Here is a 121,896-nt window from a genome sequence, read left to right on the forward strand (position 1 = left end):
ATCCACACATTGGCTCTATGACCCAAAAATAAGGACTATTATGATAGGAAGGACAAGGGAGAAGCCCCTGTAATCCCTCTCCCCAACAAACAGCAAATCTGAAGGAAATTCTAAGTCCAGAAGGGAAAATCGCTATCAGTATCGCTGCAAACGTGTTGAAGGGGTATGTGTGTGTGTGTGTGCATGTGTGTGTATGTTGGGGCGATGATTCCTCTTATAGTCCTACATAACTCTCCTATCCAACCAGTGCAGAAGAAGCATGGGGAGGGAATGGACACAGCAAGTCTCCTTCATTTTGTTTCTAAGCTTTGGACTGCCTGGGCCTTGATCACCTCACTTCCCCACCTCACTCACTGTGGACAGAATGCTGGTTCACTGCATTGATGATATTGTGCTTAGACTTAGTGAGGTGCCTTAGATGCTCTCATAGTACATGGGTTCACTGACTTTCCCCAAATACTACCAACAATCCACAGAAAGAAATTGACTGTCTTGGCTTTGCCCTCAAATGACAAGATGGCTGCCACAGGTCCAAATATCAAATCCACACAACAGTGTCCCAAAAAGAAGGAAGACGGTGGGCTAAAAAGGACTATTCACCTTCCCTATCCAGGAAAGAAAATCGTTCCCAGAAGTATCTCCAGGGGACACTGAGTTACATACCCACCCTGAGACCAATCACCGACAAAGAGGAGCAGGAGTGTCATAAGTGGCTTAATCTACCAGTGATTCAACCCCTGGCCCTTTGTAACAAGATCAGGGCTCGTGGAGGGGCAGTGAGTAGGGAAATGTAGATGTCTGTTACAGCCAATACCTTCGTCCTGTCCCTGTCTAGGTGAAAACCAATCTAAACTAAATTGTCAGTGAAGCCACAGAAATCATCCTTGTAAGCGAATGATGGCATTACTTCTAAATCTGTGCTGCCCAATATGCTAGCCACTAACTACCCGTGGCTATTTAAACTTAAAATTAATTAAAATTAAATAAAAATTTAAAAACAGTGCCTCAGTCACACTAGCCACATTTCAAGTGCTCACCTGTGGCTCGTGGCTACTGTCCCAGACAGCACACACATAAAATACCTTCATCATCACAGAAAATTCTATTGGCAAGCACTGCTCCTGATACCAAGGATAAGTGATAAGAGGCTTCTTCTAAACCTACGTGGTGAGGGTTTCACTGCCCCCCACCCTAGCCAGGGTCATGCCACTCTCCAATCATCGGCAATACCCCCTCACCTTTGCCCAGCAAAGCCTGAGAATGGGGAGCTGAGCAGTCTTGAAGTCAGTAATCACAGAAGCTCTCTGTCATCTATCATCTGGTGATGACACCCAAGTTTGGGGGCACTCATCAGGATCCTGACCAAATCCTCCATTCATCTCTCTGGGCAGGAGAGGTGCTGGCCAAGAGCTGGTAGAAACAAACAATGTCATTGTAAGATCAGTATTTAATGGTTGCCTTGTCCGATGCCAGGCCCCCTGTGAAGAGCGATTAGAAATTCACCCCACTGCCCGTGTCCCAAAAACACACACTCTTTCTAGATCTTATCAGCCAGGGACAAAGGGGAAGCTGAAAGTGTGCAGAATGAGACAGACTGGTACCTGGTCAGGGAGTCCCTGGTGAGCGCTGGCCCCGAGGCCCACCCCAAGGATACCCCGGTAGGACAGTGGATGTCCTATTAGACTGTTCTAGAAACGGGTGTGCGTGCTGAGCCCTGGGTGAAGAAGGGGGAATCCCTCTAGTGACAGCCCCCTTCTGATCCACTCAAACCTCAGGACGCCTGACAATTAAGGTGCCACCATGAATGAGGCTGGGGTAGGAAATAGCCCCATTCAGCTTTTAGAGCCCACAGCCACTTCCTGGCCATTCTGGGCCAGTGCCATCCTCCTGCAAGGCCAGATCTTAGAGACTCATGCTCAAACTCAAACTTGCCCTGGCCAGGAGGGTGTAAAGGAGGGCCAGGCTGAGTGGCTTTAAGGTCACCCTGTGTCACTGCAGGCCAAGTCAGCTGCCACTCCCCTCCCTGCCACGCCAGGGACCAGACGCCAGCAGATCTTTATGAAGTCACCTTGAGGTGACTTTGAAGTGCTCAGGCCAGGGCACCAGGTGCAGACAGCCTCCCCAGGGTTGCATGCTGGAGCGGCATTTGGCCAACGTTGCACTGGGCGGGAGCTGTAGGCCTGCCAGCAGTGCTCAGGTGTGCTGGTCACCTGTTCCCACGTGCCAGGCAGAGCCAAGCCCGTGTCCCCACTTCTGCATGGATGCTCTTTCAGCTGTTACTTGTGGCAGTGGGTTGGGGTCGGAAGCTCAAGGGCAGGCTGAGGGCATGTTTCTGCAGGTGGAGGATTGCCTCCCTGGCCCCCAATTCCTTCAGCCTGTGCAGCTGTGCCCTGGGAGGGGGTATAGGGGCCTGCCCACCTCTCCTCCAGACACCACTGACCCATCTTGGGCCCAGCAAGTATACAGCAGGGATGAGAGCAAGGGTCTTTTTGCCTGGCCAGCTTAACAGACTTCCACAGAGCTTCATTTACCTAACATTCAGGTAAAACTAAGCAGCTTGATCCTCCTGTGAGCACCAGCTGTCGGAGATATCTGCATTCCCAGGACCCCAACAGGAACCATCAGGCTGGGCTGGGCTGGGATGAAGGGGAGCAGAAGATGTCATCCCAAAATGTGCCGCTTTGGCACGTGGATTATTTGAGCTGAAGGCAATCAAGACCCAAAGACCCAGGAAAAGCTTTTTCCCTCTCCTTTAACTGCCTGGAAGAATTTAGATAGGGAGCCTGACCCAGAAAGAGAGCTATTACCAGATAGCTTTTTTTGTTGTTGTTTTGATTTTTGTTTTTTGTTTTTTTGTCAGAAAGACTTAACAGCATGACAGAGCCAATACCCAATTACCCAACACCTGCTCTTCTCATCTTCCTGGGACTTGTCCTCCTCCCTCTGGAGCCCCAGATCCCTTGTCCCGTTTCTCAGCTCAAGACATCATGTGAGCCTCAATTGTTCTACTGCCTTTGAGTCTTATGTCTTCGTGGGACAGCAGTATAGATGTGATTAAATTTATTTGGCTCCTGTTAATCTCTCTTACGTTAATTTAATTCTTAGACCAGCCAAAGAATCTAGAAGGGAGAAAAGGAAAATGTTCCACGCTTTGGGTGCCTGGGTGGCTCAGTCAGTTGAGCATCTGCCTGCCTTCAGCTCAGGTCATGATCCCAGAGTTCTGGGATCGATCCCCACTCCCCTTCCCCATAAGGCTTGCTGCTCAGCGGGAAGCCTGCTTCTCCCTCTAATACTCTCCCTGCTGTGTTCCCTCTCTCTATCTCTCTCTCCGTCAGATAAATAAATAAATAAATAAATAAATGGAAATGTTCCACCCTGACAACAAGGAAATGGAGTCTGAGTACAGCGCTACCCTTGGGGCCATCCAGCATCCAGGACACAGCACAAGGGAGTGGGGCTGCTTCACTGTCCCACCCACAGGCCCCAGTCAGACCCAGTCTGGAAACCTCCTCCTACCCCAGCCTGGGTCCTCTCTGGGTCGTGGGTACCCCTCCAGTTTCCTTCCTGTTCATGGTCTTCCTCACATTTAAGATTTTTTTTTAAAGATGTTATTTATTTATTTGACAGACAGAGATCACAAGTAGGCAGAGAAGCAGGCAGAGAGAGAGAGAGAGAGAGAGAGAGGAAGGGAAGTAGGCTCCCTGCTGAGCAGAAAGCCTGATTGATGAGGGAGCAGGAGGCTGGCTGAAGACAGAGCAAAAGCTGGCACCTTGCACCCCCTCTCCACCTGCTCCCCTCCGTAATATGTGTAGCATTCCTCAGGCACCCCTGACTGCCATAGAATGATAAATAGTTAACTTGCAGAGATCACAATCCTGCAGGACAGGAATCTCCCTTGCTCTACAGATGTCCTAGAGATGTACAAACAGGGAGGTTACCTTACCAATAGCACAAATTTCCAGAGGTAAATAACTCTCAGTTCCTGAAGCCCTAATGTCTCCCTCCCCACCATAAACTGGAGGAGGCTGAGGTAGAAGGGAATGTAAATGATAGCAGGATCATAACACCCCACCGAGAATCTCCCTTCCCTTCACACCCCCCCACAACGACAAGGTATACAACCTGCCATCCCTCAAAACCCGGGGCAGCAGCTCTTCCTGCCCACGGGTCCTGTCCCCGTGCTTTAATAAACCACCATTTTGCACCAAAGATGTCTCAAGAATTCTTTCTTGGTCATCGGCTCCGGACCTCAGCCCACCAAACCTCACCTAGGTTCTAGAACTTCATCATGATGAGGGACTTGATCCCAGCACCCTGGGATCATGACCTGAGCCAAAGGCAGAGGCTTTAACCCCCTGAGCCACCCAGGCACCCCTACACATTTAAGATCTTTCTCCCCCTATAGGGATTCCCCTGGAGCCCACACACTCTCCCCCGGTCCCTCCTTCCTCAAAGCTCCAAAAACAACTGTTTTAGGAGAGAAGAGGAAGGAAGGAAAGAAGTGAAGAAAGATTGATGGGAAAGGGAGAAAGGCGAAGGGACAGGGGAAGGGAGGAGCGAAGAGGGAAGGAGGGGAGGGCAGGAGGGAGGAGGGGGAAGAAGGGGGAGGGGAAAAGGAGGAGGAGGGATAGAGGAGAGAGGATTGAGGAAGGATAGCGTGAAAGACAGGGAGAAAAGAGAGCAAAGGAGGTACCCCAAACCAGACCAAGATCACTCCTTCTTTTTCAGATCAATAGGTTTCTATCATTCTTCCCACCAGGTTCTACTTGAGGAATCACAGAGAAGCAAATTGCTTCAGAAATCCAGTTTCACTTTCCGTCTTCATCGAAAACCAGGGAAATCAGAAAAAAAGCCTATTTGTTTTATGATGTTTTCAAGGGTGTGGACACAGAGGAGGAAAAAAATCATCTTGGTTTCCTACCCCCCACCCCTTTTAAGGTCTTTGCAGTTTCCTGTTAATTTAATACCTAAACCTTTGCCATGTAAATAACACAGGTAAAGATAAACCGTACGGGCCTGGACTCCGACCTTTGCTTAATACCCACCCCCTCTCTGATTCATCCTCCATCCCATCACTGGGAAGTTTGGAATTGTTACCTGGAAATTTCAAGCTGGAGAATAAATAGCTCGAGGCAGAGTGTGTTGGTTTTATTTATTTTTATTATTATATTATTTTAATGAGAGAGAGAGAGCACAAGCAGGGGGAGCTGCAGGCCAAGGGAGAAGCAAGCTCCCTGCTGAGCAAGGAGCCAGGATGTGGGACTCAATCCAGGACCTTTGGAACACGACCTGAGAGGAAGGCAAACGGGTTTAGCCATCCAGGTGTCCCACGTGCTGGTTTTAGAAAAGTCTGTGTCCAAAACTCAAACCAGTTCTCTGGCCAGCTGCTGTGTCTTCCTTTCTCCCTCAAAGCTGTAACCTAGATGGGGTCAATTCCCTTTCCATTCACTTGGGAGGACTGGTTCCCCCAACCCCCCAACCTCCCCTCCCCACCTCCCACCTCTGTCACCTCTGCATCTTTTATGCTCTGCTCTGCTCTGCTCTGCTGGTCCTGCACTGCCCCATTTACTTAGACAAGAGTGATTTAAACAAGTGACTGAATTCCTCTTCCTCCTCTGGGACACACCTGTATTTATTTCTTTTCTTGTTGGGAGTGCTTCCTCTAACAGTGTTTTTGGTGTTTTCCAAGAGGGGACCTATGTGAAACACCTTCTGAGCCCTTAAATACATGCTAGTTTGGCCAGAAATCAAAATCTGGGCTCAAAGTTCTTTTTCTGTAATACTTTAAAAATATTATTCAACTATCATCTTAAATTCAGTGTTGCTGTTGAGAAATCGGAAGGCAATCTGATTTTTGCTCCTTCGTCTGTCCTCTGTGATCCAGGTACCTGGAATACAGACGTGATGGCTGGCATTTTCGCTGCCAGTTTGGATTATGAAGATGAGATGGGAGAATAGTGAGCTGGATTGAAACCTGAGCCCTCAAAGAACTGGTAATACAAAGTTACTCTATCAGCCTTGAACGGCCCCCCTCCACACTTTTACAAAAGGGAAAATAAACTTTCATTGTGTTTGGAGTCTGCATTATCAGTAGCTATTATTTGGAATCTGTGTTATTAATATCTGAAATGAATCTTAATTCATGTATTGTGTAAATCTGCTTGTCTTAAACTTTCCAGATTTCTGATTAGTTTTCCCAGTGACTGACGTTTTCCTGGTTATCAGCTACCTTGGCTACCTTGAACGAGGCTAAAGCCTAAATTCTACCTTGTTTCCTCTTGGGGAGCTCAAAGAAGGGCGGAGGGGTGGTAAAGACAGGGCAATTGCCTGTGCTATTACAATGTAAATTGGGCTACACCCCAGGGTGCCTCTGACCCCCCCCCCAAACTTACCAGGCACCTTTCTCAGGGAACTGCTTGGCACTCTCTCCTGACCACTACTCTTTGTGAGCTAGGTCATGTGGGTGGAATGCCCTGACACAGGCAGTGGGAAGAAGGGCCAGGACTGCTACTGGCTGCCAGGTCTGATCGTTGTTCTCTGCTTCTACCCCCAGCCTAATGTTACCATTCCCAGCTAGTGCAACTATTTTCTGCCTCAAAGCACCATGGCAATGACTACGATAAATCTGGGGCTGGGGCTGGGGCTGGGGCTCGGGCTGGGCAATGATCTATCCAAGCCAATGTGGGCAAAGAGAAGTACACATTCCTTTCAAGACATCCACTCAACCTATCCCCTTCTATAGCACAGCCCTCACATGGGAGGGGCTGCTGCTTCCTTCCCACACTCCAGGACCAAACCACCTGCTACCTCCCAGAAGGTAGGATGGGGAGGGCAGGTTCTCTGGGGTTTTTACATTCCTTTCTTAATCCTCACCAAAGTCTCTCTTGCATCTGTGGTATCCTCAGGATTGTACCCACAGGAAGGGTCCAGCATCTCAAGTACATGACCATTTTGTCAGCCATGCATTACTTTTCTCATAACACCCAGTACCAGCTGAAGCTGTTAGTTATGTGTTTGTTTTTCTCTCTCTCTCTCCCAGCTCTCCCTAAAGCAGCCCCTCCTCCATGAAGGCAGGATTTTGGCCTATTCTCAGCTGTGTCCTCAGCACCGGCAGTACCTGGCAGAGATGTTCAATAAAGACAAGTGGGACCTGGTATTAGAACCCAACTCTGATTCTGGCTCAGGGCTTCTTGCTCCAAATCTGGGGCTTTTCCCACCTAATCCCCTGGATCTCTGCCCTGAGCAAAGACCATACACAGAGGGAAAAGGTTTATATTAACTAGACTCACAACAAAGATACAGGGTCCTTACTCCAGACAGTAAAACAGCTGCTGGATAATTAGACTTAGAGGTGCTGTGTGTACATCTTCCAATCCCCACTGCTTGCACCCAGTAGGTGCTCAAGAAAAGGTGTGTTTTATTGAATGGACATATAAATTCTCCAGGAGGACATAATTCAGCATAATTAGATGGGACCGGAAATAGGGTTACTGAAGAGCTGATTGGGGGTTATATGGAGAAGGAGAGAGCTGAGCATGAACAAGCTCTTGATCGAAAAGGGTCTTTGGTCTATACAGTGTGACAAGGCAAAAGTAAAGAACTTCGCCCAGCACTGTCCAATGCCACAGGCATGAACTACACGCAGCTATTTTCGTTTAATTAACATTAACTCACATGTAAAATTCAGCTCCTCAGTTGCAGTAGCCAGATTTCAGGTAATAATAGTCACATGGGGCTTTGCAGCTACTGCACTGGACAGTGTAGATAATACAAAACATTGTCATCATCAAAGAATGTCCCATTGGATGAAGCTGACCTAGACCCTTAGAATTAAAGGAAACATATTTCTGCTTCTAACCTGGCCTACAGACATCCTCTCTACATCACCTATATCACCACTCCCTACACCACCACTCCCCCAACCCCCATTCCCGCCCAGATTTGAGCACCATCAGTGCCCACATCTGCCTTCCTAGGTTTTCTGATCTACGGGGAGTAATGCTGTCTCTTTCCTTTGTTTTCACCCCCCAGTGCCCAGGGTAATAAGTATTTGTTGAAATAATGAGCCCTCGATTAGCCTATGTTAAATGCTGAGGCCCAAAAGGTGAATTAAGTGACAGAACAGAAGAGATTGCTGCTTCCCCTCTTTTCTCACCTCCCTACTCCCTTCTCTGCATTCCCTTTTCTGGCGCCCCCCACCAACACCCCAAAGCAGTACGTTAGAGGCAGTGCCACCCCCACACACAGAAGTTCCGGTCCCCAAACTACAGGTACTCCAAGGAAGTCTGTGCTCCCGTACTCAAACCGATCTAACTTGTTCACATGATAATTTTCTGTCTTCCTTTTCCGTTGGCTGCCCCGCACCTTAGTAGGTGCTCAACAAGTGTCTGTCGAATGGTTGGAGGAACCGGTGCACAAATGGATAGATAGACGGCTGGACGGCTCCATGTCCCCGCGTCTGCCACACGGACTGCCGGAGAAGCCGCAGCGCGCTTACAGGGAAAGCCCCAGGCCTCCGCCCAAGGGCTCGCTGGAGCGCGGAAAGCTCGGCCCGCGGGCCGGGAGTCGGGCGGGGCTTGGCCCTTGGGGGTGTGTCCTCCCGGGCCCTGGCGCCCGCGGCGGGAGAGGCGCGCAGCCACCGCTGCAGGGCCCGGGCGGCCGTAGAGGACGCGCGGCGACGAGCATGGAGCGCGAGCTGGAGGAGCTGGTGGCGCGGCCCGCGCGCCCGGCAGAGCCGCCCTTCCAGGCGCTGGTGGAGGCGGCGGGCGGCCGCGGGCAGGTGCTGCTGGTGGGAGAGCTGTGGGAGCGCGAGCAGAGCCGCGCGCTGCTGCGGGACTTCGCCCGGGCAGTGTTCCCGCCCGAGCAAGCGGCGGGCAAGCGGGGCAGCGCGGGGGCTGGGACACCAGAGGCCGGGCCACCGGGGGCGCAGTGGGCGCCCGGGACGGCGGGGGCGCGCGCCATCCGCTCGCCGCTCGTCTTCGTGCTGTGCCGCGCGTCCTCGCTGACCGCCCGGGAGCCGCGGCGCCGCCTGCGGGAGATGCTGCGGGACGTGCGCGGCCGCCGGCGGGCCGGGGCGGCGCTGGTCGGGGTGCTGGTGGCCGAGGCCGGGCCCGAGGACACGGTGGCGCCAGGGTTGCGGCTCCTGGAAGCGCTGCTGCGCACAGTGTTCGGCCGCCAGGCGGGGGGCCCAGTGCAGGCGGCCGCCTATTGCCCTGGCCACCCGGCCTCCAGCGTGGCCGTCCAGGCGGCCGCCTGCAGGGCGCTACAAGCAGCCGGGTCCTCGCGACCAGGTGAGACTACAAGGCCCGGGGGCGGGGAGGCGCGGGTAGTGGGCGGCCTGGGGGTGGGGGGAGGCCCCGAAGTTGGAACTCTTTAGGCCAGCTTCTCTCCATGGGCACCACAGTAAACTGAGGCCCAGAGAGGGGAGGTGCCCAGCACTAGGCCTTCCAGCTACCGTGGATCGGGCCCTGGACCCGGGGTCCAGTCTGTTCCGGAAGGATCCAGAGAGCCTAGGAGACGCAAGGGCTTGGGAAAGCCGAGCAGACCAGCTCAATGCTGGGAAGTTGGTGGAGAGAGGGTTGGATTGGGCTGGGAGCTGGGGGGAGGGAGAGGAGGTGAGAAAGCATCAGGAGGCCCAAGTTCCAAGGTGGGAAGGGGAATAGAACTGGGACCTGGGAGGTGGCGGTGGCAGGAGCTTCCAGGACCCCGTGCAGTTAGGGATGTGGCCGTGGAGGCTTAGCGTGGATGCCCCCACCGGCTCACAGGAATAGGTGCCAAGGCTCTGAGTGTGGGGAAAGGGTGTGAGGGACTGCGGGCTCAGAATTTTCTAATCCCACTCTGGGTGTGCACCCACTGCTGCGTTTCTCTCCACGTTCTCCTGAAGCGTAGGGAAGGGCAGTGAGGGCACCCAGCCTGGGTAACTACTGCCATCAGCAGAAGTGTGAGAAATCTCTTCCACCCTGGTACCGATCGGAAGGTTTTACGAGAGTTTTTCAGGGTCTCAGGATTAAAATACTGACACTAAGTTCAGCTGGATCTGGCGAAGCTGAGAGAGGCAGGATTGTCCTTTGCGCTCCCAGATCTCTTCCTGCCTCCACCGTCCCTGTACTTGCTGCCATCCCCAAGACCTCAAGCCTTCCATTCTTGCTAAAGTGGTAACCAACACAGAGACTGTGTTCTGCTTCTCTGGGCATCGGTGTGATAACCAGAAACTGGAAGATGCCAGGCTTGCGGGGGGGGGGGGTGCTTTTCCAGCAAGGAGACCTGGTACCTCTGATGTCCCAAATGTCCCAGACCTACCAGCTAGCTTGGCCTGCCAGAGTGAAAGCCATGCATCTCAGCCCTAGGCTCTGCCCCAGCCTCACTCCACCGACCCCCATACCTAGTGCTTACAAACCCTTTCTGTTAAATCTCTGATAGTCAGCTAAATTTGAAACTCTATAACAGTGTTCTGAAAGACATGAAAAGTCCTGAGGTGAGTTGTTATTGTGATTGTCACTGCCAGTCCTTTCACAGATCTGGCCCCACAGGGGAAAGGAAGGAATTTACACAAACAGATTTTCTGCTCCCAATAACCTGGTATCTAGAAAATTCCGAGTTCTTAGTCTCTTAGCCCTCTCCCATTCTCCAGGAACAACTTTTAATTCCCCAGAGCCAAGTGTGTTCTGGCCTCCTCTAAGTTTTTGTACATCTTAAAGTTGCCTTGAATGAAAACCCATTTCTCCTGCCCTCCTCTTCACCTGACCGTCCCATTTTATCATTTGGGACCAGACTTCCTCCTCCAGGAAGCCTTCCCTGACCCTCCCCACTCCCACTTGTAAATTTGCAAGTGAAATCCCAGAACTCTTAAGCCCTGGATTTTGTCACTTGGTGAGTTTAACCACCGTTATATCCCCATTTCCCAACACCTTGCCTGGCATGCAGAATCCTTGCCTCCTTTGAAATATTATCACTTAAGAAATCTTAACACTTTGCAAAGGAATCATTCTTTACTGTTTAAACTTGTTTCTACTTTTATAGAAACATCCTGAACAACATGAAACCTTTTACTGATGACCAAAATTGATGAGTATAGGTGTAACTCACTGTCCACTACTCTCTTCGGGGCTTTTTCAGTGGACAAAGCCATGGATTGCTAACACGAAGGAGTCCTGTTGCTAAGATTTTGAGAGCAACTGCATCTGGCTTTTTTAAGTTTTCCAATCTCTTTCTTCACTGCTTGATGGCTATTCTTATACTTTTAGGTTGCCCGATCTTGGCAATGACCTTTTACCTAATTATGCTTAATCCAGCTGAGGACCCTGATCCTAAACCAGTGAAGGACCCAGTCTTATTAGAAGTGGGTACAAATTCAGAGTAAATAGGTCATGCATGAGGATTTATAAACAAGATGTTCTGTGTTCCAGTTGGCCATTTTCCTGAGAGTGGGGGCTCCCAGGTGCTGAGGTGTTTATTATAATAAGGAAACTAGACTTTTGAGCATTGCCAATCAATTAGATGGAAAATGGTAGCTTATAGTTTTAAGTATTAAAGTTTCTACTGTGTTGAAAACTTTAAAAAAATAAGGAAACTAGACTCAACATGTAATTGATTTAGGGCACCTGGGTGGCTCAGTTGGTTGGGCAACTGCCTTCTGCTCGAGTCATGATCCTGGAGTCCCAGGATCAGGTCCCACATCAGGCTCCCTGCTTGGCGGGGAGTCTGCTTCTCCCTCTGACCCTTACCCCTCTCGTGTTCTCTCTCTCTCTCTGTCAAATAAATAAATAAAATCTTTTTTTAAAAATGTAATTGATTTACAGTAGTTATAAAAAATGATTAAGTCTATTCCCATTAAGAGATAGTTTGAACCAAAACTCAAGGGGAAATTTCTGCTCTTTGAGTATTTTCTTTGGTGCTGTGTCATTGTTATTAGTTTCATGTCACTTTTTTGGGGGGTCAATTTTGCAAATACAAAAACTCCACCCCACTTAGCAAAGCAGAATCTTTTTAAAAATTTTTTTAAAGATTTTATTTATTTATTTGAGAGAGAAAAAGAGAGAGCACAAGCGAGGGGAGGAGCAGAGGGAGAAGCAGACTCCCTGCCGAGCAGGGAGCCTGACATGGGGCTCAATTCCAGGACCCTGAGACCATGACCTGAGCCAAAGCAGATGCTTAACCTGCTGAGCTGCCCAGGAGTCCCCCAGAATCTTTGTTTTTTTAATCAAACAGTTGAAACTAGGGCAGTTGGTAATTGAAGCACTTGGTTTGCTGAACAGAAAAATCTCTCAAACGTGCTCACCTGATGTGTCTGGGACCTTGTGTTCTTTCTGGCAGCAGGACCCTGGGAGAGACCGGGCCTCCCAGCACTGCTGGCATGCTTTTCCTGGGGTCCCTGGAGCCGGGGGAAGGATCCAGATGCCACCTCCCCCAGTGACCCAGCTCAGGGTGAGTGTGCTGCCTTCCTGACCTTCTGGACCCTGCAGGCCAGGTGCTTGGGATTATGGGGTGGGTCCTGTGCACACAGGGACCTAAGGGATAGGGTTGACCGAAATCCACGGAGCAGTTGCCATGTGCAGGGCGTGGAGGTGAGTGATGTGAGGATGTGAGGTGTTCCTGCCGAGGGCCAAAGGCACACTGACCCCCCAGTAGGGCTCTAGCCCCATGGGTCTCCCACTAATGAATGCATCGGTGTGGTCAGGGCAGGTGTCCACCCCGTGCATGGTCAGGTGCTTGGAGACAATGCATTTAACCTTCCCCTGAGGCTCCAGAACACACGACCTTGGAGCCAGGGATTGGAGATTGTCCTAGGCAGCAAGGGGAAAACCTGGGAGAGGAAGCAGTGTGAATGAAGGCCTGCGGGCATGATGTCATGCTCAGAAAAGGGGCCCCCATTGGGAGTGCCAGAGGGTGAGGACCAAGAGACTGGGAGGGCTGAAGCTGAGGAGGAGAGCTGGGACCAAATCGGGACTCTGGACCCAAGTGTCGCACGAATAGTGAGCTGCTGGCCATTTCTGAGCAGGGCTGTCCAGATTAGGGGCGTTTTGGAGAGGTGACAAGACTGTGAGGTAGGGCAAGACTAGAGGCAGAGCCAATTAGGAGGGGACTGTTTAGTCCCAGGAGGGACAAGAAGCAGCCTGGACCCAACAATGGCAGTTTGGGAAGGGAGAGGAAGGAACTCGGCTGGAAGCCTTTTCTAGTGTAGGCTTCTCAAGCCGCTAAAGAGAGAAGGGGGAAAAGACAGTTCTTCGGGGTCCCTAGGAGCACCCAGTGGGCATTGAGGCTGTTGTGAGAGCTATAAAGTATTGGGGGAGTGCGTTGTAACCACCTAAATGTACGTGACCCACGGCCCCTGCATGTACTGAACAGCACAGCTCTGTTACAGAAGCAACGGGCAGTGGTTTAAAACAAACTTTTCTTGTGTCCCTTATGTTTAAAAAAATCACCAGGCGAGGTGTCAGCCTTCCCTTGGCACGTAAGAAGTGAGCACAGACTCAGCGGCTTACACCAACACCCGTTAATTCCTCACAATTTCCATGGGTCAGGAGTCTCACAAAGCCGATCAGAGTGTCGCCCGGGCTGCATTCCTTTTTGGAGCCCAAGGCCTTCATGCTGCCATGGGTGTGGGCAGAATTTCCTTCTCCGCTGCCTTCTTAGTGGCTATCAGCTGGGGCTCCTCTCCGCGGACAGCCATCTCGCCACACGTCTCTCAACACAGCAGCTGCTCCTTCAAGAAGCAGGAGACTTTCTGGTCTCCGATAATGTCACTCAATCCCAGGAGGAATTGTTCTGTTGTCCTATATGGGACCCTAATCAAGGGAGTGACGATCCCATCCTAGTGACAAATGCCACTGGCACTAGAAGGAGGCAGTTACGCAGGAGGGGTGCACCGAGTGGTGGAAATCTTAAGGGTCATCTTAGAATTCAGCCTATCACGGGGGAAAGCTCAAAAAATTTGAGAAAGGAAAACAAGTATGAAAATCATTTGCTGAATCCCGTCACTCAAAAGTAAATATCAGCTGTATTTGGACATAGACCATTCTGTTCATCTGTCTGTCTACCTATCTGTGTACCTCCTTGTGCCGTTTACATTGTAATAAATACGCTTCTATATAATACATGAATTATCAGCCAAATGTATCAGGTATTCAAATCATTCCATTGCAAAAATGTTAACTTCAGTCTCTCCATCGTCAGTGTGGATATTTCTGGAAACCAAAGGGAAAAAATAATAAACCAAAGGAATCAGAAACAATTTTACATAAATCTTGGATAACTCCCCTCTCTGTAGGATGTAACAATTTTCTTTAAAATTTTATTTATTTAAATAATCTCTACACCCACCCCCATGGGGCTCAAACCCATGACCCTAAGATGAGCAGTTGTGTGTGCGGGATGCCTGGGTGACTCAGTAAGTTAAGTGTCTGCCTTCCGGGGCTCAGGTCCCACGATCAAGTTCAGTATCAAGCTCCTTGTTTACCAGGGAGCCTGCCCCTCCCTCTGCCTCCTGCACCTCTTGCTTCTGCCACCCCCCATCAACGAAGAAATAAATAAGATCTTAAAAAAAAAAAAAATGAAGTTACATGCTCTTAGAACTGAGCCAACCAGCATCTCTATAGCATATAATAAATTAATCTCAAGTAGAAGTGAATGTTTTAAAATGAAAATTGCATTCATGGGCTATGTGTATGCATTTATAACTTACACAATAAATATGGAATTAGACAGACATTCATACATACCGTTCTGGAATCTGCTTCCTTCACAGCAACATATTGTCAGTGTGCAATATTCCACAGCAGTAATTACCTATCAGTAACATATTGTCTCTTTCAGGGGAATGGTGTGTAATTGTAGATTCACATGCGGCTGTAAGAAATCATACAAAGAGATCTGTATACACTTGGCCCACTTTCCCGCACTGGTAGCATCTTGCAAAACTATAGGATGATATCACAACTGGGATATTGACATTGAAACAATCCACAGATCTTATTAAGAGTCCCTCAGTATTACTGTGTGTGTGTGTGTGTGTGTGTAGTTCTATGGAATTTTATGCATCTTTTTTTAAAGACTTTATTTTTTTTTTGAGCAAGAGACTGCATGAGCAGGAGCTAGGGGCAGAGGGAGAGGGAGAAGCAGACTCTGTGCTCAATGGGGATGATGCATCATTTTTAATGCCAGAATCTCATCATATGGGTGAGCCATGGTGAACTCAACCAGTCCCTTCTTTGGACATTACATTAGGTTAGGATGCTTTTGGCTACAGGGAGAAAAACCATGGCTCAAGCTGGCATAGCAAGGGCATTCAGTATCTCGCCTAAAAGATAGTCTAGAGGTAGAGTCATCTTCAGGGCTGGTCAATTCCGGGGCCCAGTGACCCCACTGAGGACCTAGGTCCTTTCCTTCTCTCTGCTGAGCCACTATCCGTGTCATTTCATCCCAAGATGGCAGTTCCACTAATTATTCCTAATTATTTCCTTAGGATAAAATCCTAGAAGTGGAATTGCTGGGTCAAAGGGTATGTACATTTTTAAGGGTCTCGATGCATATTTTACTGTGGTTTTTAAGTAGATATTACTGGGGCCAACTTCCTCCCTTTTGCTCCTAGCTTACTCACTCCTAAACTTGACCTTCTGATTGGGTGATTCCTTCTCTTCTGTTCTAGATCACCTCCAGGACACTGAGGAGGAGCTGGCCCTGACAACCATATGTCCCAACGGAGACTGTGAGGACCACAGGAAGGGGTCGAGAGCCTGTGATGGACTTGTCCCTGCTCCTGCTGACCCCGCTGTAGACTCAAGATGAGGGCTGGACCAGCGGGCCACCCGTGCTCTTAACCTACACACTGGGGACTGGCTCCTTCTCACTGAGCCCCCTTGCTTCCATGTTGACCTTGGAATGGTGGTAACTACAAAGGCCCCACCTGTCGGTGGGGGGCTGCTGCATTGAACCAGCTAGGAAAACTTAGTTTCCTAGAACCTGCCCACCCCCACCTCACATTTGCTCACTCTCCGATCACAGTAAGGTTATCTGGCCTTTCCGTACCTCAGTTTTTCTATGCCACTAGGACAGGTGGCTGTCTACCTTTAGGCTCTGTGGTGCTGTGGCAGCCCATGGTGTGTTTGCATGAAAATCCATCATTTCACGTGCAACTGGAAAGAACTCTGGAACGGAAGTCATCAGATCAGGAACGGGGGTGGCCTTGGACATGTCACTGAACCTTTGGAGCTTCTGTTTCTCAAACACATGACGAGGCTCTGAGCCCAGGGGCTCTCAACCAAGAACCAGGCTGCCATTCCAGGCAGCACTGGAAAGGTGTGTGTTTGAGTGTGAGTGTGTGTTGTGCAGGGGTTACTGTGACTGTGCGGTACCCCTGGCACTTAGTGGGTTTCTCACAACCTACGGTACAATCTCTAACAGTAAAGATTTGTTCCACCAAAATTGCCCATCATGGCTCCTTTGAGAAACTGAGTGAGCCAATCCCTTCTCCCTGGGAAATTCTAAGAGAACCCCGCCCCCAGAAGAGAGGGTTGGGCTTCCTGAGACCTTGGCTCCCAGAGCAAAGCCAACATAAAGATTGCACTGCTGCCCTGGGGGCCTGTTGGGTCAGAGCAAAGACAGCCACCTGCTTTGCATGCCCTCTTTCTTCCTCCTCTTGATGTTGACTTTCTGTGCCAAATCCTTTGAGAATAAGGATGCTGGGAACTGCCCATGACACCAAACAAGAAAGATAGGAATGTGCATTACAAGGACATGGGACTTTCTCTCCATTTCAGGCCCTTGTCCAAGGTCAAAGCAGACCCAGCCCAGAGGTACCAAGTTCCTGAATCCTTTTTTCTCTGTTTAAGAGTCAGACAGGGTTGATGATGATGTTCCTTTCAAAGCCAGGAAAGCCATCTGTTCACTCGTAGAAGGAACTCTGCATTACCTCCCTTGCCTTCCTCGCCTGCCCCTGGAGAAATGCAGTCTTTGGAATGAGAAAGAGCAGCTCCTGGTTTGCCTTGGTAGGAAGCACGTCTAAGGGGAGCAGCTAAATTCATTCATTTGTGCATGATTTGCTCTGCAGACATGCAGCGGGCCTATCTGCCCAGGATTCTACTGCATACCTTCCAGTAGTTACTTTGGCTTTCATGTCTGGTACCAAAATGTGGAATTGGAAACCTGTGGCTGAGGGGCTGTGTGATATCAAGGTGGGGTCCCTCCTGGCTCTAGGCCTCAATTTATTCTTCATATTAAGCAGCCCAATTCTATCCCTGCTTTGCCTCATGGGGATAGCGTGAGGGCAGGCAGGGTGACCTTTTATTTGGGGTTGGTTAGCAGCAGGTGTCATTTTAATAATGCAAAGCTGTCTTACCAATACGTAGACCCAGCTGACCTTCTACACAAGAATGAACTCAATGGATTACTGTAGATTTTGTTTTGAAATGGGGAGACTGGTATTTCCAAAGCTGCTCTATTTTTCTATATGGGATCGAGTTTTTTATTTGGTTGGGGGGGGAGCCTTTATTAAGGTGGGAAATTACCTAAGGCAGAAGTTACAAGGCACAGCCTCTGCTGTTTAAAAACCTTTTGTATTTGTTGCCAATATTGGAAACTTGAGAAATTGCACATAAAAAATGTAGCTTGCTGGATAGAGGACAGGGCATGCCATCACATCCAGTTCGCTGCAACCCCCCTCCCCTGGGTAGAGCCCCCTCCCTCCCATCTAATCTGCCTCTCTACTTCACTCCTACGTGCCACCTGCCTGGTCCTGATGAACATTCAAGTTCGCATACCTGTGGGGTAAAGAGTGGTCTACGTATAACTTTTTCATTACTTTCAGTATCTCTGGTGACTAGCTAAAGACAGAAGATCTTTCCTGAGGTTCGTGTTCTGCTTCCCAACCGGGAAACACGCGACTGGACTGAGAGTCTTCAGGGCCTATGTTGGGTTTCTCAACATGTGGCTACACATGATCTTTTTAGGAATAATCTAGTTGGTATTTTTCTAGCAGACACAAGAGTTAGGTGCTGGAAGGGATGACCTTGGTGGTAGGTCTCTTCCCTGAGGACTTTTACAAGGCCTGAAGATTGCGGTGGGCCTGTCTGGGAATAGAGGCCCCAAATGGGGTCAGTGGTACTGAGAGCCATTAGTGGGGATCTCCAGCCAAGTCACACTTTGGGCTGGTGGGTATTAATCCTTCTAATATGGGAGTAGTTGTGCTGCTTCTGACTTGAATCAATTATTAATTCTTTCTACCTAATAAAACCGAACAGTAGCTCACGGCTATCTAATCAAAATCAGAATGGATCTTCGCATTTGTTCTCAAAGCATTGCTCACAGGGGCCCGTGGGAGCAGGGAGCCTGGGCAAAAGGTGGGAACCTCTGGAATAGTTTGGCCTGAAAGACTTCCAGTCCTGCCCTGGGGAAACATCTCTACAACCCTGTCGGCTGGAATTGGAAAAACATGTAGCCAGAAAGTAAATGTTTGAAAAGAGATGGTTTTCAAAGATAGCATTTTGCTTGGGGCTCACCCAAATGTGTGTGTTCGTTTGCACCTATGAGCATGTTTAAAGAGGCAAGATGGCCTTGCCTCAGCCCCAGAGAGCCCTGTATAATATTTGTGTCATGGTTTCTCTCCTCTCGAAGTATTTGTCTCCAAGACTTACCATGCAAGAGGAGTCAAAGAACAGGGCAAACCTGCAAAGGGGCCGGGGTTTAAGGCCCCCAAACACCAGTGTGTTCTCAACAAGCCCCCCTCTTATACCAGCCAGAGAACCCAGGACCCAAGCTCATGGGAAAAGGCGACGACAGCCATGTTAACCTGATAGTCTATGCGCTTCAAAGTGTAACAGCTCCTCTGTGGGGCTGGCTCCCTGAGCTCGTGAGGCCTGCACTTTGCCCTGTTTGGACTGGCAAACATAAACAGCACAGTGGGGAGAGAGTCTTTTGTTTGATACCCGAGGGCTGCACAACCCCCTTCTGGCCCAGTCTTGTGTGTTAGTGTATCAAGGATTGAGACAGACTGTTGCTTGTGTAATCTTTGAGTTCAAAGGAAGTGAGGTGCAAGGCAGGGTGGCTGACCAGCATTGTACACGAATTCTTCAGATGCCTTTGCCCCCCTGAGCCAGAGCCCTTGGGTTATGTTATATTTGGGGCTGCTGAACTGGGAGCAGAAACAGAGGCTACCTACGGGGATATGCCCTGGTTCACAGAGATCCCAAAGTGAGCAAGGTGTGTAATGGCTCAAGTCCAGAGTTGGCCCGGGCCCTGGGGCCTCTGCGGGTCCAGGGCTTTGGCAAAACCCTGTCTGGCTTCCTCCCTGAGCTCCCTGACCTCCCCAGCCAGGGCCCCTGCTGCAAGGGCAGACCCACACCTGACTGGTGAAATTCAGAGACCCTTAGGTAGGAGTTCACATGGTAAGTCTTAAGTCAGGCTGGGTTTTGTCCTGTTCTGCACTTGTGGAGTCGTTAGGCTCTAAGTCCTTGTGCCCAAGCCCTCATTCTGAGTCCTGATTACACACACTGGGTCTTGCTGCCCTTCGTTTCTTCTTTCCCTCACTGGTTAATGAGGGTTTCTCAGATTGTTACCCCAACTCTGGGCTACCCTAACCAACCACCTGCCATCCCAGGGATCTTGCCCACTCCAGAACCCCTGGCTGCCAGGGCAGCCACTTTAAGCCCCTTGCTCTCTGGCAGGAGGGCGTCTCACCTTTAGCCTCTCTCCCTCAATCTGGTTTGGTCCAGCCTGTGCCGGCACCAAGGAGCAGGGCCAGGCCTAAGAGGGAGGTTAGAGGGCACAAGACCTCTGGGTAGGTCTAGACCAGCTCTGCCTAAGAGAAATCTAACACCAGGACCATATGTAGGTTTAGATTTTTCTAGTAGCCACATGAGGAAAAAAATAAAACAGATGGAACTAATTTTAATAATATATTTTATTTAATAATATATTTTATTTAGTCCAGAATGTCCAAAATAGCATTATTTCCACTTAAATATAAACATTTGTACTGACACAGTTTGCATCTTCGAAATCCTGTGAGGCTATTACACAACAGCTTGATTTAAACACTAAATTTTTAAACCAAAATAACTTGATCTGTATTTAGATTTCATGAAATTCGTAGTTGAAAAAAAGAGATTCACTCTCAAATTGCTCCAGATATACTTAAAAGTTCACCAATAACTAAATTGGGCATCAGTCTTTAAATTTTAATGAAATTAAATAAAATGGAATCTAAAAATCAGTTCCAGGATTTGCAATAGTTGCGTTTCCAGTTCTTGGTTGCACCTGTTGCTAGGGTCTAGCCAGTGTGAAAGCAAGAGTCTAGAACAATGGAAACGTGCAGGATACTGGCCTTGGGGGTTCGGTGTGGCTCTTCCCGCCTCACCCCCAGACCCCCAGGAAGGGAAGAGCAGTGGCTTCCTGCATCAGCTTGTCAGTTTTCCTGTCGCCCAGGATAGTTGCTGTCCTCCCGCAGTCCGCCCCCCAGGGAAGAGAGTTCAGTGTCTCAGATGGCTTTGCGGGTCTTTTTGTGCCTCAGTCCACCCAGGGCCCCATCCAGGTGTTTCCTTCCCATCAAGCACCGCCCCCCCACCGGAAGCCCGTCTCACACTGCTGCGTTTGCATTTCTGCTCCATGAACAAATGATTTCACTCTACTAGCATGTGGCATGCGTGGTGTACCTAAAGCATCCACCAGACTCGGCGCCTGGCCCTGTGACCTAAGATCTGAGGTTTATTCAGCGCTCTCTACACCAAACCCCTTCCCTCACTTAGGGCCCTGCCCGGTAGGTGGGCCTGTCCCCTCCGCGCCTGGGGGGTTGGGTGACCACGTGGCCACAGCGCCGCTAAGTGGCAAAGCAGGGATTTGTTTCCCGGCTCCGACGACGCCTGCCCTTATCAACTCATAACGCTGCAGCTCAAAAAGCAGTCAAGCCCGATTCTTGGAAGGAGCGAGCCCTCCTAATACCCCCAAGGCTGGGCATGGGGGTAGGCGAGCCGTGGAGGGCGGGATGTGGGTGGTCCCAGGGCGCTCGCCCCGCGCGGAGTTCTTCGCCTTCTGGGAAGCACCGTGGCCACTAGAGGGCGTCGCGGGGGCCAGGGAGGTGCTCCCGGCAGCTCCTGAGCCCTGTTTAAGGTGGGCGCTCCAGCAAAATAAGTGCCGGCTCTGGTTTCTTCCTTTCACCCTGTCAGTTGCCCCAGTCTGTCCCGGTCTGTGTGAGCCTACAGAGGACCTTGTTTGGTCCTTGCGAATTTTTGCTTCAGTCCTAAATTTGGAGGCAGATATTGTTTATGAACAGAGCACTGGGGAGGAATTCCTTCGGTGATTTTGATCTGTCCTCAAACTTCTCTGAAGATAAATATATCTCATTATAAAATTTGGAGAGGGCGAGGGTTTCAGAGACACAGGTGTGAGTTCCAGCATTGTGCCAATAACTAACTGACTCTGCCTTCATTCATTCATCCAACTCTTATTGAGTACCTACTGTTTGCCTAACACTGTGCTAGTTACTATAGGCGATACTGAGATGAATAAGATGTGGCTCGTCCCCTTGAGAAGTTCCTAGTCCAGCTGAGACCTGGGCAAGGAGACAGGACGATAGCTGTGTGGGGTAAAGGATGCAAGGGGACACATAGTTGGGTAATCAAGAAAGGCGCACCTGGAGGAGGAGCTGCTTGGTAAGTGGGGGAAGAGGAAAGGAAGTCAGAGGGAAGAGCCAATACCAGGGTCAGAGACAAGGTCAGACTCTGGGAGCCCCAGCAGTTCCGGATCGCTGGACCGTGGCATGCCAAGGTGGAGGGCTGGGACATAAAGACTGAAGGTAAGCAGGGTTGGGTGAAAATCTTGGAGGAGAGAGTCCTTGTCTTCCTTGTTTTTGATCGTGCTTTTGGCTGGCTGGGGAGGACAGACAGGAGCATCCTGAGATGGTGAGCAGGAAGGCAAAGCTGGTGGAAGTGGTTGCAGCCAGGAAAGAAGAGGGGGAGCCAAGACTGCCAGGAAATGGGAGCTGGGCTGCTGTGGGAGAGGTTAAGTAGATCAGAGCTGGTACCGACCCAGTGAGCGGGAGGGAACAGTCATGGCCCAGCTTCAGTTGCTATTAGTGCCCTTCTCCACCCCCAGATCAAGGCAGGAGATGTGCATGGAGCTTTGAGGTTATTGAGTTAAGGAGTATCAAGCAGAGATGTATGGTAAATGTGTGAGTCTGGGGCTCCAGAGAAAGGATGGGGCTATGGGATACGTTTGAGGAGGCCACCATTCTGTCCACAGCAATGGGGGCATGGATCTCTCACAGAGAGAGTGGGGAGTGAGACAAAGGCTTTGGACAGAAACTCAGAAAGAAGAAGCATAAGAATAGAGCCCAGGATGAGGGCTGAAGGTTTCAAGGAGCAGAGGCAGTGGTCAGAGTTGAGTTTTGAAAAGATCGCTGTGGCTAAAGAATATACAATTAAATGGAGATGAAGAAACCTCAGGCTTGGAACAGCTGTCCAGGTGGAAGAACAGAATCCACAGGAAGAGAGAGGCCCCTCACCGGGTTCCCCTGGGGCTTTGGGGAAGTTAAAAGCCAAGTATCCAAGCCAGACACATGAGGATCGTCTCATAATATCCTCTCTTTGAAGAGCAGATGTGGCACCTGGTCTTCTCTTGTTTTAAAACTATTTTAATTAATTGCCAACACTTACTTGCTTAAATTATTTATTTATTTTTTTAAGAGAGAGATTGAGAGTACATGAAGCGGGGGAGGGCAAGAAGAGAATTTTTTTTTTTTTTTTTTTTTAGAAGAGAGAGAATCTTAAGCAGGCTCCATGCCCAGTGCAGCCTGACTGTGGGGCTCCATCCCATGACCCTGAGATCATGTCCTGAGTGGAAATCAAGAGTCAGATGCTTATCTGTCTGAGCCACCCAGGTGCCCCAGTAGTTCCGCACAGCAACAGCAGAAGAAGTAGCCACTACTCTCTTTTAGTGGACCACACATTCTTATTTTGTTGCTTCTTAGTTGCCACACCCCCTCCTGCTGAGCTACCATTTCCTTACACTCTGCCTGCTCCACTCATTTCCATCGCCTGTTTCGTGTGATTTCTCTAGAATTTTCGGGCATGCAGGTGTCTTCATGTGAGGGATGGGCCAAAGTGCCTTTGTGAAACCATACTCCCAGATAACTGTTTATTTTTTTGTGCACACCTCTCAGAGTAGTGCCTTCTAATCTGATCTACAGGTTCTTCAGAAGTGTTTAATAATTATATTTGATGTATTTTAACCACCTTAGCTCTAGAATACTAATTTTTTAAAAATTCACACATTCACTCCAATGTGTTATCAACCAAATTTTAAGTCAAGCACAAAATATTGCTTGTGCCAGTAGATTGCATTGTTTTGACAAGGCTGCGGAAATAATCTTTATTTATTTTTTCAGAAATAATCTTTAGTAATTGCTATCTAACTGATGAGTAGCTTGATGGTGCAAGACTAGTGGCTTAAAAACGCCACCATCAGGGTGCCTGGGTGGCTCAGTGGTCTCTGTTCAGCAGGAAGCCTGCTTCCCTTCTCTCTCTGCCTGCCTCTCTGCCTACTTGTGATCTCTGTCAAATAAATTAATTAATTTAAAAAAATCACCACCATCTGTCTCTAATCTTTGTCAAGCCTTTCTCAGTACTGACTATTGAAGTAGATTGGCTCTTGAAGCTGGTAGCCATCACCATTACCATTTCAAATCAGACGTATCAAAATCCAGGAGGGGCGCCTGGGTGACTCAGTTGGTTCTGCATCTGCCTTAGGCTCAGGTCACAATCCTGGGGTCCTGGGATGGAGCCCTACCTAGGCCTCCCTGCTCAATGGGGTGCCGTCTTCTCCCTCTCCCTCTGCCCTTCCCTCCCACTTGTGCTCACTGTCGCTAGTGCTGTCTCTCTCTCTCTCAAATGAGTAAATAAAATCTTTATTTAAAAAAGATAAAGAAAAACCAAGAACCTGTTGCTATGGGGGCGAAGAAGAACTAGACGCCTAGAAGGCAAGAATGGGAAGCTCTTTTTTCTATGGAACACTTTCACTATATATCATTTTTTTTTAAGTATTTATTTATTTATTTATTTGAGAGAGAAAAAGAGAGAGAGAAAGAAAGAGAGGGCACTCCCCAAGAGAGGGAAAAGGGGAGGGGACTCGCCACAGGGATCTCAGGACTCTGGGATCCTGACCTGAGCCGCAGCGCTTAACGCACTGAGCTACCCAGGCGTCCTTCATTATAAATCTTTTCGCGCTTCTTTTATTTATTTATTTTTAAAGATTTTATTTATTCGACAGACAGAGATCACAAGTAGGCAGAGAGGCGGAAGCAGGCTCCCTGCAGAGCACAAAGCCCAACGCGGGGCTCGATCCCAGGATACTGGGATCATGACCTGAGCCAAAGGCAGAGGCCTTAACCCACTGAGCCACCCAGGCGCCCCTCGCGCTTCTTTTAAACAACATACAGTATTAACTATTCCAGATGTAAAACGAAAATTATCATTGTTCAATTTTATTATGAACGAGTGATTACTTAGGGATTCATTATGATAATAAAGCATTTCTGTGAGGATTTCTTTTGAAGACGGATTCTGCTTTTTAAAAAACGCTGAAACTCATTTTCTTAAGACATCCTCTTTTGCCTTTCTCCTATCCCCGCAGCTTTGGCGGGCGGACGGGCAGGGAACGATGCAGAGAAACCGCCGAAGCAGCAGGTGGTGCTGCGAGCACCATGAGCTCCTGCCCGCAGAACCCTTTCTCTGAGCAATGGCGGGTGATAATGGGGTCCTCTTTCTGGGGGTGGCTATCCTCAAGCCTGATCGCAGGTGCCCAAGAGGGTCCGCGCCCCGGCGGGAATGTTGGACCTCGAGGAAAGTCAGAGAAAACATGGAGCTCTCCGTGCACCCTTTCGCGAGGGCCGGGGTAACAGTGACGGCGCAGAAAACCGCAGGCCGGGGCCGGAGAATTTGCACCGAGCGACAGGCGGGGCGGCGGGCAGCCCCGGGGCGGGCGGGGTCCTGGAAGAGGAGCGAGCCGGCGGCCTGAGGAGGCTACTGACTGAGCACCGCACCGGGGGAGCCAGGAGGCGCGGCGGAGCGGACGGGCCCGGAGCTGACAGATAGACAGCGCGGCCGGGACGGCGAGCGAGCGGGCAGGCGCGTGCGGGACGCAGCCATGATCACTTCAGCTGGTGAGTGCGACCGCTCCCGGCGCCGAAAGGGAGGAGCCGCCACGCCGGGTTTTAGCTGAGTCAGGGCCGGTGACTGGGCACCTCCCGGCAGAGCGCCGGCCTGCGCGGCCCCTCGCTGCCCACGGCCCACCCCCCGTTCTGGGGGCTGGAGGTCTGGGCCCGGCCTCTCAGGGCCCGGCGATGACCTCCGGCTCGGGGGGATCGCGCGGGCTGGAGCGCCTGGGCATCCCTCCCCAGTCACACCCCCGTGCCCGGACCCGAGGGGCTTCTTGGGCCCTTTCCGATCCCCACCGCCGGGCAGGGGGGCGTCCTCACTTCTGTCCCTCCCGAAGGTGGCCCTGGGGCCGTCGGATTCCAGCTCTTCCCTCGCATCTGGTTAGGATGGGCTGACCCCCGGTGCGGTCGGCGGGTAGGGCAGCCTAACTACTACAGAAGGGCTCCAGCCCCGGCCCCGGCTCCATTCTCCTTGGAGTCAAATCGGAAATTACATTTGAGGCGGGTTGTTTGTGGGGCTGTTCCACGAGTATTCAGTTCAGGCGCCCAGAAAACTTTTGTGTCCGGTGAAGACAGCACTTGAAGGCTGCATTATAATGATCATGTGTCTGTAGTTTGGAGGCTAGGGGCTCAGTACGTGTTCTGCATTGAAGAATGAATTCATGGATGTGCGGAGCGGTTTTCTTACATTTAATCATTGCATTTGTAGATCTGGACGATGACATTGGAGATGAGATAAGCTTCAAGGATCCAGTGGAGAATTGTTAAGCCCCCATCTCCCCCAAAGATTGATTTGCATATAGGTGTCCACAGCCTTGGTGTTTTGTTTTGTTTTTTGTTTTTTGTTTTGCTTGCCTTCTCACACACCCTTTTCTCGTCCTGTTTATCTACGCTTGTCCCACAAGTATTTTGTTGTAAACAGACTTGCTTGGACTAACTTGTACTTGTACAGCGCTCAAACCCATGTATTTGTGAGGGTTGCTGAAAGGAATTAGACCCTAGAGATATAAAGCTATTTTCAAAGATTTCAAGAGGTGTCACCTCTACCTGGAATTAGACTTTTGTCCCCCGGGGGGTACAAATGAGATGAATTTTAGTTCAAATAGAAAAGAGTTTTTCCAGTCACAGCTCTCTAAAGGTAAAATGAGGGTGAAGTTTCTTACCATTTGTAAATGTAGAGTTCCTTCTGTTTAACATCTGTCCATTGCCACAGCTCTGTATTAGCCCAGACCACCTTTATCTTTTGCCTGGGTTTCTGTAACGGCCTCAAGATTTTGTTTTTTCCACTGTTATCTTCATACAGTCCATTCTAATTGTTGTAGTCAGAGTAATTTTTTTCAAACTTTAATCACATGTCATTTTTTTTTTTGCTTAACATTTTTAGGAATGTCCATTGTGTTTAGAATAAAATCCAGACTTTTAACCAAAGACTTATATCATTGGATTCCCCCTTTGTCTTATACTACTGTCTTCCTCACTCACTATAACCTATTCATACTGGCCTTCTTTCTGTTCCTTGAATATGTCAGTTTCTCTCCCAACCTCAGGACCATTGCACATTCTGTTTCCTCTTTCTAGACTCTTTTTCCTCAAGTTTTCCCTTAGCTTCTCAATCTTTAGTCCCAATTCCAATATTAGTTTTTCCTGATCATTCTTTTAAAATATGCTGCCTGCCTCTCTTCCCCTTAGCTGTCCCCTTCCTTCACCACAGCCCTGCGATTACTTTATTTACTTACCTGATTACTGTCTCTTTGTAGACACAAGTTTGGGCAGCAGACTTGTTTTCATGATTCTTAGAGCACTGTCAAGCAGATAGAAGTTCAGAAGTATATTTAGAACGAAGGAATCAACTAATGAAATCAATAAATTAATCCCTAGAGTATTTAAGGAGAGCCTGAAAAAATACTTAGTGGGAATATGATAGAATTTAAACCTGTTGGGAGTGGCAAGAATAATGATCTTTAAGATACTATTCTGAGATGCTGTGGTGATATAGTATATTTGTGGTGAGTGTGTATTTTTTACATTTACTGGATTACTTACCAGCCTTTGCCCAAAACATTTTGTCACCTTGTTTCCTGTTCTGTGGCTCACAGTGGCTTAGGATCTGTCCCAGGTGCTAAACAAGCTAGCCTCACAGTTTTGGTATGGATTCATCAGCTAATTCTTTCGTTTATTCTCTAGTCATTTGCTAGGTACTAAGAACATAGTGGTGAATAAGAGGTGAACACATACTGGTTTTCAAAAGATTTGTCAGCAGAAGGGAGTGGAGAGAGAGAGATCGGTGGTTGCAGGAGAGAGATGTGAGATGAGTGGTGTTTTGTGGGTTTGTAACATAATATAGGCACATAAAGGGAAATTATGCTAAAAAGCTTTAAGATAGTAATCCCCCACTCATTTCCTCTTCCTTATCCTTGGAGACAGCGATTTTCAACTTATAACTGGAACGTACCTCTGTATTTATGAATAACATCCAAATGTTACTATAAATGATTGAACAAGTTTACATAATGTCTGCTTCCTTTTTATTATGGCAGAAGAGATTTTTATAGCATCCCAGACTTTTCACATTCCTTGTATACCTTCCTCTCCCGCCATCCAAAGGAAAGTTCTGTTTTGTTTTTAAGATGGGAAATAATATGGAGTGTAGAGTATTTATTTGATTTAGTTGTGTTCCATGAACAAAGACAGTATTTCTAAGCCAGGACAACCATGTAACAAATTAGCCATAAGTGATACCAAACAGGAGAGTGTAAGAAATTCATCACCTCTTTTGGTAAAAGCAATTCAGATACATGATTGATTGATGATAGGCAGTGGGTAGCATTTTTAGTATGTTGATGAAGTGTTCTGCTGTTTATAATCTGTTCCACATTTAAAGCATTATTCTCTGTCATCTGTTCCATTTTACTAGTTCACCAAACGCTCAACCCCCCATTACATTTTTTTTTAAGATTTTATTTATTTATTTGACAGAGAGAGATCACAAGCAGAGAGAGAGGAGGAAGCAGGCTCTCCGCTGAGCAGAGAGCCTGATGCTGGGCTCCATCCCAGGACCTTGAGGTCATGACCTGAGCTGAAGGCAGCAGTCCAACCCACTGAGCCACCCAGGCACACACACACACACACACACACACCCGCCCCCTGTTACATTTTTTAATCTGTCTTCTCTGCATTGTCAGTTTAGCCTCTCTTTTCTGGACTAGAGTACCAGACTAGAGTACCAAGAAGTTCTTTCTGTCTACTCTTATACTTTTAGAATAGTAGTATGCCCTAGCCAACACCATGGTGTACTTTTGTTGGCTAAATGTTGTATCCTTTGCTGTATGGCTCTCTCAAGACTGCTGGAGCTACTTGGCAAACCTACACTTACCATTTAAAAATGGCTACATCTTGGGGCACCTGGGTGGCTCAGCAAAAGAACCATAGTGTCTGCCTTTGGCTCAGGTCATGGTCCCAGGGTCCTGAGATCAAGCCCCATATGGGGCTCTCTGCTCACCTGAAAGCCTGCTTCTCCCTCTTCCATTCTCCCGGCTTATGTTCCCTCTCTCACTTTGTCTCACTCTGTCAAATAAATAAGATCTTTTTAAAAAATGGTTACATCTCCTAAGTAAATTTGTCGTGATGCTTTTTAATCAACTCACAGTTTCTTTTATCTTTTTTTCGAAAAGATTTTATTTAGTTATTTGACGCAGAGAGAGAGAGAGAGAGAGCAAGCTTAAGAAGCGGGAGTGGAGGGCAGAGGGAGAGGGAGAAGCAGGCTCCCACCAAGCAAGGAGCCTAGAGTGGGACTTGATCCCAGGACCCGAGCTAAAGGCAGATGCTTAACCAACTGAGCCACTCAGGTGCCCCTCAACTCACAGGTTGAATTCAGTGTTGCAGAATGACTTTAAGATCTATATGGAAAACATGTATCTCAGAGCTACAGTTTAGTTTTCTTTGTTTTTTTGTGATGTTTGTTTCTTTGTGGTTTAAGGACGTAATTTCCCTTATATTTTTCCCAAAAATCCCTTCGGTATATGACCAGGTGTATTCTTTTCAGTATCCTTCACTTTCCAACATATGCTAACACCTCAAGGTCATGTGGGGAACACTGTGCTTGGATAAGTGGAAGTCAGAACAAGATAGCTCATCATTTAACATACCTTCTAGATTACTTGTGATATAAAAGTGGTGCCTTAATATAGGCATATTGAAATAATTGATATATTTTACTCTATGGAGTTGATGACTATACCTTTTTTTGTAAATAATTTTATAACTCTTGATTCATTTTGTGTGAATAAGTTTTTTCTAAAACTGTCTAGGAAAGTTTTGATTAGTACGCTAAGCCAAAGATTCTCCAACTGTAATATCAGTATCACAAGGAAAATTTGTGGCCCATCCCCACAATTTATAATTCAGTAGATCTAGGATGGGACCAAGAATTTGCATTTTTAACAAGTTCCCAGGAAATGCTAATTCTGTGGGTTCAAGGACTGCACTTTGAAAACCACTGAATTTGGTAAATGTGATTTTGGTGGTGTCATGAGGGTTTGATAACACAGTTCTTAAACTTTGAAATAGGAACATTTACAATTTTATTTATTTATTTAAGATTTTTTTTTATTTTACAGATAGAGACACAGTGAGAGAGAAAATATAAGCAGGAGGAGTGAGAAAGGGAGAAGCAGGCTTCTCACCAAGCAGGGAGCCCAATGTGGGGCTCAATTCATGGGATCATGACCTGAGCCGAAGGCAGATGCTTAGTGACTCAGCTGCCCAGGCACCCCATAAACATTTACAATTTTAAAGAATAATCATTCTTCTAGTGAAGTCACTTCTCAAAAAATACTTACTTTTTCCAATTATGGTATATTTTTGACTAAGCAGTATCTTTTATCTTAGCGTATGTTTTATAATTATGATATATCTTTTATCTTACAGCTGGAATTATTTCTCTTCTGGATGAGGAAGAACCACAGCTTAAGGTATGAGTTGAAGAAAAATTAACTGGGGTTAATTTGAGTGCTGTGAAACTTTGAATTGAGCCATATTTGTGTATTTTCCATATAGCCGTCTTACCCAGTCTGTAGCCATTCAAATTTAGTCCCCCACCCCAGAACAGTATTTTGGCAATATGCTATTGCCAAAATAGCATATTGGTTTTCCCTAGAGTTTAACAAAGCTAAGGTAAATAATTCTCATTATGGCACCAGTACACTCCCCACCCACCCTTGTTTCTTTATCAAAGGAAAGCACAAAAAAATTGTTTATTCTGTGTCACATATTTTTAAATTATTTGTATTTGACTAAAATGGCACATATTTAAAGTGGCTCTACACACCTCAATTTACTTATATCCAGTAATTAATTTTATATATACAGAGAAGAAAGATGCTTATTATGGTAAGGAATGAACTATGGCTAGTCTAATGTTTTATGATTAAAAACAGAAAGGAAGGGAGCCTGGGTGGCTCAGTTGGTTAAGCAGTTGCCTTCGGCTCAGGTCATGATCCTAGCGTCCTGGGATCGAGTCCCACATCAGGCTCCTTGCTCAGCAGGGAGCCTGCTTCTCCCTCTGCCTCTGCCTGCCATTCTGTCTGCCTGTGCTCGCTCTCTCTCCCTCTCTCTCTGATAAAAAAATCTTTAAAAACAAACAAACAAACAAACAAAACAGAAAGGAAATCTTTAAACCCAAGAGAAAACACAAGTCAGTACATTTTTGTATTTGTCATAGATTAAAAATTTTAGTAAATATGATTGAGAATTTGGCCATTGATTTGTCAGAACCTTTTTTTTTTTTGTAAAAAATTGTATTTTATTTTTATCTTCTACAGGAATTTGCACTACACAAGTTGAATGCAGTAGTCAATGACTTCTGGGCAGAAATTTCTGAGTCTGTAGATAAAATGTAAGAAATTATTTTATTTCTGTAAATTGGATTAAAGTAGATCAACTAATTATCTGTGGATGTGGGTCATGTGGCTTATTAATTCACTTAGAAATGTGCTGCTACTAAATATATTTAAATTTAGGATTTTTAAAGGAAAACCAGTTTGAGCTAGGCTTATACTTCCTAATTTCTTTCAGAGAAGTTTTGTATGAAGATGAAGGTTTCCGGAGTCGGCAGTTTGCGGCCTTAGTGGCATCTAAAGTATTTTATCACCTTGGGGCTTTTGAGGAATCTCTGAATTATGCACTTGGAGCTGGTGACCTCTTCAATGTCAATGACAACTCTGAATACGTGGAAACTATTATAGGTAATTATTTTCTATCTGGTAAAGCTTTATTTTGGCTTTTTTCTTGCTGTAGTGCATATAACATTTTTTTCCTGAATTACTTCTTGCTGTTGCCAAATTTAATTTTAATTGGAAGTTCACAGACCTATAATCTTATGCAAGCTGAGTTTTTAGATCTGCCTTCCAATTTTGTGATTTTTTTTTTTTTTTGGCATAATGAACAGTGACATTAGTAAGTTATAGTCAAGACACCTCAAAAAACATTTTAAGAATGAATCTAAGAAATTAATCAGAAGTAGCCTAATCACATAAAGGTAGTTATCTTAGCCTAATCAGCATAAAGGTAGTTATTATTACTCCAATGAGCATTCTTTTCTATAAAAAAAATTAGATTATTATGAGTAACAAACTAAAGGGCAGCAATTTGTAGAGCTGTTTCTAATACTGGAAATCATTATTGACTACCTCCATTTGCCAGGCACTGTGCCACTCATTCTTCATGGCATGGTTTATTTTACAGCTGTCCCATAAGGAAGGTGCTTTCCCTGTTTTACAAATGAAAAAACTCGGGTTTCGAGATGATAGAGACACATGACCATTAAATAGGAGAGTCAGAATTTAAAACTCCGGATTATTTTAAAATCCATATTGTTTCTACTAGCAACCATCATTTTTTCCTTTGTTTCTTCATTTTTGAAGTGGAGAATAGCATACTGGCAAGACTTTGGGCTCTTTATCTTGTAAATTAAACTATAACTAAGTAATATTTTATTCAAAGATTTGTAGCTTTAAAAAATGTTTGAAAATTCCTAATCTAGTAGGTGAAAGAACAGACTATATACCCATCAGACAAGTCTGTAGGAGTTTCAGGCTTTTGGTCATAGTTATGGAGAGCCCAAGGGTATGTCTCTCAGTGGTGTGCAATGGAGATCTTTTTTTAATTGCTGATTTAGAAGAGGTCTGCATTATTCACCTGAACCCTTAGAAAGAAAACTTTGATATCCTCTTTCAGAAATTGGAAAGTGCTGCACAAACTGGTCCGAAGGGATACTTTGAGATGTTTCTGATGTTCTAACTAGAATTCTGCATTTATGATTTTAAAGTTTTTGCCATGGTGGTGTGAAAATGTTGCATGTAACTTACTGCTGTTGGGGGCTCATTGAATTGGAGTTTTCATCTGTAAATCTTATGGAAAGAACGAGTGGTTTTAAAGAATAGACCATAACATTTGAAACATGGAACACTTTCTCTATATCGAGTTAGAAATGGGGAGTTAAATACACTTAACCTCTCTTCTCTTATTTCAAGGGTTTTTTTGCTGAGTACTGATAATTTTTTCTACAATAATGTGCATTGCTACTCTTTTCCAGATCACGTTTTAAACAGGGCTGTTGGTCTATAAGGTACTATAATGTGGTAGATGCCTTCCCGCTCTCTAAATGCTATGTATCATGTTAGCTTGTAGAAGGCAATTGTTGATAAATAGACCAGTTCTGTTTGCTTTTCTTTGTGTGGCAGTGGGGTTCACCCTTCTAGTTTTGTAGGGACTTTTAGAATGGATTATTTTGGGGGCACCTAGGTGGTCCAGTCGGTTGAGTGTCCCAACTCTTGGTTTTGGCTCAGGTCTTGATCTCAGGGTTGAGGGATCAAACCTAGGCGCAGAGCCTGCTTGAGAATCTTTCTCCCTCTCCCCCTCTTCCCCTTCACCCGTGCATGCACTCGTGCTTTCTTGCGCACTCTCAAATAAATAAATAAAATCTTTAATAAGGAATGGATTGTTTTGACCATCAGTGAAATTTGTGAGGAGATCCACAAAATAGAATTTGAGAAAGACTTCCTAGAATCTTAATGAATATTATATATCCAGAAAATTCAAGGCTAGTAAATTTTCTTTCTGTTCTAAAAAGAGTTCAGCTGGGAATGAGACTAGATTCTGGGATATAGTTATGATATAAACTTGGTAAGTGAAAGCAGGAATCTCATTTGAAACCTAGGAGGTATTTTTTTTCCCCTTCAGTTACAATTTAAGGAAAATTCTCCAACTGTTGTAATTCTGAGGTTCTTTTCTGGTAGAGTAGGTGTAATGTTTCCTCACTTAACTACGTTTGGTTTAAAACGTTCTATTAGGGCCTGCTAAAGATTTTCTGCAACCTGGATTGTTTAAGATCTGCCTTGTGACTGCCACCTTGTCCTTATTAACTGTATGTAAACTTTCATAGTTCTGTCTGGATGGCCTCTGAATGTGATATATTCCACTTTGTAAAAGGATTCTGTTTTTCCCAAAATACAGATCCATTTAATTTGGGCCATCTAGTGGACCAGTAATTCTTTATGCTAATTCAAATCATTTGTTTCCCAGGGCTGTAGTGTTTTTTTTTTTTTTTTTTTTTTAAATTTATTTGACAGAGATCACAAGCAGACAGAGAGGCAGGCAGAGAGAGAGGGGAGGAAGCAGGCTCCCCGCTGAGCAGAGAGCCCGACGTGGGGCTCGATCCCAGGACCCTGGGATCATGACCTGAGCCAAAGGCAGCGGCTTAACCCACTGAACCACCCAGGCACCCCCCAGGGCTGTAGTTTTGACTAATTAATTTTGTCCATGTACCCTTTCTTTTTGAAAGGGACAGTAACAAGTCAATGAGTTATAGGGAGTATAACTATTTTAGGTCATTCACTTGGGTAATTGTCTTCCTTATGAGGGTGGAAGAAGGCTTAGGGAAATTCCCTTTATTGGTTATTCCTAATAAGTTTAAAGTGTGATTGTAAAGTAGTGTGAATTGTAAACAAACTTAAATATTTCTCAACAACTATCCTATTGGCCCCCTTCAGTATGTTGCCCTGTCTGCTGCATTCAGTCAAATCATTGTGTAATATGAAAGCCAAAGCCTGCATGTAGATAATATCGCTGCGTGAATTTTAAGACTGGCAGTGTCAGTGGGGGTGGGGGGCTGCGAGTGGGGATTGCATAGATTTCACCTACCTTACTTTGCAACAGTATTTCAACAGATTTGCTATAGTTGCTGGAAAGGTTTTTGGAAATCTTTGGAATTGCCTTTGGAATCTGTGATACATTTCAGGTCATTCACCAGTATTTTAGGAAGATGATTTAGACAAGGCCTCTACTGTCTTAAGCTATTAGTTAGTTTCACTAATTTGAGGAAGTCTAATAATTTATTGCTCTGTGATAATTTTTACAATAGGTCTTTTTAAATATCCTCAGTAATAGCAAGTATTTGTTTTTGAAAGTGAAAACAGTAGCTATTTGTAGCCAACGCTGTCTAATAAGCAGTACAGTTGAGTTATATAATGGTCAAAATATAATACAAAGAAATGTTTTGAATACTGTCAGCCTTGTTGGGATTAGTTTGTAAACCCTCCAGTATAATTGTTACGAAGGGAATAGTACTAATTTGAATGTATAACATCTAGAGTTAAAAATTTTTTTAATTTGCTTATTACTCTGTAGTTATCCCATAAATTTTTATGATTAAAAAATGTAGGCATTTGTCTTTTCTAGTAGTTTAGCCCTGTTAATAAGATGATTCGTTATTTTGTTTTCCTCATAGCAAAATGCATTGATCACTACACCAAGCAGTGTGTGGAAAATGCAGATTTGCCTGAAGGTGAAAAAAAGCCAATTGACCAGAGATTGGAAGGCATTGTAAATAAAATGTTCCAGCGATGTCTAGACGATCACAAGTATAAGCAGGCTATTGGTATTGCTCTGGAGACACGAAGACTGGATGTCTTTGAGAAGACTATATTGGAGTCGGTAGGTAGATGATGTGATTTTAGAGATTGTTATTGATGGGGAATTGGCAAGGCAAGTCATTAAAACTAAAAACCATGGGTAGTGAAGAGAAAATCTTAGGAATAATAAAGTGCTCTTTTGCCAGATATTTTCTTTTCATGTTTATGTATGAACCTTGGCTGTCTTTTGTGGTCATCAAGTACCTGCTTTTATCTTACCACATTCATTACTTTGTAGTCGTACATGGGGAAGTTGTTTTAATTATCCTGCCCTTTTTAAGAAGCCTATACTGATAAACTGTTAGAATGCTATTTTATATTTTTAGTTTAGTTTTAGTTTAGTTTTATGGCTAAAATTACAGACTAGATTCTTGGTTTGGGGTGTTTTCTAATAATTATGATAGTTGTAGTAAATCAGTGTAAGGAGATGGTCAGTAAGGTGCAAGACTGAGTTAAATGGACATTTGAGCTTCACACCCACTTGGTCTGCCTCGCCGCCTGTCTGTCTCCATGAGCTGGCTCTCTGCACTGCAGCCTTGCCTCGGTTCCTAGATGTACCCTGCTCCATTCCCCTTACCAGAAGTATTGCCTGTGCCAGAAATACCCTTTCTTTTCTTTATCTGCTTTATTCCTGTTCAAGATTGAGAGTTCAGCTTAACAGTCACTGGTTTACAGATCCATTGATTCCCAGCCCGATATCCTTCTTTACCCCTACTACAAAGACTAGATCCAAATCTTCTGTTAATCTCTTGGAGCCTTATGTTTTTTCATAGGGTTTAACAGTATGGTGATTAATTAATTGTGTCACTTGTTAGTTAATATCTGTGTTCAGCAGCAGTGACAAGATTTAAATGAGTAAATGACCTAATGTGATAGAATTGAACCTTGTTTTACTTGGTTTCATTTTTTGGGCAATTGTAGCCTCTCCCTTTGTTCCAGTGAATAGAATTAAAATACTTGTTTTCATTCACTAACAAATACTTTTGGGTGTCTACTCAGTCAGACATTGTTCTAGGTATTGGAGATGTGGGAAATGACACCAACAAAGTTTCTTCTGAGATGGAACAATCCACTGGAGGAATAGGCAGATGAGCAAATAAAAATATAAAGTAAAGATACGCAGTGTTCAAAAAAAAGAACAAAGCAGGGCGCCTGGGTGGCTCAGTGGGTTAAGTCGCTGCCTTCAGCTCAGGTCATGATCTCAGGGTACTGGGATCGAGTCCCACATCAGGCTCTCTGCTCAGCAGGGAGGCTGCTTCCCTCTCTCTCTCTCTCTGCCTGCCTCTCCATCTACTCGTGATTTCTCTCTGTCAAATAAATAAATAAAATCTTTAAAAAAAAAAAAAGAACAAAGCAGAGTAAGAAATCCATCTTAGTTTGCATCCCAGAGCATGTGGATATGACTTAAGTTTTATGAAACAGTACCTACTTTCACTACTTCTGATATAACTGATATTTTAAAATTGTATTTCATCAAAAATGCTGGTCCCATAAAGTTTATTTCATTAATGGGTCACAACTTGCTTTTTGAGAAATACTCCCATAGCTCTTCAATATGCTTGTTTATGTTGAAGGGACTTTTATAGGTCGTTATCTCAGATACTAAAGATGCTTCAGAGAACTGCAAGATATACATAATCTGGAGTCAGAATCTCCTTAGGAAGAGCACCCGCTAGATGTGACAGCACCTGAAGCCTGAGTCACTCAGAGCTGGAGAATAGTTCTATCCTGCGGTGTTCCTGGCTCTCAAGTATAGGCAAGGCAGCAAGACGTGAGGACTAGCAAGATTGGAGACAGAAGGATGAAGGACTTCAGTAGTCAGTTTTCAGTTTTATGAAAAATGTAACCACTTGGTATATAGACAGTTGTATATATCTTTTTTTAATAATTAACAGCACCACTCTTTTATAGTGTTCTGTCTTGACATAGTAAGGATTCAGGATGATCATTAAATATTGTTTTCAACCCATTTTTTCATGAAAACAGGAAAATAAGTAATTTTCTTCAAGATTTTAATCTAAAATGTTGAATTTTAAGTTCTGTTTTTTTAAATTGCAGATAAATGTTTGACTGCTTAAAATAACTAAAGAATGTAGATGAAAATAATTTGATTACCAAATAAACACAATGCATCAGTAACCAGATAATGATGTATCTTGAAATTCTATCTTTCAGAATGATGTCCCAGGAATGCTAGCTTATAGCCTCAAGCTCTGCATGTCTTTAATGCAGAATAAACAATTTCGGAATAAGGTACTAAGGGTTCTAGTTAAAATCTACATGAACCTGGAAAAACCCGATTTCATCAATGTTTGTCAGGTACTTATATTACATGATGTTATCTTACTTCCTATCACACTATTTTATGCCGCAGTGCTGGGCTGTGATATTTGCATTACATTGCATTACGTTACATTGTGTACCTCTAATGGTATCATGCGTGTATCTCAGTTGATCTTCACAACAGCTTGTGACAATTAAGGTGTACACTTACACTCTTTTTTACTGGTAAGAAGCAATCTTACAAAACTAAAAAACTGCTATGTTTTCATGCATTCTGTGTATTCTTTTTATATTTGAAAGTATTGCAACCATTTAAAGAAATTTTGGAAACTAGGTTAAAAGAAAAAATAAAAGGTAGAAGAGGTAAAAACAGTATGTATGTTGTGTCATTCTAAAGTGAATTTCAGATGTAAAAATGATCTTTGGTTTTATTACCCAAACAGAACCAAAACATTTAGGTATATTTTATCTCTTTTCATGTATGAATTTGCTTGCACATTTTTAAAAATTAAGATGGTCCAGAAAATGCCAAGTGTATCTTTCCCTTTCCCCAGGCCTTTTCTCAAAGATATGCATAGGTTTTTTTCTTTCATTTATTAGCACATTTTAATGGCTGCATTGGATTTTTTTGACTGGAAGTGAAGTTTGCTTTTTAACAATTACCATACTGTATAAATTTTTATATTCTGCTTAGAGCATAGTATTGTATCACAGGTTTTGTTACTTTTTCACTGTAATATAGTCTCATGCTATTTTATAGTCATTCTCTATACATTTTTAAAATTTAGAGTAACGCATCCTTTTTTAAATGCTTTTTGAAGCAAGTTTGAAACAGGAAAGACTGGAAGAAAAATCATTTATTTCACCCAAAGTTAACATTTTAGTGTATTTCTTTTCACTTTAATCTCTATAGTCTTTAGAGTTTTGTTTGCTTCTAAATATTCTAAATAGTTTTTAATCGTTTTTTTTGTTGTTGTATTTTAAAACACATGAAAAATCATAGTCCTCTGCTTACCTATGTATATCAGTTTTATTTCTCAGAGGCAATTTTATTTCTTTTTAGCTGTTTTATTTATTGTCCTTTTAAAGCTTTATAAAACTTTCACATTTTAAAATACATTTTTTTGAACATTCTTGTGATTCAAAATTTGAAAAGAACCAATGGGTATACAGTGAAGTCTTTCCACTTTTTTACTTTAACTCCTAAGTTCCTTTCTTTGGAGGCAAATAGTATCGATTATATACATCCTTCCAATCTTAGTATTTTTCCATGTTCTGAGTCTTCACAAACTGTTGCTCCAACTTTTTGTTGACTCTACAGTAGTCATTTAGTGGATGTACTTTGCCTTACTTAACCATTCTCTATTACTGGTCATTTATTTTGTTTCCATTATTTCCTATTCTTAATTTGATTAACACTTTAATTAATGTGTTCATTTTGAAATTAGCTATTTGCTACTTTAAGGAAACAAAATTTAAATTGAATTCTTAAAAAATAAAGTCCTAAATTTATTGGATAGTTTGATTAAAACATGTGACAGATCATAAGAGTAAGAAGAGAGATATGTCCAAATGGTCATTTTAGTGCCTTTTATTCTGGCCCAGCATGATACAATGTCCGTTAAATAAATGAATGACCCCTGTAACTTATGGTTAAGCAGAAAATTCAAATTAAGGAGCACTTGATAATAAAATACAGGTAAGATTTGAAAAAGCTGAGAGTCATTCACCTACCAGTTACTGAGTACTGCTAATTGCCAGGTACAATCAGATGCCATTTTCAGGAAAACTCTGTCTAGTGCCAGGATCAGAAATAGAGTGCTAGAACTAGAATTAAAATTTTAAATTAATTTTTTTTAAAGAAATGGAGTGCTAGAACAGTTCATCTTCCCCAGTTTGCCTGTGGTTATATTTTAACGTTTCCTGTATTATTAACTGTTTGTCAGTGTGTTAAGTATTTTGTAGACAGAGTTTTCAATTATTATGTAATTGTTCTTTATCTGCATTTCAGTGCTTAATTTTCTTAGATGATCCTCAGGCTGTGAGTGATATCTTAGAAAAACTGGTAAAGGAAGACAACCTCCTGATGGCTTATCAGATTTGTTTTGATTTGTATGAAAGTGCTAGCCAGCAGTTTTTGTCATCTGTAATCCAGAATCTTCGAACTGTTGGTACCCCTATTGCTTCTGTGCCTGGATCCACCAATACGGGTACTGTTCCAGGATCAGAGAAAGACAGGTATAAGTATCTTTTTCTGCACCAGAATTAATTGAAAAATCTTTATCTCATTTTGCAAATAGGTGGAATATTCATTGACCACATAGTCTAAGAATTTATTTCAGAATTAGTTTTCTTAGGTTGTAAAGTCTTAATAAGGCTATTGCTCTGTTTTGCACTCTGCTGGGCACCTTAAAGAATACCAAAGAAAGGGACCTTTCTAGAAAGAAATGGAAGTGATTGACAGGGAGGGCCAATTGCATATGTGCTACCTAACCACGTAAATTAAAAATTTCAGACGTGTGGGTCACTTGGGTGACTTAGTATATTAATCAGATGCTCAGGTCTTGCTCTCAGGGTCATGGGTTCAAGCCCCACACTAGGTATGGAGCCTACTTAAAAAAAAAAAAAAAAACTCATATGGGTTAGGTGGGCTAGATTTTAGATACTTGGAAAGTAAGAAACATTTCCAGCTTTTTCTGCTTCTTTTAAAACTAATATACATTTATCTTAAGCTAATACAGTACTAGATTTTATTTTCCTGGTTTTTTTCCTTACATATTTAGGCTACTTATTAAAAATATTTAAATGTGTCTTTGTTATGGGACTCCTGGGTGGCTCAGTCAGTTAAGTGTCCGACTCTTCACTTCAGCTCAGGTCATGATCTCAGAATCTTGAGGTTGAGCCCCATATTGGGTTCCATGCTGGGTGTGGAGTCTGCTTAAGATTCTCTCCCTTTCTCTCTCCCTCAAAAAAAAAAAAGAAAGTGTCTTTTATGCCACATTTTTCCTTTTAAAGTTGTTTACACAGCAGGGAAGAGTTATTTTTCTGAACCCTAAATGTCATCACTGTCTCAACCTGCAATACTTTACAAAACACATTTCATATAAAATTCTAAGTCTTGAACATGGCCTGCGAGGTTATACATGATCTGTCCTCTCTAAAGCCCTCAACTCATCTCTTGCTGCTTTCTTCCTTACTTATTGCTTTCAGATTTCACTGGCCTTCTAACTTGTCCTCAAAAACACCAGAAATAGTCCTGCCCTCGGTAAGGTTTTCTTGAATTTTAGTTTTTAGTATTTGTTTTCTTCCCTCTAATTTTCTTTTTGGGGCCCTATTATTATATGTAAGTTAGATTTTCTTTTCTCATCTTCTGCTCCTCTTTATTTCTCACTTTCTTTTAATCCTTTTTAGCTCTTCAGTTCTTTCTTTTAATGGAAAAATACTTTTAAATACTAAAGAATACACATATCCTCATAATACAGTTCAATGAGTTCTGACAGTCTAAACACCCATATAACCATTACCTGTATTATTGTCCCAGAAACTGCCTTTCTGGCCTTTGAGTTCAACCCGTGCCCCTGAGGCAACCACTGGTTTGATTTCTGTCAACATGTATTAGTTTTGCCAGTTCTTGAACTTTATAAAAATGAATCATATAGTGTGTATTCTTTTGTTTCTGCTTCTTTCGCTCAGCACATTTATGATGAATATCTGTGTTTTTTGGGTGAATCAGTAACTGATTCCGTTTCATTATTGAGCAGCATTTTGTTGTATGAATATACCACAGTTTGTTTACTCATTATTATATTATTATATTAATGTACATTTGGGTTGTTTCAGAACAGGACTCTTAGGAACATTCCTGTACAAGTCTTTTTGTGGACAGATGTTTTCATTTTTCTTAGATAAATATATAGGATTAGAATAGCTGGGTCAAACGGTATATGTTTAACTTGGTAGGAATCTGCCAGACTATTTTCCAACGTGGTTGCCCATTTTACCCTCCCAGCAGCAGTATATTAGCATTTGTTTGCCAACATTAGGTGTTACCAGTTTCTTTAATATTCATTCCAGTGACAAAAGTGATGTTTTGCTATAAAATTATTTTTTAAAGTTTTTATTTATTTGAGAGAGAGAGATGGAGTGAGAGAGAGAGAGCACAAACCAGGGGAAGAAGCAGAGGAAGAAGCAGACTCCCTGCTGAGCAGGGACCCTGATGTGAAGCTGGATCAGGACCCTGAGCTCATGACCTGAGCTGAAGGCAGATGCTTAACCGATGGAGCCACCCAGGCGCCTGTGTTTGTTATATTGTTAATATTTTCTCCCAGTCTTTGGCTTATCTTTTCTTTTTCTTGGTGGTATTTTTTGATGAATGGAAGCTTTTTTTTTGATAATCTAATTTTCCTTTATGCATCCCAATCTAAGAAATTCTTTGCAAACTTAATGGTTATAAAGATACTCTACTACACTTTTTTCCAGAAGCTATATGGTTCTAGGTTTTATGTTTAGGTATGTGGTAGAACTCAGCTTAACCCTTTGTATGTGGTGTGAAGTAGTAGAGTTTGTTTAAATATGCAGATATACAGTAGTTCCATTACCATTTGTTTAAAAGACTATCCTTTCCCTACTGAATTGCCTTTGAGCGTTTGACATGTGATATGTTGATAGATTGCTCTGTTCTTTTCTATTTACCTATTCATCTTTCCTTATAGCTGTACCATGATATTTTTATTACTAAAGTTTATAGTCTTAAAATTACGTTAATGAAGACCTAAAGTTTTGACCTCTCTTCTCTCCCCCTCACCACCAAGATTGTTTTGGATCTCTTGCATTTCTTTAAGACTGGGAGGATTCTAATTGGGATTGTGTTGAATCTTTTCAATTTGGAACAATTTGAAATCCTTAACAATACAAGTCTTATAATCTATAAGCATAGTATTCTTCATTTATTTAGATTTTCTTTTAATTTTTCTCAGCAGCGTTTTATAGATTTTAGTTCAGAAATTTTGTACATTTTTTTCTTAAATTCATTCCTATGTATATTTTTTGATGTATTGTAAGTGGTATGTTAAATTTCAATTTCTAATTGTGGCCAATATATAGAAATACAATTGATTTTTTATATTAATGTTGAGTCCCGTAACCTTGTTTAAATCAATTAGGTCTAGTAATATAGATCGTCCTATAGAATTTTCTGCATAGGAATCACATCATCTGAATAGAAACAATTTTACTTTTTCCTTTGTAACTTTCATGTTTTTTTCCCCCTGCTTTGTTTTTCTGCATTGGCTATGATTTCCAATTGGGTAGACCTTAGAGTGAACATCCTTTATTCCTGATCTTAGGGAAGTAGCATTTGGTTGATTCCTTGTTAATTAAAATTTTTCTTTCTTGCCTTGTCCTTTATTCATGTTGTGTTTATTTGCCCCTCTGAATTAATCTTCTAAAATTATTTTTTTCTTCATTTCTAATTTTTCCCTAGTTTATTTCATTTCTGAGTTTCCTAATTCTGACATGTTTTATTCTTTTATATCTTACATAATTTTCTTAATGTTTTTTACCTCTTTTGAAATGATCTTTCTCTCTCTCTCTCTCTTTTTTTTTTCCTAAGAGCAAGGTTGTGAGGGCAGGGAGGGGCAGAGGAAGAGGGAAAGAGAAAATCCTAAACAGGCTCCACACTCAGCACAGAGCCCAACGTGGGGCTTGATCTCACAGCCCTGAGATCATGACCTGAGCCAAAAATCAAGTCAGACACTTAACTAAGCCACTCAGGTGGCTAATTTTTCTTTTCTAATGTCATATGGAATTTTGCTTTGATCCTTGTGTGTAGCTTATGTTTACTGAAATTAGTTTTCCTGAATTTTTGCAAAGAAGCTTATTTAGGATAGTTTTTCTAATTTCACTGCTCTCTAGAACTTCCTCTTCTGTTGTGTTACAGAGTTTTAAACAAAATGGTGACTTATGATCTGAGATCTCTTAAGTCTGTTTACTTTCTCCCTTTTATTTGGGCTTTCTTTTTCCTTTGTTTCTGCCATATTAATTTGGATTCTGTGCCCAGCATTTTCATGCTTTGACTTAGAAGGTGTGTTGGTTTTAAGAGCTATTCAGGCCCCACCTGCTTTACTTCAAACTGGTGTAGCTGGTGACAGTGTATCTCTACCTGACTGTGTTTTGGGAGTGCGGGGGATGCTTTCTCACCTAGTTTTGTTGTATTTGTTGTCCATGCTAACCTGGTTAGTTGCTTTGTGTATTTTTATGAATTTATTTGGAAGAAATTAAATTATAGACTGCCTCCATCTTAATAGAATCTTGGGTGTTCCTTAAGGGAAATTCTTAAATATTTTTTCCTTGCAAAATATTTGATCTGAACATGAGTCAGACCTTCATTTTGATAAGTCACCCATACACACTATTCAAAAAAATTTTTCAGATTAGTACCTCTTGGTTCTCTTTATTTCAGTGAGTCAATGGAAACAGAAGAAAAGACAGGTAGTGTGCTTGTAGGAAAGACGCCAGAAGTGGTAAGTATGTTTTTTTAAGTTGAGTTTATCATTAATGTATATTCCCACAGTATATTTTATTTTAAAGTGTTATATATTTGCCTTTAAAGGGATTTAATATTAAGTTTAATACTATAGTCATTTAATAAAAATAGATCTTCTGTAAAAAGCTAAAATTTTGGACTGACTCTGGAAAGCATTTAACTTAGAAGAAATCAAATCCTTGGATGCTTACAAAAGGTTGAACTCTGTCTAGAATAACTGAATTACTTGTCACAGGGTGAGACAAAAGTATGGCCTCTAACAAATAAATGTCAACTTACTGTAGGGGGAGCACTTTAGTTGCCTTTGTTGTTTTTAATATTCATAGTGAATGGAACAAGGGGGTGTGGATATAAATGTTCCTCTAACAAGACTTTTGATTTTTGATTATCAGGTATGTAAACTATTCTTTACTTGGATGGCTTGTTATTTCATGAGATCATATATATGTGTTGATTAAAAATGCTTTTGATTTTCTAGTTTGTAGTAGGGAGTTTCTTGTCTTAACTATGAGTTTGTTCTGTATAACTATGAGTTTGTTTTTCTTGTGTATCATCAGTAATCAGTTACTTTATATTTTGATTTTTTTTTAATATTAAAATGTTTTATATTGGAAACTTGTTCAGAATGAATTGCATTCTTCCATCAAACTGGTATCATATCTCAGTGATAGCTATTAAAGAAATAAATCATTCTTTCTCTCAAATAAATGATATATGAGTTTTCTAGATACTACTATTAAAATATAAGTTTTGGTGTGTGTATGGACTGTGAATTTCACTGGTCTAGGGCTGTTAAAATACAGTTGGCTTAGTGGATTTTAGTAATATATGAATTTTCGTTCTTGTTTGTTTATTTATTTTGGCAGAGTCCAGAGCCCAAGGACCAAACTTTGAAAATGATTAAAATTTTAAGTGGTGAAATGGCTATTGAGTTACATCTACAGTTCTTAATACGAAATAATAACACAGATCTCATGATTCTAAAAAACACAAAGGTAGGAAATTCATCTATAATAGAAGCTTTCTTCTTGTATTTATTTCTTTGTTGAATATTAATACAATTTTTTAAATTACTTATTTTTTTTAAAATGTGATCAATTTTTTTAAGTTTTCTTTTTTTGTTTTATATTTTAGTTTTTTATTTGACACAGAGATAGAAGGATCACAAGTAGACAGAGAGGCAGCAAAGAGAGAGGGTACTGAGCAGAGAGCCTGACGGGTGGGGCTCAGTCCCATGACCCTGAGATCATGACGTGAGCCAAAGGCAGAGGGTTAACCCATTGAGCCACCCAGGCGCCCCTAATTACTTCTTTCTTTCTTTTTTTTTTTTTTTAATTTTATTTATTTATTTGATAGACAGAGATCACAAGTAGGCAGAGAGGCACACACAGAGAGAGAGGAAGGGAAGCAAGCTCCCTGCTGAGCAGAGAGCCCAATTTGGGGCTCGATCCCAGGACCCTGGGATCATGACCTGAGTCAAAGGCAGAGGCTTAACCCATTGAGCCACCCCAGGCACCCCTAATTACTTCTTTCCTTTTTTTTAGTTAAGATTTTATTTATTTATTTGATAGAGATCACAAGTAGGCAAGAGGGGCACACGCAGAGAGAGAGGAAGGGAAGCAAGCTCCCTGCTCAGCAGAGAACCCGATGCGGGGCTCGATCCCAGGACCCTGGGATCATGACCTGAGCCGAAGGCAGAGGCTCTAACCCGCTGAGCCACCCAGGCGCCCCCTAATTACTTATTTCTTATTGAATACTTTGTTGCATTTTATTTTGATCAAGAAAATAACTTTTAAAAAATACAACGAAGGGAGAAACCCTTGAATTTGTTGAGAAGAGAGGGAATTAATATCTATTGAGCTCCTGTTTTTGTGTTCACCTTCCTTGGGAAGTTTAGTGGTGTTTGTTTTATTTTCATATTTTTAGCTGCCTTTTTATTTAAATACATATATGTAGCACTTGGACAGATGGCACGGTCAGAACATTAATATAGTTTGTTTATGTGTCTTTTTTCCCATTGAACTGCAAATTCCTTGAGTGCAGAGGTTCTTACCTTGATATTTTTATAACCTTTTTTGAGATATTGATCCTAACAATTACTAATATTAATTTTAATCTTTGACCAAGTAATATGTTTATCTGGTTCAAAAAATGTTTTAATATGAAAAGATTTATAGTATGAAAAATCTTCATTTTCCTGCCTTCTACCTTAACTACCCAGTACCCTTTTCTTTTGTAGCTGTGTATTATTTGTAGCTGTATATTATTTCATTACGTCGGTGTTTGCATAAAACATGAAATCATACTTCTCAAACTTCTAATAATTACAAATGGCAAATGGACACAGAATTGTACAATGTGTTTTTCTAACAATTATTTGTTATAGTTTTATAATATAGTTTTATTAAAAATAAAATCATTTTGGTGACTGCCAGAAGTGCAGAGCGAGGAGAGGTGGGGCACTGCTCTTCAGGTTACCCTAATACCTTGGAGACCTATAGAAAAGATGCTGAAGAGAAATGGCAAATTAAACTATTCAAAAACAGAAAATCTACTACCTAAATTTCTGCCTAAAATATACTGATCTTAAGTTAAGACCACAGATAAGACTCTGACTTGATTGTTTTTATAAACTACCTATTTAATCTTTATTTAGAAACATCCAAGATTCATGGTTTAAATATCAGTTCAGTTTATTAATATTTTCTTCACAAAACAGGGTCTCTGGTTATATGTCTCCATGCAACTTTGCATATATATAAATACTTTGTCATGATAAAAACCTATTTGTTTTTGTAGGATGCAGTACGGAATTCTGTGTGTCATACAGCAACCGTTATAGCAAACTCTTTTATGCACTGTGGGACTACCAGTGACCAGTTTCTTAGGTAAATATACTGGAAGGTTTCCACTTTGGTTTACACTCATCTTTAATAGAGACTCTGTTGACATTGTTACATGGATGTGCAGAGCTTCCCTTGCCTACTTGTCCTGAATTTTATTTTATTTATTTATTTATTTATTTAAGATTTTATTTATTTATTTGACTGACAGAGATCACAAGTAGGCAGAGAGGCAGGCAGAAAAAGAGAGGGGGAAGCAGGCTTCCCACTGATCAGAGAGGCCGATGTGGGGCTCGATCCCAGAACCCTGGGATCATGACTGGGAGCTGAAGACAGAGGCTTTAACCCACTGAGCCACCCAGGCACCCCTGTCCTGAATTTTAAATTCTATTTTTGTTATTTTATACATTTTTTTTTCCAGAGATGTATTTACTTACTATTTTAAAGAGAGAGAGTACGCGTGCCATGTGCACAAGTGGGGCAAGAGGAGATGGGGAGAGAAAGGGAATACCTAACAGACTCCCTGTTGAGCACAGAGCCCAGTGCAGGGCTCAGTCCCACAACCCTGAGATCATGACCTGGGACAAAATCAGGAGTCGGACACTCAACTGACTGAGCCATCCAGGCTCCCCTATACATTTTTTATTGTGTATGTCTGCTTGTTTTAAGTTAAAATCAGTTACCTTTATTAGTGAGCTTAAGTTATAGGCTTTTGCATGAAATATATTAATATAATTCTGCTTTTGTTCATAATGAAATTACAAATCATGCATTTTTTTAAAGTCCAGAATACTAAGAACTTAGGAGGTAAAATAGAATCCGCAGTAACTTGAGCTCCATGAAGTAAAATGATTTATAATATCAAGGTAAAATTTTAATGCTTTGACTTTAGTGTTATAAAAAAAGCTTTATGGAATTCATTTCAATAGTATTGCTGAATTTTCTTTTCTTACAGAGATAACTTGGAATGGTTGGCCAGGGCCACTAACTGGGCAAAATTTACAGCGACAGCCAGTCTGGGTGTAATTCATAAGGTAATATATACTGATCAGTATAACAGAAGCAGTATTTCTGGAGTCAAAAAAATAAAAGTTTACTGTAAATCATTCATAAGTACATTTTGTTAAATTGGATTAGTCCTCTTATAGGAAAGAATAAAGTAAATAAATTAAAATACCTATGTTTTGTTTTTAGTTTTTATTTTTTAAAAATATTTTGTTTATTTATTTATCAGAGAGAGAGCACACAGAAGCAGGGGAAATAGCAGACAGAGGGAGTAGCAGGCTCCCTGCTGAGCAGAGAGCCTGATGTAGAACTTGATCCCAGGTCCCTGGATCATGATCTGAGCTGAAGGCAGATGCTTAACGGACTGAGCCACCCAGGCATCCCCCTATGTGTTTGTTTTTAGTAGAAGGTGGAAATCCTTTTCCTATGAAGATGACATTTCTCAAAGTATGAATTGAAATAAGTTATTTGTATAGACTAAGGTTAATTTGGAGAAATGTTATAAAAGGAAGGGAAAAATTAAAGCACTTGTTTCTAACAAAGATGTGATTGGGTCTTTTAAAACTCTCCTCTTATTTGAGTTACAAAGTTATCTAGAGGAGACACCCATTTCCTCCTCTTTTAGAAAGTGAATTTTCTAGAAAGAAGACAATAGTCATAGAAAATACATATTTTTTACTCTCACTTTCTCTTACACTTTTGTTTTGGTTCAAATTTACAGGGTCATGAGAAAGAAGCATTACAGTTAATGGCAACCTATCTTCCGAAGGACACCTCTCCAGGATCAGCCTATCAGGAAGGTGGAGGTCTCTATGCATTAGGTCTCATTCATGCCAATCATGGTGGTGATATAATTGACTATCTGCTTAACCAGCTTAAGAATGCCAGCAATGATGTAAGTATTTGATTGAAAAACTAATTTCTGTTACTTAAGAGCCCAGGAAAACATACTTGCCAAAATATTTTGGTGAATAGAAATTTTGTAGGATTTTGAAATTCCAAAAATAGAACTATTCTTAAGGAATTATTTTTTTTAAGGTTATTGTCTTTCTTTCTCTCTAAACTAAAATTGTGCTTCTCAGTCCTTTAAACCTTGTATGTGACAAACAGAATAAAGTACCATATATTTGTAAAATAGGTATTGTATTTCCACATTTAAGAGTCTTGGAATATTATAACTGTAAGTGACCATGGTAATCATTTAGTCTAATTTTGTTATTTTATAGGAAACTAAGTCCCAGTGAAGTGCATAACTCTCTCAGGAACCAGAATTCTTTATTATTTGCTATTTTATATTTTTTAAATGTAATTCTTTGGGAAAAAAACTTACTAAGCAACTTGTTCTTACTTTACAGAACCTTGAAATAGAATTCTGATTTTAGACTTTAGCTTTTATGTTAGAGTAGACTCTTCATTAGAAGGCTATTAGGAGAGTAGGTAAGTAAGCCAGACAACTTCGCCCTTTGATTTCAGTGAAAAGATTGAGGCCAGTAGGATCATCTGTCTTACCTAATAAGCTCCTCATCCACAAATACTATGTACATTTATTTATATCTTGCCTTATTTCCTCTGGTCTCAGGTACAGCTGTTCTTATCAGACAAAGCTCCTGTGGTTGCCAGCAATAGAAACTTCCACTGATTAACTTCAAACAAGGAGTTTATCAAAAGTAGCTTATATAATTAAAGGAAGAGCAGATAAACCAATTCTTGCAAAAGTTAAGAGCCAGGACAGTTTTAGGGATCTAGATAACAGGAACTAATGAATCATCTCTCTAGGGCCCTACTGTCAGGATGAATGAACTTGAAATGGTTTTGGGTCACTTCACTAAGGAAAGATTAAAATTTTAGTGAAAGAGCATCTGAGTAGTCTGTTTTGGATCACAATCCCACAGTTTGGGTAGGGGAAGGTGGGTGCTTATTAAATGGCAATCCCACCAAGACTAACCAATGGGAGAGGAGTATTTTCCGAGCAAGATTGGGGTACTGTTACCTATAAATGGAGACTGTGCACTCAAAAATGACACATGACTGCTAAAGTGTCCCTCTTGAAATAAAGACCTACTTTTGCCCTTGACCCCATTTTTTCCCACTTCCTTACAATGATGGTCTGTTAGATAACCTTTTCTCCTCTCTTCAGGCTCCTTCTCCTCAGCCCGTAAGTATATTCAGGTCTCACCTGTCCTAAAAAATATCTTTCTTTGACCCTTGCTTCTCCCTCTTAGTTATCATATTTCTCCCCTTCTCATGTAAACTTACTGAAAGAGAGCTGTACCTTCTCCCTCCACTTTCGTACTTTCATTCATTTCTCAACTTATTATTTTGTATCAGCAAGCATCATTCTTTTGAAACTGAAATTGCCGAGGTTACCACTGGCTAGCTGGTTCACAAATACTTTGCTCATTCTTACTAGGTCAGCTGCTCTGCGTGTTTAATATCAATATATTTTTAAATCAGAATAAAAGCTTGGACTTTTAAGTACAGTGTTCTGAATCAACAGAGCCCATGCTTTTTCCCTAGATTGTTCGACATGGTGGCAGTCTGGGCCTTGGTTTGGCTGCCATGGGGACTGCGCGCCAGGATGTGTATGATTTGCTAAAAACAAACCTTTATCAAGATGATGCTGTGACAGGTAAGTGATTCTTTCCAGAGCAAGAAACTAGGATTAACTAATATAACTTTATTTATTTTCTATTTATATTTTGTAGCCTCTTAAAAATCTAATAGATTACTTGTAGAAGGGAGTGGATTTTGCCCTGTTTGTCAAATTCATAAAAATAGGCTTTGTGATACATAGATTTTTTAAATGACATATCCTGTGTATCTGTCTATATAACTGACTTTTGCAAATAGAAATTTATTAGAGTGACCTATTTGATACTTGAGTCTCAGAGCTATCTATACTGCATGGTGGTAACGTAGAATAATGTCATTATGTTTCCTTTGAAATCGTTGTAGGATTCGATGAGGTAATCTATCAAGATTTAAAAGGAACATAGCTATAAATATGTGGATGTGCTTTTTATCAAATGGTTTGAAAAAAATGCTACCAGAATTAATGGCTGTTTTGATATGTGATGATAATAAGTGCCGCTTCCAGTAAGCTATCTTTCATTGATTTTAGATACATAATTTTTATTTTTTAATGTTTACTTTTTACTCACTAGGTGAAGCAGCTGGCCTGGCCCTAGGTTTGGTTATGTTGGGCTCTAAAAATGCCCAGGCTATTGAGGACATGGTCGGTTATGCACAGGAAACTCAACATGAGAAGATTCTGCGTGGTCTTGCAGTTGGCATAGCATTAGTAATGTATGGGAGGATGGAGGAAGCTGATGCTCTCATTGAATCTCTGTGCCGGGATAAGGTGAGATGATACATTGTTTATCCTTTTCTCCCTGTAGTTCATCACACCCTGTTTATCACCAGCATTTAGAGAAGCACTCTCATTAGAAATTATCTCTGTTCCCATCAGAACACCTAGCTATACGTGTTGATAATACTCCATGTAATATATATAAAGTCTAATGGAACGTAGGAAAGGAGAGCACTGATTAGAACAAGTTAATAGGACTAATTTGAGAATTTTAAATTAAGACTTCAGATCAGTAATTTTCAGATAAGCAGATCCAAAGAAGTTCTTTAGAAATTTACAAGTTGATTGCTTTTAGAAATAATATTTTTGGAATTACTTAATAACCCTTTAATAAGATATAAAGTTTACCTCGTTTTTTCATCAAAAACCAGTGCCAGTCTCGATACTTATTTATCTGGGTGAGTTTTTTTCATTGCTTTTTGTTTTATTTTATTTGGATAGTGGTATTGTGTGTGGTGGGTAGTCAGTGGTAGCTAATGCTGTCCGCTATAGTTTGGTGAAAAGAGTCACTGTTAAAAGTTAAGTGACAAAACTGCTCATTATTTTGCTCAGCTCTCAGATGCCATATCTGCTCCCCTCAGCCCTCAAGAATGAAGTAAGCAAGTTACAATGTAGAATTAGAAGCAAGCTTCTTTGTTACTTGTTTAATAAATGGAAGCTGAATATGAGAAGGTAGTTAGTGTTGGTATTGGACTTGAGTTGATACTTCTAGTCAGTGTAAGGCAGTACAGGCACATGCATAGAGTTGTGAATTAAAAGGAGTTAATTCCTCCTGTATTTAAGAGTTTGTATTTCCACATTCATTTAGAAAATTACCAACCCCAAAATCATTCTTCTCATTTCTTGCCTAAAACCAACTCTCCTGGTGGATGTAGCTGTGCCAGTTAGACTGTAGAAGTCACTGTTTGAAATGACAATTTGTTGATTGATATAGATTATTCTTCTTAGGACCCAATTCTTCGACGATCTGGAATGTACACTGTAGCCATGGCTTACTGTGGCTCGGGTAACAACAAAGCTATTCGACGCCTGCTCCACGTTGCTGTAAGTACTCTTCCTCGAGTAGAGGTAGAAAGGACAGTTTGCAGATGGACAGTAAATGTCTGGGCTTCTGCAGCACCCACACTGCATGACTAGCATGAGTGATGTCAGGTTCAGATTCTCACTCACTGCACAAAATCAGCTATAACCTAAGCACCAAGTATAGAACAGAAAAACAGTATGTCAGTACAAATAGAAGTCCTTAATATCATTCAGGGGCAACTTCTGAAAACCAGCTCCAAAGGGCATCCTCATTTCTAAGGGACATGACCACATGAGTATGTGCAGCTACCCTAGGAGAGGGAAACCTAATGAACAATAAAAACCACTTCTTTTTATAGCCTATGAATTTAGCTTCCAGGTATCTCTATGGAACATACCCTATTACAAGAGCTACCTTGCACAGGAAAGCCAATGCCCATGTTTTCCAACAGGCTTTTCCCATTCCTAGTCCTCCCAACCCAAGTAGAGTTTATGAACAATAGTATTGCCTGGTAATGAAACGGACACTGTACATATGTCTTAACTTAGTAGGTTTCTACCATCTGGGTTCCAGGAGAAGGTAAATCTCAGGTCATCTTCCCATGCAGAAAAGGTTTAGAACTATTACTATCTTCTTCCCGGAGATATACACCTCTCATAGTATTTATTATTAATTTAGTTTTTTATCAGTACAGCATGTGGTATGTTGTAAATGGTGGATGTTTGTGTTTTGCTTGAATTTAGAACATACTTTTTTTTTTTAAAACAACACTGAAGGAATGGTTAGATTTTCAGTGTAGCCTGCAAAAGGCAGAGTGCAGCTGAAATAATCTTTAGAAGTAGCCCTGGTTCTTAAACTTCACCAAGCTTAAAGGGCTTCCACGTCCTGAAATAGGGTATTTCAGATGAGTTTTTCCCAAGTTGAGGGAAGACATTCTAATGTTAATGAGGTCTGATTTACATTTGAATGATATGAGCCTCTCATATAAGTTAATTCTAGTAATGGAATGCACGGTATAATGTAATCATCCTTTAAAATTTTTCCTAGGTAAGTGATGTCAATGATGATGTCCGGAGGGCAGCGGTAGAATCACTTGGGTTCATTCTGTTCAGGTAATAATTTCTAACTTCTGGTTCCCTTTATAGTCCTTTTTTTTTTTTTTTTTAATAGTAACTAAACAGAAACTAAATATCTGAGGGATATATCTAGGTTTAGAGTGAAGACCATTTAACAATAAGATTAGTATTATTGATCTGAAAAAGAAGCAAGTGTGTCTTGAGAGTCCAAGAACCTATTTGAAAAGTAGTGAAATAACTGTTATTTCTGGGTTGGGTTTTTTTGTTTGTCTGTTTCATAACATTCCCTGTGTTTGCTTAAATTTTTAAATCCAAATAGCATGTTTAGTACTCCTCTTTCCATACACATTGGTAATTCAAATGGATTTTGTATCTAACATAGGGTTGTAGAGTTCTTGAAGCTCTTTAATGAGAATAAGAGGTAATAAGCTTTGTTTCAATGCAGAAGGGTGAAAGTTTTGCAGATTTAAGAAAACAATTTTGGACTTGCGATTTGGAGATCCCCTTGGCCCAGGATAGTTGTGATTAAGAGGACGTACTCTGAAACCAGTTTGCTCTGATTGAATCCTGGCTCTGCCACTTCAAGCTGAGTGACTTTGGGCTTGTTAGCCTTTTTGAGCCTCCAATTTCTCATCTGTAAAATGGGTGTAACAACAGTACCTATTTAAGAAGTATGTTTTGGGGGTGCCTGGGATTGAGTAGGGCTCCCTGCTTAGCAGGGCGTCTGCTTCTCCCTCTTCTCCCTCTTCTACTACCCTTCCCCCTGCTTGTGCTCTTTCTCTTCTCTCTCTCTCAAGTAAATAAATCTTGGGGGAAAAAAAAGAAGTGTGTTTTTGAATGAGTAACTGAATTAATACCTAAAGCCCTTAGAACAGCCTCTGGCACTAAGTGTTATTTAAGCGTATGACAGTAGTGGTAACTCTAATAGTGGTGGCAGATGCAGTAGTACTTCTTGCAGCTCTTACTGTCTGCTTATCTCCAATCTTAAGTACCATTGTTTCTTCTGGTTAAGATACTTTATATTAAAATCTAGCAAAGGCAAATTAAAAGTACTTCTTTTAGCTCTATTTGGACACTGCTTATTGTAGCTCATTTGTGATGGAATTATACAAAAAAATAAGTTCCCAAAGTACATGTTAGATGAGTCTCACTCATGTCCTTTTAATCTCTGGGGTAGATTGTCTCCCACATTCCTGGGAGTGGACTTTGTTTAAAGGTCATAATACAGTCCAACAAAGATTGAACATCCATTGTGAACTGGCTACAGGAACTTCTTCGTAACATCTTAGATAGGAAGTTACTCCATTTATCAAGAAGTTACCAGATAGGCTGTAAGATATTTTATTCTTCTGTGGATAAAAATTTTGAATAAAACAGTGAAGTACAGACCTATATGATATGGTAATCAGGTTTCTCCTTACACCGGTTTTGTTGAATAAGGCTGTTCAGCCACATGCCAATTGGCTCCTTCATTGTGTTGTTCTCTAAACCTCATTTGTTCATCTTGTTCACAAAGACACTAAAGAGCCTTCACTAATTCTAAAGACAGTATTTACACAGATCTACTAGTCTGATACCTCTAAAATAAGATAAGTGATTAGTTGGTTATTATTGTTTTTGTAATCCATAGAAGTATCATATCATTGATTCTTTTTCTAAGGTATGACAAAACCTATGTTCCTTAAGCTGTTGCACATTTTTTTAAAAGATCTGCAATAGACTCCACACTTAGTTTCTTGAGTCCTCTTACTGTTTTGTTTTGTTTGTTTGTTTGTTTTTAAGATTTTATTTATTTATTTGACACAGAGAGATAGAGATCACAAGCAGGCAGAGAGGCAGGCAGAGAGAGAGGGGGGACGCGGACTTCCTGCTGGGCAGAGAGCCCGACGTGGGGCTCGATCCCAGGACCCTGAGATCATGACCCAAGCCGAAGGCAGTGGCTTGACCCACTGAGCCACCCAGGTACCCCCCTCTTACTGTTTTTGAGCATAGACTATTTAGCCACTTGTAGTCTTTTTGTACCTTTGCCATTCTCTCTTTTTTCTCAGATTTGTCAGCAGTAGTTCCATAACGACAACCACAAGTTCTCTTTCAGGGAGGTGATTCATTTAGTTTACAGAGCTGAACTCATTTAAGCCAGCCAGTCTTTGTACCTGTTATACATTTTTTTAAAAAATTGTATTTCTTTATTTGAGAGAGAGAGAAAGCACAAGCAGGAGGGGCAAAGACAGAGAATCTGAAGCAGAGCCTGTGGTGGGGTGGGGAGAGCCTGATGCAGGGCTTGATCTCATGACCCTGAGATCACAGCCTGAGCCAAAACTAAGAGTCGGCAGCTTAACCAACTGCCACCTGGGTGCCCCAACCTGTTTTTCTTTTATTTTCTTTTTTTTTTTTAATATTTTATTTATATATTTGACAGAGAGAGATCACAAGTAGGCAGAGAGGCAGGCAGAGAGAGAGAGAGGAGGAAGCAGGCTCCCTGCTGATTAGAGAGCCCGATGCGGGACTCGATCCCAGGACCCTGAGATCATGACCTGAGCTGAAGGCAGCGGCTTAACCCACTGAGCCACCCAGGCACCCCCTGTTTTTCATTTTGATCAAGCTTTACAACATTACTTTTTACCTTTCTGGTCCAAATATCATTCTCCTAAGGGGCGGGGGAGTAAGTAAAAGTAGAAGTTGGATAGTTCTGTTTTCTCCCTGTCCATTTTTTGGTGTATTATTTTAGCCAAACTGTGACCCTAGTCTTTCACTGATTTTGCTCTGGAGTTTAGATCCAAGGATGGGAGTGCTGTTGGCAGGGGTGTGGAGTTTTATCGCTATCCAGAGAGGGTTTTTTGTTTTAATTCTTACCAGAGAACTAGATAATCTTGATCTGGAAAGTATATTTCTCTAGGGGTACCTTTAGTAACTGTTGGTTTGTGTAAACAGTCCTACTCATGATGGTCTCTTCCTTTGTTTTGCTTCTATATTGCCAGTTACTAATTCCTCTTGGTGATTTTATATTTCATATCCTATATATCAGTGGCATGATGTATATATTCTGCTACAGAGGAAGCTGAGTTTTTTTTAAACTTTTTCTTCCCTTTTTAACCTGACAGCGCTTTGTTCTCCAATTAACATTCAATTCTGCTTTTGCGTTTCCTGAATTCCCAGTTTTGGCAGCAGATGTCTCCCATGAGCTGCTTAAAAATCTAAAGGCTTTGCTTAGATTTTTTTTTTTTTTTACTACCTAGACTAGTGAGATCCAGCTAATGAGTGGTTTATATGCTTGCTATTTCTAAGGGACCATTCTGAGTTCTGTTTTTCATAATATGACTCTTTATAAGTAGAAGAAACTGGACTTTAGGGATGATTTTGTCTGAAAGTTATAGATTTCTAGATGAAAAAAATTAAATGTAATCAACTTAGGAATTGCAATTGAAACCAAATTCTCAAAATTTTAGATTAGTGCTGTTTCCTGCGACTGAGAATTTTTAAAGGTGGAAGACGCTTAGAAATATTTTTTTTAAAAAAGAAGGAAATTAAAAAAAAAAAAAGAAGGAAATTGAAAAAAAAAAAAAAAGAAGAAGAAGAAGAAGGAAATTGAATTCCAAAATAGTTAATAAAATTTCTCATTGTCATAGGACTAAATGGTACAACTGAAATTCAAAACAGATGTCATTATAGACCAATGCTTTCTACAACATGCCTTTCCATCAGAATACTGTTTTCCTAAGCAACTCTCATAGAACATTTTTATTCTCAAATTTTCTCATTACCTTTAATATTTGTAAAGTTTCTGTCCTATCTCTTAAGAACAGTAAATGTTCTCTGATGCACTGTCATTTACTTTTTTAGAATGTGCTCCATTTTACCATTTCTTCCCTTTTAGATGTTACATATTACTTTTTTTTTTTTTTTTAAGATTTTATTTATTTAGTTGACAGACAGAGCTCACAAGTAGGCAGAGAGCCAGGCACAGAGAGAGGAGGAGCGGGCTCTCTGCTCGGGCTCGATCCCAGGACCCTGGGATCATGACCTGAGCCGAAGGCAGAGGCTTTAACCAACTGAGCCACCCAGGTGCCCCATACATATTACTTTTAAAATAACTGCAGACATTTGACCTTCTTGAACCATAATATATTTTTATTAACATATATTATTTGCCTCAGGGGTATAGGTCTGTGAATCATCAGCCTTACACAATTTACAGCACTCACCAAATCACATACCCTCCCCAGTGTCCGTAATGCAGCCACCCTCTCTCTCCCTCCCTACCCCCCAGCAATCTTCATTTTGTTTCTTGAGATTAAGAGTCTCTTACGGTTTGTCTCCCTCCCCAGTCCCATCTCGTTTCATTTTTTTTTCCTCCCCTGCCGAACCCCCCTGGCCTGCTTTTCAAATTCCTCATATCAGAGAGATCATATGATAATTGTCTTTCTCTGATTGACTTATTTCGCTCAGCATCATACCCTCCAGTTCCATTTATGTCGTAAATGACAAGATTTCGGGTTTTTGGATGGCTGCATAGTATTCCGTGGTATATGTGTACCACATCTTCTTTATCCATTCATCTGTTGATGGACATCTAGGCTCTTTGCACAGTTTGGCTATTGTGGGCATTGCTGCTATAAACATTGGGGTGCATGTGCCCCTTCGGATCACTACATTTGTATCTTTAGGGTAAATACTCAGTAGTGTGATTGCTGGTCATAGGGTAGCTCTATTTTCAACTTTGAGGAACCTCCATACTGTTTTCTAGAGTGGCTGCACCAGCTTGCATTCCCACCAATAGTGTAGGAGGGTTCCCCTTTCTCTGAATCCTTGTCAGCATCTGTCATTTCCTGACTTGCAAATTTTAGCCATTCTGACTGGTGTGAAGCGGATATCTCACTATGATTTTGATTTGTATTTCCCTGATGCTAAGTGATGTTGAGCACTTTTTCATGTGTCTGTTGGCCACTTGGATGTCTTCTTTGCAGAAATGTCTGTTGAACCATGACTTTTTAAATCTTCTTTTTAAGTCTACTTATTGGACGTGAATACTGAAAACATGTGGGTAAACATGTATTTGTACTTCAACTTAGATGAAATTGTCTTGTGGGAAACTAACAGTTCTCATGTCTGTTATCTTCTTTACTCTCAGGTAGTCCAGGGAGTACAGTATTTTCAGTGTTTCTTTCTACTGAAAATTTTGTGTCATTTGTTAATAATATATAAGAGAAATATTGAGAATTAAGTTAAAAACATTTTTGCCACGGTGAAATGAATCTAGAACATGCTGCTGAAAAATCTTAGACTGCTGGGGGGAATTCTGTGCCTAAAGCTTTGAGATTTCGGGATTAAATTTGTAAGGTATACTCTTTCTGGCAGATGATACAGAGCCCATAAGGTCTATGTTCTAAGTATGTTCTAGGAAAGGATTCTGCCGTTTGGAGACTATATACCTGGTTCACTTATGCTGAGTTTCTCCATAGCCAACACATTTCTTGAAGTAATTTTCTTAAACTTAACCTGGAGAGGGACAGCCCTAGAACAATAGGCTGAGACATAAGAATGGGTCAGCCTGAAAAGGAAAAGCTAAGATGTGGGTTGTCTTCACTGCAGAACCCTTCAGACTAATTTTGTTCACCATTTATGGCAATAGTGTGACAATAAAATATCAGATGTAACTAGAATTGGCTACCAATACAGACTGCCCGCCTGTACTCATTTCATAAGAACCCCGTGTAGCTGAGAAAACTGAGGCCCAGAGAAATTAAGAATCTTCCATAAATTTAGTCAGTTAGCTGGTGACACAGTTTGGATTTATTCCCAGATCTAGCAGTGCACAGTGAAATTAGGAAAGGGTGAATAAAAAATGTGCCAGAAGTTTAGCCAAGTGTTGGGGTCATTAATGGGGTCATTAAAGTTTAGGTTCCTGGATCAAGATCCTGTGTTTCCAGTTTGTACTTGTTCTCCAAGGAACAAAATGAATTTTAGGTATGCTGGAGTGATTTCATTTGCATCCTCTCGTTCTCTAAGTTAGACCCACTTCTGGTGAGTAGATGTACCTGGTATCAGACATTTAACAAACAGCTCTAGTTCCGAGATCCTATTACTTTGTGTGATACCCAACAACCGTCCTTCCCTACCCCTTCCGTCACAAGTTTCTAGATCAAAGCAATATCGTGACTGCCTTTAACTGAGCCAGACTGCAGTGACAATCTTAGCTTACCTCCGATCATTCTGTGCACTTATTTTTAGTCTTCTGTTCCTCTCATTGTTGTTCTGTGTTACGCCTTGTGTTTTTAAGGCTTTGAAGAGGTTAATGCTTTTTTGTCTTATTTCATTCTTAGCACAGCTTTCATACAGTTAGGAACTAAACAAATTCTTACAATGACATTGTTTATTTTTAAGACTGAAACTTACTGATTTACTTAATTTTATTTCATTTGAATACCTTAACATTTAGCCAGACTGCTGGATTGTTTTTGCTTTCAGCTATACAGAATAATTTTTTTCATGGAGTAGTTTTGTCCAAATAAAGAAAATTGTACATCTTTATAGATACCTCTTATTTTAAAGAGGTGATTTGATACATGACATCAAGTTCTTCTTTTATAATTCTTGGTACATTTATATCATCTTCATCACCTAATTCATTGTTATATTAATTAGATGAAAACTGACATTCCTTCTATACATAACTGACTTGCTCTTCAGTTTTGTCACCCTCATGTTCTGTGAGGAGAAGTGTATCTAATAGAATGATTGAGGAAACCTGAGTGTTTGAACTGCGGAGCCTCATTGGGCTCTGGAACATGGCAGGATTAATCCCATTTCTCATTCCATGTTTCATGAAAAACTTGGAGTTCTCTGCCCTTGGATTTCGGAAGTAGGTATTGCTGGAACATTTTCTGACAGTTTTTACTGATTTCATGGCCCGGTAATTGCAGCTGATGTATCGGCCAAACGCGTTCCGAAATGTCTTATTGAAGAGGGTGTAGACCAAAGGATTCACCCCTGAAGAAACATAGCCTATCCACACAAATACCTCTAGGAGCATTTTGAGAGTAGTCTGGTTGCAGGAATCACATAAAACTAAAGTTATATTTGTAATAAAAAAGGGGCACCACATAAGCAAAAAGAGAAAAAAAACAATCCCTAGAACCTTAGAGGCTCTCTGTTCATTGGAAATGTTCTGCACAGACTTTTTTCCAACTGTGGACATTCTTCGCCTTCGTATCTTACCACTTGAGTTGGGCAGAGTTTTGCCTTTGTGGGAACTGTCCAGCATTGCCACCTTTTCAGGTGATGAGCAAGGTGTTTCTTTGGAACTTTGGAAGACTGTAGACACAGCCAACCATGTTAGGCGTTGAGGTTGCTTGTTTTTGACCAAATAAGCTTTCTTCTGTAAAGCTTGGATAGTGAGAAAGTAGGTGACAATCATGATTGCCAGAGGTGTGAAGAAGGCAGCCAGTGAGCCAAAGAGCATGAAGTTGCCAAAACGGTCCTTTGTCAGCACACAGGTGATGTTGCTTGGATTACCTGCATCAATTTCTATCCCTCTGATGGGTACTGGAATGGCAATGCCTAAGGAAGAGGGAACAAGATAAATTGAGTTAATTTTATGACCTTTGACTCTTAGATTAGGTCCTTTTAGAGTTTATCTTAGTGACTTTATGTGGTTAATGGTTAGTCAATTTTCATTCCTAGTACACACAGTGCAGAATCTGTCAAAGCATTTAATTAAAGGAAGATTTAACAAATAGACCCAAGTAAGCAAACCCGGTGTTTTTAAACAGAGATTGATTAGTGATTTCAAGTTTATAATTTAAGCTTCCCTAAAGCTGTAGTATGTCTACAAAATAGAAGAGAATGTCATTTATTCTCCATTTCTCATAATCTGTTTGTGTTTATTGATCTATCCCCAGGTTAAGAAAAAGTAGTTCAGAAGAGAATTTGCTTTATCTTTATATCCAATGTAGTTGATTTAAAGAGACTTCAGAATACATTCATGCAGTATCTTAATTCTAGATAGATGACTATTGTCTTTGAGGCTACACAGTTTGATTTAATAGACATTTTCATTATTTGTAATTTATGAATGTCTTAATCTTTTCCTCTGACGACTTAGGGAAAACTAAGTGGAGTTCATTGTTTTTGTTTTTGTTTTTTTAATGCTACTTAAATATTTGAGATCATATGAATCATGAAATTTACTTTCCTTTTTTTTTATTTTTAATTACTTATAAAGTGTTATTTGCTTCAGGGGTACAAGTCCGTAAATCATCAGTCTTACACAATTCACAACACTCACCAAAGCACATACCCTCCCCAGTGTTCGTAACCCAGCCATCCTATCTCCCCCCTACCGCCTAGCAACCCTCAGTTTGTTTCCTGAGATTGAGTCTCATATGGGGGGAGAAAAAAGTCTCATATGGTTTGTCTCCCTCCCCAGTCCCATCTTGTTTCATTTTTTTCCCTCCCTTCCCCCCATAACCCCCCACCCTGCCTCTCAATTTCCTCATATCAAAGAGATCATATGGTAATTGTCTTTCACTGATTGACTTATTTTGCTTAACATCATAGCCTCTAGTTCCATCTACGTCATTGCAAATGGCAAGATTTTTGGTTTTTTGATGGCTACATAGTATTCCATTGTATATATATATATACCACATCTTCTTTATCCATTCATCTGTTGATGGACATCTAGACTCTTTCCATAGTTTGGCTATTGTGGACATTGTTGCTGTAAACATTGGGGGGCATGTACCCCTTCCGATCAATACATTTGTATCTTTAGGATAAATACCCAGTAGTGCAGTTGCTGGGTCATAGGGTAGCTCGATTTTCAACTTTTTCAGGAACCTCCACGCTGTTTTCCAGAGTGGCTGCACCAGCTTGCATTCCCAACAGCATAGGTGTTTTTCCACATCCTTGTCAACATCTGTCATTTCCTGAATTGTAAATTTTAGCCATTCTGACTGCTGTAAGGGGGTATCTCACTATGTTTTTGATTTGTATTTCCCTGATGCTGAATGATGTTGGGCACATTTACTTGGATGTCCAACAGAAAGGGAGAAGATATTTGCAAATGACATATCAGATAAAGGTGTAGTATTCAAAAGCCTTATCAAATTCAGCTTATCAAATTCATAGATAGAACTTATCAAATTCAACACCCACAGAACAAATAAGCCAATCAAGAAATGGACAGAAGACATGAACAGACATTTCTGCAAAGAAGACATTCCAAATGAAATTTATTTTCAGGTTGAGAGTTCCTCTAACATATATGAAAGAAATATATCTCATGCTAATTTTCTAATGTTTTAAATACCATGGAGTGGGTATTTAAATATGATATTGCCACATGAAGTAACTTATTAGACAAGTACACAAGTGTTATCCTGAATCCTTTCCCTTTGAAACAGCAGATTCTTAAAAAGAAGTTTGAATTAACTGTATCTTTAGAAATCTCTAGAATCCTTGTGTTTTGTTTTGTTTTTTATGAATTTGAAAGTACTTCATCATGTACACAGCCTTTTTATGGTAACTGAAGAGCCATTGATGAAAATATTTTCCTCAAATACTTTCTAACAGGGAGACTACTGCTTTTTCTACTTTTCCTCAACTCTCCCACCAGAAAGTGGATTCTTTATACTTACTTTTCTACACTAGAAGTCAGCACATTACAGCTTGAGGACTGAATCTGGCCTGCATCCTGTTTTTGTAAATAAAATTTTATTGGAACACCGTCATCCCTATTTGTTAACAAATCACCTGTGATAGCTTTTACTCTCCTGCTGCGGAGTTGAGTAGTTGTGACAGAAACTGTTAGAGCCCGCAAGCCCAAAATATTTACTTTCTTGCCGTTTACAGGAAAAGTTGGCTGACCCCTGCTGTACCCTGGTAATTCTAAGTGATTTTTCCACTTTTCTCCCCAAAACCGTTCCCTTTTGAAGTCTATTGATAATCTGCTTACAATACTCTGTTCTCCATGCAGGTCATCTACCAACCTCCAGGACCTCTGCCCATCTTCCTCAGTAGATTCAGCACCTTGCTAAAGCCTTCCTCTCCACCACTCCATTGCTGTTACCTTCCATGACTTGACCTTATTGATGACCCTTCTGACATCTTCATTTTGTGTCTGTTGAACTCCATTCTGATATCTTTTACTATTTTAAAAATTTTATTTCCAGTGTGGTTAACATACAGTATTATATTAGTTTCTGGTGTATCAACCCTCATTATTATTATTTGCACTCCTGAAGGCATCCACAAACCCTCTTAAAGCAGTCTTATATCTAAAACCAAGAACTTTGTGTGAAGTTTCCCTTTCTTGCCCTGCTACTGTGGGACTTCGTTTTATAGTTATGTTGACCTCTAGTCCATTCATCCTTCTCTATTTTCATATTCTGTTAACCTCCTTCAAGGCTCACATTACCTTTTCAACCAGATCGGTGGCCAATAACATAAGTTTTCGCTGGTACTTTTTATACCCTTATCCCCTTACTCTTTCATACCTTACTTTTTGCCAGGTCTTACTGAGGATAACTAAGTCCAGAAGAAAGCGAGCTCTTTTCAGCATTTTGCAGAATTTAAAAACCGAACTAACCCAATCATCTGCTTTTTCTTCTACAAAGTTACTAAATTGTCATTGGTCCTACAAACAAAGGGTGATGAAATGAACACAGCATTGATTGTGGCATTGGTGCTGAAAAGCTGTTAACAGTCTTTAAGCCAACTATCTAAAGCCTCTACATTTTGGGGCACCTAGGTGGCTCAAATCGGTAAGCATCTGCCTTTCAGCCCAGGTCATGATCCTAGGTGCTGGGGTTGAGGCCCATATCAGGGCAGGGAGCCTCTTTCTCCCTTTCCCTCTGCTCCTCCACTCCTGCTTGTTAACGCTCTCTCTCTCTCTCAAATAAATAAATAAAATCTTTTTAAAAAATAAAACCTCTAGGTTTCTTTTCTCATCTATAAAAGGAAAAAGTGAATTTATAAGATCCCTTCCAAAACTGTAAATCTGGAGTCTTCTTTTTATTCTTTTCTACCTGCCTACTTAATACTTTGTATTAGTCTAATTTGTTTAGTCTAATTTGTTTATTATCTGCCTTCCTTGAATATAGAGGCTCTTTTTAATTTATCTTTGTATTCTTGATATCTAGTATGTCACAGGTATGCAACAGAGATTTGATCTGCTTATGGATTCATGCGAACCAGCTTTAATTGGGTATCACTTCTAACAGTAGGCTATTTATTGGCTTGGTCATATTTCATGGTTTCAAATGTTTTAATTCTTCTTAAGGATCATTTCTCTTGTTTTCTCCCTGCCTTTGCCCTGTTTCCTCCACCTTAACCCAACACACACATACCTCACACTGTCTCCCCCATCTCTCCCTTACTGCAGTGAGTTTACCAAAAAGATTGGGACTTCTGGCATGAGCTACTGTTTCCCTCCTTTCCACTTTAAATTTTGGTGACTGTTACCCATTATCTCCCATGCCCTTTCTCTGGCTTCTTTTGGGGGCCTTTTCTGCTCTGTCAATCAGCATCTGTCCCCAAAACTAGCCTATCTCTCTGCTTACAAACCTGTCGTTCTGAATAGACTTTTCCTTGGCCCTGATATCTTCACAAGCCAGAGTAATAACACTTTCTTCTGGACTTTTACCTCCAAACTTTTCAAAAGAGGTTTGGCCCTGCTATTGTTTCAGGAACATAAAGGTCACTTTCATTATCTTGGTTTTTTTGCCCAGTATTCTTACTTTGATTAGAGAAAGACCATGTCTTTTTTATGGTTTTCCTTTAGCATTCCAGATCTCTCTTGATTTTTTTGCTCTTTGATTTTTTATTTTCTAGGAAGAAGTGAATCTGCTAGTCAGACTATTGATGATCATCATAGTAATTGTTGTGAATCTTTTCTGATACTAACTTATAAGAGGTCTGAATTATTTCTGCTGTACTTCATGCTAGGATACTCTCTCATAGAAGCTATCTTTGAGCATTAAAGATGGGCACAAGGGCATAAGGCAGTTTAGAAGAAATACTATTTTCTTATGTAAATCATTTCTGAATATCGCTAGCATCTCTCTTAAAACCTCCGATTAATCATATATCCAGAACACTGATGTAGATACTTACTGCCTTTATTCTATACACATACATACTGGCTTCCAAGATGAATTTATGGTCTTTAGTATGTGCATACAAAGTATTTGGTTTTTTTTTCTTGTTTCTCTTTTCCTGTTTATCTTCTTAAGTGTGACTGAAGATGCATTTTATTTTTTTGTTACTTTAATACTAATTTCGAGATTCTGCGTGCTCCCTAGACCTTAATGATCTGTTGACAAAAACAAAACCTGTTTTCAGACTTAGTCTTCCTGCATGTCAAAATCAAAGCAGGAAGATATCTCAGTAACCTTTGTAAAGATGATTCTTTCTGAGGACGTGAACTTTTTGCTTTTTCACACATGTTGTTGATAGTGTGATTTTATATGATGACATGGCATAAAGAGCTTGTGTTGGTGTATCAGTATATCAGTAGTCTGCCTTGACCTCTTATGCTAAGTTTCACAGCCTACCTGGCCTGGTATATTTCTAACCCAAAAGAAACCAAAAGCTGTTTATTTATACCACCCCACACCCTGACATTCCCCACATACCTATTGAAATTAGCCATACCACTGTAATCTTGATGAGTGCTGTGGCTCGTGAGTTATATTGATTGGCCTGGATTGGCTTTTTGATGGCTATATAACGATCCACGGAAATGGCACAGAGATGCATGATGGATGCAGTAGAAAAAAGAACATCAAGAAATAACCAGGCAGGGCATAGAACAAGTGGGAGGGGCCACATAGCCTCTGAAAAAAAAAAAACAAAACAAAAGCATATTCTCTTGAATGGCAATCTTCAATTTACAGTTTCTTTTTAAAGTGATACATATTTTTAAACTTTTTGTTACTTATTTGAAATTTTATGAGTTAACCTCCACAAGATGTATAACTTTAGATAATGGATTCAGTAATAATAAATAAATTTCTGTAAATGGTCCCTTTTAAATACAGTTTCTGTTTTGTATAGTAATCACAACACCCTTTTTCAAAATCAGTAGTTTAGCATTTTTAGCATTCATTTGACCGTAGTTGCTCTTTTGTCTGTTCTTTTTGTGATCTTTTAAAAATTTCCACAGTGTTTCAACTGCAACTTAACCTTGCTAGTCAAATAAAATTAATTTTTAAGCTGCTTTTGTATAAAAAGAATATTTTACCATATAGAGGAAGCAATACAATGTGGCAAATAAGAGTATTAGAATGGGAATCTCAGTAAAGCGTACTATTTGACTCGTTTCTAGCAATAACTAGCAGCGTGATCTTTGTTTATAGCAAATTCTCATTTGGTGAAATAATTAAGTGAAATGATAGGAGTTTTCTTTTTGACAGAAGTAGTTCTTAAATAAAGTTTGCAAAAGGAATGACTTCAGATTATTCTGAAGAAAAATGGATTGTTATCCTTCCATATTTCATCATTCACTACAGGCACTGGGGAGTTATGGTTTAAAAAGAAAGTGTCAGGATAAACATAGTACTTAATTTATGTAACAAAGTCTTATTAAAAAAATTTATTCTATGCCTCATACAGTCTTAAGCATTTGAGAAATAATAACTTGGAAAAAATTCAGTTTTGGATATGGTACTGAATATCCTATGTAGTTTTCCAATAAATTTACTTAGGCAAGTATCTATAACACATATGTACATACACCTAGTATATATATATTTGCAATTCCAAAACACCTAGAATTTACTTTAGGGTTTTCCCTAGAATATTTCATTTAGAACCACATTTCTAACACACACACACACACACATTTTAGACCTTGCAATAAAAGCAAATTACTTCTGTGCAGAACAAATGTCGTATATATATGAGAGTATCTAAATCCTTTTTATAGTTTAATTGTTGTATGTCCACTAAAAAATATAAACTACTTTTCCTAGTTTTTGCATGATTATCTGACCTTGACAGATAATTGGGATAATTGAAGGAAGACCGAGATACCATTTTAGGATTTCAGAGCACCAAGAAACTCTTCAGTTGTAAACTGTTTAAATTTAAGAACCTTGGGGGTAGAGAGATGTTAACATCCCACACCAGAAATAAATAAATAAGTGAAAGACTATCATTTAGGGAAAGAGTTTTGAGATAGATTGGAGTATTTTTTTTCAAAAGCGTACAAATTAATGTTTTAAAAGCAGTGTTTTAGAAGACTCTGGGGAACATTATATTATCTTGGGTCTTAAAAGATGCACCAACATTTATTCACTGTTGTAGGATAGGTGCTCAGAATGCATCATAGGAAGAAATTTATAGGAGACCTCTCAAAATAAATCAAGTGTGGCAGAGAAATCTGTCTTTAGAGAGAAACTTAATCAGTTAGATTTTTCTCCCTCTTAGTCGTAGTATTCAGATTTTCTGTTAATAAGTAGAAAAGGACTTTGGACACTAAAAGGCTGCAACGGACCTCAGTTTAACTAAACTAACAGTTCAGGTAGAGTGAAAATAATCTATGATTGAAAGAGTTGTGCAGTGGAAACTACTTGAAATGATGTTACATTCTAAACTGTCCTGACGTTCTACATTTAGAACTGAGTAGAAAATAGAAAAATACTCAAATATAGAACTATAACAAGAGATACTGATCATAGTTTTAAACTTGCCTATTTAGCTTTTCTAATTATGGGTTATGTTTTTAAATTAAGATCTGGGAAATTCTAGTCATAAACCTAGTAGCCATGAGCAGGAAGCCATGTAAAAAGTACAAGTCTTTGGAAAATAGACAATTTGACTCTAATTGTGGACTAAAAGAAAGCTCTTTAGTGCTCCAATGAAGCCTTGTTAGGCTCAGTTTCCAACAGAATGAAGTTATTTTATAAACTCCAAATTTTCAGGGGTGTCTGGGTGGCTCAGTCGGTTAAGGGACTGCTTCTTCTCAGGTCATGAGCTTGAAGCCTCTTTTGGGCTCCCTGCTCAGCAGGGAGCCTGCTTCTCCCTCTCCCCACCCCTTCACACACACACCCCAATTCATGCTCTATCTCGCTATTTCCTCTCTCTCAAATAAATAAAATCTTGGGGCGCCTGGGTGGCTCAGTGGGTTAAAGCCTCTGTCTTCGGCTCAGGGTCCTGGGATCAAGCCCCACATTGGACTCTGCTCGGCAGGGAGCCTGATTCCTCCTCTCTCCCTGTCTGCCTCTCTGCCTACTTGTGATCTCTGTCTGTCAAATAAATAAATAAAATCTTAAAAAAATAAAAACTCTAATTTTGGTGCATGAAGCAGATATTTAATGCAGTTTGCTAGAATTTTATTATTTTTGTCAGTACTGATTACTAATAGTAGAAATACTGAAGCATGATAGGGAATTTTCTTTAGGGAGACTGTGATACAGGTTTAGGATTAAGAGAGATGGATCTTTATTATTAATCTTTATAATTGAAAGTTTCATGAAGGTACTAGTCAATAGGCTTTTTATGAAATGAACATAAAAGTAATATGACAGCATTAAATTAGTAGAAATCTTTTATATAAAGAAAAATCTTTTATATAAAGAAAAAATCTTGTCTGCCTAAAACAGATTTGGGTAATCTAAGAATTTATACAAATTAAAAACAGTTCTAGACATTCTTGGGTTATAAAGGGATTTTCCCTAGTCCAGATACTTTAATTTCTAAAATTATCTTTTCATTTAGTATTAATTTGATAGGCTCAGGGTCAGAAAAGTTTCTTACTTTGGTGTGGGGTAGATTAACTACTCCAAAACTTTGTTATTTTTACTAGGGTTTTAATTTGTTTTAAGGACTTATAATTTCATTTATTTGTTATAATGTATTATGTCCAGCTTACTTCCATAAGAACTTACTATACTATTTCAAATGGGCCAGTTATAGATTTATACAGAAAGAAAAACATATATAAGAGTCAATATAAGGGAAATAAGTTATCAGGTACTTGAACTAAATTAATTACTGCTATTCTGGGGCTCTGAACTTGTCTTTTTCATAAAAGCTAAGGCAGAAGAAGGAAAACTTTTAAATTGTATAGTATTTGTTGTTTCACAATATGTGCACAAACTTTCTTTAAAAAACCTACCTCTTCCCTCACCTGCTCCCAAATTAGTCTTAAAGAGGAATTTAATTTCAGTAAAGTTTGAATAATGGCACTTCTGTGGATGCCTGAAATAATTACAGGTCAGTAATTATAGGAGCATAACAATCTTGCTGAGTTGTGGATTATATGTAGTTCATTATTTATCTAAAAATATTAATAGCACAAAGTTTGTTGCTTAAAATGAAGACTTGCATGCTTCAAATACCACCATACATAAGGGGTGGTAGAATTGCTGTTCAATTACATCAGTTTCTGTTTGTCTCCATACAAGGGGCAACAACTTCATAGACATGGGCCCAGGTCTCATATCTTCCTCAGAAAAGAGATCTGGTGATCATCTCAAAGATTCATACAAGTATTATTTAAGACCCAAGTATTCTGTATCATTTAATATGAAATATAACTTTAAAAAAAATTGTCTGAAAAAAAATATATTGTCTGCTTTGTCCCCAGAGAAAACTCTATGTCTGACTTGTTAGGTAAAGTTATTTCAGATGTTAATGTTGGCTGTTTGTCAAATATGACCATTACGGTTGCATAATTTCTCATTTCATTTGAGAAAGCAGTGTAAAAGAATGAGTTAAGACTGTGAATTCTGGAGTCCATTCTCTGGGGTTCAAATCATATCTCTGCCATTTATTTATTATTCTTCTGTCCTCTCTTGGAAAATGGTGATAATGATGATGATACCAATTTTATAGGATTGCTTTGAAGATTAAATGCAGTAATACATGTAAAGTGTTTAGAACAATGTCTGGCATAAGAAAGCACTCTATAAATGTTAGTTCCTATTACTATTACTGTTTGACAGAAACTAGCCTACCCATTAAAACACTCCTACTAAGAAGTAAATGTTAAGTCATATCATCACCGTAAAACCAATATGTTTGTCCTCCTGTCTGCTGTAGCAAGAGTGCATGTAGCCAACTGAACTTAAAGCTTTTATTTTTTTAAAGGTATGAGAATGTGTTTAACTTTAAATTTTCATGAAAGTATGCCTTTTACTCTCTATATTTATATGTGTGTGTGTATATATATATATAAATAGCAAACATAAATAACCTATATACATTGAATGCTTGGCTATTTATTTATTTATTTAGCTTTCTTTTTAATGGCTGTAGAAACCTGAGTGTTTTTAACCAGAAACTCCACATTTCTTGGTGAGATGCACTCATTTGATCTGAAACCCGCTTACTCTTTTCGGCAGGCTTTTAGTTTGGAAAGCTGAGTTATATGATTAATTCAGAAAAATAATTAAAATTAACCTATAAATCTGAGACATAAGATATTTGCCTTCTGAGAATTTTAAATGACTGTATTTTTGAAGCTGTCCCAAGGGGACTGTGCCTATAGAGTTTACCAAGGTAAATAGTTCATGAGTTTATTGGAGTAGGACAGACCCTAAATAGCCTCATAGCCAGAAAGGACATGGGGTTTTCAAAGTACCCATTTTTTTATTCTCAGAAATGCTTACGTTTCTATTATCTTTCAGGAAAGAAGGACATAGATCAATGCTTCAGTTTTTATTATGAAGCTTCTGTTGTCATTTTCCCACTACATATGAATATATAAAATAACTCTGGGATTAGATGTCTAATATGATAGTGTTTTTAGCATTTCAAGTGATTTAATACTTAAAAAATTTCTTTTCTTGGGGGTGCCTGGGTGGCTCAGTGGGTTGAGCCACTGCCTTCAGCTCAAGTCATGATCTCAGGGTCCTGGGATCAAGTCCCGCATTGGGCTCTCTGCTCAGCAGGGAGCCTGCTTCTCTCTCTCTCTCTCTCTCTGCCTGCCTCTCTGTCTACTTGTGATCTCTGTCTGTCAAATAAACAAATAAAAAATCTTTAAAAAAAAAAAAATTCTTTTCTTGGTTTTTTATATTTCCACTTTCCTTTTTTGTTTGTTTTTTGTTTTTTAAGATTTTCTTTATTTAACAGAGAGACCGTGTGAGAGGGAATACAAGCAGGGGGAGTGGGAGTGGGAGAAGCAGTGTTCCCGCCAAGCAGGGAGCCCAAGCCCAACACGGGGAACCTGAGCTAAAGGCAGACTCTGAATGACTGAGCTACCCAGGCACCCTAAATTTCCACTTTCCAAAAAGAAGTGCCTTTAATTGCTTTGGTTCCTCATTTAAGATTGGGTAGAGCAGCATTTCACCACATAAATATCTGATTTTCTTTTTCTTTTACTGCTGTATATCTGTTTCACCTCTCTGGTCAGATTCACATCTAAACTAAATCACGTATTTAAGGTATATAAACTCTTCACATATTCTGCTGATACTTGCCAGTTACTGGTGCCTATAATGTGCTGGGCCTTAGTTGACTATTTCAGGATTCAGTGCCTGGGATCTCTTGCTTCAGATCCCTATCTTGCAACCATTTTATTTTCTACAGCCTCTTGCAATTATAGCATAGATACTGTTTCAACTTTAATTGTGAGACATGGATTAAAACTTAAGTTATAAATAAACCAGTAATGACCAATGAATGACCAAACACTGTATTTTCTCCTTTACATTTTTAATCATTTATTTAATGAGAGAAAGTTCAGAGAAGTTCATAAAGTGTGAGCATCCTATCTTTTTTATATTGGCATATGATGTTCTATTTTCCTTTACATCCTATTGAGGTATTTCTAAATTCCTTCTAAGTAGGCATTTTTAAGACTTATGATCGTGGATTTGGGGAATTATACACAAGACAGTCAAAACTAGACCTACAAAGCAAAGGTTAAGTCTAGTGCTTCCAGAGTGGAAGAAGTGGCAGAAAGATTGAGATAGGTATCACAGTTCATTTGAGAGACCATGTTAGGCCAGTCATCACAATCTTGCTAAAATAGAAATTCTGTTTAAAAAAAAAAAAGCAAACAATATTATATAATCAAATATTATGTAAATCATTGGTTGAATAACATACTCCTCAGCATAAGAGTCAGTTTTTTAAGTTTCACTGCTCTCCTTTCTTCAAAACTTAATTTTATTAGAACATTAACTAATGTAAAGTTTCTTTTGTTACTTCATTTAATTTCCCTGAGATAATTAAAAGCACTCATACTACTCAGTGGTAGTTAATGTTTTATGTTTACAGAATCAGGGACACTTTTGTTTGTACAGACTTCTGAAGTTCAGAAGATGATTCCTACAATGAGAGAAAAATACACAAAATCTATTCCCCCCTTTAATGTTATCAAAAATTCTTATAACTGCATTAATTTAGGAAGTCTTTGTATTTGTTAACATGTGAAGGGCTATAAAAATCTTAGTGTTTGAAGTCAAATTCCAATTTATAGAATGTGCAGTTTCCAGTTTATGAATGCATCCTTTTGAAGTTTTTTGGAGTGCAGAGCATGCATTTTCTCATATACTTTCTCTTAGAAATGGAATAATGTTTTTAATAATGAATTTAAAGCAATAATTTTTAAGTAGTGTTTAAGTTCCCAGGTTAGTTTTTAAAAATCTAATCCCCCAGTGTTGCTTCATTACTGATAGTCGAAGTGTGTGGACCACAGAAGATTTTATTTTATTTTTTAAAAATTAACAAGCATTTGAAAGAATGAAATGTAGTTAAAACATATCATAGTTATTTAGGACATAAATAGGAAGACATTCCATATATTTTATGTTAAAATATGTTGGGTTTTCTGCTACCATTTATTGCCAAGAATATCTTGGGCCCCAAAAATTTAAATATAAGCTCAGTCGTCAGCTGCAGATACCTACAGCTGTGGACTGTAGGAATTTTTCTGTGGACTACACGGAATTATCTCTTTTATCTGTTTTTCTCTTTTATCTAATCACTTTAATACTATGAAACTTAGCTTTTTAAGATTCTTTAACTATTTAGCTGATAATTTGAGTATCTACCACAGTAATTTGCAAATAGTGGATGTGTGATATGGACTTTAGAGTTAAAATTCAGCTCTCTGTAACTCATTCAGTCTCATTTAATCAAAATAATATATCAATTAAATATTATGATAGTATAAGATGAGAATTGTAACATTTTCTGTATGACTAGCAAAAACATAAAGAGTGTGATTTTACAGATTAATTAGTATTTGTGTTTGGAGATAAGAGCCTTGAATCAGGCATCAACAGTATTTACCAAATATACATAAATGTTTCTACATTATCCTCATTTATTTCTTTCAAACTTTTTTCAGAATCAAGATCCTTTAGGTTCTCCTTTAGAGTAAAATTTCTTAATTACTTCCCATGGTTACATGTTGTACTAAAATATTCAAAAAATTACAAATGTATAAAAGAAGGGATAGTTGAATATTATTAATGATTAGAGAGTTCATTAAAGCTGTAGAACCTTAGTTATTACTTCTTGCCCTGCTATTGAATTTAAAGCCTCGGTTAGATGTTAATTTAGAATGGAAAGTTTAGCCTGTTACCATCTCATTTGGGGGATCAAACACTTAATTTAGGTATCTTTCTATAATTACTTAAAAATGTAGCATTTAAACCTAAATACAATAGTTTAAATTGGAGGATTTTTTTAATTGGAGTTTTTAGTCTCCTTCTAACACATATTCTAGTTAAATAAACTTTACTTCTATAACCTGAAATATTTTTATCCTCACCATATAAACATAATTTCCAGAAGCCCTATCTGCTACAAATAATCATTTTTTTAAGCAGTCAATGAGTCTAATATCAATTTATGCAAAACACTGAATAAGTTAAGTATTTTCTTTATACTGATTCTCAGAAGCCCTAATAATTTGTCAGCAGAATTATTTGTATTTACCCAAATTCTGTAACTAGAGATGATACACCTAAGTAAAAACTTTCATTTTAATATTATCTCTTTTCTTATAACAAACTAATATTTTAATATCAAGTTATTATTGTAATAACTCAGGTTTTGGTCACTTGTTTTAATATTTCATTTTTAATAAATTTTTAATATTTAATTTTATTTTGAATCAGATTTTTCTTATGTGTATCAAGGACATGGATCATTAGAAATCATAAAAGTTAAACAGATTAATCATTTCTTAGGACACTGTGAGCCAGACCATTTCCTTTAGCAATTAAACATAATATTTTCTTAACATGACACATGTGTTAAAGAATTATGTTTAAGGCTAAAATACACAAACGATAAAAAAAATAAACAAGAACTTTTAGAACAATTCCAATTTTAAATTGGTGTTTAGTGATTCAAATTGGAATTAAGTGATTCGAAGATTTTATTATTACTCACTAACCCAGCACATAACCAGCTGTCACAAGTGTCCTTGCGGTTGCTTGGTCAAGGGAAAAAAAGTATTGATAATGGGAAAGTTAAAGTTTAGGTCTGTTCTTCACTGTAATTTTTAGTCGATGAATGCAGAATCTGTGAATCTTGCTAAACTTAGATGATTTTTTAAATGATTAAATGGTTATTGGACTTTTATTAGATGGCTGGGGAAAGAGTAGAATAGTTTCTAAGAAATTATTTTTTGCTCTTTAAAACTCATTATCAACAGTAGAAGATGATGGAAATGAGGGACTGTTTACCTACTGTTATCTTTAAATGGTCCAAGTCCATCTTTAAAGATTGGAGTATCCATTTCTCTGATAGTATATCATAGTTCTGTGGTTTGATGCCAGGAGCAAAGTGAAATACTTACCAAACATTATTGTCAAGAGGGCAATCGGCATCACAAACAATCCAACCAGCAAATCAGCCACTGCCAGGGACATTAGAAAATAATTAGTAGCATACTGCAGCTTTTTCTCCAGTGAAACAGCCAGAATAACAAGGATGTTCCCACCAATGGTGGGTATTATCACCAGGAGTATCAGAAGAGCTGCCCAGCGCGGTTTATTTCCCTGTTGCTCACCAGTCTGTTTCATTTCCTCTGGTATCGATTCTGTCTGTAATTCAGACCAGTTAGCAAAGATTAAGTGATGAAAGGAGCTCTGCAAAATGTGCTCAGGAATTCTGCTCTGTTCTGATATTCTGTAAGAGAAGCCCATTCGCTGTTTTTGTGTGATGTGATGTTTTCGTGTGATGTGATCCAATTCCGGACAATGGTCTGCATGGTCGGTAGCTAAGCTGGTCATCTGCTTTTTAAAGGCATTGTACCCAGGCCAAACACTCAAAGCCAAAGTTGACTTCTTCCTTTAAAAAAATTTTTGGGTTCTTGAAAATGAGAGCATACAAGCTTCTGTCCGTTTCTGTAGGTAAGGCCCCAGGGTTTAGTCTTCTGCAGAGGCTCAGATTTCAGAAGGCTTAGTGAAAGAAACTGATAGCTGTGAAAGAAAGACTGTTTATTACTTTCTCTGTCTTCTCTCTCCTCTCTTTCTCTCTCTCTCTCTCTCTGCTGTAGAACTAGACTCATGTTTGAATTTGAATGCCAATGAGTTCAAAGAATTCCCTCTAGATTTAAAATACGTAGATTGCATTAGTTTGTTATTTTCAAAAAAACAGAAATAATTCTTGAACTTAGTAGCCCTTCCCATCTCAATAGGTCCCTTGTGCATTTGTGACAATGCAACTTATTTCCACAGTCGTGTTCCTGATATGCCTCAGGTCACGAAACAGGAGATGCATTAATTTTTTCAGTGGATATTAAAAAAAAAAAAAAAAGGCTAGATGTTTCCTGACCCTTGAATGTCTTTTTACCTTTACCTTAGAATATGTACAGAAGAAAGAAACATTAAAGCACTACGTAGTTCTGAATAGAACTTTTTGGTACACAATGGTTACCCACCTAGAAATTCTTCAAGCCCACCTAAGTCCATATGAATGATTTACCAGCTAGGAATCCTTATTTGTAATTGGGTTTTATCTGGTCAGGTTTATCTTAATACTGATGAAATAGCCATTTTTATGCAACATTTTAAAACTTCTTTAGTTTGAGAGAAGGAAAAAAAATAGGTATTAATAGGATCCAAATAATTGTTTTTAATAAAATCATCTTTCAGAGAAAGCCTATTGCTGCCACAAGTATTTTCCAAATTTATCACTTTATGCCAAATTTGAAACAGCTCTTTTTTTGTCTTAAGTAGTCATTTTTTTCTATAACCTCCCCAGTTTCCTTGGGAAGGAGGATAAGCTAAGAGGAAGGTTAAACCATTAATTCATAAAATCTGTAAATCCAGGGGTGCCTGCATGGGTCAGCCAGTTAAGCGGCTGCCTTTGGTTTAGGTCATGATCCCAGGGTCCCGGGATTGAGCCCTACGTCAGGGTCTCCTGCTCAGCATGCAGCACGCTTCTCCACTTGTACTCTCTGTCTCTTTCCCTCTCAAGTAAATAAAATCTGTAAATCCTATATAAAATATCTCTCCTGTAACATTGGTAAAATTTTCATTTTGGTTTTTAAGCCACTGAATAGAAATGAAAGATACAGTAGCAGTTTTTCTGAAGAAAGGGAAAAAAATCTATAGATTAATTATAATTATTTGTAAAATACGTATTTATTTATTTATCTATTTATTTGTAAAATACTTACCTCTTCTTGTTAATTTCCTGAGCATGTCATCTGATCTGCTCAGTAGATCTGCGTGCTTCTCTGACTGAAGTCCTCTCATTGACTTATTCAGAGCCTCCCACACAGACGCTTAAAAGCAATGAAACAAATGTGTTGTAGAGCTACAGGCATGCCAAGGAAGTTATTTCCTCTTTGATACATTCATTTTTAGAAAGCAGCAGCATTCATTGTAATTCATAAAACTACCAGTTAAGTATGTTGAACCAGTTCATGACCCTATTCATATTGTATTCTTAAGAGCTCTCTTTGGTATTTGAGAGACTGAAATAAACTCTGTCATTTTTGCTTAACATAGTTTTGTTTTGGATTAACACTGAGCTGTTTTTCTTTTTTGAGAAAAATTAAGATACAGTCTAGAGATTCTAGAGCTTTCATTCTGTAAAGAGTGTGCCCTGTGAACCTTGTAGGGATTTCCAGAGTTCTAATTTCTGAACAAGATTCTATTCAGCTTTTATGTGTTGGCTGTGGAACACAGTTAATTCTCTCTGGTTGCAGCCTTATATAGAAGAACACAGAAAGATCTGAATTCAACATGTATGCATAGGTTTTAGTAGGAACTTTGATTGCTCGTTTTTAAACAGATGGCCTCTGGATTGGGGGGTTGGTTCATTGGCAGGTTTTTGTATTTTTTCTCAGGTATTTTGGGGAAAGTATACAGTATATAATAAAAATATATTTCTGCCTTATTTCAGAAAATTGGCATAAAAACTTTAACAGCTATGCTTAAGTTTTTTCTAGACGGTAAGAGTAGCTTAGCATTAGAACTTGAGCATTCTAAGTTTCCTTTTTAAAAGATCATCATAGATCACTCATTTTTAAAGTACTTAATTCTAGGTCAGCAATAACAGTTGTGCCCTTTTTCTGTTTCAGATTTTTATTCTTGTGTGAAAGTTATTGCAAAATATTTGGTTCATTTCAGTTCTGTTGAGCACTTCAGATTGTATTCAGTATTTGCTGCTTTTTTTAACTCAAAATTCAGGTATTTTTTCAGTATTTTAGAAAAAATAATTTGCTTTAAATTTTGAATGAAAACAATACTCAAGAGCAATCAAATGGATTTTAATGTGCCAGGCTTCTATTCAGGAATATTGAAATATGCTGAAATATTGCTTTGTTGTGAATCACAATTTAGCAGCTGTACTTGTGCAGGCAGATAAGAGTCTGTAAAACAAATAATGCCAGATTTAAAGTTGTACCAGTATATTCAATGAATATATGATTTGTTTTTATAGATAAAATTTTTTAAAATATTCGACTATTTTATAAAAATGCTGACCATTATTACTATTATAAACTTTGCCAGTACTAACCCTCTTACCCACATTCACTTTTTATTTTTTTTAAAGATTTTATTTATTTATTTGAGAGAGGGAGCAAGTGAGCACGAGAAGGGGAAAGGGCAAAGGGAGAGGGAGAAGCAGGCTCCCTGCTGAACAAGGAGCCCAATGTGGGGCTCAGTTCCAGGACCCCAAGATCATGACCTGGGCCAAAGGCAGATGCTTAACCAACGGAGCCACTCAGGTCTCCTCACTTATTTTTTTAAGAATCTTAATTCTAAGTAGTTAAAATTGGTGGTTGGGTTATTATTGGGGTTTTTTTTGTTTGTTTTCTTTTGTTTTTTGTTTTTTGTTTTTAATTAGTTTAATGGCTAAGGAACACAGCTAGTTAAAACTACTTATTTGGCAACTTTTCACTCTGGCTGGGATATGGACATTGGGGTGGGAATGCATTTTGGTGAGCACTATGTATTGTGTACGACTGATGAATCACAGAACTGTACCCCTGAAACAAATAATTTATTATATGTTAATAATTTTAAAAAATTTAGAAGCATAGCTGAGAATCAGGAAGCAAAATAATAATAAAGAAATAGATGAAAGAGTAGACCAATCTTTCAGTTGGCAAATAACTGAACTGTGCTCTAAAAGCTCATGTACATTAGATGGAAGGCAGCCTAAAAGTCCCCACTCAAAATCTCTTCACACTCATTCACAGAAACATGTCTCTCTCCCCTCTTTAATAAAAGTACCATTTGCACATGGTGGTAAATCTAAATAGTACAAAAGAATGTTTGTGATAAGTCCACTTTGAGATGGTTTTAACAAACACGTTTCCCTGTTTACTCCAGAGTAGACTGACAAATTAACAGGTGGACAAGCACTTTGGTAAAAGCAAATAGAGTCCACAGAAGAAACAGAAAGTAAGAAGTATAGGCATGTAGGTCGACTCCGTGTAGAGGCTTGTAGCTCTCCTGCAACCCAGGCTGTCACAACTTTATGTGGTATAATAATTGATACCAGAGGGATGACTTCCACATATTAAAGAAAAGATTAAATAATTTTTATTCGGTTCTGTTTTGGATGGTGGGAATACAAGAAATGCATTTTTTAAAAGATTACCATCCAAAATGATAAATATATAAAAGTATGATTCTTAATAGTGGAATTGAATTTCAAGTATCTGGAAACTTTATTTGTGTAAAATATCTCATTTACCAAGAACTCCAGATAAATTCTTACTAAAATTCCTTAAAGTTCAGACTCAGGCTCTAATCTGACCATAACCAGAAAACTTAATTCCTACATTTTATCCAAAATGATGACTTTTGTCCTGATGCCTTTTTAATTTATTGAACATAGTCTGTCTTTGACTTAAAAGGGCAGTCTAATTTATAGGTCTAAGACAAATACCAGCCAAGAACATTTTTTTACCTCTCAGTCATAATTCTCAAACACTAGCCATTAAGGAATTTTTGGCAATATAGGGATTGTGTCCAGTACGTATTCATTTATTTGTGAACTATTCATTGAGTTCATTTGCTCGTGGCGATGAACAGGATAAACATTTTCTTCCCTTGTGTAAATTTATCTCATGGATTTGTTAGGTCCCCCATTAATGGGTCCGTGATCAAAGGAGCGATACTGATACAAAGCAAAGGTCAAGCAAAGCTTTATTTCGTGCCAAGCATGGAGAATCAAACCGAATGGTCGGGGCCACCTCTTTACAGAGAGGGCGACCCCTCCCAGCCTCACAGACTAACTTTTATAGAGCAAAGGCCATGTGGTTGAGCCTGGCCACACACAGGTGGCCAATGAGATTGCAACACACAGAGAAAACTGCACAGTCATGCTAGGTCACAAACAGGTGGCCAATTGAATTTCAATTTACCCTAGTAGATATTTGAACTAGCCTATCAACTTGATCAGAATTGGCGCCCAAAAGGCGGGGCCTACTCTCCTTGGTAGCTTGGGAGACAGTATGTGCGCCCCACTGATTGGATGTCTCCACCTGGCCTGACCCGCCCTTGTATTTGGGCTTTGTTACCTTGGACTAGTTTCTGGACTTGCTTTTAAGTAAGTTTCTCTGTGAGGGGCAGGGTCAATCTAAGTTTACTGCATAAACAACAGAATGGCTCCCTCTGACTAAGTAGGTCCTTACAGGTGGATACAAGCAAGTATATTGATCATTATAATGCAGACATGGTAGCTAAAACTAGCTCATTTTAACAGGTCCTACAGAGCAACTCAAAAAGTTTTTTTGGCTTTTTTTTTTTTTTTCCATTCCTTTCTTACTCATATCAGCAAAAGAGCTAAAATTCTAAAAATAGTTCTTCCAAATTTAATCTGTTCTTCTTAGACTCTGCTCATTCTCCCCCAACAACTGATTTTACCTATGTTTTAATGAAAGATTTAGACCAGTCTGAAAGTGCTATTACTTTTTAATCTTTCTGAAGTGTCTTTTTTTTTCAATCCATCCTCTCTTTTGGGATTATGTTGACATTACTCTTTTCCACAACTTTCATTTAAGTTATTGATCCCAACTCTTTATTATATTCTTTGCAATTTTGCTGAATATAGTATCTTTTTCACCATAGAATTCATGCTTTGAATATTCAGTTCCTCAGTTCTAATATCTTTCTTGCAGACATGCTCAGGTTTCTAGTTAATGAAAACTAAACATTTCGCTATCCCTTGAGTCTCTTTCCTTCATCATCAAACTTCTTTAAAAAATTGCCTATCTTTTTCTCTTCTCATCACCCACCCAGTCTATAATCCTTATAATCAGATTTTTATCTCCAACGTTCTACTAAAACAACTCTTAAAAATTCCATTTTTAACACCAGTTATAGATTGTGTGCAATATTCAGCTCTGTTGGCTAAGCATTTCTTCTTAAAGCTTTTATCTTTTCCTGCCTTCAGAGACATTCCATCCTGGTTCTTTGTGTTTCTTAAAGAATCTTTTCTAACTCTTCTTCTCCCCTTTTAATATACAGATACCTCCCAGGTTCCTCTCCCCTATTGACTTCATGTCCCTCATTATTGTCTTCCTCCATTCACCCGTAGTTTCCATTAACTTGTTGAAGAAAGCTCCTAAAACTAAAACTCTATTTCCAGCCTAATGGCTATGATTCGTGGTCATGAAAGTAGACCGGCAGAATCCTTAAGGGTTAGGAGACCTTTCTCTGAGCTTTGATTTCTGCATTTTAATTAGGTGACGTAACCTGCTCTGCCTGTTTCATAGCAGCTACTGACCCAGTTGATCTTTTCCCCTTCCGTAGAATAGCTTCGCTTGGCTCCCAGTAGATCACACTCTCATGGATGTTCTCCTGCCTCACTGACTGTTCCTTTTTAGTCTCCTTGTTCTGTTTCATCTTCTCAGCCTCTTAATCTTCAACCTTCTTGGGGGTTCATTTCTGGATCTCTTCTCTCCCCTGTCTGTACTTGGTGTCTTATATACATTTATGGCTTTAAATACTGTAAGGTTTTGCAGGCGAGGTAAACACAACACCAGGCAAGGTAGGCACAGGGCAAGATTTATTAAAGGCACTCTCTAGTGAAGTTTCAGGGCTCAGGAGAAGGGGAGTCAGGAAAGTTGCCCTGGGAGGAGGTGGGCACCCTCAGGCGAGGTTCCTCGACTCCAGAAAGGGGAGTAGGGGATGTCGCACTGGGAGGGAGTTGGCAGGAGTCTTTTATCTGGCCAAGGTAGGGCATGGGCTCACATCCATATTTGGTGATCGGAAGGTATGGGGTCCAGGGCTCCTGATAGTCCTGCTTCCTGCATAGGTATCAGGTTACCTATGGAGACGTGACCTGGGCGTACACCCTTTTGGCGGGACAGTCTAGGGTTAAGGAAGGGGGGGAGGGGACTGGAAGATGGCGGCCCCAGCGGTCGTTTCTGTTGTTCTCCTGCATTCCCGGAACCGCCAGCCCAAAAAATACCATCTATATACTGAAACTCCCAAACTTCTATCTCTAGCCTAGACTCCAGACTCATGTTTGATCGCCTACTCAATTTTTCCTTAGATGTCTAAAAAAACATCTCAAACTCAGATTGTCTAAAACTGAACTTATGTTCTCTGTCTCCAGATCTGCTTTATATATTGGTCTATTTATCTCAGATAAAGGCAGTTGCATCTTCCCAGTCTCTCTATCTCAAATTCTACGTTTTTTTCCTTCAGGAAATCTTGTTGGTTCTATGCCATATATATATCGGTATATATAAATACATATATATACACACACGCACACGCATACCCCAAACCCATATATACCAAAATTTCCCCTAAGTCACCATCATATCTTGACTGCATTTCTAGGAAGCCTCCTAACCAGTCTTCTTTATTCTGCCTTTGCCCTCTGTTCTCAATAAAGCAGCCAAAATGATCCTTTTTAAACAAGGCAGATCATATTCCTTTGCTCAGAATCCTCCAGTGGCCCTTTATTTCACTCATAATAAAAGGCAAAGTTCCAGTAACCCCTGGCCTGTAAAGTTCCTATAAAGCTTTTATGATCTGGCCATAGTTTCAATTATTCTTCCCCTTCTTCACCACACTCAAACCACTGGCCTCTGCTGTTCCACAAACTTGCCTGGCATTGTTTTATCATTGGGCTTTTGCATGAGGTATTTTCTCTACCTAATATGTAATATACTCTTCCCCCACCTAGCCACTTGACTTGCTTCCTTACTGCCTTCCTGTCTTTGCTTAAAATACCACATTATCGGGGCTCCTGGGTGGCTCAGTGTGTTAAGCCTCTGCCTTTAGCTCAGGTCGTGATCCCAGGGTCCTGGGATTGAGCCCCACATCAGGCTCTCTGCTCAGCAGGGAGCCTGCTTCTCCCTCTCTCTCTGCCTGCCTCTCTGCCTACTTGTGATCTCTGTCAAATAAATAAATAAAATCTTTTTTTTTTTTTAAATACCACATTATCATTGAAGCCTACGCTGACTACCCTAATTGGTACTGTTAAACCTTCCTCTCCTGTCTCTTCCAATACCCCTTACCTTGATTTCCTTTTTTTGTTCTCTTTATTACTTAACATTTTTTACTTAGTTTATCATTTATTTTTGATTATATGTCTCCTACTAGAATGTAGGTTTTATCTTCTTTGATCACTTATTTCTGAGTTTATCCTGCTTAGAGTTTGTTGAGTTTCTAGTCTTTTATCAAAATTTGGGAGGTTTTGGCCATTATTTCTTCAGTGTTCTTTCTACCTCTCTCTCCCTCTCATTCCCTCTAGGACTCCCATCTATGCAATGTTAGTATGCTTGATGGTGTCCCACTGGTTTTTAAGCCTCTGTTCATTTTATAAAATTCTTTTCTCTTTCTGCTCCTCAGGTTAGATAATCTCAATTCACCTAACATAATTCTCAATTTAATTTAATATTGTCACTTTACCTAACTTGATTCTTCTGCCTGCCCAGTTCTGTTGTTGAACCCTCTCTAGTGAATTTTTCATTTCACTTTTACTTTTTAGTTCCAGAATTTGATTTTGTGTATCTAAAAATAATTTCTATTTTTTTATTTTTCTTGAATGATGAGGAATTGTTCTCCTGTTTTATTTAGTTATTTGCCTTTCTTTTTTTTTTTTTTTCCTCTTTGAATGTATTTAAGATGGCTTAAGTCCAATACTTAGGCTTACTCGGGGACTCATTCTATTAATTTCTTTTTTTTCTTGTGAGTAGGCTTTATGTATTTCCTTATTTTTTTTCATGACTCTTAATTTTTTGTTGAAAACTGGATGTTTTGAATATTACAGTGTGGCAACAAAGGAAATCAGATTCCGACCCCCCGCCCCTTCCAGGGGTTTATTATTGCTGCTTCTTGTGGATTGTTTGGTGACTTTTTTAAAAGTAGCTTTATATGAGCACCTGGGTGGCTCAGTGGGTTAAGCCTCTGCCTCCAGCTCTGTGTTACTTTAGTCTGGCGGTCAGCTAGTGGGTTTTTTGACAGTTTCCTTAAATGCCTGGAGCCAAGAAAAGGAAAAAAAAGAAAGGGAAAAGGAAAAAGATTCCCCCAGTCCTTGCATATTGGCTGTGTAAGGACACTCCTTTAATTTAGCCTAATTACTATGCCTTAGCCTTTGCTTCCTGCTTGTGCAGGTCTGGGAGTGAAAGTTTCGAGTATTCTCAGGCCTTTCCTGAGCATGTGTCTAACCCTGAGTACGCATGTGGTATTCGCCATTCCCTCGGTGTATGTGGCAGCTTCTAAAGCCCTTATTAACCCCACGTATCTCCTCTCCCAGCCTCTTTCTTCCCAAGCTTCTTGGTCCGTTTATTGCCTAAGTTAACCGTTAATCCTTGCCCCAGGCTCCCATGGCCAGTACTTTTGCCTTTACATGTTTTCAACAAATGTCACCTGGCAAGCTGCTCCAGGCCTGCGAGTTCTCTTAAGTTTGGTGAAATAAAGGCAGGCTATTGCACTGGTGCTTCAAGGAGGCACCAGGCAGGTTGGAACACAATTTGTTCTCAGTTCTGTGAGAATAAAGTCTGTCTTGCTCTCATTAACAGCTGTGCTAGGACACAGGCCGCCCTCTCCACTGACACCACCAGTCTCAGAGTAGGGTGGTAGATGAGCAGTTCCCAATATCACAGCACTCTCTGACAACAGTGCTTCATTAAGCTGACCCATGGTTGTTGTAAGTTTTTCATTAGATTTTTTTCAGAGTTCATTCTGACGGTTTTTGCCAGGTTGATATTGCCAAAGAGAGCTGCTCATGACTGTATCCACTTTTGTCAAGGACCAAAGAATAAGATATTTTTTTAAAATATCGGTGAAATTCTATAGTACAACTTGATATCATGAAATGTCTTTAATCAAAAGAATTCTTATATCTAGAATTACAGTTGATCATAAAAGACCCAAATATTTGATTTATATTTGCTCAGCTCTGGAAGTCTTCAGTAATCACTGTAATCAGCTATTAGAAGTAGACCTTTATTATTAGGACAGTTATTTAAATACCAGAAATGAATTAAACTTTCTGAGAATTGAAGTATATTTATGTTATTTTTATAAAATCAAGGAAATATTAATATTTTAATAATCTACAATTGTATAATCTCTCACTCACACTGTAAGACTTTCCCTGGTTTGCTCATTTTAAGGTGTAGTGGGAATGTGCTAATAATATTATATCTTTTTGAATATTAGAGATTTCTGTAGGTCCAGGAATGCAATTTGATATTTTTAAGGGCCATGTTTCTTATTATGGTGAAGTAGAATTCTTTGTATAAATCTTACAAATTTACTTTCTTCTCATTTTTTGAGGTATTTTTGCCCTATTTTGGTAGCACCTGAAAGAAACAGTCTGTTTGGAAATAAAGCAAAAGCTTATCTAGAACTATAGCTATTTTTAATTATCTGAAGTCTAGTAAAATGATTTAAAAATATATATATTAAAGGTAGGACTAAATTTGTATGATTTAGGGCAGGATCTATGAAATTTCGTTTTGTTTTCTTAATGATACTTCACATGTAGTAGATATATCTAAACTGATAAAATGAAAATCCACGAATAGCAGTAGCTTAAAATATAGAAGTTCGTGGGATAAAAGTGTGCTGGGTAAACAAAACTGCTTTCTTCTTTCTCAGTTATTTTCCTGATAATAAATATTTGATGCATTTCTTTTATATTGTAATGAAAATAAAACTCAAAAAATAAATCTCTGCCCGTTTTTTTTTGTTGTTGGTGGTGGTTTTTTTTAAGATTTTATTTATCAATTTGACAGAGAGGGAACACACAAGCAGGAGGGAGCTGCAGAGAGAGAGGGAGAAGCAGCCTGATTGGGGCAGGTGTAGGCTCCATTCTACTAGGACCCTGGGAACATGACCTGAACCAAAGACAGATGCTTTACCAACGAGCCACCCAGGCACTCTCTCCCCATTTTTTTTAACCTAATGATACTCACCTTTTTATTTTTATAAACTAGCCAAAATATAAGGAACAAAAAAAGTTGTTAGAGTTCCCACCACGTGTAGCTCCAATGTTAAAAAGAAATGCAGCTAGCACATTTATAATTGTCTGAGTAAATATACTTTTAAATTTAGCATAGCAAAACATAAATATGTGAAAAAGCTGTCAGACATAACACATTTTATGCTAATAAAGTGGTTTCCGAACTATTGAATTCCTTGTTCTCTGAATCCCCCTACTTAGTAAAACAAAACCCATTATTTTCCTGTGACTTGATTATTTCTAGACATTTGCTTTTCTAAATATGTTCATGGAGAGGCACCTGGGTGATTCAGTAGGTTGAGTGTTGAAGTCTTGGTTTTGGCTCCACTTATGCTCTGGGTGGTAGGGGGTTGAGCTCCATATTATTTCCCTGCACAGTGGGGAGCCTGCTTTTCCTTCTCCCTGACCTTCCCTTGCTCACCCCCGCCCCTCCCAGTCAATCAAATCTGTTTTTAAAATAAATAAATATGTTCATGGAGACAAAGAGATAAGTTGTTTTTGTTTTAAGATTTTATTTATTTATTTATTTGACAGGCAGAGATCACAAGTAGGCAGAGAGGCAGGCAGAGAGAGAGGAGGAAGCAGGCTCCCTGCTGAGCAGAGAGCCCGATGCGGGGCTGGATCCCAGGACCCTGGGATCATGACCTGAGCTGAAGGCAGAGGCTTAACCCACTGAGCGACCCAGGCACCCCAAGAGATAAGTTTTTATTGCTGGTCAGGGATTAGTCATTTAAATACTTTGTTATAAATGCTAATCTGAAGAAATTATATCAAATGATTGGAATTATTTTGTGATGTTATCTAAGAGATAAATGCTTGTGTAGAAAAGCTAAGATTTGGGGCACCTGGGTGGCTCAGTCAGTTGAGTGTCTGCCTTCGGCTCAGGTCATGATCTCAGGGTCCTGAAATTGAGCCCTGCATCGAATCAGGCTCTGCGCAGCGGGGAGCCTGTTTCCCCCTCTCTCTCCTCCTGCCTCTCTGCCTACTTGTGATCTCTGTGTGTCAAATAAATAAAATCTTGAAGGAAGAAAGGAAAGAAAGAAAGAAAAGCAAGCTAAGATTCCAGTAGTGTTAGAATTATCTAAAATAAGTGAAAGAAAACCCTATGGACTGTTATTAAAGATTTGATGTATTTTCTTTTAATCTCTTTTTGTTTCCACCTTGCGGTTCATTTGTTGAAGAAACCAGGTTATTATGACTCAAGTTTGCACAGTAGGGATTTTGCTAATTGCATCCCGCATCCCTATGTGTAATTTAATGTGCTTTTTGGTCTTCTGTATTTCCTGTAAATTAATACTTAGATCTCGAGGCTTGGTCACACTGAGGTTCAGTTTCTCTCTCTCTCTCTCTCTCTCTCTCTCTCTCTCTTTCTCCTTTTTAGAGGGGCAGGGCTGGCAGTGCACATTAGGGCAACTTGTTCCTATTTTTGTGATGTTAGCAGTCATTGATAATTATCCTGAGGTCCATTAATTCATTCCAAGCCTCAAAGTGGTGGTGATAATTGTTTTGCCATTTATTCATTTATTAACTGTGACTTTAAAATTTTTATATTTATGCATACATTTTCTGTGTGTTACATGTTTAGACAAGGATTAATGTGCCAAAGTTTTGCTTCCAGCGAATATTTACATTCCAATCATTGCTTAGAAGGATTCTTTTGTCCTTTTAGAGCTACTTGCTAAAAATTAAAGTAAACATAGATACTCTGGTTTTACTGTACTCTTGAAGGGACTGAATGTCTAAGCTAATTAAAAAATGTATCGTTTCTTGTCTTAACACTTTATTGAAGAATGTGTCAGCATTGGAACTGTTATCGACTGAGAAACTTAACAAGAATTTTTTTTTTTTCTATGTTCTTTGAGTTTATAGCCCTTAAAACCTATTTTAGTCTTTGTGGTAATCAACTAGGTAAAGCTTTACATTAAGCTCCCAGTATTTATGTTCACTGGCATAATTTTCTCTGAACCTCATGAAACTGTTAATATCCTGTTCTAAGTATAATACTTTTTTAAACAAGTGAGCATCATAAAATAAATGAAGTTTTAAGATACATTTAAAATAAGCTCTTCAGTGTGAGTCAGTTTTCCCTGGAATTTCCTGCCCTTGCTGTAGCTGTGGGACCAGTAGGTAAGTGTTCTGTCTGCCATTAGCTCCTTAAAAAGTTGGTGAGGAGATCTAGAGGTCAGGACTCTGAATACAACCAGCTTTCTAGGTTTAATATCCAATTCACTTTATATTATTTTCCATGAATGTTTGGGCTTGAGTTACCTTCCCTTTTTTACAAATAAGAACCCAAACTACAACTTGGATAGCCACATTCCTGGTTCTGATCCAGAGACAGTTTCTGATAATGCATTTAGGGTTCAATGATTGTGGTATAGTATTCTACTCTACCATACCACCACCTTTCCTAGCATGAGTAAGGTGGGACAGACACCATTTCATGGGTGATGCAGTTAAGGCTTAGAGAGATTTAGTGATTGCCACTCTAGTATTAAATGGCACTGGAATTGGAATTCAAGTCTTTCTGATTCCAAGCCCATGTTATTCTCACTACCATAGCAAAAGGAGGGCAAAAGGAAAAGAAGGCAGAGATTATTTAAGGAGTTTATTTTATAAGAGATATAAGAGGTTTATTTTATAAGAGTTTATATATTTTATAAGAGATTATTTAAGGAGTCACTGTGATTTTAAAAATCATAGAATTGGGGAGTTCTAGGTGGCTCAGTTGATTAAGCATCTGCCTTCGGCTCAGGTCATGATCCCAGCATTGGGCTCCTCACTTGGTGGGGAGTCTGCTTCTCCCTCCACCTGCTACTTCCCCTGCTTGTGTTCTCTGTCTCTCTTTCCCTCTAACAAATAAATAAATAAAATCTTTTTTTTAAAAAAGCCATTGAATTATAAACTAGGAAAGACATTATGGAACTTCTAGTCCCATTCCTTTTTTTGTACATAGAAAGGGATCACAGAGTATATGGTTTATTAAACTTTATCTGAATTATCCCAGCTATTTAGAGACAAAGCAGGAACTGGAACATGGGTTTTTTACTTCATGGCTTTCTCTTATATAATGTTATTTATGTCAGTGTGCATTAACTGAAGGTGTATATATATATAATCACCATATTTTCAGTTATTTACTCATTTTGTTTTCTGTGTATTCCAGCAAAAGAAAAGTTATCTCTACTTACAAAAAAAAGTGACTTACCTAATGTCATGACATACTAAGAAATTAACAAAACTAGAACTAGAACCCAAATCCTCTGTTTCTTAATACTTTGCATCTTTTATAATACCAAGCTTTTTTTCCCATATTGTTGCTGTTAGTATTACAAATTACAAATTATTCCTACTAGGAAGCTTAGTCAAACTGAGAAAATTTTCAAGAAAGAATGATGCACCTTGTTATAAGGAGGAAATCCAGCCTTATAGCAAAATTTCATGTTTCCATAAATTTGGCTCTACTCCATTTGAAATTTGAATTTATCACTTAACTAGAGTTTCAGTCTGGAGGACAGTTCCAGCAGAGTTATGGATTTGAATTGGTCTATAGGTAGTAACTGCTTTCATTCACAAGAAAATAGTGTTTTTTAAAAAAAAAACTTTATTAAATGTAGTTATATGGGTAGCCTTTTTCTTTCAGATTTTACTGAAGTATACTATATATCCAAAAACATGCACGTAATTAACCTACAGTTTGGTGAATTTTCACAATCTAACACACACTGTAACCAGCACCCAGGTTGAGATCATTATCAGCTACCCAGATACTCCCCTTACATTCTCTCTCTTTTTTTTTTCCCCTAAGGTTTTACTTATTTATTTGACAGAGAAGGAGGAACACAAGCAGAGGGGAACAGGAGAGGGAGAAGCAGGCTTCCCATCAAGCAGGGAGCCCGATGTGGGCCTCGATCCCAGGACCCTGGGATCATGACCTGAGCTGAAGGCAGGTGCTTAACAACTGAGCCACCCAGGTGCCCCTTACTTCTCTTCTAGTTATTACCCTCATCCTGCTGCCCCTGAAGAGTAACCACTATAAAGTTGAGATCAGGTATTTCATTAGTTAGGGTTTTCCTGGGTTTTTTTGTCTTTGCTGAGCTATGAAGAGGTTGAGAAAAAAACAATTTCTGGGGCACCTGGGTGGCTCAGTTGTTTGAGTGTCTGACTCTTGATTTCAGCTTGGGTAATGGTTTCAGGGTCATGGCATCAAGCTCCATGTCAGGCTCTGCGCTCAGCATGGAGTCTACTTGTCCCACTCCCTCTGCTTCTTCCCACACTCAACACGCTCTGTTGCTCTCTCTCAAATAAATAAATAAATAAAACTTAAAAAAAAAAATTCTGTCCTTATCAACACAACAATAGTTGCTAAAGAAAAAAAGCAGAATTTTTTCATTATCAAGGCATATTTACCAATTTGATATTCAATCAGAGTTATACTGGGTGATTCAGAGCTTTTGTGCAGCTTTGGAAACATCCCTGAGTCTGTATAACAGCTTTTGTCTTCTGATACAAAACACAAAGTAAGATCCATGTAGAGCATTATGTGCCCTCCACACCCTCATGGTTATTACCCATTATGGAGGAGGCACAAAGGAATGACTGTAATGCTTGGTCTAATGCAGAGTTATGGTTAAGGAATCACTGCTATATTCTGCTTTCTTTCTCTGCATTCTCAGGATACAGAAAATAGATTTTTAATATCAATAATTAGAATTCCATGGGTGGTTTTTTATTCTCCCTACTTCTATGTGAAATATAACTGTTGTTCCCCATACAGTTAAAAAAAAAAAAAAAAACTGTTTAAATTCTTCCATCTTTATTTAAAATATTTTACCTCTAACACTGTCTTCATTTCCTCTGTTTCTTATCAGGACCCCTGAACAGTGCCCCAGTGTTGTTTCATTGTTGTCAGAGAGTTACAATCCTCACGTGCGTTATGGAGCTGCTATGGCCCTGGGCATCTGCTGTGCTGGCACAGGAAACAAGGTAAAGCCCAAAGCCAGTTGGGTCAGTTCTTTCCTTGCACCAGACTGTTTTCCCTTGCAGAAAAGTTTGTATAGCCACCATAAAAATGCAAGTGTGGTGTGATCTATAAGAGTTAACTTGTCTCACTAAGCTTCCCAGAACTACCTTCCTCACATGCTGGGTTCCTCTAAGCCGGTTAAGAATAAACCACCACATTGCGTGGGTGACTGTAATGGAAACAATGCTGTTGAATTTCTTCTTGAAACCATTGATTTCCTTTAAAAAAAGAAGATAGAATACTTTTTTTCTTTGAAGAATTACTCTGGTCACTTTACATGGTAATTTACATGTTTAATTGGCATGATTAATATTGTGGAAATCAACCTTCTTGAATGAGACCATCCAAATCAGCTAACCTTCCTTTTTTGTTTTTGTTTTAAGAAAGTCATTTAACTGCTATTTGCCTGATTATTCTCGCAAACGTAATAGCTAACCTGATACTTGTTAAATCCTCAAAAGTGACAGAATCAAGAGCGGGTTAGGCAAGCAAATGACTGGGAAATACAATTCATCATGGGATTGATAAAGAAATGCACTCTTGCTTAAACAGGTATTTTTCATTCACAGCAATGACATAATCATCTCATTTTTGCCTTTCATAGCACAAACCCATATACCTTAACCACTCCCCAGAACATGATCTTTTCTTTTAATGGAGTATGTGCATGCATGGGTGTGTGTGTGTGTGTGTGTGTGTGTGTGTGTGTGTGTGTGTGAGAGAGAGAAAGAGAGAGAGAGAATACAAGCATAATGAGAACGAGAACATAAAGAACACAAGTATAGCTAGATTATGCTCCCAGTGTCTTTACATCAGAGGAGTCATTGTTTTTAATTCTCTCTTGTCCACAATAAAATAAAATAAAATAAAACATAGTTACTTACTGATTGAGTCCAGGAATTAAATTTTAATTTGCTCAACTTTTTCTCTAATAAAGAGTATTAGTATTGGATACAAATAACTTTTTCTAGTCACATAAAACCTTACTAAAGCTAGGAATTAAAATGGCATTTTCACTATATGTGATAAAAATTGCATAAAAATTTGTAGAGAAACATCCCCTTCTGGTATTCTCATTCATCTCCTTACCCTGCTTTGTTTTTTCTTCATAGGACTTATCACCACCTGATATTTTTATTACACGTATCTATTTATTGTCTGTCTCTGCCCTGAAATGTGAGGTCCCTAAGAACAGAATATTCACTGCTACAACCTAAAGTCAGACCTGACACATAGTAGGCATTCAGTAAATATTTTTCAAATCAGTGTTGGGAGGGAAGATCCTTTAAGGATATGATGGTGAATGAGTTGAACATAGTTTCTGTCCTCACAGAGATTTGTTTTTAAAGTGTTTTTTTGAGGCGGGATTTCTTACCTGAGAATGTATCTTCAGTTTTATTAGAAATATCATTGGGTTTATAAAATACAGTTTATAGAAATTGGCCTTCATTTTTTTCTGGAACACATCTGCTCTGTAAACAAAGGAAAATTATGTTGGATGTTTTATAAAGTATTTCCCATTCAGATCTTCAGTAGACATTTATGTTAAGCCTCTTAAGTTAAATGTATATTAGATTTTTTTTTTCTTTCCAGATTATTGTGAACTTAATATGATGTCTAGGAGCAAATGTTCTTTGAGACACAGAACCTGACAAGTTAATTCAATGAAAAATTTTTATTACTCATATTAAACAGGTCTGCTTTATTTCTAGATAGTTTGTGTGATCTATATAACAATTACCTATCTGACCTATCTAACCTATCTAACAATACCTGACCTATCTGACCTATCGAACAATACCTATTTGACCAAGGTTTGGTGTCTTATTTTTATTTATTAAAAACTCAAAAGTTTTTTTATGTTCTAAAATGTATCTTTGAGGTTGTATCACATACCTCAAAGACCAAGTTAGTGTCTTTTAACTTATAAGTTGGAAATTTGCTTATATTTTTATCATGACTACCTCATAAAAAGTATTGACAGTACTATGAGTGTGTTTAAAAAACTCTGCACAATGTCATGACATCTTTCACTGAAATGGGGAGAAAGAATACTCTTATCTCTTACACGTATTATCTGTTATCAGCTCTGATTTTTAAAATAAATGAATCCACATGTAAAGAAATCTGAAGTTGTTTGCCTAAAAAAAAAAGAATTCAACTTGTTCTTTCCTTCCTTGGCCTTGAAACAAAGGATATTTAAGAAATGGCATACTGTATTAAGAAATAAATTTGATAATTTTGTTAACCCATTGCTTTTTTCCTCTGGATTTATATCTACCAAAGACCTTATAAGGAATCCTATAAAGTGGCACTTAACAAAATTTCTGCACGTTGTTAACAGAACTTACATAGGGTAAAAGAGTTCTTGGTCAAATATAGTGAACAAATGCTAGGATAAACAAAGTTTGAGTAATTTCTTTAATGAGGCTCTGGATCTTTTGGTATGGTGTGCATTCAGAGAGTATTTGATAAGCTGTATATATTTTGAACCTGCAAGGGACAGTGATATATAGTACTCCAGAACTACCAAACTTAAATTTCACCAAGGAATCCCTTTTTCATAGAACCAATTATTCTGAAGAATATAATATTGGGGAATCCTTTTAAACATCGATTTAATTTTTTAAGTTAGGTCTTACAAAATCATCAAAGACATTACCTTAACCTAATATTTGATGGAAGTTGAATACTTAATTCAGATTTTGGGGTCAGACAGGCCTGAGTGCTCTACTTACATGACTTTGGACAAATTTCTTAACCTCGGTTTCCTTTGTTTATAAAGATTGTATTATGTTGTTGTTTATTTGTTTTTGTTTTACGATTAATGGAATTATATGGGATAACATATATAATGCTGTTGTACCTGGAAAATAGTAGGTGTTTATCAAACATTAATCTCATTTTCTGTTACTTCTTTTTGACTTCTTTTACCTCAGGACAGGAGCACCAGTTCTACAAGCTTCCTTCTCACTTATGGTCAACTGTATTGAAACTTAAAGCATACTCAGTTGCAAGTAGTCTTTAATGAACTCACTACAATGTTAGATGAAAGTACCGATTTAGAATAATAGTAACTAATTTGAAAATCCAGCTACACCAGCTTAATTTAAAGTTTTTTTTAATGTTTTCAGGAAGCAATTAATTTGTTAGAGCCAATGACAAATGACCCTGTGAACTATGTGAGGCAAGGAGCTCTGATAGCTTCGGCTCTCATCATGATCCAGCAGACTGAAATCACTTGTCCAAAGGTGAGCAAACAAATTCTCCAGAAGAGAGCTGGTTCAGGCTTTTCTTTAGTAACTTACCCTCGTTTAAGGACAATTTTACCTCAAATGTAGTGGACACCAAACATAAAAGAAGTAAAAAAAAGGTGGGTAAAAGAGACAACTTTAACTATATAACACTCTTTAAATGCATTTTTTTACGGATTTATAGTCCCTTTGTTAATTTAACTATTTAGCCATACTTGAAAAATTAGAACTTACAGGTTGATGAAATCATAAAAATGAACTTTAATTTTTACTTCCTACTGTCCTCTTAAAATGCGTTTAGTAGGATAACCTGTTCCTCTGATAGAGGATGCAAATTTAGGTAGTCCATGACTTTTTGATTCATCTTTTTAAGGTAATAAAAAGTCCTGCATTCATTTTATATGGTATATACAATCTCAGTTTAGAAATGAGTATATCCAGATTCTCTGTTAGAATGTCACTGCCCCCCTGGGAGACATTCACATGGCTCCAAGACCGCTCTCTCCTTTCTGACCCATATCTGCTCACAGAACCAATCCTGCATATTTTGCCCTTGTAACTAGGAGTATATGGTTCTCAGTGTAACTTTACTTGCCCTGTCCCTCTCTCCTCCTCTCTGTCATCTTCTCCCTCCTCTTCTCCATCTCCCTCACACTCTCTGCTAGTACTTCAGTGGATAGCTAATTTCTCTTAACTTTTCATGTCATATGTCCATGCACAGTGACCACTGATCTTATTAAGCTCTCCACATGGTCCCTCTGAAGCCCATCTTTAGGTTTGGAGTGAGGCACAAAGACCCACAGCTCATCTTTCCCCACAGAAATCCCCCTCACACATTCTGTAGTCCACTTCTCATAGGTACCTTGTGGATGGCTCCCAGCACAGATTTTGAGATACCTGTTTTAAAATATCCTCATGACACTCTCGCAGACATCATGTTAGAACATGATATCTAATGTATCTTAGCACCTCAGCCAAAACTTCTCATTTTGTTGAGAAAATGCACTGATCTTATTCACATGTACTAAAAATGATCACTTTTCATATATGAAATAGGTGTGTATACCTTATATAATAGGTTCAGAACTTTTTATTCATAATTTGAAATTAGAGCATTTAATAGTTTTTTATTAATTTTGCTTCCATTTGAAAAATAGTCAAGAAATTGACAACTGGAAAAACCATTGGCATACTGTCTTCTGCCTCATCAAGCACATGTAGAACATCCTTATTTTCAGCAAAGTAGATTGATGGGGGAGGGAGGATGGAGAAGAGCAAAACTTCCAGAACTCATTGATCATTCATTCTCATTTTATAGAACTTTGTTTAATAAATTCCCGGGTTTTTTTTAAGGATTTTATTTATTTATTTGAGAGAGAGAGCATGAGAGAGGGGAAAGTTAGAGGGAGAAGCAGACTCCCCACCGAGCAGGGAGCCTGATATGGGACTCGATCCTGGAACTCCAGGATCATGACCTAAGCCAAAGGCAGTCGCTTAACCAACTGAGCCATCCAGATGCCCTAGATTCCCATTTCTAAGCAGTTGCTATCATTTTTATTTCATTTTCCGAGTGCTGCTCTCTCTCTCTCTCTCTCTGTCAAAATCATTTGTTAAGACTTCTAAAAACTGGGTTATTGCAAAAATAGAATCCCACCTTCTCATTTTGTTTTAATATTACTTCATATATTGTATGTTCTAGAGAAAACATCTTTTCAGAGAGTCCACATTTCTTTTTAGCTTTTGTTTTTAAATATATCAGTTATAATATGAATAGCTTTTGCATCTTTTATTTCTGCTTTTGATCTGAGCTTTATCTGCTGGCAGTTACCCAATTGAGTAATGTTGTTAAAGAAGGAAGTTTAGGCCATAGAGTGCACCTCCCCAACAGTAATATATAGTATTTACTCACTTTGACCTCTCATGTTGCTTTCATGTTATTTTACTGTAAACAAGACAAATGTTTTACTGTCTTTTCATCTTTTGCTGTAGGATTTTGTTGATTTTTCAACCATAAACTCCGCCCCAACTCTGGCAGGGACCTTTGGAATGGGGGTGGTGTAGGGTAGACTATGTAGTTTGAAAAAGCATTCAACTATTTACTCTAATAAATAAAACTTTTTCACATTTAGAAAAGTGGAAAAAATACAGAATTTAAATAATTATTATTTTTTAATCATTCCATAAAATGCCTTTGAACCGTCTTCGTTGATGTGAATACGTGGGGAGCACTTCCATCTTCAGGCTTTATCAGAATCTTGAGTATTAATTACGAATGCTGACATGCAGTTATAGCTGCTCTAGCTGTTGCCATTAATGTAAACTCTGGGAAAAAAGTTAAATGTGTATGCTACTGACTATGAAAGCAAAGCTACATATGCCAGTGTAGAACTCCAGTATTTTTTCAGGAAACACTGTTCCTTAGCGGGAAATTGTTTACTCAACTCATGAATTCTTAAAGTTTGAGTTCTGTTTCATTTTTTTCTGCTATCAGGCATGCTATAAAGACTTCTGTGGGCTTTCATTTATATCATCTCCCTTTTATCTGATTATTGCTAACAAGACAACTTGATATTATTTTGGAATGATATGTGACTTTTGCTCAAAAGAAAAAGCTGTTAACAAACTGGAAGAAGGGTGCCTGAGTGGCTCAGCCCATTAAGCATCTGACTCCTGGTTTTGGCTCAGGTCCTGACCTCACAGTCATAGGATTGAGCCCCCCACATTGGGCTCTGTGCTCAGTACAGTGTTGGCTTCAAATTCTCTCTCCCTCTCCCTCCCCCTCTGTCCCTCCATATACATGTGCGCTCTCTCTCTCTCAAAAAAATACATAAGTAAAATCTTTAAAAAAAAAAAAAAAGCTTAAAGAGAAGTAAGTTCTCAAGACTAGAGAGTCCTACTGTATGGTTGTTGCAAACTGCTCAAGATCAAGTGGAAGTAAAATGGAGATGAAGTACTAATTTCATCAAGGCTATAACCACCCCTCAGAGAAATCCATAAGGGACATTCTCTGATAGTTTGTGAAATTCACAGTGGAAAGTTCCAAAGGAAGTATTTATGTAAGCATCATATACATCACATCCTTTTGCAGAATGCTGTCTTAATGCTTAGTTCTATATACACTGTGATCTCGGTTTAAGTTAATTCCAGTGCATCTTTTCTTTCATCTTCTGCCAGTTTTTTTGATCATTCACTCTCAACAAAATAGACCCAGGAACATTGTATACACCCCTGGGTGATTACAAACCCAATTTAGAAATCCCTTAGACCAGAGATTCAAAACATTTTAACTAGAGTAATGTACTTTTTATAGGTCCTTTGAACTGTTTCTACTCAAGAACCCAACTCTACTCTTTATGAAGGATCTGTCTTTTGTTTTCCTTGTTAAGTGAAATCCACCTTTAGCATTTTTGAACATATACGTAATTATCATTTATAGAATCAGATAAAATATTGGAGTGTAAAAATAAAATCTCTGATGCTCCTCCTTGCGTAATATCATCTGGCCTAGGGTTACCTGCTGTAGGTAAGTAACCACAACTGGCAGGTGCTCTTTTGGCAGTAGGATCCAAGTTTGGCCAAGCTTGATAAGCTTTTGCAGTTCTAAAATCACAATTTGAGTCGATTAGGCTTTTGTGAGCCATCATAAGCACCTATAATATTTCTGTGGAGAAATCTTTGAACTTTTATAAGATGAAATTATAAGAATAAAATTTTATAAATGGTAATCTATATTACCGTTCCTACCTTAAGGTAGGAACTTGGACTCTAACAGTGTCAATGATAATAGAAAGAGCTACAAGCAACTACCATAAACAAAATAATACTCATAAAACTGAGAAAGGAGCTAAAAACATCATTTTTTATATTGATCATGGGGAAATCATGATAATATTGACAATATCTTAAAAGGATAAAGATAATTTTTGTTTTAGGCATGTTGAGTTTGAGATGATAGCAAGTCAGCTGGAAATAAGATGAGAGTAAAGGAAAAAATCAGAATTGAAGATAGAGATTTGGGAACTAACTACAAAGAAACTACACAAGTCCATAGCCCTATATCTGCAGTTCTAAAATCCAAAAAGCTCTGAAAACTGAAAAGAGGATTGTTTATTTTTCAGGACTCATTTGGCTGTAAAACTTGAATTATTATGAACTCATTTATAGACTTTATCCCAGTTAGTGTTAATGTTCAATCATTTAGCTCCTTCTGAAATACTAATTTATTTGATTATAGGGTATTGCTCCCATGCTCCCTTGAGTATTATATATGTATGGTATATAGACCATGTTATCTTTACAAATTCTGAATTCCAAAATTCATCTGACCTCAGGGATTTCATGGAAGAAGTTATATACCTATAGTTGAAGTCATAAGAGCAGATGTAATGACAGAAAAAGAGAAAAGGAAGACAACTTCAAAACTCATCCTTGATGTGCTGCTTTATTTCTCTATGTAGGAAAATAGATAAAAATTGAAACATACCCAGCTGATAAGTACCAACAGAAATGACCCCAAAGAACTTTATTTCCTTCTCCCCTTTTTTTTTTCCCTGAAAGTGTTTTTCCCCCCAGCAGTATAAGGTATAGAGTTTAAAAATATGATGAATGTTAAAAATGCATGAATTTGGAGAAGGTGGATTTTTAGATAATCATGTGCAGCAGAATGACTGCATGGATCACAGGATTGCCTAGAATTTGTCTTTTCTGTGAGACGCTCGTAATATAAAATGGGAAATAAACATTTTTCTCCCACAAATTATACTTTCTCTGGAGGCACCATACTGTTCATAACAGTGAAATTGAACCAGAAATCATAATCCTCATCATGATTGCAGTTAGTTATTTGATCGCAAACAGGCCAGTCACGTCACCTATCTTGCTTCAGTTTCCCATCCGTATGTACAGGGAGTATATGATCTCAAACTTGACTTCAAATTTAAGATACTATCCTAACCTACTAAAATAATTCTTTATGAAGAATCATAACATGAGAATTACTACTCCATAAGTAATAAAATGTGAGGAAAACAATTTTTAAATGATAAGTAAGAAATAGCTCTTTGAAGTAGTCTACTTAATTGGAGAGTCCTATGACATATTTGTATTGATATTTTTAATCTGTCTTTCAGTTTCACTGAACGTGTGATTTCCTATTGTTTTAAGTACAGTTTTATATTTAAATTCTTCCTCATGATGTACATACAGTGCTTTGTCCAGTGTTACTTTTTATAAGTTCATGACATTATTTCATAAACCTTTAAGCACATAAAATTTCCATCCTGTATAAGGAAATGTAAGTGTTCATCTAAAATAAGTTCAGAATCAAAGGAATTTGACCTTTTGAACCAGAATAAAAGCATCAAACCTTGGGATTTTTAAAACTAGAAGGGAATTTTATGATAATCTAGTCATGCTGGTTTTATAGTTAGATAAAGTAAGACCTATAGAAGAAAATGGCTCACTAATAGTTATATGCTAGGTAGTGGCAGAGAGAGTTCATTGTTTTTCTCATCACATTTTGTTAGCAGTATTAGGCTGCAGAGATAATAGTCAAGGGTGACTGGTAGGGTTCTTCCACAGTATGGTAGGATAATCCTGCTTACTGAATTATAAAACACTGTTTACACATTACATTACATATAGACTGCATCATATAATCCTTAACAGCAGCTGTGTAAGATAGATCCTATAATCCCTATAGGGATGAAGAGACTGAAATGATGAAAAGCTAAGTAACTTTCCTAAATGACTTACTGAAGGAGAGATCTTTATAAGCCAAGGCTGTCTGATTCTCTCTTACCCTGCATTGCACAGCATGGCTTCCAAGACCAAGACAGGTGAAGAGGGGAAGAGATTCTGAAAGAATATGTCATGCAAGTAAGGTCATTATATTAGGAAACTCAAAGTCATTATTTTCTGCTTTGGGCAAATTTGGGGACCTCCATGATCACGTGCTTCTTGAATAGGCAGACTTCTTCCTGGGTGCCTACCCCTTGAAAGGCACTGGTGGGAAAACAGAAGTGTAAGACAAGGAGGAAGCATAAAATAGTTCCGTTATTGTCACTCACACAGTTTTAAAGCAATCACAAATATATTGATAACATGTATTTTATAAATTTATTTTCTAATTGTAAAGTAATATATATTAGTTTTAAGAATACAGAAAAAAATAAAGAAACAAAAATTCCAGTAATTCCACCCTGAGTTAGCACGTGTTCTCAAAATTAATATGTGTATGTAATGAAAATCTTGATGTGAATATACACTAAATCCAAAATATGCCTCACACATCTTCACTAAAGGGTAGTTTACTTGAAGACAGAATTGAAGGATTATGCCTGCTAGGAAATCTATAAGGGTGATGGTAAGCAAAGTAGCTGTTATTCACAGTACAATTAAAGCCTCAGTGTTCGCTTGAACTGTTTAAGCCTGCTAACAGTGGTGCGATTCAAAGTCACATTCAGCATTTCCATGAGTTTGAATCACCCACTGGGGAATGAGGATTGAAAACAGAACTGGTGTTCCAGTTCTTATGACAAGTCATAACACCCATGATTTCAACTATGGAACTTTTCTGCCTTGATACCTGGTTTGTATCTCTCTCTTTTTGAATGTTGTGAATTTCAGAGCTCAATTTTCATTATAATTTGAACAGTCTATTCCCTGGTCTGAAATGGCTCCACAAATGAATATGATATGACTACAATTCTTTTGCATGTTCCTTCAGGTGAATCAGTTCAGACAGCTGTATTCCAAAGTTATCAATGATAAACATGATGATGTCATGGCCAAGTTTGGCGCTATTTTGGCACAAGGCATACTGGATGCAGGTAAATTTTAAATCTTCCAGATGTATTTATTTAAACTAAATCTGATGAAGTACCTATCTGCTCTAACTATATGACATAGTAGAAATTGGGAAAATTATTTGGGGAATTGTTTGGGAAGTTTTCTGTGGGAAAATTATTCCTAGAGGAAACATAGAACCTATAGTTCATGGAAATTGACACTGAATTGGCTGGGTTTTATCAGTCCCTAGTTTACATTCAAGTTCATTTTCTATGGGTTTCGACAAATGCATAATTATATATCCACCATTACATCATAGGCAATAGTTTCAGTGCCCTAAAAATCCTCTGTGTGCCACCTTTTTTCCTCTCTCTCCTTCCATACAATCCCCTGGCAACCGCTGATCTTTTTATTGTCTCTGTAACTTTAGTTTTTCCATTTCCAGAGTATTATACAGCTGGAATCATACAGGATGTAGCCATTTGAGGTTGGCTACTTTGGGTAATTGGTTTTTAAATAGGATTTAGGAGTAACATTTTACTATTCCATAATCCATTTATTTCTTTTAGCTGCCAGTTTTTGAGCTTTGTACTTTTACATACAACGCTTTAGTTGTTCATTCTTGTTCATTCAGTACTACTACAGTTTTTTGCTGGTTTCTGCTATATTATCTGTTAAGAATTAGGGGAGGACTGCAGCAACATCTTCCTAGGAACATCGCCAAAGGCAAGGGAAGCAAGGGCAAAAATGAACGATTGGGATTTCATCAAGATCAAAAGCTTTTGCACAGCAAAGGAAACAGTTAACAAAATCAAAAGACAACTGACAGAATGGGAGAAGATATTTGCAAATGACATATCAGATAAAGGATTAGTGTCCAAAATCTATAAAGAATTTAGCAAACTCAACACCCAAAGAACAAATAATCCAATCAAGAAATGGGCAGAGGACATGAACAGACATTTCTGCAAAGAAGACATCCAGATGGCCAACAGACACATGAAAAAGTGCTCCATATCACTCGGCATCAGGGAAATACAAATCAAAACCACAATGAGATATCACCTCACACCAGTCAGAATGGCTAAAATCAACAAGTCAGGAAATGACAGATGCTGGCGAGGATGCGGAGAAAGGGGAACCCTCCTCCACTGTTGATGGGAATGCAAGCTGGTGCAGCCACTCTGGAAAACAGCATGGAGGTTCCTCAAAATGCTGAAAATAGAACTGCCCTATGACCCAGCAATTGCACTATTGGGTATTTACCCTAAAGATACAAACATAGTGATCCAAAGGGGCACGTGCACCCGAATGTTTATAGCAGCAATGTCCACAATAGCCAAACTATGGAAAGAACCTAGATGTCCATCAACAGATGAATGGATCAAGAAGATGTGGTATATATACACAACGGAATACTATGCAGCCATCAAAAGAAATGAAATCTTGCCATTTGCGACAACATGGATGGAACTAGAGCATATCATGCTTAGCGAAATAAGTCAAGCAGAGAAAGACAACTATCATATGATCTCCCTGATATGAGGAAGTGGTGATGCAACATAGGGGCTTAAGTGGGTAGAAGAAGAATCAATGAAATAAGTTGGAATTGGGAGGGAGACAAACCATAAGTGACTCTTAATCTCACAAAACAAACTGAGGGTTGCTGGGGGGCGGAGGGTTGGGAGAAGGGGGTGGGATTATGGACATTGGGGAGGGTATGTGCTTTGGTGAGTGCTGTGAAGTGTGTAAACCTGGTGATTCATAGACCTGTACCCCTGGGGATAAAAATATATGTTTATAAAAAATAAAAAAATTAAAAAAAAAAACACCAAGAGAAGAAAAAATTTAAAAAATAAAAATTAAAAAAAGAAAAAGAAAAAAAGAATTAGGGGAGGATACTTCTCTGTTTCGGCCTTATTTTAATCTTTACTAGAAGTCCTCTCTCTCCCTCCCTTCCTTCCCCTGTCAGCCCCTCTCCCTTCACTGCCTTTTATGAGTATCTCTTTGAATTGTCAGTGGACCAGTCAAGTTTTGATGCTTCTTTCCGTTTATCTTTTTATTTACTATGTTTTTCGCCTTACTTATTTTAGTGTTATTCAGTACTTAAAAGTTCTGTGCTGCTGTGTTCACTATTACAAGCCGAATTTTTCTCTCACCCTTTTCACTTTATCAGTATCCTGTCCTACAAACTGCTGCAGCTGCAAAAGAAAAAATAAAACAAAAAAAAAAAACCAACAAAAAACATGTAGTCCTGCAGTCTGGCTCTCAGAAGTTAGTGTTAATGGAGGATCTCTAGGGCAGCTTCAAAGGAATGAGTGAAGTTGAAGTTTATGGGAATTCACTCAATGATTTGGTCTCTTCAGGGAGAAGAGCCAAAAATTAAGGTTTATGACCAAAGTTTGTAAAACTGTGTAAACACTACCAATGGGATAAACTCTTTCTTGTTTTGTATTAAATCTTAGACTCGTGGAACAAAAGACTAGTTTAGTTTCTAAGTCTGAAGAAAATGGGTTTCACTGAAATAAAGGGAATTCAGCTTTAGAACTAAAAATATTATCATGTATTCTGAGCAGCCTTCCCCTCTCCTTTGCCCTACCCAGCCTTCACCCTGGGTTAGATGCCATGCTTAGCTATATGTCCTCCCTAGTGTCCAGGTTTCAGTCTCATAATGCTTGTATGCCCTAGTTTAATTATCTAGTTATTTGTCTTCTCCACTAGAGTAGAGGCTCCTTGGGATCTCTTTTCAGTATTTTGTTCAAAATTCTCAATATATAATGCATTTGGTGAATGTGGTAGTTAGCATAGGGAAGAGCACAAGCAGACAATAAATGCATATAACTCATCCCTGTTGGAAAAACAGAATTAAAGGGTACCTGATTTTTCTCCAAATAAAATCTAGATTATTTGATTATTATAAAAAACTGAACTGCTTTTCTAGCTTAGTAAAATTAGTTCTCACTTCCTGACTCTAATGTACAGCATCTGGGAGAGACTGAGGTTAAAAGAAGTGAAATGTGACCAATAGAGATCCAGAATTGGAATTCAAATTAGGATGGTGACTAGGCACAAATAGGCTCCATTTTTATAGGGTTGGGTTTTTTTTTTTAAGTGTGGAGAAGAGCAGAGGGAGAAGCAGACTTCCCGCTGAACAGGGAATCCGGTACAGGACTCGATCCCAGGACCCTGGGATCATGACCTGAGCCAAAGGCAGATGCTTAACGGACTGAACCACTGAGATACCCTTTATCAGGTATCTTATATAAACTAAAAGATTGGTGTCTCAGAGTTCTGGGGTCCAACACTAATACTGTTATATAGACCAGAGGCTGCAATACAGTAGCCTGTGGGCCAAATCGGATTTAAACATGTCTGCCTGCCTAACCAAGGTGCAAAATTTTGGACAAAATCCAGATTAGAGTCTACTTTTAAAAGTAGAATTACCTAGCAACTCTGGACGTATACCTTTAGTAACATGTCCTATTTAATTACAACATGGACTTTCTAGTTGCTTCAGTTCCCCACTGCTTCCAGGCCAGGTTTCTCATTTGTTTGCCTGACCGATTCCTAAAGGCATTCAAGTTTGTAACCCCTAATAGCCTCCTAGAATCTCAGACTTTCTAAAGTGGCCCAGTAAAGATCCAGCGAACTGATGCTTGGATCTTAGTTCTTATTCACTGGTATTCAGACTGTGTTTCTCTGCACTCCGTCAAGGGATGGTCTAGGAGATGTGGCATGAAGTTCGTAAACAGGACAGGCTGAGCCATTCAACCTCTCAACAACCCAAACTTCTGATTAAATAGAATTAGGTTTGATTTCATTGTTTCATATATTGTGCTTCCGCAAAATAATTTTCAGTTGACTCAAAGGTTGGATGGAGATTAAAGGTTTTCTTTTGTTGGTGGTACAGCTCTAGTTCCAGTGCTCTAGTCCAAACCCTCATTTTGCCAGTGGGAAAAGAGACTTTAGAGGGAAAATGATTTATCCAAGGTCACAAGGCTAGTTAATGGTGGAGCTGACTACATTCAGACATAACTAAGAAAGAAAGAGTAAAACTAAGCAAACAATATCTGCCTCTGGCCTCTTTGCTGTCGTTTGTAAATATGATGTATACTAAAGTTTTACTTCTTCTTAGGACATTAAAAACCTTAATGTATAATAAAGATTAATATTTAATTTAATATTCAGTTTTGATATCCTTCAGGCTTTGTTTTTGGAAAATTCCTACTTATATAGAAAAAAGGTCTAGATTACCCCGATTACAATATAACATTAACAAATTCCAGCTACTCTGTATCAGCTTTTATGAACTGTATTCCTAAAATAATCATCAAATGCTTCCCTAGTGCAATACTTAGATATCTTTATTACCCTACTAGATTTTTGTTCATTGTTTCTCTCTTTTTCTACAGGTGGTCATAATGTCACAATCTCCTTGCAGTCCAGGACTGGGCACACCCATATGCCTTCTGTAGTCGGTGTCCTTGTCTTTACCCAATTCTGGTTCTGGTTTCCTCTTTCACACTTCCTGTCATTGGCTTATACCCCTACCTGTGTCATTGGCCTTAACAAGGACTTAAAGGTATGTTTGTAACACCTCGGTTTTATAATGTATCATCTTCACTGTATCCTAACCACCCACTCATAAGAATTTTCATGAAATTTTAAAAATGAGTTGGCATCTCACCAGTATTGTATTTCCCCTTTAAATTGAGTCATCACCTTGTTGAGTGGAGTGTGTCAGTGGAAGTTTTGAAAATCAAATCTCCCTACTAGCATTAACCTTGGATGAATCAGTTGAGAGGGAATGGTAAGAGAGGGGGAAATATAAAAATATTTTATATAAGAGTGATCTATAGATCACTCTTCAGTTTTATTCAGTTTTATTACTGAAGTTCTTTGGGAGCTATTGAAGGATTTCTTGCAGAATGACATGATGAGATTTGCATTCTAGAAACAACATTCTGGTATCAGTGGAAGTCCATTACAATGAATGCTATTGCAGTAATTTCGGCAGGAAAGAAAGGTGACCCGAAGTAAATCTTAGTAAGGAGTGAAGGTTTGAGACAGGGCCATGTTTCAGAGTTGTGTGATGCTGGAATATTTGATGGAAGAAAGGATTACAGCTAAAAGGAAGAGCAAAATGGGAGGATGTCTCTCTGGTAGTGGCAGAAAACAAGGCCATCGTTGAGGATCTGAGGAATCTGACAGAAACTGGTCACATGACTCAAGGACTAAAGGTGACCCATCTCCTGTCATCACACCATCCTTTTTTTTTTTTTTTAAGATTTTATTTATTTGACAGAGAGAGAGAAATCACAAGTAGGCAGAGAAGCACGCAGAGAGAGAGGGGGGAGGAAGCAGGCTTCCTGCGGAGCAGAGAGCCCGACACGGGGCTTGATCCCAGGACCCTGGGATCATGACCTGAGCCGAAGGCAGAGGCTTTAAACCACTGAGCCGCCCAGGCACCCCGCCTTCAAATACTCTTAAATCTGGGCATCACTTGTGTTAAAATGGTCTGTTAAATTTCAGAGTGGAAAAATTGGAGGCCAGAAAATGGCTGATAAAGATTATTTCATCCAGTTGCCTTTTTTTTTTTCCAGTATAACTATACAGCCATTTATCCTTTACGTGTTTGAGCATAAAATTACTCACATTTATAAATATTGAGCAGTTTTATCTTTCAAGATAAGAATCTTTAGGGGCACCTGTGTGGCTCAGTCTGTTAAACGTCTGCCTTTGGCTCAGGTCGTGATTCCAAAGTCCTGGGATCAAGCCCTACGTCAGGCTCCCTGCTCAGCAGAGAGCCTGCTTCTCCCTCTCCCTCTGCATGCTATTCTGTCTACTTGTGTTCTCTCTGTCTCTATCAAATAAATAAATAAAATCAAAAAAGAAGAAGAAGATTCTTTAGGTTTCGCAATCCCTAACCTTTAACACTATGGTCAAACCTCTTACATGATCTATAGGGACTTTTTCCTCTAACACACAAAGACAAGATTCCTTATCCTAGTGAATGTGATGCCAATTACCATTCTCTATCGGTGTAAATTGGGGAAATAGAGAAAAATTCAGACTAGTGAATGTAACACCTACTCAATAAGTAATGTGAAGCTAACTTTTTCATTAGGCTCATGTTAGACTCTTATTAGGAGGGATTATGTGATACAGAAACGTGCAGACTTGTATAGGTTGTTGGAGTGGTGTAAGGAAGGTACATGGAAGTTAGGTATGCAGCTTAGGTAATCAAATAACACTTTACAAAGGAGGTAACAGTTGATCTGATGCTCACACCATGAGTGGGACTTAACCCACTAAATCAGGGGGTACGGCCAGTAAAGATGAGATGAAGAGGTGCCTCTGAACAGGCACAGAGCTTCAGGAAAGTATAGGGAATTACAGGCAGTTCCATAAAGCACTTTAGAACAAATTCATTGTGAGAAAACAGATCCCTGTAGGTACTATAAGAGAACATTTAGCCTGGATTGAAACGTCTGACTAAAAGCGTAGAATTCTTAAATATTGATTTGGGTTATTTTTGTTTTTTTAAGATTTTTTATTTATTTATTTGACAGAGAGAGATGACAAGCAGGCAGAGAGGCAGGCAGAGAGAGGGGAGGAAGCAGGCTCCCTGCTGAGCAGAGAGCCCGATGCGGGACTTGATCCCAGGACCCTGGGATCATGACCTGAGCCGAAGGCAGCGGCTTAACTCACTGAGCCACCCAGGCGCCCCTGATTTGGGTTTTTTTAACGTAAGGGAGAAAATTCTTTTATTTCTTCAGATGCCGAAAGTTCAGTATAAATCAAACTGTAAACCATCCACATTTGCATATCCTGCCCCTCTGGAAGTACCAAAAGAAAAAGAAAAGGAAAAGGTAAGTTCTTTGTTCCCTTGGGGAGCATTTATACTTATATATAGAAGCTACTTAGTATTTTCTTTGGGCTTGTTTTAAATATTTTTACGTTTTAAATTAGATATTTTCAAAATAATACTTCTTATGGTAAAATCTAACATTACACAAGAATGTAAAGTAAAAGCTCTTTTTCTCTCCCAGTCATCCAGGTCCCATGTTGCAGGAATCATAATTTGAATCCCTCCAAATGTTTTCTCCACACATTTCAATACTTTTTACACCACAGGTAGAATTATTTTTGACATACTGTTCTGCAGCTTATAGTTTTTACTTTAACAATTTTTAAGGGGCATCCGGCTGATTCAGTCGATAGAATGTGCAACTCTTGATCTCAGGACAATGAGTGCAAGCCCCACATTGGGCGTGTAGTCTACTTAAAATAAAACAAAGAACAATAATAACCTTTAGAAATTTCAATATATATGGATCTCATTGTTTGCTACGGACAATCCCTTTAGGTATACATATCATTACTTGTCTTCTCGGTTCTTCATTTGATGCACATTTTCAGGTGATTTCTAATTAATCACTATTACAAATGAGATTAAGAGTCTTCATACACATATATTTGTGAACTTGTACAAGTGTATCTGTAGGTTAGGGTATGAGATGTGATTGATGAAAAGTAATGTACATTATTTATTTTCATAGGTATTAACTAAATTTCCTTTCAAAGTGAAAGGAATATAACCAACTTATATTCCTCTGTCAACAGTATCTGAGAACACTCACTGATGTGTGTTAAATCGAACTATAGTGCATTCGAGAGCTGCACTTGCCCCTGACTTTTTCTCAGTAAAATTATCCTTTCTGATACCTTACATTTAAGAAAATGCTTTTTTTCCTCTCAAGGTAGTGTTCCATATTAGCCAGTTGTTGATTATTTGCTATAAACATTGTGTGTAAATGGGGATATTTATATAATTGACCAAATTTGAGGATGGTGGGTGATGATTGTCCTCTGACAACAACATCTCGTCTCATTTCATCAGCTCTGTTTCAAATGCCCAGCTTTTGGATCAGAAACAAAATCAGCTTTATACCAGTAGTACCAGCCTTTCAAAGTCTTTTTCACCCTGATTTCAGGGACACCCATCAGGAAGGGTAATTCTAGGCTAACCACTTACCCACTGTGTATTACAGTTGTAGGACATCTGATATGGTAAGAATATCTTTATGACCATGTTTGGAGGAATTTTTTTTGTTTTTTAGTGCTTTCCCTATAAAGTAAAAAAAAGGTGCAGCACCCAGATATCTCCGAATTGCATGATAGCAAATCCACATCTAAGGTAGGCTACAATTTAAAAAAAAAAAAATAGTAAGTTATATAGGACACAAGCCTCCAGAAATTAGAAGAGTCACCTGAGGACCATAATAGTAAATGTGAATAAATGTGCTGCTTGCTTTTCCCATGTATTCCCTAATGATTTGATTTTTTATGATGCCGCCAGGAAACCAAGTAGTATTGTCGAATCGAGTTCTCTTTGGGCTTGTATGTTTGTGTGTAGGTAAGGGATTATGATTTACCCTGTTTGCTTCCTCCAGGTTTCCACTGCTGTGTTATCTATTACTGCCAAGGCTAAAAAGAAGGAAAAAGAGAAGGAAAAAAAAGAAGAGGAGAAAATGGAAGTGGTAGGTATAATTTGGTGGTCATGTGGGTTGATATATCTATCTCTGTCATGGTCCAGACTCTTCCTTAAGTGAACGTTACCATACCTTGTTTTTGGCTTCCCTTAAATAAGTATCCTGTTCCAAGCAGAGACTCCAGTAGTTTTAATTGGAAGATACTTGAGTTCTTAGAGAAAACTATTACTAAGGTGTGTTTTGAAGGGCAGTGTAGAATTTTCAGACAATGAGATGATAGTGGGAGAAATAAAGGCCCTTTAAGCAAGGAGAATATCATTTGTTTAAATGGACCCTCTTTTTCTGGTCTACCCTGGTAGAAAAACCTCATCCTCTAAAACCAAGTTACACAGATTCTCACCCTTCACAGTTACCCTCTCCATCCTCTGAGTCTAGTATGACTTTGGTTGTACTTTCATTATATCTAATCCTAGCTACCCCTTGTGCCTACGAGTTGCTCAGTAAACTTTATCAAACATTATTCGGTGATGTGGAAGAGAAGTGAACCTTTGTTGGGCTATTTTTTAATATTTTCCAGGATGAAGCAGAAAAAAAGGAAGAAAAAGAGAAGAAAAAAGAACCTGAGCCAAACTTCCAGTTATTGGATAACCCTGCCCGAGTTATGCCTGCCCAGCTTAAGGTCCTGACCATGCCAGAGACTTGTAGATACCAGCCTTTCAAACCAGTAAGTTATTGATGGCCCTAAGCTATATATACCAGTGGGATAGTAATTCATGGGACAGTGGTATATTGACAGAGAAGAATACATCTCCAAAGCATTGGAGAAAGCTCTCGATACAAATCTCTTAGCAAAAGAGAGAACATTCCCTCCCATTTCATGTAGATTTGGGGACAGATTTTCTTTTTCCTTTGGGTAACCCTACAAACATCCTTCCTCTACCAGAAGGGTACACTATAGACCTTTCTAACACAGCATCGTTATTAGGAGCATAGACTCTGGGATCAGACATCCTGAGTTTGACTCCTGATTCTACCATTTACAGCCTTTGTAACCTTGAGTCTAGTACTAAACCTTTCTCTGCCTCAGTTTCCTCTACTGAAAATAAGAATTATACCTAACTCAGGAATGTGACAAAGAGTGAAAATGTAAGTTAATACACAGGCATTAGAGCACTGAATTTTACAATTTGAAAAGGATCTTCCTGCCATTTAATTTTTCTTAGGAAGAATGTATCAGGTTAGAAACAAATGCAAATCAGTAATTTGAGCATGATAATGTCTTTTTTCTCTGTTCTTGAAACTGGAAAAACTAGAAAGCCAGCAGTAGATACATTTAATACATCCAGATCTTGGACCTGCCTAAAATGTTATAGATGAGATTTCTAAAAAAAAAATAAACCCATTCTCATCTACTTGAAAGTGGTCCCTGATGGTGGTGAGTAGAAGGCATCTCTTACCTACACTGATGAGCCACGGTCTTACCTGACTAGATTATCATCTAAAGGAGACGGACAGGGATGGAAGATGGCTATATTTAGTGGTGAAGAGCTAGAATTGGGTGGAACTAAGTTTATATTCCAGCTCTGCCATTTCTTAGCTGTTTAACTAAGACAAGTCATTTAATGTTTCATGTTTCAGTTTACTCATCTGTTAAATGAGGAATATTGCACTGTCCAACATTCCTATCTGGTTTAAAAGACAAGTGTATAAAGTAATCATAAGTTGTGCACACACTGTATAAAAGTGTAAAGTTGAAATATGCATGAAATATGTCAAGGCTCTGGCACTATAGCAGATTGCCACCTAGTATTTAAAACTGAATGGCTTAAACAACAAACATTTCTCACAGTTGTAGCAGCTAGAAGTCCAAGATTAGGGTGCCAGCATGATTGGGTTCTTAGTAAAGGCCCTCATCCTACTTAGTAAAGGCCCTCTTTTCATTGTATCTTCTAAGACAGAGAGAAAGGAAAACTAGCTCTTTTCATGTCTCTCCTTATAAGAGCACTGATATCATTATTAATGAGGTCTTCACCTTGGTGACCTAATTGCTTCCTAAAGGTCTACATCCTAATACTATCACTTCGGGGGTTAGGATTTCAACATATGAATGGCAGGGTGGAAAGACACAAACATTCAGTCCATAACACAAAGGAATAGGGAAATACCAGTATATTGAAGTGTAGTTTTTGTATACTAGTGAAATTAAGTTACAGTTTTCCAGTGAGATCGAGATGTTAATTGCAAAGGCAACCACTTGACAAAATAATTCTAAAAGTGGACTAAAAGAAACAAGAAAATTAAACTTAGTACACTAGAAAATATCTATTTAATACCAAAGAAGCCAGCAGTGGAAGAATTGAGAAACAAAAATATATAAGACATACAAAAAACATCAAAATGGCAGGAGCAGGGGCGCCTGGATGGCTCAGTGGGTTGAACTTCTGCCTTCGGCTCAGGTCATAATCTCAGGGTCCTGGGATAGAGCCCCGCATCAGGCTCTCTGCTGAGTGGGGAGCCTGCATCCCCCCCTCCCTCTCTCCGCCAGCCTCTCTGCCTACTTGTGATCTCTCTCTTTGTCAAATGAATAAATAAAAAAAATTTTTTTTTTTTAAATGGCAGGAGCAAATTTTAGTAATCACATGAGATGTCTTTTTTTTTTTTTTTTTTTTTTTTTTTAAGTAAGCTCTAGGCCCAACATGGGCCTGGAACTCATGACCCCAAGATCAAGAGTCTCATGCTGTATCAATAAACTGAGCCAGCCAGGGGCCCTGATCACAGGAGATATAAGTGGACTAACCACACCTATTAAAAGGCTGAGATAAGCCAAACAGATAAAAAAGAAATGATCTGACTATATGCTCTCTACTAAAGACATGCTTTATGGAATACCTAGCTGGCTCAGTCAGCAGAGCATGCAACTCCTGATCTCAGGGTTATATGTTGGAACCCGACCCTTGGGTGTAGAGATTGCTTAAAAAAATAAGATCTTGGGGCGCCTGGGTGGCTCAGTGGGTTAAGCCGCTGCCTTCGGCTCAGGTCATGATCTCAGGGTCCTGGGATCAAGTCCCAATTTCTCTCCAGTGAGTTCAGAATGACAGAGTGAACAACATAAATATGACAGATATTTCACTTATGAAATAAGCCCGAGGCTCTCTGCTCAGCAGGGAGCCTGCTTCCTCCTCTCTCTCTCTCTGCCTGCCTCTCTGCCTACTTGTGATCTCTCTCTGTCAAATAAATAAAAATAAAATCTTAAAAAAAAAAAATAAGATCTTAAAACATACACATACTTTAGATTCAAAGATTGAAGTAGATTAAAAGCAAAAGGATAGGGAGATATCCCATGCCAACAAGTAACAAAAAGAGAGCTGGAGCAGCTGTACTAACATCAGACAAAATATGCTTTAAAAGAAAAATGGTTGGGGCACCTGGATGGCTCGTCATTTAAGTGCCTGCCCTCGGCTCAGGTCATGATCCTGGGGTCCTAGGATCGAGCCCCACATTGGGCTTCCCCTCTGCCTGCAGCTCCCCCTGCTTGTGCGTGCACGCTCTCTCTGCGTCAAATAAATAAATAAAATCTTAAAAAAAAAAAAGAAAAGAAAAAAATTGTTGCTGGAGACAACAGTGGTTTTACAGTGGTAAAAAGGTCACGAGCACCTGGCTGACTTGGACAGATCATGTAACTCTTGATCTTGGGGTTGTAGTTTCAAGCCCCACATTGGTTGTAGAGATTACTTTTTTAAAAATAAAGTAAACTAAACCACGTTGCTATAAGGCTTTTTCCTTATGTTGTTTATACTGCAGGATTTGAGTTGGATTATTTCATTCCAGTTGAGCATGAAATAGTACAGTTATAACCTGGAGCTGTCTGTTTCCCAAATACAGGAAATCCTTTTTGTGAACATAGTATTTTCTTGAATAACGATGATTCATCTTTATTTGGTCCTTTAGAAGGCTCAGGTAAACTTTCAGACCGTAGAGGATTAGGACAATGGCCTTGTACTCTGATTTTTCTTAGGTGCATATTGGTAGTAAAGGCAGGGTCCACTCATCAAATGGCTCTCTTCAAGGAAAGCAGACTTTTTAGGGGAAGGAGTTAGAAAATAAAGTGTATGAATATGCGTGTCAAGACAAGGGAGATAGTACAGACACTCACGAAGACACCAGTTTTATAGCAGGACAGGGCAGAGCTCCAGTGAGTAAAAATCAGATTAGGTTGAACTGCAAAGCTATTTGTATATATGTGAATCATCTGACTGATGAGCTTGGGCTTCTTTTCCTTTCCAGTAATTTGCTTTGGTAGAAATAATGTTTTTCCCAATGGGCCCTGCCACTGTTGACTGATCTAATTACAGACAGCAGCTTCCCATTTCCTTTGACACAGCCAAGCAAATAGAATAAGATTAACACACAGAGGTGGGTGAATAGTTTGGTGTGTGAATTTACTTCTGCTACATTTGGGAGAGGGCTAATAAAATTGATTCTACACTGAGTTCTTTTTTGTTTCCCATCTACTACATCCTGGTATCATAAAGGATTTGTAGGTTCAAGTGAAATATCTGTCATATTTATGTTGTTCACTCTGTCATTCTGAACTCACTGGAGAGAAATTGGCTTTTCACTTGTAGATTGTCTTTTTTGTCCAAAATGATAGTTTTCTCACGAGTAATAAAGTATCTGTTAGAGTAGTGTGCTTCTCAAACTTTAGTATGCATACATACACCCGTGGCTCTTAAGTACAGTTCTATAGATTTAGGTCGGGCTATGTTTTCTGTGTTTCTGACAAACTCCCAGGTGATAGTGATGCTGCTGGTCCAGGACCATGTGTCGAACAGCAAGCAAGACATTAGAATGCTGTATTGATAAAAGTAAATAAGTAAACTTTCTCTCTCCAATCAGGTCAAGGCAGTGCAGGAAATACCAGTCTTTAGTTAGGAACAGTGATGTTCTGCCACTGGGTTAAGTTTATAACTATTCCCTATAGATGACAAGTTTCTCTGTCCTTTGTCGTGGACATCGATTGTTGCCTTCCTCATTTAGTCCTCAGACTAACTGGAGGAATGGAAGAGGAAGGTCTTAGTAGCCGCTTCTTGCAGCCCAACAGTTTGTCACGGGTGTAGCTTCACACAGGCGCACACACCCACATTTCCTGGCTGCTGCCTGGGGAAATGTAGTTCTATGCCAGGTCTTTACTCCCAAATCATCTGAGTAGTCTTAAGGTACCATTTAACAAATATGCATGCTACACTCTGGAGCCATCTGAGAATATGAATGGGGTTTGTGCTGCTTCACCCTTTGCTCTGTGTGTACAGCTTTCCATTGGTGGCATCATCATCCTGAAGGACACCAGTGAAGACACGGAGGAACTGGTTGAACCAGTGGCAGCCCATGGCCCAAAAATCGAGGAAGAAGAACAAGAGCCAGAACCTCCAGAACCATTTGAGTATATCGATGATTAAGGACCAGAGGTATGTGCGAAATAAAATTGTTTATTAAAGGAATTCTGTTGGTCAGTACATCTTAAATGTTTTCGGCAGAGACATCGTGTCACTTTTTCCATTCCTTTTGTGCTTAATCTCTATTTACCTAAATGGTGTTAGAATTTCCCCTCTTTTTGACTTCTTCAGCATACATAACCTCCAGTTCCTTTTTCTTTCTCCTTTGACTCTCTACCCTCTAGTGTTTGACCAGTACTATTCAGAGCAGTTAAAAACTGTTCTCATAGGTCCGTGAGAGAGTAGGGAGCTTGCTCTAAAATGTCAATCTGCTCGATACTTCTTTCATTGAAAAATCCTTGCTTACCCCTTACTCCCAAGAAAGTCAACTGAATGACAGTTTGCTCATGATAGAGTTGATTTACACTTTGATGTGAGCCCCTTGTTATAGATCAGTTAGAGTTCATGGCCAGCACTGGTCCATGGATCACTGATCCATCTCTCTCTCTCCCTTTCCTTTGGTGATACTTTTGGTACTAAAAGCCTTAATATTCATTTACTCATTGAAGCTATATCACACATCTAATGTGGTAAGACATGGTGCTTAAAAGTACTTCGGAGTCAGTTTAGAACATATAACAGAGCTTCACCCAGTTGAAAAAAATTATGCCAATGTTCTAACAGTGTTGAAGTAGGTCTTTAGATGCAAAAAATTAGAATAATGTTATGAAATTGTCATCACATATTTGAAGATGCATATAAACTATTAATCAATGTTTTCTCACTCTAGTACATATTTATTGTCAGACAATAAGAATTTATCCTTTTCTTCTACTTAAATGCCAGGCTGTAAATCTAGCACCATGAGACCATGAGCGTTACACACTGACTAGCAATTAATGAAAGCTTTTACAGAAATCTCAGATAAATATTAAGGCAGAAACCCTGCCATTAGTAGGAAAATATATTCAAGCCCCAAAAAGTGTTTGGACCTTTGATTGAGAGAGGGAGATTTATACTAACTTCCTGTCTATGTAAAATTGCTTTGAAAATTATCTTTGGGGGATGCCTGGGTGGCTCAGTTGGTTAAGCAGCTGCCTTCGGCTCAGGTCATGATCCCAGCGTCCTGGGATCGAGTCCCACATCGGGCTCCTTCCTCCGCAGGGAGCCTGCTTCTCCCTCTGACTCTGCCTGCCACTCTGCCTGTGCTCGCTCTTGCTCTCTCTCTCTGACAAATAAATAAATAAAATCTTTAAAAAAAAAAAAAAAAAAAGAAAATTATCTTTGGGCCTTTGATGGTTTCCTAAGCTTTACCCAAGCAGCGCATGGCGGTATTGATACCATAAGCACTCAGTCTCTGTGTGGAACTGAACAGACTCACATTAGCCCCCTCAAGCCTTTGACCATACATTACTGAAAACCCCCTGATTAAGTCTTTCAAGGCAGTTAACCTCAAGATGGCTTAGAAGTTTTTAATTAGAAATTAGATTTTTTTTAAGTAAACTCTAAACCCAATGGGGATTCCAACTCACAACCCTGAGATTGAGTCACATGCTCTACCAACTGAGCCAACCAGGCGTCCCAGAAATTAGATTCCTACTATTTTCAAAAGGATAAAATATTCAGTCTAGTAGGAGTGTAAAAACCATAGTCCATCTTACCAAACACTGGTGTGTTAGGACTGCGTAGGCAGGGTTAGGGGCTAGTTTTAGTCATCGACAGCTCGTGGTAAAAAATTTTCTTTTAAACAAAGGATAACCCTAGTTTTTTCCCCCTTCCCACTTCCTTAGGATCTCATTGCTCATCTAAAGATGATTGTCCAGTCCTGTATTGGAGATGCTTGTGAAGAAATCCATGCTGAGACCTGCTACTCACTGCATGTACCATTGCCTTTGCGCTGACCCGAAGAACCTTGTCTCCAAGTCTTTGGTGAAGAGAAGATATATGACTGTTTAGTGTGCTCTTTCACAGAACTTGGTTTTCAAATAAATATATTAAAATCTCCAGATGGACAAGGACTTTTTAATTTGTTTTTCAGCCTCAGTTTTAAATAAGTGGACCTAATACCCTTCCCCCCACCACCACCATGAAATGCCTAAACCCGGAGAGCTAAATCCTTAATTGCTGGGATGAGTATGCATGATTTTCATATTGATGAAAAAGTTAAACTAGTTCATAGATTATTTGAAAAATAATGGAAAAAAAATAAGAAAAAAATCAACCCTTATTCTTCACTCCCAAGAATTCTCTCCAGTTTTTTAAAATCAGATTGAGGGCATAGGGTACTGTCATTTACTGAAGAAGTCCCTTTAGTGGTCCAAGGGAAATGTCTGTTTAGGCAGCTCAGAAGCATTATTTAAGAATAGGCTTTGCCTGTTGTTTCCTGCCTTTGACCCTGTTGAGGACGACAACAGACACAAAATCATTTAGCCACAGGATTTAATAATGTGTTCTTTTTATCCTCTCTTTTCCTACCCTCTTTGGCCATGTGCTATTTAATTTAAGGTATAATTTAAATACAATAATGCAAAAATTTAAAGTCTATACAATTTGATTAGTTTTGACAAGTACAATTTTGATTTCTATATTATCAGGCCTTAGATGTTGGACTCTTGAAATAAGCAGACAAGGTCATTATTCTGACAACTACCCCTTCCCATGTTCTTGGCATATGAAAGGGGACCTCTGGTACCCTAGGACATAGCAATAAGAGCTAGATTTGGGGGCTTTGGTGGGGTTTTTTGTTTTGGACTTAAATCATGTAAAATAAAAGTAGGTTATTTCCAGCACTTATACATGAATGGTTCTTTATTCTGACCTTGATCCTTCTACTTTTTAATTTAGGATATAGCCTTCTGAGTCTGTGGGGGAAAAGCTCGTTAGAGGAAACCAGTGCCCAGATAGATCCACCCTACTACAACATCCACCACAGCTTTGTTGCTTGGTCCAGGTCTAAAGGTTACTAATCCCAAAGGATGGCACCATTCATTGGTTAATTTCATTGTATCTCCTCCTTTGTAAATTCCTGTTTCCTCAATATCAAATGATTCTATAAAAGAGATTATCTCATTTCCTAGCCTGTCATTAGCTATGTCCTTCCTGTTCAAGCTCTTAACATTGCTTGCATTTCAGAGTTATCTCTTAACATTTCCCTTAATATATGAAATGTTTATAAAACAGAAGTCTCTCAATGATGTCACTGTCCAAAATTTAGTAGTCTGGGAGAGGTGGTACATTCACTGGCCTCTGGCCAAAGTCATTAAATTCCTTCCATACTAATAGACTGAACTTCAGGGAGAAGTCAGCACTGGTTACTGGTAAACAGTACAATTTGTTTATACTGGTCTTAGTAACTTTGTAACTTGGTCTTAAATATTGAAGTTATAGCTCCAAAAAAAAAAGTAAGCTATAAAGTAAAATGGCCACTTGGATCAGGCTATGATGAGACTGTTATCCTGATGACTTTAGTTACTCTGGAAGATTTCCTAGATAGGCGTAGCACTGAGAGATAACCAAGGAGCAAAGCAATCTAAGGTGGAAAGGAGCAGGGTGAAATAAAGTCCCATGTGAAGACCAGGTAGGAGCGAGGATTGGCACATTTGCCGGAAGAACAGAAGGGAATGTGGCAGCAGTTACTCCCAGGTGATGTTGTGCTATGCTTTCAGACTTGAAGGCAGGTGGGATGCACAGCGAGGAAATCAAATGAAAGGAAATCGATTTCTGGGACTGGGCTTAGTACTAGAATCCAGTCTTTCTCCTACCCCTCTGCAGTTAAATGACCACTGAGGCTGGCATCCTCTCTCTGGCATCAATAGCAAGTCTTTTCCTTCTGTCTCTGACTGGTCTCTTCGTTTAATATAAATTGAAAAAAAAAATTAATTTAAACATTTCTTTGTGCAGGGATTCTTGGGCTCTTTGGCAGGTCCCACTCCCTCTGATTGCTTTTGAGCTTCCAGCCCTCTCAGAATTGGGTCCTTGGTCTTCTCAGGTGGTCCACTCTCTAAGCAACCCCATCTATCACACACCTTCATCCACTGTCTTTGTGCAGATGGCTCCCCCGTCCACATTCCTCCCTTCCCTTTCACCTGAGCTCCAGGCATGCACATCCAGCCACTCACTGGGCGTCCCCATTCAGGAGCCTCACGGGCACTAGAAACGGAATATCCAGAGCACATCCAGCCTTCTCTGCTTGGAGCTAATGACAACCCCTCCATCTGGTAGTTCACACTAAAAACTCATGCTTCACCCTTGACTCAAATGTTTAAGTATCAAGTATCTCTCCTGTTCATTTACCCTCCTCCCCACTGGTCACTACCCCTGGTTCAAGCCCTTAACTCCATCAGCCTCTAGACCTAGTTCACTCTAATCCATTCTCCAAATTGATCTTTCTACAGTGCAAGTCATACTCATCTCCTGCTTAAAATTTCTCAGTAGTTTTGTTGCATAATGCCCAAATTCTTTAGTTGGTGTACAAAACTGTGCGAGGCTTTAGTTGCGACCCACCTCTCCAGCCTCTCCTCTCCTGACTCCTCCCACCTCATGCTCAGAACCATGTCCAATTTCTCCCGCGATCCAGGCTTTTTGTCACCTCCTCGCTTTTTCAGTCCTTCTTCCTGAAATACCCTTCTCTCTTCACTCCCACCTCTCCCTCTAGGTCCGGTGAATCTACTAACTAGTTCTTTAGGTCTTGATTTATAGAGACTTGCCTCAAGAAATCCACCCCAATTTCCCTCGCCAGAGCAGGACTAGTTTCTTCCTTCTGCTTCCCCAGTTTCCAGTGTTGCCCTCTGTTGTCCTTACCACACCATCATTTATTGCCTGTTGACTTGTTTTCCCCCTCATTTGTCTTGCTTACCTTCATAATACACCTTAGCACACAGAGCGTGATCATATATTCATCAACTGCCTGTATTGAGAATGGTTAAGAGCCACAACTGAGCACTAGCAGAACAATTGGGACAGAATCCGTGAGTATATAAGAGGGGATTAATTCACTGGAGTGATTGGTGATTAATTCATCTGTCTTGGAGCTGCCTTCTCTAGGCCTCTATAAATGTCTCTTCCCATTCCTCTCCTGCAATGATTAAACGTTCCTGCTAGGGACTGTTTTTTCAATTGTTTTATTCTTGGAAAACCCGGGCTTTTCTTTGTGTGTGTAGGGAAGATTTGTCTCCGAATCTATCACTGTGAGGAGATGAGGAGAAATGAGCCTGGGCAAAGCAGCTTTTGTGTTTGTCCCAAACCATTCCCCAACCGCCTTATTCTCATCATAAATGAGTCAACACTTCTACTTTCCACAGAAAATCTCTTAGAAGGTGCTGAGCGTGATTATTTCTAAAGTTCAAACTTGTTTTCTACCCTCTGCTTTGTTAAAATTAAAAGACATAAAGGCCCTTCCAAGCCAAACTGCATTAATGGGAAGAATGTGGACTTGGGCCTCAGGCTGGTTCATATCCTGATCTTGTCCCTTAGTGGTTTCTTATTTGTACAGAAAAAATGACATTCACCTCAAGGTTGTTACAGGCATTAAATGATAATGGCTAATTAGGACATCCTTACTACGCACCAGACACTGCTGAGAACCGCAAGTATTGACGGACTCATTCCTCCCAACCACCCTAGGGGAAGATGCTGTTATCTTGAGATCTTCTGTATTAAAGAGCTTTGCACTTAAGGAGGCCTTAACTAAATTTGGTTGAATCAGAACAGTATGGCATAACCCTTTGTTTTACACACAAGGACACTCATAACAGTGACGTGACCTGTTCAACATTAGGAGCCATCTGTACCGCCACGTCTCCAGTTCACTTCTTCCGTGAAGTTGGTCTGGCCTATTAATTTTCTGGCCTTATTTGATCCAAAGGGGCAACAGACAAATGGCAAACAGCCATTTCTTTGCCTATCCTATATCCAGAGTCTGGTCCTGGTTTGTGCCCTCCTCCATACTCAAGCCACTGTACCTTTTCAGAAAAGGATTGTCAGCAAAAGCAGTATTTTCCTTTTTTTCTTTTTTAAGTTTTTATTTAAATGCCAGTTAACATACAGTGTAATATTAGTTTTAGGGGTACAATATAGTGATTCAACGTTTGCATATAACACCTGGTGATCATCACAAGATCATCCTTAATCCCCATTACCTATTTCCCCCCTTTTCCCCACCCAACTCCCTTCTGGTAACCATCAGATTGTTCCCTATAATTAAGAGTCTGTTTCTCGATTTGCTTCTCTCTATCTTTTTTCTCCCTTTGTTCATTTGTTTTGTTTCTTAAATTCCACATATGAATGAGATCATATGATAATTGTCTTTCTCTGACTTCATTTAGCATAATACCCTCCAGTTCCATCCGAGTCATTGCAAATGGCAAGATTTCATTCATTTTATGGCTGAGTGATAGTCCATTGTACATATATACCACATCTTCTTTGTTCATTCATCAACTGATGGACACTTGAGCTATTTCCATTATGTGGCTATTATAGATAATGCACTGTAAACATCAGGGTGCGTATATCCCTTTGAATTAATATTTTTATTTTTTTGGTCAAATACCTAGTAGTGCAATTGCTAGGTCCTAGAGAAGTTCTACTTTTAACATTTTGAGGACCTTCCATACTGTTTTCCACAGTGGCTGCCCAGTTTTCATTCCCACCAACTGTGCAAGAGGGTTGGTTCCCCCTTCATTGCATCCTCACCAACATCTGTTGGTTCCTGTGTTGTTCATTTTAGCCATTCCAGTAAGTGGGAGGTGACATCTCATTGTAGTTTTGATTTGTATTTTCCTGATGATGA

General features: G+C 39.5%; 3 protein-coding genes across 6 annotated transcripts; 2 read left to right on the forward strand and 1 right to left on the reverse strand.

The window, feature by feature from the left end:
• The first annotated feature begins 8,613 nt into the window (after window positions 1-8,613).
• Window positions 8,614-18,260, forward strand: CUNH2orf72 (chromosome unknown C2orf72 homolog). 2 transcript variants are annotated; one of them, XM_004773451.2, is made up of 3 exons: window positions 8,614-9,290; window positions 12,313-12,423; window positions 15,644-18,260. In XM_004773451.2, the coding sequence occupies exons 1-3, from the start codon at window positions 8,684-8,686 to the stop codon at window positions 15,781-15,783; spliced, it is 858 nt and encodes a 285-aa protein (XP_004773508.1). In that variant the 5' UTR covers window positions 8,614-8,683; the 3' UTR covers window positions 15,784-18,260. The 2 variants fall into 2 exon arrangements, with proteins under 2 accessions (XP_004773508.1, XP_004773509.1); XM_004773452.2 differs by having other exon boundaries at window positions 12,316-12,423.
• A 6,714-nt stretch (window positions 18,261-24,974) lies between these two features.
• PSMD1 (proteasome 26S subunit, non-ATPase 1) lies at window positions 24,975-117,112 on the forward strand. The gene is made up of 25 exons (XM_004773457.3): window positions 24,975-25,144; window positions 30,065-30,108; window positions 30,958-31,031; window positions 31,211-31,380; window positions 34,923-35,128; window positions 37,282-37,425; window positions 39,401-39,627; window positions 43,850-43,910; window positions 44,800-44,928; window positions 46,733-46,821; window positions 47,732-47,810; window positions 48,503-48,676; window positions 50,299-50,410; window positions 50,946-51,142; window positions 52,100-52,195; window positions 53,223-53,287; window positions 90,985-91,099; window positions 94,271-94,387; window positions 101,118-101,220; window positions 105,592-105,761; window positions 107,959-108,051; window positions 109,636-109,722; window positions 110,252-110,398; window positions 114,984-115,139; window positions 116,897-117,112. Exons 1-24 carry the CDS (start codon window positions 25,129-25,131, stop codon window positions 115,128-115,130), a joined length of 2,862 nt encoding a protein of 953 aa, XP_004773514.1. The 5' UTR covers window positions 24,975-25,128; the 3' UTR covers window positions 115,131-115,139; window positions 116,897-117,112.
• HTR2B (5-hydroxytryptamine receptor 2B) lies at window positions 59,607-77,244 on the reverse strand. Of its 3 annotated transcripts, XM_013046333.2 has the most exons (5): window positions 76,842-77,244; window positions 75,228-75,639; window positions 75,015-75,074; window positions 65,887-66,087; window positions 59,607-60,808 (listed from the first exon to the last, which is right to left on the reverse strand). In XM_013046333.2, exons 2-5 carry the CDS (start codon window positions 75,448-75,450, stop codon window positions 59,913-59,915), a joined length of 1,380 nt encoding a protein of 459 aa, XP_012901787.1. In that variant the 5' UTR covers window positions 75,451-75,639; window positions 76,842-77,244; the 3' UTR covers window positions 59,607-59,912. The 3 variants fall into 3 exon arrangements, with proteins under 3 accessions (XP_012901787.1, XP_004773513.1, XP_004773511.1); XM_004773456.3 differs by lacking the exon at window positions 75,228-75,639; XM_004773454.3 differs by having other exon boundaries at window positions 75,015-75,639; window positions 76,842-77,243.
• Window positions 117,113-121,896: the final 4,784 nt, after the last annotated feature.

The sequence above is a fragment of the Mustela putorius genome, unplaced genomic scaffold (assembly GCF_011764305.1).
Source record: "Mustela putorius furo isolate JIRA1106 unplaced genomic scaffold, ASM1176430v1.1 tig00000275_pilon_pilon_pilon, whole genome shotgun sequence".
Classification (NCBI taxonomy): domain Eukaryota; kingdom Metazoa; phylum Chordata; class Mammalia; order Carnivora; family Mustelidae; genus Mustela; species Mustela putorius.

Excerpts from the sequence above, each read along its gene's own strand:
- CUNH2orf72 (XM_004773451.2), top strand. The coding sequence starts at position 8,684 with ATGGAGCGCGAGCTGGAGGAGCTGGTGGCGCGGCCCGCGCGCCCGGCA. Across the intron at positions 9,291-12,312 it reads AGCCGGGTCCTCGCGACCAG|CAGGACCCTGGGAGAGACCG; the intron begins GTGAGACTACAA and ends TCTTTCTGGCAG. Across the intron at positions 12,424-15,643 it reads CCCCAGTGACCCAGCTCAGG|ATCACCTCCAGGACACTGAG; the intron begins GTGAGTGTGCTG and ends CTTCTGTTCTAG.
- PSMD1 (XM_004773457.3), top strand. Across the intron at positions 31,381-34,922 it reads ATACGTGGAAACTATTATAG|CAAAATGCATTGATCACTAC; the intron begins GTAATTATTTTC and ends TTTTCCTCATAG. Across the intron at positions 105,762-107,958 it reads GCCTTAACAAGGACTTAAAG|ATGCCGAAAGTTCAGTATAA; the intron begins GTATGTTTGTAA and ends TTATTTCTTCAG.
- HTR2B (XM_004773454.3), bottom strand. The coding sequence starts at position 75,450 with ATGACCAGCTTAGCTACCGACCATGCAGACCATTGTCCGGAATTGGAT. Across the intron at positions 66,088-75,014 it reads CCTCTTGACAATAATGTTTG|AGGCTATGTGGCCCCTCCCA; the intron begins GTAAGTATTTCA and ends TTTTTTTTTCAG. Across the intron at positions 60,809-65,886 it reads GGTATGGCTAATTTCAATAG|GCATTGCCATTCCAGTACCC; the intron begins GTATGTGGGGAA and ends CCTCTTCCTTAG.